The sequence below is a fragment of the Takifugu flavidus genome, chromosome 9 (genome assembly GCF_003711565.1).
Source record: "Takifugu flavidus isolate HTHZ2018 chromosome 9, ASM371156v2, whole genome shotgun sequence".
Classification (NCBI taxonomy): Eukaryota; Metazoa; Chordata; class Actinopteri; order Tetraodontiformes; family Tetraodontidae; genus Takifugu; species Takifugu flavidus.
The window spans coordinates 39,968-175,758 of NC_079528.1; the positions used below are offsets into that span (position 1 = coordinate 39,968).

Genomic DNA, 135,791 nt, shown 5'->3' on the forward strand with positions numbered 1-135,791 from the left:
TTCAAACAACTGCAAAATGCATCCGAGTATTATTAGAGTTTTTGTTAACCATCATTTATTATCAATTTTAGTATTATTTTGAATGCTTTTACAGCTTTGTGACGATGTAGAGAGACAACACTGAGTGCTAAATAAAGAAACATTTTCTTATTCTGTGAATATCTAATTTCTATAATGTGTCATTGGTAAATATATAACTGATAAATGTTCAAGTAAAGTTGCCTTTGTTTCGTCCGTGTCATTTCCCAGATTGGCCACAGGGGGGCAGAATAATGCCAACGATTGACAGCTGAACCAGATCGGAAACTTGTCATGCAAACTTGTCCGCATAAATTATAAACGGTTTATTCACATACTCTCTGTTGAGTTTGTGTCAATGAGTTTTGCTGCATCTGAGTACCAAACGCATTAAAAATGCATGTTTGGTCAAAAGTGCACCGATACATCAGTCACAATGAAGAATGACTGACAACCAAATGAACAAATTCAAGAAGACACATTATTATTGTTCACAGTTCTACCATACTTAGGCAACTTTGATTGTGTGTTGTAGAATTACTTTTCTTTGACTATCTGAGGAACAAAGGTCAAGGACGGCACAACATTCTTTGCTTTCCCTTAAATGGAACAGTCTTTATTTAAAGTGTCCCTATAAAATCATCTAAAGTAAATAAATAGGAGCTAAAACATTGAATAGCTTATAGGGACGTTGGGCTGGCCTGTCCTCTCTGACAGTGTAAGCAGGAAGAGAGCGAAGACTCGGACGAAGACGACAAAGCTGTTAGCTGGAACCCCATTTCTGCAGGTAGACTGCTTAATTAGAGCTTATCATGTTCTCTGTTATGGAATTATGTAACTTGTGTTGTGTTTAATCCGTTAAGCATCTGGTCTTCATATATTCCGGTTGGAGAAGCACTTTTACCTATTAAATGTCCCCCTTTTGAGACCGCGAAAATAAATATCAGTTAATAGAAGATGATTCATGGATGAGGCATTACCTAGACATAAAACAAGGCTTATACTGGGTAACTGATGTGCCCACGAGCTGATGATAGAGCATTTCAGAGACAACTCGATCACTTTTAATCTTTGCGCGAAAGACATCTGTCCAGTCCCGTCTGTCTTTTATAGCTGTAATGTATGGACCAGACTGAACAGTCTTTCTGCACCTTCATCCATCTTCATCCATCAGAGGTGTGTTGGGTTCAGCTCTGAGGACTTCCTGTCTCCACCCCTGAGGTCCCCTGGGAACCCCATTTACCTCACACAGTAATAGGTCTTGAAGTGTCCAGCTTTAACACATCAGTGCCGGCTCGCCATCCTTTACTCCCAGCCCCAATTTTGCTTATTGTGTCTGAGTGATGACGTGAATAACACATGTATTCCTGGTGCATTTATAGCACCAGGGTGTTAATTACACATGTAAACGTGCAGTAAACGTTAAGGTGGGGTGATCCTGCTCTCCTCTTATCAGGGAGTGGCTAACTACTGCTAGCAGGGCTTTTATATTTACAGCACACTCAATTAGAGGACAGGATGGTTACTATCCAACTTGGGCAGCGGTCCTTCCTCCCAGCTGTCCACCTCGGTCCCTAGTTAAAGACAGAAGGCCCTCATTGGCGGCAGGTTTGCATTCCCATCTTAATCCTGGGAAAAGGGAACATTAGGGAGAGAGCCAAAATAGCAAACAAGTGCATATTTAGGACTATTAACCTTTTTATGTGTGTGTATGTATATATACTTACTTAAAACTAATGATATAAGAAAATGTGTATCAAACGCAGGTGCAGTTAAGCTGAAAGTGTTCAATCCCATATTCACCGAATTTTAAAAGAGGATTTTGAAGTTGTTTTCCTGAGAAACTTCCATGTTTGTTTCCAAAACCAGGAGCTCTGCCAAAGGCCCCCATCCCCCAGTGTCTCACTTTTCTCTTCCTTTATATTGTGTTTGTTGTTTTATTGGAGGGGTTAGATGCGGTCCAGGTTGCTGTTGCCAATAGAGACTGTCTCAGTTCACCTCCATTCATAAACAAATGAGTCCGGCTCGGCAGACTCTCAGCTGCTACCGAAGAACAACAAGCAGGACTCAGCCTCCATTCTGAAGCTTCTCCCCGTCTGTCCATCGTTGCTTTTTCTCTGTATCCCCCCCCCCCCCCACACACACACACACACACACTCTCACCTCACTCTCTCACAATTCCCTCCCTAGTTCTCCCGGTCTGAGTGGGGTTGGACCACTGACTCTTGCGTGTGTGAAGCTGTCAGGGAAGCAGCATGTCTGAGTGTGCACGCCTCCAGACCTTTTTTTTTTTTCTTAAAACAAGCTTTCAACGCTCTTTAGGAGTGGGGGGACAGACCTCGTTGTGAGGGAGGAGAGGAGACCCCCTCAGTGCTGTGATTTGACTAAACAAACAGCGGAGCTCGGACCGGCGCCTCCTCCAGCGGGCTCCTGGGACAACGGAGATTAACCTCAGACTCTGAACATCTGAGGGATCTATAGATCTGAAGCGGCGGCCCCGTGGAGACAACCAGCTGGAAATCGCTTCCTCTGGTTTCTGAAGGAGGAGACTGACCGCTGGCACTAAACATCATCACACAGAGAGAGCTGAGGCTTGTCAATGCGTCCAGGACAACGCTGAAGGTAAGGGCTCCCATCGCTTCCGTACTACTGAGTTTGCTCTTGGTTATGTTTGTTATCATGGGTGAAAATGTGCTGGGCAACGTGCTGAAAGTTCTCTTCGCCTGCACGATGTCCCCTGCCAAAGCTGCAGTTGCGCAACCGTGGCGTTGAGGATGCAGCCAGTAAAGTGGGCTTTGCATGGAAATCCAAACTTAAAAGGACCTGGTTCATTTAGCGTCGTTTCTTCTGTGTTGCGCGTTTGTGAGAAGGCGTCTTTGCTTGTCAGTCACCTGTAGTGGAAACTGTGCACAAGAGGAATCCCAATGTGAGAGCAGCCTGTTCAAACAGCACCGGTGATGGTTTGTGTGTCGGCACACACCACTTTCCCCTCTTTACACAGAGATGCTTTAACCGTGTTTACCTTCTCAAGAAGCGAAGGCGAGGAATCCCAGGGTGTCTCTTTCACCCACAAACATGCACACACACATTGGGATTTAAAGCGGAGCTGTTTGTATGCTCCTCACTCCTGAGTTGCTTGTTTTTACAGCCCTCTTCAGTCACCCCGAGTGAACCGGGGGTCCTCACAGCCCCACCATCAGTCTCTCGTCTCTGAAAGGAGCGACTCCGATCTATATTCTCCACAGAGCAGCATGGAGAAGCTCACTGAAACTCGACATTGGACCACACGTTAGTCGCTGCCAGCCAGCATCCTCTCTCCTTGCTGATGGATCTCTTTTTAGAGATAACACATTCCAGCCCCAGTTCAGGGCTTCATGCCTCAGCCACCCTATCTAAGATTGTGTCGTAAAGCCGTGAATCCCGTCCCTGGAATGCCCGAGCAACCGGACAAATCATCTCACCGTATTCATCACTGGAGTGGGTTTTACTACCTGCTCTGACACGTGTAGTAGGAATGAGTGATTCCCTGTCTGAGGTGCATGTTGTGCAGCTGAAAGCTTTTCCACTTTGCTCTCATGTGTGGTTCCTGCAGAGTTTATTGCACATCCATCATGTGCGGACCGATGACCCGACTGATATGAGAGCATTTGAGCTGGCGCTAGTTGTAGTCAGTGCTGACATATGTTGTGCATCTGTCCCCTAAAGCTGAACTCCTTGATCTTCTGCGCCTCCGCTCCAGAGTCCTCTTGTACTTCTGCTTCCAATGAGCTGCTGGAAAATCGCATGCTTGTCATGCTTTTGCCATCAACGATATTAGACCGTAATGCATTCATATCATGTTTTCGCCATCAGCTGGCTGCTCCTGAACGAGACCCTTAAAACACTCCTGACAAGTCGGAGCCTGGATTCACGCAGCAGCGCGGAGTCTCGTTTGTCTCCTGAAACATTGGGGATTTTTCTCCCTGTGCGTCAGGCCGCTGGTATGTACCGCGGCCCGTTCTCCCGCACGGCCCAGACCTAATCCCTCATCATCAGCTGTTTCCTGCCTGCTCGGCCTCTCCGCATGCCAGCCTCTCTGAGAAAGAATCTGCTGCGTGTTATGACCATGCAGAAAACATGCCAAGGCCTCTGATTTGGCTCACATGTGGTGAAATGTAACAGTTTGATTTCAGCAGAAAGTTTCGAAACACACTGGTCCCATTCTGTTCCCTGGTGATTTATCGTCCGTGAGAGGGGAGCACAGCTGTTCCACAAGCGCGCTGTGAACACTGGTGTCGTTTAGACTGCGACGAGTATAAAGCTGACAAAAGGCATTGGGAGCTGTCAGAGCCTCGTTGGGAGACGTACCTTGTTTATTTTATTTAAATATAGCAGTCTGTGACTCAGTCTCCGATGGGCTGATTCATTATTCATCAGTCATTCTTACGAGCTGAGCTGGTTCTCTGCTCGTATTCTGCCGTCTATTGCTTCTTAAATGGACTCAGACTCTTGTTTGAGTCATATAGCTTTAATGAACATGAAGTAGTGTAGCAACACAGCATCCTGTTCTGCTGGCCATCCATCTACCCCCCACCCACTCATACTGGGCTGTCAGGCAGCTGCATCTCATCTTCAGTCTCAAATTAGCCCTAAAATGTTAATAACATGTTCCATCTTCAAACACGTGAATGAGGAATTGTTTAAACATAAAGGTGAGATGGTGGACAGCAACCTCAAGTACGACCCGAGTGACCGTAAATTACTTGTGTTTATGTTTTATATGCAGCATTAAGTGCACTAATGCATAATTTTTATGAGATGCTTTAATGCCAATGTGTCTATTAGCTTTCAGATTAATATCCATAAACAAGGCTTTTAAAACCAAAGCTTGTTTATGAGCTCAGTCAACTATTCATTGTCTCCAATCACTCACTGAATGATAGTTAAACTAGTAAATTTTAAATAAGGATTTTCTTTCACCTCCAACATTTACCTTCCTTCTTGTTTACATATAACTAAGCAGGGAATCATATGTTTAAGAAGCTATAATATAGCTTCTTAAACATATGATTCTACAGTATATGTAAGCTTGTGGTCAGAACCAGTACTGCAACCAAATTGAAACTAGTCCAGAGCACTGCATCAGAGGTTCCTAGTTAGGGTGCTGGATAAAGCAAGATCATCTACTACCAGGAGTGATCGTGGCGAGCGATGAGTCTGTTGATTATGTTTTTGCTCTGTTCATGATGATCCGTGCCCACATTCAGTGAAATTATGCTTTAACAGTCCAGAAGAAATTTAGCAACGTCAGTGTCCCTTTTCAAACCCTCCTCTTTTTTCAGCCGTCTCCGTCTTTCAAAGCTCATCTCCTTTACAGATCCTCATTTTGTTTCTGACTTTGTCACGACATATTAGGTTTTAGCAACATCTGGCATTTGCGATCTGTAGCATTTGTAGCAGGAGCTCAGTGGAACAGGTGAAACACTACTGACTTCGTGATAGTTGGCGCAACAGATCAAAACACAAAGAGTCAACATCAACATTACTTGTGGGCTGCAATTCCACTATAGAATATTCAGAATGGATGACTGTTGTCAGTGACACCAGTAGGTCAAATGGACACGATTCCTTAATGTCTGCTGGCATATCAGGAACATTTTATGATTAATTTAAATCCATTTCTTATATGTGGCTCCTTTAAACTCTCTGGGCAACCATTCCCAGCGGTCTGTGCACGAGGCAAAATAACAAAAGTGAAAGTAATGCCACATTAAGTGTTTTTTGCAAATACCGAGGGAGTCAGAAGAGGTAAGATCCACCTGCAATTGATCAAAATTAAGATTTAGAAATAAGTATTTAATGGTTCAATTGAAATTTCAATGTTGTATGACTGGATAAGTTTTTTTTTTTAACTAAACCTGTCATTTTAACAAACATAAGGGAGTTTTTAAGGATTGATTCAGACTACAGCCTGATTATGTGGACACCTGTTGTGCACCCCCCTCCCCCATGTAAATATACACAAATATAAATTTAGTGAATAATGAGAAAGAAGGGGGAGGCAGGTATTTTCAGCAGAACGTTTTGGTCTTTATCAGATCCTTGTAAAGCAGGGATCTCTCCTCTGCAGTTGGACCTGTCCACAGTCCAACAAAAACATGCTGGAATTGGTGATACAGTGCAGCAAGAGAGGACAAAGAAAAACAGCCTGTTGCTTCAAAGATAAGAATAGTTCACACAGTGGAAAAAAGAAACCACTTTGGATCGCTCGGTATTCCAGCTAAAGCCATGGGGATGCTTCTATACGGTGTTGGGACACTTTTGACGTACAGACTTTTATTTTCTCTTTTTATCAATGTCAATCAATGCAGACAAAGAGCAAAGACTGCTGTTGGAGCCACTGCAACAAACACTCGCATGATAAATATGTACGAGTGGGAGAAGTAATGACCCAGGTCGGTGCTTCCCTCATTTCCCTTCTTTCCCCCTTTAGTTCAGCTTTATGTGTTTAGGGAAACGAGTGGAATTTAAAGCCAGTTAGGCCTAATTGTATTCAGCTGTTTCTGTCAGAGGAGTGTGGGTGTGAGTGGAGGGAGGGGTTGCAGCCAAGTGCTGGCGCCCTCCCATGTTCCCAGCTCGGTGGCTAAAAAAGTGGCTATTGCTAACAAAGCTCACAAGAAAGTTTGTGTTTTTACAGGTCCAATATCGAGGAAAACAGCTACTAGTTTATTTAAATTCTCTCATTTATGCTCCAAAATAACTAGAAAATGAGTCCATAAACTGATATCAAACAATAACCACATCTGAGGCTGTCATCCTACAACCACCAGCTTTACCCAGAGACCCTCTGTATCCCCTCCTGCCACTACAAACAGCATTTACAACTCGGTTTGACGGGGAGAGAACTGAGACCCGCCGTTTCCTGAACGTGTTGCCTCAGCACTCTTCGCCTGCCCAGACAGGACCAGTCACGGTGACTCGATCCTAAACATGAACCAAATTAAATCAGAGACTGGTTTCAAAATCCGCTGAGCGCTGGAAATGCTGATTTTGTCTGGCTTCGGTGCAGTTTGAAGCTCTAAAGTTACAGCATACACACATTTTATTTTGGCGGTTTTCCTCTGTCCAGCTGTGGAACTGCAGCCTCTTTAGGTTCTCAAAATACCCATTGAAACTTAGACTTACGTTCACACTCAGGTCGGCTTCATGCGCTTCCTTTGTCTAACGTGTGTATTTACACGTAGACCTCAGGGGCTCCGAACCGAACCAATGACTTTCATTTCTCTAGTGCCACAGCAGCTTCTTGATTTTACGGATTTTCCGATTATTCATTCGTTTGTAATACACTCAGTCACGTTGCTCCAGCGTGTTTTCCGACACCTTCGGTGCACTTTTGATGTTGCAGTGAGTCAAAACCATTTTCAGAAGCAGATGTGAGTGTAAAACAAGCAACCACAACTAAATGACAGATGTTGTATGGTAAGCGTTACATTGCAATACTTTTGACCAATCAGCTTGAGCCCTACCACCCTAATGCTTCCTTTTTCTGCTGGTCTTAGCTGCTAAAGAGCTTGATTAAGAGTTGGCAATTGTCAAAAATCGGCATTGAAGCTGTGAGATCCACAACCTTCTTTCTGTATATGGTCAGGATTTCTCTGTAGATAAGTATATTGTCATTTAAGTGGCTTTCTTCCTGCCTAGCATTTGGGTAATTTTAGATGGAATGGAGAGAATTTAATAAAGACAAACGTCACTGACCAAAGACATCTGGAAGTCTTCCAGTGTCAGAGATGCATATTTAAGCATTTCCTGCTCACATATTGTGACAGGCCATAGATGAGCTGATGTTCCAGCCTTCACCAGTTTGTAAACAGGCATTATGGTCAGGTTAGGGCACGAACAAACACCGCCTGGGATGGGAGGAGCGGGTGCTTCGTCGGTCTGCTGCAGAGCGGGCCAGAAAGTCCCATCGTGGGGAGCAGATCTGTCCGAGGCATGTGATAAAAATGGAAGTTTGTTTTGACAAAGACACCCTGGGTCATAATTTTCCCACAGAGCTTGTCAGACTCCGACCGTTCGAAGAAGCGTCAAGATAGAATGACACCTCTGTAAAAAAAACTGAAAACAACGAGAATGCTGCGCGTAAAGGTGCACCAAGGCTCGGCCTGACGTCCCGATCAGGTGCGAGCCTTATCGGGGTGCAATTGTTAGCATGAAACGACCAAGAAATCCGAGATGTTTGCTTTGCAGATCGCAGCTTCCTGTACGCTTCAGCAGGGTAAACATCAGCGTCTGTGATGCAAGACGTGTCCCACACTCTCCTTTCATGTGGCGTCTCCCATAAATTCCCTTCTGTATGTCTGCACGCTCCCTTTGTTGTCTATTGCTGCATGTGGCATTGTTGTGGTATGAAGATGTTTCTTTTTTGGAGGGTAAGTCATGCTCTTTTTTTCTAAGCAGGTTGTTTCTGCAAAGATCTCACTTGGTTGTTTTGTTTTTCTTGTGATTAGGCTCTTCTGCCGTTTAATTCAGGTTGTTTCTGCCTTTAGGAAAGTTTCATTGTGCACAGTCCTGTTCCTGGGAGGTTGTGGTAGTCTGCTCATCACTGATGCATCACATTTACACCCACACAAGGTCAGGAAAATTCCCTCCGCAGGAAATCAGAGCTCTCCAGCTGCAGTCAGAGACGCTTTTGGACATACTTTTTCTCTCCACCCCCTTCAAAACTGCAATCTTCACATCCTTTGAGAAATACTTAAGCAAACAATTGGCCGTAAATGTGTTTCACAAGAAAGTTCCCTCCTCATCTGCCAGTGCTTCATCGTTGCCAGATGTTTAAATAACTCACGCCGTTGCAGCACGTACAGATGATCCCAGCAGTGGGATTACTGGGTGCTGTGGAACTGGGGCGATGTGTGGGCCCAGTATATCCCGCTGCTCTAGTTTAGCCTTTTAGCCCCGACTAGCTGGTGACACCTTGAACGTAGCAGTGTTGTTTATAAAAACTGACAAAGGTCAGTCAGTCACCAAATTCCCAGCATCTGTGGGAAAACTCATATGGTGGGATAACAGTTTATCCATCATGGTGATTATTGTGCCATCGCCTCTATAAACACTGGCAGGCCTCCACTGTCCACTGCATGGACTATCACATTTCACATATTAGTATGATAATAACCAAAATATGATAGGAAAATGTTAGATTTTGATCCTTTAAATCCTCTTATTTTATCCTCGGTGAGCCACTTTAATCACATCCCTAATCATGGAAGCTTTGTAAGAATATCAGATGTTATTCTGGATCCTGCCGTCGTTTAGTTGCCTTCCACAATCTCTCAGAGATAAAATGGCATCAGCTGCCAGTCACAATAACATTGATTTGTCCTTGCGGTGCCAAGTGACACATGCCTCTGGCGTCGCTGCGCTCGGCTGTGGCCGCTCAAAGTCACCGAGGTTACCGGCACTTGCAAGCGTTGATGTACGGCTTCCTCACTGACAGTTCCACTCACTTATGGAAAGGGCCTCCCCCGGGGCTAAAGTGACCCCAGTGCTCCTGTTATCCCAAGTGGGAGAATCCCAAGTGTATCGTGGTCCTGGGAAAGTTGCATGGGACTAGTGTGGGAACGTGAACTGTACACAAGCAGCGGTGACACACAGTTGGCTGCATGTTTATGCGTATACTGGTTCTGGGTGAGGAAGATTGTGGGCTGGAGTGCAACACTCTGGTGCCCATATGTGTTTCAGCATTATCTGCCATACAGATTTCTGTCTCTCTTCTTGTCTCTCTTCTTGTCTCTCTTCTTGTCTCTCTTCTTGTCTCTCTTCTTGTCTCTCTTCTTGTCTCTCGGTCTCACTCTTGCGCCATATTTTATTAGAACCAGGAGGCCGGGGAGGAAATGTTTTTGGATCGACTCGAGAGCTTTTCATTTTGGGAACGGAAGTGCTACAGGCAGTTATTTCATTGAAACAACATCTTTCTGGCTCAGGAGACGCTGTCAGACACCACCACTATAAAAACTGGAACAGATCGACAGGACAGGCAGGATGAACTCACACCGATCAATGAGAAGATGTTAAAACTTTTCATAATGATGATAATTATCTATAATCCTAAATAAGAGCACCCACATTCCATAAAAATCCAAAATAAGAACATTTCACTTCAGAATTTTGGCAAACATTCAACTTTTTATATAAAATACATCAACTGGAGCTACACAATTATAAAACAAACAATCATAACAAACTCAATCATGGGATACTAACCAGACAGATAAAATATGTTCACGCTGCAGAATTTTATTATTATTCCACCTATATTTATCAACCGTGTCTGGAGCAGAATAATATAGAAAATGTATAAAGTTATGTTAAAAAAGGCTAGTTTTAGATATAATAAAGGTCACAATTGCTTCTCCCAAATCACAAACATATTCCTTCTTCTTAAAATAACCAAAAATAGTTTGGCCCTGAATTATCAAATTGGAAATCGAGCAAGCTTTCGTAAGAGCCTTTTCACAGTTTTTCCACTGGCTGCTGCCTTTTCTTCCTCCTCCACCCTCGCTCTTCCCAAGCTGCTCTCTTCCGCCCTCTCCTTCCCACTCACCCGCGTGCAGGCCTGTGATCCATCCTAACTGGTTCCAGACGCCTGTGTGTGCTGCAGGCCTTCACCCCCCCCCAAACATAATAACAAACCATTCCTCCCCTGTTACATCTCCACGTCTGTCCCCTTACGGTCAAATAGCCTGATGGCATTTAATGTTAGGGAGGGGAGGATATTACAGTAAGTGTTTGGGCAACTTTGACCTCCGTCCCTCTTGAATAAATGCTGATATTGTGCAACATGATATGCCATCATTAGGGAAGACAATTTCAGATATTGAGTGTCTTGCCTTCATCAGCAGCGTCCGTGAATGGCCTCATTTTCACTTTTGTTTACACCAAAACCAATTAATGGCACAGCGCGGCTTGGCTGCATCATTGTTGCCAGCGAGTGTTACAGAGCTGCTCACAGTGACCCGTTTGTTGGCGGTCAGAATACCGGTGCACCGGGAACAAAAAGAACCAGACATTGTCGCTCTGTCCTGGTGCAGCGAGGCGTCAAATATTTCCCAGAGGGAGCTGCATCTGCACCTCCGAATCTGCGTGCCAACCAGAATCCGCTAAAGAAAGCGACGTGGCACCATATAAATGCCGCGTTTGTTTCCTTTAGCATGAGCAGAATGCGGTTTTATGTCACTGACTTTGTTTAGAGGGTGATTGCTCTGACAGCCATCGCGCTTTAGTCCCTTGACTCAAACTCAGCCTGACTGGAGGGAGCTCGCCAGGGCAGGGATGGATCCATCATGTTCAGAAGATTAGGGAGAGAAGTTCACCGGCTGCTGCCACCAGTCGACCTTTGTTTGAGCTTTTTAGGTTCATGCCGACTTTTGCTGTATTTTTTTACAGTTTTCCTGACAGAGGATTAACCATTTTTTTCCTCCCTCCCATTAGCAGGATCCAGCATGCTGAGGGCTTCCGCTATGAGAGCAGCTGTGCTCCACCTGACAGTCGCACTTGCAGGTGAGGATTTCCCTCTCCAGGCCCAAACTGGGATCTTTTGTGGATTTAAAGTTATTTACGAGGCTGTGAGAAGAGGCAGAGGCTAGATAGATGACGCTACAACACTTCTACAATGACCCCGATCATTCTGAATGTATCTGTCAGTGTCAGTGCCATCATTATCCTCCCACATGTCCACCTCAGACAGCTTTTTTCCTTCATCATTTAGAGATAGAGCAGGACGTGGCATGTGTTGTTGATTTAACCTCTGACCCCGCGCTGCAGTCTCTTTGCCCTGCATTCTGACCTTTCTGTTGTTGTTGTGTAAATGCAGCTCTTCTGTCCTCCTGCACCACTGTCAGCTGTCTGAAGATCGTACCTGAAGAGAAACAGCTCATCCTGGCTGAGGGATCATCCCTGTCCCTCACCTGCGCCGGCTCATCAGAGACCACCTGGGACTTGAAGAGCGACGATGTGCCGTTCTTCCAAATGAAGGCAGAGAGCAGTGGCCTGAACTACAAAATTGTGCAGAGCAACAGCACAGCCAGCGTTCTGACATTATGGCACGTGGACTGGAAGAACACGGGGGTTTATCAGTGCAGAGAGCAGCTCACTGGAGAAATTAAAGAAGTGGCTGTTTTTGTTCCGGGTAAGGCATTATTTGAGTTGTTAAATTCCCAAACTACATTTTACGACCTTCTTCCTGGAGCCCCTTTCAGGTCTCTAATCTATAATAATGAGGCTTGGTGAGACCGAATATGTGAGACAAGAGTAGCAGCTGTTGCTGATGGTCTTATTACTCTGATTACATCTACATTTTGCTAGTTTTCTGCAAGACCTCATTTACAGTCAAGCCCAACCCTAACTGATCCTATATACAGTACGTGCACATTTTTGCAGTCTTGGAAACGGAGTTAGAACTTAGTAGAGTAGAGATCAGAGTAATAGACACAGAACTAATGAGATAAATGACATGATATAAACTTTATATCATGTCATTTATCTCATTATTTAATGAACACAAGAAGATACCACAAGGTATATCACAGAATAAACAGTCTGCCGCTTTGATTTCATCAGGGACACATGTTCCAATGTAACAATGTATTATTTAATGATTAAAACAGGACATACATTAAAATACCACATACAAATGAGCACAGAGCAGAGTTTTAAAGACAAGACTCGTGAGCTATGTGTTCTGTTTATGATGATGATGGTGAGACGTTTCTCTCCTCAGACCCTGAAGTGTGGTTCATTGAAAGCTCCCACGGCATGGTCACGAAGACCAGCGGTGAAAGCACGGTCCCCTGCGTGGTCACTAATCCAAACATCATGGTCACCCTTTATGACAAGGACACCGATTTGCCCGTCAACGGGGTTTATGTTCCTAGTGAGGGCTTCAAGGCATATCTGGACTACAGGACCTATGTGTGTCGGGGAGAGCTGAACGGGGTGGTGAAAGAGTCCCAGGCCTTCAACGTCTACAGCATTCACGGTAAGGGCTGAGGAAATGTTCAGTTTCCACACATAAAAATGCACATTTTTCATGTATCCTCATGTGTGAACAACTAACAAATGTATTTTTGTATTAACTCAACCATAAATATCAAATGCAGATAACCAGTCAGTGCATTAGACAGCTGCAAATATTTCATCCTTAATTAATTAATGACTGATGAAAAATCTTGATTTCCATCTTTATTAGCTCTTTGCTTGGTTGCCTGAGGTTTCCACACATTGTTTTAATAAATGTCATCCTGACCACCTCTCCTTCCTGCTTCAGTCCCAGAGGACATCGACGCCTACGTGAATGCCTCCCAGACCGTCCTGAAGCAAGGCGAACCGCTGACAGTGAACTGCACAGTGCAAGGAGTGGAGCTGGTGCTTTTTTCCTGGGATATCCCCAACAGAGACGTGAGTAGGCGCTGAGCAGAACAAGTGCTTTTGTTCACCAGTGCTCTGAGGCTTCCTGAGCTGGGCCCAAATGAATCCAAGATGTCGGGACACACCTTATTTTCCTAACACAGCATGATTTATGGCAGTTCAACAATCAGTTCAGCACATCTTTGGTTGATTCATTGGTTTATTACCTATGGTGGAACATGCAGATTTAAGCATAAATGTCCTTTTGTCTTCAAGATTGTTAAGCATAAGCCGGAGACCGTGGTCCTCTCTGCCACAACCATGCGCTCCTGCCTGGTCTTTCCTCATGCTACGGTGGCCCACAGTGGAACCTACGTCTGCCATGCTCATGAGAGCACCCAGGACCAGAAGGCCTTTGCCAGTGTCAACATCACTGTTCTGGGTGAGAAAAACACTCTGAAGTAAAACAAACGGATGCTGGCTAGATGATTATTATTAGATTTCCTTTAGAGAGAAGAGACTGCTTATTATATAAACCTTAGACCTTTGAGTGCACTGAGGTGTTTCTATGGGAGGAAATTAATCTGCCCTCTGTTTATTTCTGTTTAAAATTCATTTTGGTTGATAGTGAATAAGTAATAGTGCATGGTGTGGTTGCCCTGAGTTGTACCTTAAAAAAATAAAGCCTTAAATTTTAGGGGGGCATTGGTACTATCTTTAGGTTTTTGCAAATAAAGTCCAACTGCACTGGAAATGTTTATATATAGGCTTTGAATTCAACCGCTACATTGGATCCAGAATTATATATATTCTTGCAAGGTGCAGGTCAGGAGCCAATAAAAGCAGGGCTCATCATGCTGATCTTTTCTTCTTTCTTCCCCTTTGACAGTGACTGAAGCTTATTTTGAAGTGCACATGTTTATTCTATCTGCAGCAAGGCGTGGTTTTAAAGACATCCTTGAATGACTTACGCTCCATTGAGAGAATCAATGTTGTTTTTGGGTAGAAAATAGAGAATTTGCCCACAGTGGACACAGAGGGTCAGCTGCAGCTGTTCAGTAAAGAGTATTTAGCTGCTGTCTAAGGAATTTAATAAGAATAATGTTGTTCACGCCTCAGAGTCAGTTTTTTTTATTAATACTACTATTAAATAAGCAATCTTATATAATTCAATGTGATTTTAGTGTGCATAGATGCTTAGAACTAAACAGCAGCGTTAAATAATATATATATATATATATATATTAATAGCCTTAATGAAATGGTCAGTCTGTGTTTGCTGCCCCCAAGTGGCGAAACATTTACAGTACCCAAATTGATTCATTTTGCCCCAAATTCAAATGTATGATGACAATTAGATGATCCTTCCTCTGCAGAGAGAGGCTTTGTGGCTGTGAAATCTACTCAAAAACAAAACATCACCGCTGAACTGCAGGAAAACGTTGAGCTGAGAGTGGAAATCGAAGCCTACCCTCCCCCTCAGATCCGCTGGAAGAAAGACGGTGCCCCGGTCAGGGGAGACAAAACCATCATAATCAGACAAGAGCATGAAATCAGGTGAGACATTCTCCCTGGCCCTGGAGTTGACCTTCCACCCTTTAAATTCTCTTCATACCGAAGAACGTGCTCGCAATAATTGACGCATGTAAATATTTAGCATCAGGAAGACAACCTCCAGAGGCATCAAGCTCTTGTCCATCACCAATAAGCTCTCCACGGAGAAACACAATACCCTCCAGAGGGCCGCGCTCCATCATTCATCACACAGGAACCATAAACACAGCACGCCTGTCACAACTCACACACACATCTTTGAGGAGAAAAAAAAGTCACACAACAGCTTCCTTTAGGAAACATGGCCAAAAGAGTAATAATTAGAGCCATATATATGAGTTGAGACAGGCACAAGAGCAGTCGGCCTCTTCATATTTTTGTCCTTTTGTTTCCCATTGTTGTTCCACCTCAGGTATGTGACCATTCTGACCCTGGTGAGGGTGAGGACAGAGCAAAAGGGTCTCTACACGGCCCTCATCACAAATGAAGATGATGTGAAGGAGGTGACCTTTGCCCTGGAAGTACAAGGTAAGGATTTTATTCCATTAAAGGGGTCCCTTCTTTGATTTTAAGTGAAAATGGTCTGAATGATACTGAAGTCAATGTAAAGCAGCCAATAACCATTGCTGATTATAAAAACATTGCTTATTATTTTATGTGTCACCAAACAATAAATCTTATATTTAGAGTCATTTATTTTAATCATCGGTGCAGCAGTAAAGCCTCCGGCTGTCTCATCTGTGCTGGTAACAGAAGAGCGGTGACGCAACTTTGATGTCATGATTGATTTGATCAAAGACGTTTACGTTTGATCTCAGCGTTGTTCAGCGATGGGAACTGTAGCTCTTCTAAATTCAAAACAAGACCAAGACCTTTAATATTCCAGGTCTCCTGATGATGTTCTGTAGGGTAACAGCCCATATTACCGTCTGTGTCTGTAGTTCTCGCTCGGATTAAAGACCTGACGGACCACCACCTCCCTGGGAAGAAGCAGTTGGTGACGTGTGTGGCCGAGGGGGTCCCGACCCCCACCATCCAGTGGTACAGCTGCGACAGCATGCTGAAGTGAGTCTGGCCATTGCCGGTGAAGTGTTGTGGACCAGACACCAGGGGGCTGAGCACTCACAGATATTCTTGTTCCACCCCAACCTGCTGCATCGGATCGACCCTCCTCTGCAGGTGCAACAACCAGACGAGCTTGTGGCAGCAGCTCAAAGCAGATCCAGAGCTGCTGAGCATCCACACCAGCGTCACCGAGGCGCGTCGGACCAACCAGGTACAGAGCCAAGTGACCTTCTTTAAACCCCAGCACACCACCGTCCGCTGCGAGACTACCAACCAAGAAGGACTCATCGACTTCAGGGATGTCAAACTGGTGTCCAGCTGTAAGTGTCCCCTGGATTTTGAATGGTACAGAAATACTATTTCATCGAACTATTATCTAGAAACATGGTAAATTATAAGGAAATGTTGAAATGGAGGCTGGTATTGAAGGTGTTTTCCGACTGTACTTGTTGCCTGGTGCAGCTCTGTTCTCCCAGGTGGTGTTGTTGGCTGTTGTCCTGACGTTAGTGCCCATCATCATCATGTCCATCATCATCCTCATCGCTGTGTGGAAGAAGGTAAGAAACCCCTCAGCAGACAATTCAAACGCTCCCTCCGAAAGGAGAAACAGGCTTCTGGTGTTTCTGGGTGTCACGTGCGCGTCTGCTGTATGTTGTCAGAAGCCGCGCTATGAGATCAGATGGAAGGTGATCGAGTCGGTGAGCCAGGACGGCCACGAGTACATCTACGTGGACCCCATCCACCTGCCCTATGACCTGGCCTGGGAAATGCCACGAGACAACCTGGTTCTGGGTGAGACATGAGGGGACAGATGACCCTGTTAATATTTGCTGTGGCACAGGCATGTTATACAATGGTTTTATTAATAATAATAATAATTTATTAATAATAATGATATTGAAAACAACAATTTGTAGCATGGAAAAAAGGGTTTCTGGATGATTGAGGGTCCTGCAGTAAAGAAACGAGTGTAACTGTAGTGTTGAACGTTACATATGAAGATCACGTAAAATCGGGGTAGTTGTGTCGGATTACACAAATCTGGAAAAGCAATGGCTTTGTGGGTGTGTTAATGTTACATTGTTGTTTCCATAACGCTGGTCATCAGCAGTTTCTCTGCTGCAGCTCAGGCTGGAATACTAAACGGGGTTTGTTAATCCTCACGTCTTGGCTCTAATCCCACCTCACTTTGAAGGCTTTTAACAGCTTTTGTTGTGAAGAATGTGTTGTTGTTGGTCAGCTGCTCCACACAGGCAGGAAAATTCCCATGATCGGATCTTTGCCCCAGCCAATTTTCTTATCCCGGCTTCCTGGAAATGACATTTGTTTAGATTAATATTTCAACAGAAGGGAAAGGTTTTCCTTTCTCCCTTTCAGGTCGGCCATGTGCTCCATTCACACTGCGTCCTACTGAGCCTTTCTCCGTGTTTCAGGTCGCACGCTCGGATCAGGAGCCTTTGGCAGGGTGGTCGAGGCCACCGCGCACGGACTCTCGCATTCCCAATCCAGCATTAAAGTGGCAGTGAAAATGCTGAAGGGTAAGACGTTTGAAAACAGCAGAAATCCACTCCTCACATGCATAGCTGTCAAACATTGTGGCATCAGAGCCATGTTCCTGTGAGAACTGAGAGCCTGCTGAGCTTTAGCTGGACTGCCAGGCCGGTTTGAGGTGCAGCCAAGGGGTCAGTTAAGCAGTTTGGCAGGAACAAGTTGATGTGGGCACGTTTAGTTCTCTCACAATGACCCTTCTTTCACTTTCTCTCTCTCTCTCTGCTCTCCCTCCTTCTCTCTGTCCCTCCAGCTACGGCCCGGAGGAGCGAGACCCAGGCTCTGATGTCAGAACTGAAGATCATGAGTCACCTGGGGCCTCACCTCAACATTGTCAACTTACTGGCAGCTTGCACCAAACATGGTGAGGCGTAGAACCAGCCCCTGTGGTACCAGTACCAGTAACACGATTGCAGTCATGATCCTGATGGTTTTTATACATTAACGGCACCTGACCTGTCTAATTTTTAGACCTTTTCTCATTTACTTGTATGAGTCACTCTTTTATTTGCCTGCCAACTTTCTATTTGACAGAATTTTAAAGATTCCTTTACCTTTTATGGAAAAAAACAAAACAAAAACCATCACGTTCCTTTTGTATTGTAACTGATGAGCATCCAGGTTTGCATTTCTTCATGTGTAGTTTACTTTTTTCTGCAATTTTGGTGTATTCTGGCTAATATTTCTGGATGCACTTCTGTCAGATACACGTAGCAGAATACTGAATGAAGCTCGCTGAAGTTAGACTATTTATAAATGTATTAACCAAAAATTTAATGTTTGATTTTGATCAGGCAAAGGGAAGATACAGTAAAAATACATTAAAAGATTTAAAAAATATGATCTGAAATGTTAGGAAATGGTAGCTATAATTGAATTTTTAAAAAACCCATAATTTCTCTTCTGCCAATCAGGACCTCTGTATCTCGTCACTGAGTATTGTCGCTATGGTGACCTGGTGGACTACCTGCACAGGAACAAGCACACCTTTTTGCAGTACTACCTGGACAAAAACCAAGATGACGGCAGTCTAATCTCAGGAGGGAGTACTCCCCTCAGCCAGAGGAAAGGGTGAGAACTATCAGAAAGTTGTTAAAATAGTTCCCTGTAAAGTTGGTGTGAATCAGGAGCTGTGCGTTAATGGAGTTGCGTCCTCTGTCCCTTCATCTGTCTCTTCAGCTATGTGTCTTTTGGAAGCGAGAGTGATGGAGGATACATGGACATGAGTAAAGACGAGCCTGCAGTTTACGTTCCCATGCAGGAGCAGATGGACACCATCAAGTATGCAGACATCCAACCGTCTCCGTACGAGTCGCCCTACCAGCAGGACCTCTACCAAGAGCAAGGTTCTGTGCATTTATAAGGGCAATAATTCTTTTGACTGTGTCGAAAGTGTTCATAACTGTAAAGAATTCAGTCCAGTAAATACAGAAAAGCAAGTTATGATGAGGGGAACTTGGAGAACTTTGATGATCTGCTTATCTTTCGCAATAGAAGATCACCCTGAAAATCTAAGAATATAGTGCAAACTGAAGCAGAGAAAGATTGTTTTGCTGTCGCGAATCTGTGACTGTTTGATGGCCGACTGTATCAAATGCTGTCGGATGTTAAAGCGTTTCAGTCCGTGAAGTCACAGGATAGCAATAATTTCGACCACCAGACAATCCACTCCTCAGTGTGACGCTCCTCGCTTTCTTTCTTCTTCCTCTGGTGTTTGTGGGCTCTCCTCTGCTCAGGTGGGGGCAGGGTGGACCTGGTCATCAGCGACTCTCCTGCTCTGACTTACGACGACCTTCTGGGCTTCAGCTACCAGGTGGCCAAAGGGATGGAGTTCCTTGCCTCCAAGAACGTAAGGGACGAAAAGAACTCCATAATCATGTCACTGTCCATGTGGATTTGATTCAGTTATTCCGCAATTTGCTAGCAGCCAGTTGGCTTAGCATTCCATGTACCCAAACAGCTCTACCATGACCTTGGCCTTGATGCATGAACGGCATGAAGTCTCAGGTGTGGAAACAATATTCAGCTCATTCTCTCCGCAGTGCGTCCATCGAGACCTCGCGGCAAGAAATGTGTTGATCTGTGAGGGCAAACTTGTGAAGATCTGTGACTTTGGCCTGGCCAGAGACATCATGCATGACTCCAACTACATCTCAAAAGGCAGCGTAAGTGTTGCCCCGACCAATGGCAAAAATTGAACCTGATACAGAAATAAATGATGAAATCAACACATTCGAACAATGTTTTCTAATTTTCCACAGACATTCCTGCCTTTGAAATGGATGGCACCAGAAAGCATCTTCCATAACCTGTACACAACCCTGAGTGATGTGTGGTCATACGGCATTCTTCTTTGGGAGATTTTCACACTGGGTGAGTTCAGATCCATTTCAGATTCACACATAAACACAAGGAACAAAAGCGAAAAAAGTGAAGGAAAAAAAAACATCCTGACAAGAACTGGCTGACACAGAGGAGGGATTCATCCCCGTTAATCGCATATCTGGGTCACATTAAACTGGTTGCACCTGATGGGCTGCATGTTTCTCAGTAAAGCCTCAGGCCTTTCCGAATTCTTCGTTGATCGACATGGGTAAAACCCAATTTTCCAAAGCAGCTCTGAAATATGAATTCAGATTCCATAACCGTTTGCTTGAGTCTTCATCCCATTAGGCACAGTTTATAACAATAAAATCAGCATTTGCTTGGTACATATAGCTTTTTTTCCCCCCAACATTCCCCTGAACCTCTGTGTCTCCTCCAAAGGCAACGGTTTATTACAAGGCGGTAAAAATTAAGCTCACAATTCCGCCTCTGTGAGTGGGAAAGAAAGATTCTCTATTTTCATCTCCCAATCTGTCACTGGACTAATAAAAGTCATTCATCATAGAATATGTTTGTCTCTCTTGGGAAGTAAACGAAAATTAATTTCCCATAATTTACGGCAGTTCACATCCATTTCGCTGAGTTTCCCGGCATGTTTCCAACTTGTATGAGATTTGAAATGTTTTGCGCAGGAGGAACGCCGTACCCGGATCTACCCATGAATGAGCTGTTCTACAGCGCGCTGAAGCGAGGCTACCGAATGGCCAAGCCCGCTCACGCCTCTGACGAAGTGTGAGTCCCGCTTCAATCCCACCATCCCAGTGTCCGATGATGCACACAGAGCCGTCACAAAGTGGTTGAGTTAGGAACTAATTGTGATGCGGTTACATTTGCAGGTATGAGATCATGAAGAGGTGCTGGGACGAGACGTTTGAGAAGAGGCCCGACTTTTCCTTTCTGGTTCACTGTGTGGGGGATATGCTGACAGACAGCTATAAAAAGGTACTTTGTTTATACATAAAACTGCTTTTTACCCTGGAGCTTGTCATAAATCCAACATTTCATTTCTCACTAAAAAAAATAAAATAACCAAACTCTTTATTTAAATGTTGTTTCTCTGTGACTTTGGAGAAAAACTGATAGTTAACCTGTCTGCCCCCTAGTGGCTGTTTATAGGCCAGAAATTCATTCAGACATTGACTTTGTGAGTCCTCACCGTATATAATTGTTTTATATGGCTTCAGCTTTCAGCTAGTTTCTTACCCTCCATAACTTTAAGATAAAAATATAGTAAATACTGTTTTATTGTGTATTATTGTGTATATTAGTTAACTTAAGTCTTGAACATGATTAGAACACCGATTCTGTAAATTAAGTATGTTTCAATTGTATTGTTTATCAAATTATCCTTCAGATTCTTAATATATGCAGCTGATCATATACAGCTTAATGGAAGTCTTACAACTCTGCGAATGAAGCATAACTTTTACTATGCAGGACTTTGGGAAAATCCAATAATTGGAGATTAAGAAGGCTATATGATTTTGTTAAATAACAGTCATTTGTAAATGTGCATAAAAGTTTTTGTCTTTTGAGTCTTCCGCCTGGTGATTAAGCCACAAAATTGCCGTGTCCAACAGAAATACAGCCAAGTCAATGAAACCTTCCTGAAGAGCGACCACCCCGCAGTGGCACGCACCAAACCTCGACTCTCCTCGCCTTTTCCGATCGCCAACCCGGCGTTCGGTTCCCCTTCCCTGGTCGGACTCTCCGACTTCCCGGATCCTTACAACCAGAACACCAGGCACTTCAGAAACGAGGCAGAGGTTCAGGAGGGGGTGACCTCCTTTAACGAGTACATCATTCCCATCCCAGACCCCAAACCGGAGGAAGCTTTCACCGACGTGCCCTCAGAAAGCCCTGAAAGGTACCGAGACCGAAATATTAACAAAAGCACCCCAAACACGCTCTGAGCCTTGAGATGCTGCATCAATGAGTTTATCACATTTAAACATGCAGCCAATGTTGATACCCAATAAATGTTTTATCTAGATCTCCAGGAGGCTAGACTCAGGATCCACAGTCAATCATTCCAAACCCCCATAAACTGAATTATTAATCTAAATCACAGATTCCACCTCAACTGCCCTCAGTGTCACTGAGCTTGTGTTTACTGACCTTTAATAACGGTTTACTAATCTCACGGTGTGACGGTGATCTGTGTTCCGGCTCTCAGCTCTTTGGCTCTGGAGGAGGAGACCGACTCTGTGCACGACTCCACTGACACGCTGCCGGAGGAGGACAGGCTGGAGGAGACCAGCGAGAGGGACGCGCTGCTGGGATCATCTGGGACACCTGAGGTTGAAGACAGCTTCCTGTAGAAACCCCCAGGGAAAAAATGACCCTTTCTGGGAAATTTTTATTTTCTTTTTTGACTGACTTGCCTAAAAAGGGAACATGACTAAAGTAGAATGTAGCACAACTGAGACTGAGTCATTTTTGTAGTTACACTGAGCACTCAACATGTTTTGCTATATTTTGAGTTTTTCTATCACATTTAGTGCCTCTGAAACTACCGAAAGGGCAGAATTTCACACTTTTATCAGAAGAAACTCTTTAAAAATGGTACTCACTTAGTAAAAAAATTTAGAATGCATTGTTTGTATTTTTCAGCAAATTTTCAAGCCTTGTGAGCCTGAGATTTTTTGTAAAGTTGAAGAATGTTTCCCTCCGTGTTACAGTTCAAAGTGTTTCTTTTCAGAAAAACTAATTTTAGACTTCAAGCACAGACTTTTACACTCAATAATTAATGTAATTGCCATGTGTTTCATTTCCAGTAAGTAAACCAACAGTTAAGGCTTCAGTTTGTTCCTTAACCAGATTTACTGTCTATTAATGGTGTTAAAACAGCTGTAATGCAGACAAATTCCTCAGCCACTGTTTTACTGATACTCAGCTCGGACCAGGAGTTAATCTCCCTTTTTTTGTCAGTGAATTTTAATTGTTTTTCTGTATAATTTGTGAATTTTGAAATTGTCTTATATAGGTTTATGTCATAAATCTGTGCCAGATTTGCACTTTATTTAGAAAAAGATGTGGAAATTCCAACTAAAGTTATACAATCAACAAAAGTGAACCAGCGGTTTGTCTGATGAAATCTGTTTCTTGATGGCCGGCCATACTTGGAAAAATTCTGAAGAAGACAGCGTATCACTGCCGATGTGCCTCTGTACATGAACACTTTCTAGTATCGCGTTGCATTCCATAATGGTCACTCACACTAAAAGTTTTACCTTTAGTCCGCCACGTAAAATACTATGTAAACTTCCTCTCACAATGTAAAATGCACAAAGTCATTGTAACAAACGCTACGGTACCAAAGTATTTTTTTTAACGTTTACAAATGTATTTTTTTAAGTGCTGTTTTATGTATCATAAATGTGACAATAAATGTGTATTACTGCAGCACCACAGGATGTGTGACTCATTTAAATTGTGGTAAAAATCACCTGTTCTTGTGTATTTTCGTGATTTTATTAGTAGTGACACTAAATTGTGAATATAACTCAATTTTCTTAAATACACGTTGTTTTTTGCTTTCTTTATTGTAAAAACACCTCTTTTTCTTCAGTTTCCAAAGCAGACTATAGACTGGATCTATTCACAATTCTCTTCTCTAGTTATGGACATATTTTTATCCCCTTCATCCTAATTCTCACAGTGACAGAGCCCTTTTCATTTTTTTGGCCCCCGGTGAGCCCCTTTTCTGGTTACAGAAGCCCGGCAGCCTTGGTTCAAAGGCGACGGGGTGATTAGTCTCACATCAATGGATATCTTGGGAGAATTGAGCTTTTCTGCCACAAATTGAGCACTGGTTCATTAATTTGTTAAGCATGAAATGTTGACCCCCCCCCCCCCCCACACACACACCCACACACTCTTGCTCCACCCAGTTGCTGCTGCACGAGTGATTTCATGTTTGCTGCCTGCCTCCTGAGGTGGAGAGTCTGTAAACAAGCAGAAGGGGAGCAGGAGCACAGAAGCAACAGAGGAATTTGTGAAGTGACAGGAATTTTGGTGTAAACTCCGGAGGCCGGAATCGTCAAGGCTGGAGACATCACAGGTGAGAACAAAGGAAGCAACACACACTGGCATTACAGTTATTCTGACACAAAAGCTTGGACGGAATGATCCTCTAGAATCTGGGGGACAAATGGTGTTTTAGTGTTTTCATTTCTCCTACAGCTTTGAAGTTGTTCCAAGATGCAGTCTTTCCTCCCACTGCTGATGGGGATTATGGCCTCTGCTTCTTCAGGTAAAAGCAGAACATATGTCTCTGTCTCATGTCCTGCCCATCACGAACCTTCCAATGGGAGTGGAGAGCAAGCAGATATTTTTTTTAAATATCTGTTGATATCTGTTGATTTACAAACATCTCAGAAGCTTTTTGTGTAATGCAAATATGTTTGTGCACCAGAAATCAATTAGTTATACATACTGGCTGTAGAATTGTGACCATGAAACCCTCATGTTGTGTATTTCATGGCATGAACTCAAGGCCTTGCTGCCAGGGGGGAAGTGAAAACTCCCTTTTACAGCTTGTGTGAATTCTCTGTAGAATTATGAGATGCTTTAAAGTCATTCTGCCTCTGTCAGGTTCTTCTTGATTCATAAACTCTGAACAACACTCATGTTCTATAGTTTAGTCTCATCTGCTAATTCATGAATTTCCATTGGAGCACACAAGGACCTCTGTTGTTTGGATTAATTATAGACGAGAGAATTAGCTGCACTTATTGGTGGATTATTGCACGAGGTCTAATTGAGGTTAACCTAAAATTGGAAAAATTGTTCATTTAGTCATGTCAATATGGAGATAAAGTTAAAAAAATAATAATAATAAAATATATATATATATATATATATATATATCATCGCCAGTCTGGCTGCTGAGAATGAAAGAATCTTTTCAAACATCTGAATCATTTCAGGATGGAATCCTTCAAATGTCTTCTCAGCTAATTTGTGCTGGGATTTGTGTCAATATGCTGATTGTGAAACTTCAGTTCTGCTTCACGTTTCAAGATGCCCCTGAATGAAAACTTTTATAACCTTTAGTGAAAGTGTGCACCGAGCAGGTCATTGGAAAACATGTTTCCTCAGTTTTGTTTTCAGTTCATTTATTTACAAAAGTCATCTCCCAATGTTAAACCTTGCAGGTCTAGACTCAATCTTATATCGTCCATAAATTTAGTTGTTTTCAGCAAAATAAATTCTTCAGCAGTGATTTGTGAACAACAGCTCGGGAACCTTAAATGTAAATCTCATTTCTTGCCATATAAAATACAACAGCACCTGTTTTATGCATCCAGATACATTTTTACCATCATAAAAACTGCTCACCTGTTCATATTATTACGAAACTAAATCTGTCTAGTCATGCAGATGCGATAACTCGTTTTCTAAATATCCTGCAATTAGAAAAACTGATCCATGCCTGATTCCATCGCAGTGGAATGGAGACATCCAGTGATCTGGTTCAACTCTAAGGTGGTGCAGAGTTCGGAGGTCGTGGTCAAACCCGGAACCTCTCTGGAGCTGAAGTGCGGGGGCGACGGGCCTGTAAACTGGCAAACGAGACTCCCCAAACACAAACGCTACATGTCCAGGAGCCCCGGCAACCTCCGCACCATAAGGGTCGCGCGTCCCACCGCAGAATTCACCGGAACCTACAAGTGTTTTTACAGCGCCTGGGCGCAGCACCGTCACCTGACCTCCTCGGTTCACGTGTACGTAAAAGGTGAGCTCTGACTGTGATTTCCTGCCCGCCCTGTCTGCATTGCTTCCACTTGATTCCCCACGACCCGCCATCCTTCTTGAAATTCTCCTTCTTTGCTGCTTTAGATCCAAACCGTGTGTTCTGGACCAGCAGCACATCTCTGAGGGTGGTGAGGAAGGAGGGGGAGGACTACCTGTTGCCCTGCCTGCTGACGGACCCAGAAGCCACAGATCTGGGCCTCCGCATGGACAACGGCACCACGGTGCCCCCAGAGATGAACTACACAGTTTACCGACACCGCGGGATTCTCATCCGCAGCCTCCAGCCCAGCTTCAACGCCGACTACGTCTGCACAGCCAAGGTGAAAGGGGTGGAGAAGACATCCAAGACCTTTTCCATCAACGTCATACAGAGTGAGTGCACTGTGCTGAAAATATCCCTTTTGCTGTTTTCAAGAGGCAACTTTACATTTTTGTCTCATTCCAGAGCTTCGTTTCCCTCCATATGTCTTCTTGGAGATGGATGAATACGTGCGTATCGTTGGGGAGGAACTCCAGATCCGGTGCATGACGCACAACCCCAACTTTAACTACAACGTCACCTGGAATTACACCACCAAGTCGGTTGGTATCGCCCTGTTTTCCTCATTGTGGTGGGAACCCCAGCTTTAGCTGTGACTTGACTGATGAATGTGGTCCTCAGAGGGTAAGAATCGAGGAGAGGGTTCGCTCCAGCGGAGAGAACCGCCTGGACATCCAGAGCATACTCACCATCTCGGCTGTAGACCTCGCAGACACTGGAAACATTTCCTGTATCGGCACGAATGAAGCAGGCGTGAACAGTTCCAACACTTACCTGCTGGTTGTAGGTGAGCCACAAACACGATCTCTCTTGATTTGAGTCTGAAATAAGTCATAAAAACACTGAGTGGCAACATTTCCTCACCAACAGAAAAGCCCTACATTAGGCTGTGGCCCCAGCTGATCCCCAAACTGGCCAGCCAGGGTTTATCGGTGGAGGTGAATGAGGGCGAAGATCTGGAGCTCGGCGTGATGGTGGAAGCGTACCCCCAGATCACAGAGCACAGATGGCACACCCCGACGTCTCCCAGCACATCCATGCAGGAGCACATGTTTGTGCGATACAACAACAGGCAAGATCTGGCGCTCGCTAACATATGGACACCACATCTCGATCAAGCATAACACGAGGCCGGGGTGAATTTAGGAGCAAAGCGTGGGTTACTGTGGTTCCATTGGACAGGAAACACTTAGGTCATGTACTGCTGCTAGAAGGAAGAACTGGCTGCGGGATAAATAGGAACTGTCTGAATTGAAACCACAGAATTAGTCATTTCAGATCCCCTTTTTCACCCCCTTCTTTAGATACCACGCTAGGCTGCAGTTGAAGAGGATGAATGCACAGGAGCAGGGACAGTACACATTCTACGCCAAGAGCAACTTGGCCAATGGCTCCATTAGCTTCCATGTCAAAATGTATCGTAAGTGACACTCAGATGTGTTTTTGTACAAAAGTCATCTGTCCTGAGGCAACCTTTGCAGTTGCCTATTTACAGCTGAATGCATTAACTTAATATGTTCAACAAAACCAAACAGTTCAACCTTAATGCGATACAAACAATCTAAAATGTCCAAATTCATCTAAAAATATTATTTCGGTTTCATCTTACTGCAACCTACCACCAGAGGGCATTTGAGACGTTGGCTACAGATGCAGAGAGATGTCATTGAGCGCTCAGCATTTTTTTGTTTTCCAGCGGTTAAAACTGTTTTCCTGTTGTTACTGACAGAGAAACCCATCGCTGTGGTGAGGTGGGAAAATATAACCACGCTCACCTGCACCTCCTTTGGATATCCTGCTCCCCAAATCATCTGGTACCAGTGTTCTGGGATACGGCCGACGTGAGTAGCAACAGACAGGGATCGTTAGTCGGCTGTCTGGAGCCGTTCGGCCAACGATGACCGTCTGCTTGTGTACGCGTTGCAATGAGGCAGGTGCAATGGGAACAACACAGGACTGCCAAAGCAGAACCATCCCCAGGCTCTCACGGTGGAGGTGCAGCGGGAGGAGTACGGAGCCGTGGAGGTGGAGAGCGTCTTCACCGTGGGCCTGTCCAACCACAGGATGACGGTGGAGTGCGTGGCCTTCAACCTCGTTGGCGTCAGCAGCGACACCTTCACTGTGGAGGTCTCTGGTGAGTGTCCAACAGCCCTGATGAACCTCTGAGTCACACCGATCACACAGGTCTCAACCTGACCGAATCTATCACGAGCAGCTGATCCCTTTGTAGTTTTGGTAAAACTCAGCGATTGTGATAGGATTTATTTTGTGTGTTCCGCTGACATTTTTTTAAATATTATATGTGTGTAAAAGCACAAAGAAACAATTGTGCAACTCTGATTGTACAGATAAGCTCTTCACTTCCACCCTGATCGGGGCAGCGGGCGTCCTGGCCATCTTCCTATTGCTACTGGTTTTCCTGCTTTATAAATACAAACAAGTAAGTTTCATTATCCTAAAAATAGCCAGGTTCAAGTCTTCCGGTTAATGCTTTATACAACTGTATAAACTTTGCTGACTTTCAATCTGAAGAAACCCAGATTTGAGATCCGTTGGAAGATCATTGAAGCAAGAGAGGGAAACAACTACACCTTCATCGACCCCACTCAGCTGCCCTACAATGAGAAGTGGGAGTTTCCAAGAGACAAGCTTAAGCTAGGTTTGAATCACTTCTCTCTCATAACATTAAGAATCCGCAGATTTTTTTGGGCTGTACTTCACTCAAAGGTCTAGTACCTAATATCAATCTAACTGAGAACACCAACATCTATTTAACTTGTGCTTTTGGTTTCATCAGGGAAGGTTCTGGGGGCAGGAGCTTTTGGGAAGGTTGTGGAGGCCACTGCCTTTGGTTTAGGAGAGGACAAGGACAACACACTGCGTGTGGCTGTGAAAATGTTAAAAGGTGAGCTGATCTTCAGACATCTCAAAAGAAGGACAGATAAAAACAGGTTTGTTTTGAACATTTCATTCTTTTGGTTTTCTTGCTAATCATTTCTTTTACCCAGTCACAAATTGCAATGACATGATCATAGTGGAGGACGTTGTGTGTTTGCAGCCAACGCTCACTCAGATGAGAGGGAGGCTCTGATGTCTGAGCTGAAGATCCTGAGTCACCTGGGCCACCATCAGAACATTGTCAACCTTCTGGGAGCCTGCACCTACGGAGGTCAGCCAGCATCCCCTCTGGGCTCTGTTATTAGGGGGGCTCAGAATCAGTCAGCCAGTTTGCATGAGAAATCCTCATCACGTGCGAGTTTGTTTTCCTAGGAGAGCGCTAACAAGGAGTCTTTCATCCTCAGGACCAGTTCTTGTGATCACAGAGTACTGCAGCCTGGGCGACCTCTTGAACTTTCTTCGTCAGAAGGCAGAAACATTTGTAAACTTAGTTATGAATATTCCTGAGATCACGGAGAACTCCAACGACTACAAAAACATCTGCAACCAGAAGTGGTACATTAGAAGGTATGTGAAGGCTTCACAGGCTAACATTTCTATTTCTGCCAATGCCCGTCTTTTTATTTCTTTGTTTGTCCTGTTTTTTTCTCCCTGCAGTGACAGCGGCATCTCCAGCACGTCTTCAAGCACATATTTGGAGATGAGACCAAGCCAGCAGTCGCATATTGAAGCATCAGGTAGGAGTCACACAACAGCAGCAGCTGAAAGGTATTTGTTTTTTAGCTTCTCACCTTATAAATTGAATTCCCTTCTGACTGGTAGAATCTTTATGTGAGGACAATGGCGACTGGCCGCTGGACATTGACGACTTGCTGAGGTTTTCCCTTCAGGTGGCTCAGGGCCTTGACTTCCTGGCCAGCAGGAATGTGAGTGATTTTGGCCATACTTGGGATTTACACGCTTAAAGAATGTAGCACGCTGTGGTAACATGTGTGCGTGATTCCAGTGCATCCACAGAGACGTGGCTGCTCGCAACGTCCTCTTGACCGACAAGCGAGTGGCCAAGATCTGCGACTTTGGTTTGGCACGAGACATCATGAACGACTCCAACTACGTGGTGAAGGGCAACGTACGATGAGCTGATTGTCTTTTGTCACAGTGGTAGAATAGATGAAACAATAAACGCTGACGCTTTTTGCGTGATGTGTGAAGGCGCGTCTTCCAGTCAAGTGGATGGCTCCTGAGAGTATCTTCGAATGCGTCTACACCGTCCAGAGCGACGTCTGGTCCTACGGCATCCTCCTGTGGGAGATCTTCTCCTTAGGTCAGAGTTGTGTGCAGAGCCATATGACATTTACATATTTGTTTCATGACTTCTGGCTAAAATATATGATCCATGATTAGGCAAGAGCCCCTATCCCAGCATGGCCGTGGACTCCAGGTTCTACAAGATGGTCAAGCGTGGCTACCAGATGTCCCAACCAGATTTCGCCCTTCCCGAGATGTAAGTTCAGCATCATTACTGTCAGTGCTGGTAAATCGCTTCATGTCACCTGAGTACTATTGAGATTTATTGGTAAATCAAGTGACTCTGACTCTCCTAAACTTGAGTCAGAGGTGTTCACTCAGTTTATTAGAGCCTGTGAAGCTGCATCATCTTGTAATTTGTTCACGCTTTCAAGGCTGTGATTGAGATATTAATTTACTTATTGTAAGTGTGCCAAATGTTATGTTCTTTTAGCATTCCTGGGCTCTTTCATGCTATTCCTCTGCCTAAACCTAAAAGATAGATTTCAAGCTTAATGCTGGACTTAAGAAGCAACTGAAAAAACTCTTTTTCCCCCCAGTATCTTAAAGGGGCTTTAGGCCTGTATTTGCAGATTTAGCGTGTCTGTCACGCCACCCAGAATAACTGTGCGATGGAAACAGAGGGGACTGAGTCAGGGCCTCATCATTTGTTGTTTTTGCTGTGAGTCAGGCCTCCGTTCTGCCTGTTAGCCACATGATCTGAGAGCTAAAAATCCATGTAACTGCTATTTCATGCCAGTGAAGTCAGATTGGGGGGTCAGGAGCTCCTATGAACGGGCCCCTCTGCTCAAACTGTGCCACCATCGCTCAGCTTTCGAATCCAGAAATAAAGTCTGATTTTACCCTGCACAGTTTGAAAATTCTGGAAAAACTTACAGCTTAAATTCAGTTTTGTGTTGTTCTCATAGCTACATGATCATGAAGATGTGCTGGAACCTGGAGCCCACAGAGCGTCCCACCTTTAGCATGATCAGTCAGATGATAAACAGATTACTCGGGGGCCAGGATGAGCAGGAGAAGGTGAGCTGGCCTGAAATTCTTTCAGAAATAAAAACCAAACATCTCTGGTTTATCCAACACAAGAATGTTTCCTAAAAAAGCTCCGTCTGTCTTCCAACAGCTAATCTACCGGAACGTGCAGCCGGAGCAGGTCGCAGAAGGTGAGGCGTGTGATGAGCCCAAGCGTTACGACCCCCCCTGTGAACGGTCCTGTGACCACGAGGAAGAGGAGGAGCCCCTGATGAAGACCAACAACTACCAGTTTTGCTGAGCCCGCCCCAACAACCAGCAAACCCATTTGACTCGCGAACAAGCAACGGGACAGCTGAATCGGCCACGGTACCACGGCCCATCATGACCGCAGGACAGTTGCAGCTATTTCTCCTTTTTTTTCTTGTCGTTCTTCTTTTCGCCTCTGTCCGCCAGACAGACAAGCTGCCGCAGCGCGCACGTGGGCTGCTTCTTTGTAGACGGTGACTGAGAATGACAAACGTGGACACGGAAGGAGGACACATGGAGACAAATCATACAAGCGTCCAATGCTACCTTGCCTCAGATATCCCTCGCTCCTCGAGTATTTATCGCTTCACTGTTATATTCTGTCTCAAAGGAGAATGTTCTCGATTGTACTATACACTGAGTCCCAGGTCTTGTTAGTGTTAGTGACATTTCACCCATTTCCTTTATATTATTTTGTCACACGTAGGCTTTGTGCGATAAAGTGGCATCTCCACGTGCTCTAAACAAGTTAGTTTTTATTCTCTGATGACCTTAATGGAACATTGTGCTCTTCCACTCATTTAAACAAGCTAAATGGAGCGTAAAGAAGGCGAAGAATGTCTGTGTTGTTTTCTTGTCTGTGCTTTAGTCATAACTGGTTTCCGTGGTCCACACTCACAGAGGCTGTCCGTCAGGGGCAACATGTGATTGTTCCACTCTGATCCGGTTAATTACGCAGTGTTCAGTGTGATTTAGCAGGCAACACAGCTGAACTGAGCAGGGAAAATCTATGGGTCTGATATACTGTAGATCAGATAAGCAAATGTTCCTGCTTGACGGTGTGACAGGGTTTCAGTCCTACGTCGTGTCACTTTTCACTTCCAGTAGATAGAGATGGGTTGTAGAACACCGGCTTCGCCACTATCCACATGTAGCACTCAGCAAACACTGCCAAGAGTACATGTCCGCCTTAAGAATAGCATATAAGCTACAGAGAGAATACAAATGTGTATGATTCCAGGCATTTTGAATGTGCTTGCGTCTGAATGAGATACAATGTCTATAATGTATAAATGGATGTACAGTAAATCAGCTGTGACCTTTATTTTGACTGAAATGTTAGCAAGGATCCACGCATTTTATATTTGTGTTGTGATGTTTGTGACGATGCAAAAGCTGCCGATTAAAACACTGACGAGTAGCGTTGTTCATGGAAACCCAGTCACCTGCTGCGTGGCGCCACTTTCTTCACTTCCTGTTCGGTGGTGAACAACGTTCAGTCAGTACTGCTCCAACTGGGAGTGGAACTGGGATACTGCTGCACGAGGCCAGCAGCTCCACATGGACGACCAGAAGGTGTTAGAGTCAGGACTGTTGGGTTGATGAGCTTTTCCCACAAGGTAAATCTATCTGGAAGAAAAGAAATTCCACTCTGCGAGGACGCCATTCGGACTCGCGATCCACAAATACCCATGACCCCTATTACTCCTGCTGTGAGCGGCCCCGTCTGGCCACCAGATGGTCACCTACTTGCACGGGCCTGGTTCAGGACAGGACGTGCTGGTCCATGATCTTGATCTTTTGGGGTTTTCTTTGGTCCAACATGTAGGACTAATTTGTGTTTAGAGATGGAAACTGAGACATGCTACCAGTTCCTTACCAAGATCTAAACCAGCAACCCTGGAGAAATAGTGAGGACCCCAATGAAGTCCTGATCCCACCCTGTAAGATGGGGAAAACTGAAATACAACGAACGAGGTCATGCTCAATACATTAAATGAGATACAGCAGAGAGGTGCACTCCCAACATGACCTGGCTCCTGACGTCCTCTGGAGGAAAATGGCAGTTGAGGGAAAGAAAACAGCGCTCTCAATTTTCAGATGTTTTTAAACTAAGACGGTCTCAAGTCTTTGCCAACAGTCTTGTGAAAATGGGACAACTCATGACTCTCAAAATGGGAAGCTGGTTGTTTTAACTTATTAAGTTTGATAGGAAATGAGCTTTTTGTGCTTCACCAAGGACACACACCAAGGTCGTGGACATACTGTCTGAAATGAGCTAAAACCAACATATAAAGTGTTATCTTTAAAGCTTCATTTTGCTTCTTCTCCTGACGTATGGAAGCTGTCATATTGCTTAGCATGACTATAAAGTTTCAAAGTGTGGATGTTATGCTATATTGTTTCTGTTGATGTTTATTCTAAGACAATGAACTGCCTGTGCAGCGTTTTGTATCATTATCGTCACCACTTTCGAAACTTATTTTCCACAGGAGCCAGAACAGACGGGAAACTCTGAGCCCCGACAGGGTTCGGCAGATTACAGCCTTTATTCACAGTTACAGTGAATTCACACAGAAAGAACGCTGCAAGCAAAATACTCACAAGTAGAAGCATTGTTTCACATCTACTTACAGGAAGTGGATGGTCGATGTAAACAACAGCAATAAGGGTAAATAAACGGTGCAAAACTATATAAAATCCCCCGAATATTATATGACTGGGGGAATTTTTTATTTCTCTTTTGCACATATCCGTCTTTCACTTTACAAATGAAAACAGTTTATATCAACACAATCACTGATAAGCACTAATATTTCTGTTCATACAAAATTATTTTCCACCTTAAAGACAGGAAATTCTGCATTGAATTGAATTGAATACCAGTCAGAACATTAAAACCAGACTCTATCAAGCCAATAGCACTGCCTCTGCTTCAAAAGCTGCAGAAAACTCACAAAAAAGGGACAAATGCACAGTAAATATGGGCTTTTTTGTTTTAATTGTTGGCCTGTATATTAAACCTGACTGTGCTGCAGTGTCACTGCTATTTCAGTTAATCAGACACAGAATCAATCCTTCCTCCTGGTCCCACAAACCTCTGCTCTATGATGAAGACATGCAGATGAAGAACTTTGCAGAACTTTGCAGTGATTCCCCCGGGGGTTACAAACAGTCCCATGACACCGTACATGACGGGTCCAACTTCTGAGATGACAGTGATGTTGATGAGAGATGAAAATCAAAAAAGAATTCAATTTACAAGAACACAAGAACAAAAACTTGGCATAATGAACCACTGTTAATCTCGTCTGCGTGGCCAGAAGGCTACAATAAATCTGTCTCATCCGGCAAAACAGCCATGATGGGAAAATTCTGAAATTCATTTCCTGTTTCCGATTTTTGCCAAATTTGAAAACGAAAGACTTTCTTCTCTGAGAAGAAAATGCAGGTTTTCACCCACTGAGCCACATGAGCCCAGAAGGCAACACGTGGCAGCTTAGAGGTAAGACGGCGTCGGCACATGAATACGGAGAGAATGCAGTAAAGTCTTCACGTTGCAAAATTAGAGTTTCAGCCTGCATTTTTAAAATCTCGTCTACATTCTTAAAATGAGAAAACACAGACACACACATGAAATTGGTACATTCTTCACTTGAAGCAGCATCGCGTCAGGTCTTATTTTAAAACTTATTGAAGAGCCTGGAGCCTCAGAATAAACTGCGCCTGACTACATCGCATTAAATATGCTTTTGTCCGTTATTCCTCCAACAGAAAGTGACATTTTTGCTTCTTCTGGATCAAACAATCCAACCTTTTGTTGGAGCATCCTGTCACATGGGCATTATCACATATCACACCATCCTGACTGCAGTCATTCAGGCAGCACCACCCTGTATGTCTCCGCCCCCCCCTCGTGCGTTTGCACCTTCATCTCGCCGTCTTCCTCCTTCTCCGTTTTAATTTGTGCCACTCCGAGTCGGCACAGAGCGTCTCTGATCACCACGTCTCCAGGCTGACAGGCCTGCACCACTTTGTTGATCTGCTGGCACACAATGTCCCTGCTGGTGAGGAAATCCACCAGCCGGTTGTAAAGGTAGTAATACGCCGGGTTGTTGAAGACCGCAGGTTGCTGCCGCACGCGGTCCGCCGAGGAGCAGGCGTCTGACCTCTCAGAGGTCACGTCATCTGCAGCATCGTCTGTCTGTCCTTTTCCTTCTGCCGCCATGTCATTTCCTTCTGCTGGGTCTGAGATCAGGCTGACGTAGGGCTCCAGCTCTCGGCAGAGGTGTATGGAATGGTGCTCCGAAGGAAAAGCAGCATCTTCCTGGGCTGCTCCAGGAGAACAAACCAGCCAACAGGACGATGATTTGGTGATGGGGTGGACGTGATGGGTCTCTACCAGTGACACGTCAGCACTGTAGGGCTGGTCTTGTAACTCCGGACATGACACTACCTAAAGGACGCCAAAAAATTATTAGTATTACATTACTGGTTTAATTTTAAAACCACCTACAATGCAACTCAGAGATGATTGGATAATTGTCATTCAGTGTTTTTTTGTATAGAAGTCATCAACCTCTATCACTCCAGTTTGATAATTACCTAAAACAACAAGATTGAATTAGAAACACAGTAAAATAGTTGAATGTGGAGGTATTCCTTCCACCCAGGACGCGCATAAGAGTTCTACAGGTGCATTTTAAGTTTCTTACCTGTGTTTTCTCAAACGGGTCGGAGAAACAGCCTTGGTTTCTGCCCCACATCTTGGTTGCTAATTCTGAGTAATGCATGTCGGCACACAGCGCCACCGACCGAGCGCAGTCACTGATGTAGACCGGGGGCCAGTATCGCGAAGACAGCAGCAGGTCCACGTGATCTCGCGCCGTTTCACCTCTCACCAAATACTTTGAACCGCACACCACCTGGGAAACGAAAGCAACCTTAAAATGCTACATTTGGGTAGATTTGGGTCTGTTAAAGTGTCCGAGCTGCTGTCGTCACCTTGTGAGGGCAGAGCTTAGACAGCTTTCCAGCTGTGAGGTCTGAGGGGGGCGGCGGGGCTGTGGGGAGGCTGCTGTGGACAAACGTGTACAAAGAGAAGAGCGAGGCCAGCAGCTCATCCTGATGCACAAGAGAGAAAGACAGGACTCTTTTATATAGATGGGCTTGCTTATTATTTTATAGGGATTTCATATGTATTAGGCCGAAGAAAAATGCTTTTTGCTTCTGGGCAATAAAAGCTGAAGATAAACCTAATAGCCACATATTTTCTTTGACGTAAACACACATGGAGGACAGGTGACAGAAGAGAGGGGTGGCGGGGGGGACGGACGGACGGACCTTAGTGGAGGCTGGGGTGATGTTTGCCCCACAGCGTCCCAGTATTGCTCTCAGTTCTTCTTCTGTGTGATCTTCCATCTTGTCTAGATTTAGTTTGCCATCGTGAACAAGCCGCACCAGAACAGCTGGATCTCCTAAAACCAACAAATAACCATTTTAAAACAAATCCTCTTCAGTTATCAGAGGTTGGGTTTAGTTTCAATAGATTCATTTTTTCAGTGGGGAACCTATTGGAGATGAGGGAGCCTTGTTTAAATTTAGGTGATTAGGGTTATTGCATCTCAAAATTAAGGAAAATCTGCATTAATGTGCACAAAATTACACTGGAGCTGCAAAAGTGTGCATTTAAAGGCAAAAGTACAGATCTTCAGAGCCAAAATGAAGGAAGTGACCCTGGTGTTTACAGTGAACTCTCACTCCTGGTTTTCAGTGGAATAACACTTTAGTACCCGAGGGCGGTGATGGTGCCTGGACCTTGTCCTTCTCCGTGTTGATGACAGTGGGACCTCTCATCAGAGGAGGAAAGAAGGGGGCGATGATAGATGCATCCACACGGGTGATAGGAATGTCAGTGGGGAAAATGGCTTGCTCAATGGCCTCGGTTTCCATGGTCAACCAGAAGTCATCCATGTGCACTTCGTCTGAGACCGAATACTCGGGCCAGGTAAACTGCCAACAGAGACAGAGAGGGGTCAAAACACAAGCATCTAAAGCCCTAAGACCTGGCAGAGTGACTGGCTTTATGTGTACAGCCAGAACTTCAACTCTGATGTTTTACCTCTACGTTCTTTAGCTCCAGCACGTTGTTGGAGTATCGCTGTGCAAACTCCAGTTTGGGAGCCACACCACAAATTCCGCAGATCATGTCATTGTAATCACGCACTGTGAGGCACTCGAAGGCCCAGTAACCGCTGAGGAGCAGCTCCAGAATCTGCGACAACTCCTCAGAACTTAAGTTGTGGACTGAGGAACAAGTGGACGGCCCAGTTAAAGATAATAGACACAATCCATTTAAAATGCACAGAGTGTTACTGGATGTCTGATAAGTTAAATATCGTTTACCAGGGTGACTCTGGTCTAGGATGGTCCTGGTCACCTCGGTGGGATGATGACCCAGTTTGATCCTGGCCCTGACCTTTAGGAAGAGGTCGAGGCTAACCAGCAGTTTGTTCCCAACATTGAACAAACCTAATAAGAAACAAATTCACATCTTTTTACAGAAATACAACAACAACCAAACAACAGAGCGACATATATTATAATTTGCTGCAGTTTTAGTGGAAAAAGGATGACAAGTTAATTTTTGAGAGGGGAATAACAAACATCATTCACAAAGTTCCCCTGTAGGGTGCCAATGAATATTTTGGTGACGTGCTTTGATGTCTTCTACAAAACAGTAATTGTAGTTGAGGGGGGAAAAAAACAACAATCAATGACACACTTGAATTGCTGACATATATAATAATTAAAATGAGTTTTCAGTGTAAGGCCTTCAAAGTGTTTTGGTAGATTGTCAGGGAAAGTTAAAACATATGATTTGTTAAAGATCACAAGGATAAATATGTCTGTCTTTATTTCTGTCTTGGGGGAATTTTGCTGTATATTAGCATCACTACATGATCAAATGTGGTTATTGTGTTAAACACACAACTAAGAGTGTATTTGTTGAATGGCCATACACTAATGAGACCCTGAGGTTTACCTGGGTGCAGGTCAGTGAAGCTGTGCAGAGCCAGGCACTGAAGGTTTAGACACACTTTCAGCTGGAGAGAGACGGACTGGACAAGTGTCTCGGTAAGCAGCCAGCAGTCCTCCTGTCCTGCAATGGTGCTAACACACACGCAGCAGCCAAATGAAAAACAATTCTTTAAAAAAAACATGGGCTCTTTGTCTGAATATTAAACAACCCGATGTAACTGCTTGTAACTGATCCAGCACATGACTACAGCTGTGACATGGTCTGCCTTAGCTGATGCTGTCTTGTGCTCATTTTCTGAGTTAATAGTCTCAATGTGGCAGATTTTCTGTTTTAATCCATTACATTAGAAATATAGAAACTCCTATCATCTCATGATCCATCTTCTCACCTTTGGCCTCCTTTGAAGAGAGGATAGTTACACAGGCTGCAGTGTGTAGCTGCACATTCATAGAACCGAGGCCACCTAGACTCCACCAAGGTCTCGTTCTCTGCTTTGAACTCTCGCTGCTGCTCTTCTGTCTGAATCAGAACAATCTGGAGACTGTTGAGTTCCTGGATGAGGGTCAGAGTTTCCTGGAGCTCAGTTTCACCCTCAGGGATCTGAAGGGACCGTTGCAGCAACTGCAGCGTACTGTGGCGCTGGGTATCCTTCTGAGCAGGACTGAGAGGCTGATACGGGTCCAGCAGAGGCACAGACTGAGAAAGAGAAAACAGAAGCATCAGCGAAAGACTGGCCTCATATGCTTCATTTATAAAGGAATTTCCTCTCGGCTCTCACATTTGCCTCCTTGTTGCTCTTCTGGGCCAGCTCACAGCCACATTTAGGACACACTGCAGGTTTGTGTCTGTTCTTATACATGTAGTCGCAGGATGGATTCTTACACCGACCTCTCCCTCGGGCTGTGGACAGACCTAAATCCTAAGACAATAAAGCAAGGCAAGACTTCAATTTAGTCTAAAAACCAAAAGAATCTAAAGGTATCCTTGACTGTAACTATATAAGAAAAGAAGGCTTGAATATACAGACCAGGTTAGAGATTGAGTTTTGTTGTTTTAGAGGCAGGAATGACAGAAAATTTACTCTCCTGTCACCTGATGAAGTCACAGGCTGGCTTCCATTTGCTGGGACAGAGGTGCCCTACAGAAAACCACAGAGAAAGTAAGCAACAAATCTGTGTTTTGGGGCATTCGCTTTGAGTTGAGTATGTTAACCTGCATGGTTGTAGTTGTGGTCACTGTCTGGCCAAGCTGCTTCAGGGTGCTGGGCTTCAGACGTGAGAAACTGTCCTGGGGCACTGTTGTTGATAAAACAGGGTACAGAGGGGAAAATCTCAAAAAGTCACTTGTATAAACTCTTGTGAATTGTATAAAAACGTTTTTATGGGTCAAGAATAGCCAATGACTGTAGATACATCCATCTGATTAGACTAATAAAGCCTATTTTTAAAAATGAATGAGAAAAGTTAGCTGATGGTTACCAGACAGTGATCTGTTGTTGTTGTTGGCAGCTTTCTCAGGAGGAACAGCAAAGATGTGAACCAACGTACGACCTTTGGAAAGAAGCCAATGTGTAAATCCACAAGATGAAAATTGAGTCAGTGATCTGACTATTCCAATTCAGGGTGTTACCTGCGGTGCTACAGTAGGCAGGGAGGATGGGTCTCACAGGCCTCTTGTGAGCAGGGACACTACTACTGTCACGGCCTTCAGCTGCAGATGGTTTTGAACTGGTTTTTAACAGTCTACGCAGTGGAGGAGACAGTGTATGTCACTGGGTTAACCCTAACCCAAACTTAATATGATAAGAAGTATTATCACAAAACAATCATTACGAAACATTTTCTATTTAGCAAGACTTCCTGATGCTCACTTTTTTTGCTGCCTGATGCTGCTGCCCTCTAGCGGCTGTGCAAGTGTAGGTTTCTTCCCGGGTCGGCGTTGAACTTGAAGATCTCTTTTGCCCTTATTTTTGTTTGTTTTTCTGAGATCACTATTAGCCTCCTGGGCAGCAGGAGGTTCTGCCTGGCAGCTTCCTGTCTGGCTGTCAGTCTTCTGTGAAGTGAATGCTGTGTCTTTCTCTTTTGATTTCTTTGCCTGACATATAAACACAAGTCAGAAAAACTGGAGTTAGCTAAATGACAATAGTGTCTCAGAGTGACAACGACCATATATGAGCTATTCAGTTCATCCATTTACTTAAATTTTTCCCCACTGAAGACCATTCATGTGATTTAAGATTCAAACACTTTTTCAGTGTGTGTGTTGGCTCTTTTCACTTACAACAGGTATCCATTTTCCACCCAAGTGGTGTCCACATTCAGGACACTTCGGCGGCTTGTGACGAGTAACATATATAAATGAGCACTGGGGATTTAGACACTTCCCTCTGCCTCTCCTAGTGTATGTTTTCACAGACTGCACAAAAAAGGAAAACATAGACAATCAGGTAGTACAGGTGGCACAGCGGTATTTTTCTAGAGCTGTGCTTCTTCTAGGGAAATGAATTTACTTGCCATTTTATATGAAGGGCTGATGCTCTGTTCTTTGCTGGATCCTACAGAGAACATCATCATCGGGGACAGGGAGCTAAAACCGGGCACAAAGGTGGGCTCTAGCCGGTTCTGCAGTGAGGGATAAAAAGCATGACTGCGTGATAAATAAAAGAATATTTAGATTAAAATGGTTAAGAATTGTAAGCCTTACTTGAGCAGGTATGAGAGCAACCATTTGTGCAGGTTCCTCTAGTTTCTGCAGCAACATAGAGTCTGCAGACCCACTGTCAGCAACGCTCTTATTTCCTTTGAGCGTGACCACAGTGACTGCAAGATCGGGGTCTTGGTCAACACAGGTGTCCATGGAGCTCTGGGCTTTGGATGTGAGAGAAGAGGAAGAAATGGATGCAATTTCTTGGGGGTCTGCAGGATGAGATGCCAGCACTGTTTCCTCTGTGATGTCACCAAGAACAGCAGCCTGCTCAGAATGTTCCACCTCGCTGGTCAACCCAAGAGGCGTAAACCCTTGGGTAACGGCGGCAGATGGCAGGATACTGTCCACTGTGGAGTCCACGCAAACCTCTGACTCAGGGCTTCCTAGAGGCTGATTTGAGGAGCAGCCTTTAGACAGGAGGAGGTAATCTGCCCGGGGAAGGATTTTACGGTAGCCGGGTACGTCTTTGGAGGGATTAGGGGAAGACTGTAGGAAAGATACAATTAGGAAAACAGCATTTATGTAATCATGATGACAACATACTTGATGCAGCTGCTCAGTGTGGCTGCAAAATCCACTAGTGCTACCTTCACTTCAGTAATGAAGCACACACTATTCCTGTATTTATTAATTATTATCTAAGTTGTCAGGATATTCTAGAGAAACTTCTGATTCGTCATCTGTCAGTTGTGTTTTACTTCCAGGATACTAGCAATAGATATGTTGATATTGCTTAATTACATTTTCTTAAAATCCAGCTGGATTATATTAGTTTACATAATGGTTGAGAGTGTAACCTACTCTGTCTGTTCCATCCTTCTCAGCCTTGGCTTTCTCCAGATAATAAGCTTTCTCAGCCACGCTGAGCCTCTTCCAGCTCTCGCTGATCCGCTTGTTGATCTCCGATTGTGGAATATTAGAAGCTTCCTGCTGCAAAATCTGGTGAACATCGAAATAGTACAGCAGATAGGCCGACCTAAAACAGACAGATTTCACATCTTAAATCCATATCAGGAAGCAGGGTAATGTACTCGTGGAATTTTAAATGTCTAAGTATGAAATTGATTGATTGGGGATGTTTACCTGGGTTTCTTGGGTTTATCAGCGCAAACTTCTTGAGATTTACTCTTTTTCTTTTTAGGGGTCGCTACCTCACTCTGGTTGTAGCTTTCTACCTCCTCGGTCACTTTTACAATGTCAAACACTTCGTCTTTCTCCATGACCTCCAAAGGTCTAGGTGCACTTTTTTTGAAAAATCACAAAAAAAAACAAAAAAACCCATTCTATTTCATATTTAATCCTAGCATTTGTTTTCAATAAACATACACTCAAAAGAGAGAAAACATTACACACATTCTGAAGCATACATCCCAATGGTGTATAAATATACATTGATTATTCTACAATAGACACAATTACACCTAACACTTCTGGGGTTACAAAGCTAATACTAACAATAAAATGTTAACTCTTACAATAATGTAGATAATTTAGTAAAATATTAGAAAAAGAAGCTTGAAGCAATGTGACTATTAAATATATATTGATATATCAGAGAAATGAGCTTCATTTAAAATAAAAACGCCTGGTAAGTAGTTATGCATTGAGCATTGACATGTTAAAACATTGGGCCTTCAATGGTCTAAAAGCAGATTTAATGGCGTGTCTCTATACTGCCTGCACCGTCCATGGGTTATCCAATGAAATTCCGTCTTATTGAAGTCTTACCTACCCTGGCTTGGGGCGCTAGAATCGGCTTGAAACAACATTTAGGAGACCGCGATAAAGTCAGGCATTCAAACAAAGAGTTTAAGAAGCTTAAATGTACCTACACGGTCCAATAGATCAACGATTAGTGGCGCATTTCTGTCTGTATTGTAGCTTCATTTCTCGCTGACATGTAAAAAAACATGGCGGCTTGTTGCTAGGAGTGTTAACCAATCAGATCCCAGAATAAACTAGATCTGGCCAATCAGAGAACGGATTTTTGACACGTGAAAAAACGCATGCAACATGAATACCTTTTTATGCAGAAACTAACCACAGGAGGGCGCAATTAACATGGTTATTGCGTTATAGGCGTTTGTAGAATGCAAGTAATAGAGATAACAAATATAAATAAAGGCTTTAAAATCAATATTTTAAAATTGGAAGTTTTCGCAAAGTACAGCATACAAAATGTTTAAAAATAAAGACTGCAATAGAAATAATTAAATCAATAGACGAGGAAAATTAAATAATGTATATCAAAGGTTTATGAACGTGTAAAGTGTATTAAACTATTTTACATTTTTATACTAAATTTCAACATGTAAATCATTTATCCGTTTCATATGAGGGAAGCCAGTCCATTTTGAATTTGGCTTTGGAGATACATTTTGATTGAGTTCAGTGTAACGAATTTCGTTATAAAGCCCTAATTAGGGGAAATCGATGGATAGACTGCATGAAGCCAGACCAGACCAATCGAGTTGAGATGCATATGATCCAGGCTTATGAGCCGAACACCGATCACATTACTGAGCAAAGATGGCGGATGACAAGGTGAGCGAGTTTCTGGGCTCTGACTCAAATATAGCTATGGTGCCCTGTTTACCAGAAGACATGACAGCTGTAAAAGAAGGAAATTTGGGACCCTCGAGGTGCCATTCTCTTAAAAAAATAGTTCAAGTTAATGACAGATGCTGTGAATTTCGCTTAATATAACTAACACAACTAGTTACAAGGCTATACGCTAGGTGAGAAACTTGGAAACGTTTTAGTAATGATGAATAGATTTCGGAGATTTTCTTGTACCTTCAACTTCAACCTGTGTTGACCTGCAGAGATGAGAGAATCACCCTAAAGTTTAACACAAGCACGTTACTTTTCCCGTTCCAGGATCCACTGAAACAGTTGAAAGATCTAACACAGCTAAGAAAACAGTTGGAGGAAATCCAGAGGCGAGTGGAGAACGAAGTTTCAGTGGGAATCCCTCAAGTATGTTGTTGTAACACGAGTATGTCAAATTTCGGTAGAGCACAATATATGTATTTTGACTGTAATTGCCAATTCAAGTGTTGGATCTATCCCAGTGTTGAATTAATGGAGAACAAGTCAGGAGTTCACATGCATCCCACCTCAAAGTGTTATTGATTGATGCAGTGTTGTGGGATGTTATGTATTGCCCTTATTTGTTATAAATGTGTTTTAATTTCCTGCAGGAAGGCTCACTGTTTGGATCTCCATTTCTGAGGGGCTTTCTGGCAGGTTATGTGGTGGCCAGGCTGCGCTCCTCAGCAGTCTTGGGCGTGCTGCTGGGAACCGTAACTGGAATTTATGCAGCTCAAAACTACCAGGTGCCCAACATTGAGAGGACCATAAAAGAGTATATGAACAACTTGAAAAAGGGACCTTAGGAATGCTGGCAGGCTGCTACTCATGCCAACGTCCCACCACTGACTGGACTGGAATTTTAGTGTTATTTCCTTTTTCTGCTTGTTTCCTTTCTGAGGCAGGAAGGTACCAAAGTGCTCTATTTTCATTTGTACAAGTTCTGTGTCTCCAGACAAGTGTTTGGTTTTCTGGAGTAATTATCTTAAGCTTTTTATTTTTATTTCATACAAAACACATTTCTTGTCCAACTGGTATTCCAAACACAAAGTTGATAAGTTATAGCTTCTTCAGATGTTTTTAACGTGAAATCTGTGTTTTATATTTCAGTAGTCAACAGGGGTCTTAGAAATAGCTCGTCTCCTTTTATTGAGGATGATTGTGATTGAGAATGTGGGCCCTGGGTCCCAGGCAGGAATGAGGAGGCAGTGGGGGAAAAGGATTCGCTGGGGTGTCCTCTTTGCCCTGATGGTTCTCATTTACGGCTCTCATGCACCTCTCATTACGCTAACCAAAGTAGACGGTCAAGTCCCTTTTCACCCGTCGTCGTGTGTTGTCATGATTGAGTTGAGCAAACTTGCCATCTCTCTGGCCTCTCTTTCTCTAAGTGGGGGGCTCTCTACTCTATGCCAGCCACCATCTGCAGTCCTTTTATCCTCCTATGCTGTTCCTGCTGTTCTCTATGCCCTCAATAACAACCTGGTAGTTCTCATGCAGGCTTTCATGGACCCAAGCTCATTCCAAGTCTTGTCCAACCTGAAAATCGCCTCCACTGCCCTCCTGTACTCCCTCTGTCTGGGTAAGAGGCTCCGGCCTGCTCAGTGGTGCGCTTTAGGTCTCCTCTTGGCTGCGGGTTTTTGCCACACTTATTTTTCTTTGGATCTTGGAGAGCAAGAGAGGGCTGAGAATGGTCCCACGCTTCATATCACAGCCTGGGGGCTTTTCCTGGTGCTGGTGTATTGCTTCATTTCAGGCCTGGCAGCAGTGTATACAGAGAGGGTTCTGAAGAGCCAGGAGCTGCCCCTGAGTTTGCAAAATCTCTACCTCTATGTATTCGGTGTGTCCATCAATGGGATTTCAGCCTACATGTCAGGAGATGAACGGAACTTCTTGGAAGGTTTTTCTGGGGTGGTGTGGGTCATCATAGCGGGACAGGCAGCCAATGGACTCCTGATGTCCATCGTGCTCAAACATGGCAGCGGTATCACCAGGCTGTTTGTCATTTCCTGCTCCATGCTGGTCAACGCTCTGCTATCTTGGGCCATCTTGGGGTTGCAGCTCTCACCTTTCTTCCTCCTCCCAGTGTGTTTAATTGGACTTGCAGCTTACCTTTACTACACATAGTCAAGTCTGTCAGTCATCCACAGGCTCAAATTACTCTTGTTCATTTAAAAAATGTTTGATTCTATTTTTTTTTTGGTTTTTTTTGGGATGTTACATTTTCTGCCCTCATGTGCCTTCTGATGTTGACATCCAGGATCTGTAACCATGCACACATGTCAGCGTATGATGTAAGTTTAATTTATAACATTAATGCACTGGTCTACGAACATTCAAACCACACAGGTGTGGAATAAGATCATATTTAATGTAGCAGCGTGCTACTGTTGTTATCTTGATGCTTTTATGATGTATTGCATTCTCTGTAATAAACAGAAGAGAAAGTGTTACTGTGTGCAAATGCTGTCCAATAAACCATTTTAACAAGATTCACATTATAATGGCGCGTGTTTACATTTAGGCTGGTCCGTGTTGGGACAAGTGTTTGGTGTCACCGCGCGCAGTTATGGAGTCCTTCATCTCTGCCAGCGCTCGAATGGAAAAAGCAGGAACGTTAGAACGCCAGATGTATCTCCTTGCATTCCTAAAGGACAAATGCTGACCTTTACGTAGTCGCTTGTTGTCGGCCTGTAGCTGCTGGTTCTGTGCGGACAGGAAAACTGCGTCCTGCACAGCCTCCATCAGAACATTCCTGTACCTGTCCTCTGATGCCTTCCTTTGCTCCTCGCTGACCTGACGGAACACTCGGAACACCTAGACAAGAACAGACGAGAGGACCAGAAATGCTCCTTAAATATTTAATGACTACATTCCTGGTAACAGAAGACAGGTTTTTGGTATTTCAACAGTGTCCTTTTATCTGCCTTTTATATGCTTTGTAGATTATTCTTTATTCCTGCTTAAAGTAATTGAATATTAGAGATTTAATTGAATTACACCAACTGGTAATGGGACTAACAGTTATTTGGGCTTGCGACCGATTTAGACGCCGAATCATCTGTGAAACGGCACTTTTTCTTACCTGGCGCATTCAATTGTGACACCGATCTGACTCGGCACTCCTCACCTGCAGACTCTCATCTCTGAGACACTGAAGCTCTGTTTGGTGTCTGAGGTGTTGATTCTGCAGGTGTCTCTCAGCCTGCTGCGCCTCAGCTTGCAGCGCCTCCATCTGCAGCACCAGGACCCGCCTCTCCCTGCTCAGCACCAGCAGCTCCCCGTGTGGGCCCTCGGTCTGGGGTGAAACATTAGAAATACGGGATCCTAATTAAATTGCTGTGGTTTCTGCATAAATGAAAACTGAGTGAGCAACACTAGTTAAGATGGATCACTAGCCGAGTAATGTGAGGTATAGATCTCACCTGTTCCTGCGCCAGGTCTTTCTCCATCTTCTCTACCTCCTCTTGAATTAACCTCCTGCTGTCTTCTCTGAGTTTTCTTCTCTGCTCCAGTACTTTGCTATATTCCTGCTGAGACTGAGTAATAAAAGACAATTAATGTACTTTGCACACAGATCCTCATCTGATCTCCAGTGGTGTGAATAATAATGAGGATTACACGTTGACAGATGTCTGTTTGCTCTGCAGCAGCCTCCATTTTCACCCTCACCTCCCTGAGAGCCTCCCTCAGCTGCTGGATTCTCCTCACTCTCCCGTGGACGCTCTCAGCAGACCCTCTTCCCTCTGGGTGAGAGAAAAACACACATCGCGCCTCAGACGTCCGCTCCTTCCATCATTCATGTCACAGTAAATGACCTCTGATGTGTTCCTCCATTTCTCGTTTCAGGTGATCTTGCAAACGCTCGAAGGTCTCTGCGCTGCCGTGATCGCCGCCCTCTCTCACCGGAATCTTTGAATCAGCAGAACGGACATTTAAGCACTTTGCAGAGTCTGTGAGGGTTTAAAACAAAAAACAAAAACCCAACCAACCTGCGCGTTTTCTTTGATTTTCATGGACTTTTCCCTCCTTTTCTCCCATGACTGTTTTTTAACCATCTGTTGGACAGATCCTGAACTTCAGAGTCAAATATCTCCACATAAGCTGAGAAGGATCTATCAGTAGGCTGACCTGCAGAGTTTGGGTCAGCTCTGCCAGTCTGTGGATGCTGTACATTTCCTCTCCCCCCTGTGACATCATCTCTGTTCTCAGTTGTGTTATTTTATCTCTGATGTCCTCCTCGGTTGCCCTGGGTGACCAGACAGCTGCTGTGGCCTTAGTTATAAACCCTCTGACTTTCTGGGCCAAGGCTAAAGCCGAGCCGGTCTCATCACTGGGACAAAGAGCTAAAGGGGTGTCACAACAGCGCTCAGATGTTTATCTCTCTATATAAGTTGGTGCCCGTGGGCAAAGAAGGCTTCAATCACCTGGAGGATGGATGCAGAAGATGATGACAGTCCTACAGTTTCCCTCTAATGCTTCATTTATGAGCAAGTGGAGAAGATGTTTTGCTTCATGCTGACTTTGGTCCACAACCTTCACCAGTGGGTTGACTCTGCAGATTATTCCAATTTGTTAAGACAAAGCAGGACATAAATAAGGAAATGGTACAGTGTTCTGAGCCCTGGCTGCTGGTAGAGAGGCCTGTGAAGGAAAGAAATAACTCCTGTCCTGCACCGATGTAACTTAAAATTTCACTCATGGTGTGAAATACCTTTTGCACCCATGGCAGCACCCACATACATCCCAGAGTTTAGGCTTCACTTATCGAGGGAATCTGTCGTGTTGTTCTAAGGAATGAAATGTCCCCCTCAACACAAGCCTGCTCATAACATTCAGGTTAGAATGAACTGTTTCTACATAGAAACCTCATCACAGGTACTATAAAAGATCCTCCCTCCAGCATCACACTCTTATTATCATTACTCATATTTTCCCAGACTTCCCTGATGAGCCATTGGAGCACATGCATTCTGTAGACAGGAGATAATATGACAGAGAACTGACCCTGAAAAGTGTTTTATTCCTCGCTGCAGCACTTATTCCAGACCATTGCACAGTCTTCAGCGGGAGAACCTTTTTTATTTCCCTTGACCGACTCTGTCTTGAAACTGTGGTTTATATAATAATGCACTTAAAAGAAGCAGCTGCAGTCACAGCCTGTGATGCATAAGTTAGATCCAAATGAACACTGAAGTTCCCACTTATCTAACTGCTGTTTTGTTAGCAATAGCCTCCAGCTTTGTGTTTTCCTGCGAGCACAATTCCAGAAGTGAGATTAAAACGGTTTTATGGGGCTTTTCTGTGACTGGAGCTGTGATTTAACAGGCAACTGAACGTTACAACCGGGTCATTTTTAGGAGGGTGAGCTGAAGGCAGGTACACGACTGACCCTCTGAGGTCGGCCCTGCTGGCTGCTCCTGCCAGGCTGAACAGCTGCAGTCTGCTGCGGAAGACCTCTGAATCCACCTCCTCTGGATGACTTTTCCACTCCACAGAAACACAGAACATGGAACTGCAGCTACAGGAAGAAGACGTTTAGAGGCAGCATCAAGGACCGGCCATTTATTCTTAAATATAAGCTGCATCTAGGCTGCTCCTCTCATCACAATAGTTATTTCTCCAGGTATCCACTGCTGAAAGTCATCAAATAAAGTTACAGAATGACAAGGTCAGGGATTCTTTGACCCACCAGCTGTAAATGGAGCCCGTGTTCGCCTTAAGCGTCTCCCTGCATGTTTCATAGATTGCAAAGGCTTCTTCTGCAGAACTCACACACACCTCCGATAAGCCTTCAACAAGACTGGGCATAAAGGTGTGGGGGGAAATAAATCATGTTATAAAATTAATTTGCTCATGTCTTTGTTCATATAATGTGGACGCACCTTCCAAGAACAGGGTGTGTCACATGTTTCAGAGCCTCTCTGTGGGGGCTCAGGAGGTCCACGGCACCGCCATCAGGATAAAACTGAGCAGAAAGAACAAAAACTCTACATCAACTATGTTCATTCACATTTCTCAATGCATTTTGGTAAAAGCAGGAAATTTACTACTTTTTTTAAGATTAAGAGGTTTAAGATTCTGTTGTGATTACCTGCAGGAAAGACACAGAGGTGAAGCACCCGTCTCTCACTTGAGGCAACACACAACGGAACACGTCTGCCAAGACCTAAAACAAAGATTCAGATTAGAACCTTTAAAAACAGCGGGAATAAAGCGTGGCTGTGTGGAGTTGCCTGTTTGACGACACAGGCGTCGGTCAGATTGTGAATGTTGGAGGCTCCACACAGCAGCAGAGCTCCTTTGAAGCCTCTGGACACCGACTCAGCAAGAGGCCGCAGCAGCTCAGAGAAGAGGCTCTGAAGGTTTGGAATCAGACGTGTCAGACTTGGGTTGATTCGCTGCTGTAAATGTAGGACCGCCGCTTCCTACCTGCGCGTGGTCGACCGTTGCGACTCCGTCAAAGAAGAACGACTTTGATTCCTGATTGAGAAACAGCAGCGAGGCCTTTCAGAGAGCCAGCTGTCAAATGTGGAATTCACAACATTTTACCTCATTTTCTGGTTTGTAGTCCACGCCGCATCCTCCTGGGCTGATCACCACACCGTCAGTGTCTGTTTCACATGAAAAGACCCATTTAAGGCCAACCCAGAGGGTCAGTGACTCAATATAATTCAGCCTTAATGTTTTTTCCTCTGCTTTACCTGCAGGAAGAAGAATTCCCACTTTTACTGCGGCAGCTCCGTCACACAGCTGCAGAAACACAACTACCGATGAACTAAAGTTGTTCAAAACACATTGATTAAATATCATAAGCAGCTACTTACAGGTGTGTCTATGTTCACGGCGCCCATCAGTGTGTCCACTGGCATCATGACACCCCAGTGAATTATTAATGGAAAGAATCTGCTTTCACTGGCGGGGTCGGGTTGTTAAGACAGCAAACACGGTCCCACACTGGGTGAACTAAATAACACTATTTAGTATATTTTCCTATAAACATTATAATTGTTTGTTGAAACAAGCGTGATCATTAACATGATGGTTTTACATTTAAAATATATAGAAATTAAATTGTAAGGACTAAGAAAGGTATGTGGGTGCCTCCCCGTGTGAGCTGAATGCTGCTCTCTCATGTCTTTAGGAGAGTAAAACATTTACGTATTAACCAACATCACTGGGCCCGACTGAGTCAACAGAACCACATTATCCTCTAAAGCAGAGACCCGAGGCCACCAAAGAGGAGCCCATCATCACCCAGCTGTGCCTACAAATTCTGTCCATGAAGGTTACGAATAGATTCTGTAACAAAGGGCAGCTCCGACCCTCACTGGAAACTGGAGACTCAGAGCAATGTGGACCAAGGTCGGACACTGGTTCTACTGGGACCGCAGGGAGAGGAGCCAGACGGTTTGAGCATCTGCTAAGGAAGTCTTCCTGGTAAGGGTTTCCAGGCACATCCCATGCGAAGGAAGCCCCAGGGAAGAACCAAGACACGTTAGAGGGATAATGTCTCTGAGCCTTGGGATCCTCTAGGAAGGGGAAGAGCGAGGGAGGTCTAGGGAGGTCTAGGGAGGTCTAAGCCCAGGCCCCCGAAGCGAGATGGTTCAGGATGGGCGTCAGAATATGAATGGATGGATACAATTATTTAACAGTTAAAATACATGGATTATAATAGCTTAGTTATGGAAGAATTTCAGCATCCTTCTGAACATTATAAAGATCTATATAAGAAAATTAAAATATTTACTAATTTACTCATTACTAATTTACTAATGGAAATGTGGATATACATTCGATATACCGCACATACGAGGCCTCTACTGTTAAGTTGTGATTTTCTATTATCTGTAACTTCTAGATATTTATATGCTATGTTTATATTAAAATAAATTTCTTTAAATTCAACACTAACAACCAGTTTAAAAAGAAGTTTCTTTATCTTTACAATTTTACTTTCATTTAAATAGCAACATTCCCTGGATGCATGTTTATTTACTGTATTAAAGATGAGGTCATTGTGCAATGAGAGTTTGGTGAAAACTTTATTGTTATTCTTAACCAAATCCTACAGAGAAAAGTCACAGTCATTAGCAGCAAACTCCATCCAAAGGTTAAAAATTAAAAAAAAATTGAAGGCGGTTCCCTAACCTTTAAATCATACTGATGATCAGGGTTAATTCAGTTGGGTCATTTCGTCCCCTCAAACTCGCTGATTTAAGGATTGTAATTGAAAATTGTAACTCACATTGAAATCACATCTAAATTTCACTATGATTTAAAAATTCATTCTTGAAATAAAATGAGATTGAAAGGAACCTAAAAACAAACCCCAAGCCCATTAAAAGCAGTCAAGTGTAACATATGTCTATTCATTTGTTTTCCAGCTGCTAGCAAAATAGTTTCAATCAGGAGATTATATGTAAAGTTTTGCGTGATAGAACACATCTGCCTTTCAAAGCTGCAATGATTCCAGCGCGAGCAGAAACATGGACCAGCTTCCTTCCAATGTTTCACTTATCTGGAATAAAAAAAAAGAAATATTGATGAAGCCCCGATATATAAAAGCTTGTGAATAAAGAACCATCCGTTCTGTTCATGTCCCCCTGGAATGAGCCCAGTTTAATCTGACGTACTCACTCATCTCCGACCTTCACGGCGGCCAGCTCCCTCAGGGGGGCGATCATCATGCGGCCATAAGAGGCTGCTGAAATACACAAAAGAAACACCGATTACGCCTTTTAACCATGACGGCCGTAGGAAAAAAAAGGTCACGGTCGCCATGTTTCACCTTTCGGACAGTCTGGGCGTCCCCGCACGGCGGTGCCTTGGATGGGCGCGCCAGTGCTGTCCACACACCAGCAGAAGCCAACGGCGTGCCAGCACTGAATGGGCTTGTACTGGCCCTGCTCGTCACACTGAGGCTTGTGGGCGCCCAGTTTGTGTGGCGCCGCAGCTGCCTCCTCCTGGCATTTGGTCTTGGCAGGAGCTGAATAAAAACATGGATGACACCATCAAATCGTGAAGAACAAGAACAGGTATAATTCCAACGCTCCAATAAAATGTTAAATATGATGGATAATACACTGGGAAAATAATCATAAACACAGTAAATTGCAGACATTTATAGTAGGTCAAGGACTTTCACTATTGAACTGATTTTTGTACAGGATGAAGAAGTGAGTTCCTCAGAAGCCTGTAAGGGGACTGCAGCGCACTAAGATTTGGATAACTATTGACCTAAAATAGCAGGATAAAGATTTGATTTGAATTTAAATAGTTAAATAGAATAATCTGACCATTAAAGCCTCTCCAATGGAACAGGGAAAAAAAATTACAATTGGAAAATCATCTTGAATAAAGTGCGGCAGTAACCTGTTGTAGCTGTCAGAAGTGGAGCTTTCTCCTGAGCCATTTGGAAGATCAGCCAGAACTGCATCCAGGACTCAAATTCCTGCACAAGGAAAGACACCGTTAATAAAACATCACAGATAAACTTCAATTCAACTCATTTAAAGGTTCTGTGTCCTCGGCTCTACCTCCCAAACGGTCTCGTTCATCTGCTGTTTCAGGGCAAGCAAGTTGGGGATGAAGGTGCTGTTGAACAGGGGCAGCTTGAAGTCCTTCAGGAGAAACCACGAGCAGATGTTAGACCAACAACTGGAATATCAGCCATGTGACCACAAGTGGGATGTGCACGACATCGAACATACCTGCAGGAGGTCCTTCACCTGTGTCTCCACGCTGACAACGGTCTTCTTCTCCACCTGCCAGGACAATATTCACAAAATGAGCCATCGTTTGGGTTGTCTTTGCTCCCCAGGAAGTTGGAAGCACTTACAGCTTTGGGGGCGACGGGTTTGGGGTCACTGTCAGGATCATATGCCCTCATCATTGGGAGACTTTTCATGGGCATCTGCACCCTTACTGGAGCTGCAGTTGAGAACAAACGAAAGAAAATCGAGGATCAGCCAGTTCAGTCTTGACTGGAAAACTACCAAAGGAGGGCCGTTAAAAATATAAAGACTTGGACACAGGACAACAGTGAATCAGAAACGAAAAGTACCCAGATGAAGTTCCTTGGGAGCAACTCTCGCTTCCTTTCTCTCACTTCCTCATTCTTGCAACCTGGTTTTGTCTGAGCAGAACTAACCTACGTCACGGTGTCTAAGCAGCATGGCACTCTTTACCTTGGTTGGAGCGGGTCAGCTGTCTGTTCATGTTCTCGTTTTTGGTCTGCAGCGCTTTGATCTGCTGGTTTTGTCCAAAGACCATGTAGGCGGTGAAGACCTGGCTGCCGAGCAGCAGACAGGCCAGGGTCGTCAAGCCCGCCACCTTCAGAGCGCGACGGTTTGAGCCCCTGAGAGAAGAAAATATTCAGATGTATGTATATGTAGAACTGATAAGGCAGCAGGGATAAAGTGACAAAGAAATCTCTTAAATATATTGTGGATAACGTTGCCATCTTATGAATTATCTACCGCCGACATCTTTTATTTTTCGGCCAGTAGGATTTTAGCATCACTTGTTACTAGGCAGAAGCTTTCACACCTGTACGCAGTCCCAACTTTGATAAGAAAAACATGAACTGCCACGAAAAAGTGCTTCAAACAAACTGGAAACAGCACCTTTTTAGTTACTCAGCATCGGAGTTGGTAATATACTGATTTTTACAATCTTTTATTTCTTTGAAACTTTCCATGATAAAAAAAGGGGGGCTTTAACAGCTAATAGCCATGGCACCTTATATTCCATTTCGAATAAATGTATTATAACATAAACATGTAATTTTGTTCTGTTCATTTTTTTAAGATTACTTTGATTAATCAGAGTTTAGAAAAATGACGCTTGTATTATTATGTGCGATAGACATATTGATTTATGCTGTTCAGTACTTTTTTTTTTTATCAAACTGTTGTCCGATTATGGATTGAATTTTTCCAGATAATTGACTTCAAACTATACAAACACAACTTTGTAAGCGGAACAGACCTGCTAAATATTGGCCAATGATTTTCGAGCCTGCGTAATTGTGGACCAATAGGAGGGAAGCATCACTAGTTACTAGGAAGACTGTTTGCCTAAACGACGTCCGTTTTGCTGACGTAAAGTAAAACTCAAACCTAACAAAATTGACAAACATATATATTTATAACTCCAGTAACGCGTGAAACAACTAAAAGAACAAAAACAATTATTATTTTTTTAATTCGGTGAATAAAACGTATTATAATATAAAACAGCAAGTCAGAAGCTGCTACAATAATTAATTTATCCAATTATCTCATTTTACCCTTCAGGTCTTGTTCGGAGGATCAGAGCATCTTCGCTTCCGGCAACTGACCCTCTGGCCAGAGGTGCATCTTCTGTGTTGGACATCTCTTCCAGACCCAAAACTCAAACAAAGTAAAGAAATGTCAGCAAGCAGCTCAACAGGGAAGGTGCACTGGTACAGCGGCGCAGGTTCCTCAGAGGATGAAAGGCTGCGGAAAACCCCTGCTTTAAAAACACCGAGCGAGGCGGCGCTCCGAGCTCTGATTGGTCCGATTTTATCGTCACTTGTTGACAGAGGAAGACAACAGAGAAGAATTACATATCTGAAATATTAGATCTATGGACTCACAGCGCGTAAATGGTAAATTCCATTTTTAAAAAAAATATTTAAAAGCCTTTAACAAAACTTGAAAATTCAAACTTTGGTGAGAGTACTTGTAGAGATGACACGTTGAGTACTACTCAGATTTTTAATGGTTTACTAAATAAATGTGCTGCTTTTCAAATAAAAAAATCTCCATTTATATTTGAAATCAATTTTTGTGACCTGGATCTATGATAGAATATTTAGGCTGAAACCTGATAATCAAATGAAGAAACAAGGACTCAACTACTGAAAAATACAGTGGTGTTTTATTTGCAAATTAAAAAGCACCGACAATATTAGTTACACGGTAAAAATTATTGACAACAATTACAAATCTTATCATACAGTCCAGGAGATTAGTACCATCATTGCTGTTATGTGTTACCACTTAATACTTTATATGAAGACTCGGTACCTGTGGATGAGAGCTGGCAGTGAGGCCACATGAGGGTCCATCTTAGGCTTCACCTCCAGACGATGAAATAACCCCCCCTCAGAACAGCACTGACATTTCACACTATGGGAATGAGCTGATGTAGGGCAAACTCAGAAGCGATCAATTATTCGGGGCTACTGATGGTTGTCTATTATGTACATTACAAAGTCTGGAAATAAAGGACCGACATGTGCATTGTTATTACGTCAGAACATTGTACAAAACTATTGCAATAAGAGCAGCTTTTGTTATCTATGCTTGACATCTAGTTGCTTGACACCTTGAACAACAACCAAATATCCATGTGGATTTGATGGACAGAAGTGTTGGAAGGGTTTTTTTTCCCCCTCTGCTCCAAGATAGTCTCCCAACAAGCTTTAAATGATCTAGTAAATGATGTGAAATAGAAGACAAAATATACATTTTGACCAAAATAGGAGCTGAAAACGGAATTGAAATGCACACTCTTGTTCTGTACACGATGGGGGAAGTCTTGAACCAGGGCGTCTAAAACATACAGTAGCTAGCTTATGATCTTCTTCACAGATTGCAGCAGAACTTTAATGTGCTTTCCAGTAACCTGTTGTGTCCAGAACCGATATTCACTCGAGTGCCTTAAATATTGTGCTTTCCGCGTGTAACCTCGTGCTCCTTCCTTTGTCACATAAATGGTAATGTACAGTTACTCCAGAGGAGGCGGAGCTTAACCCTTGGGCACACCTGTACATCTGGTCTGGATGAGAAAACTGAGCAATGATGTTACGCACATACATTCTACAATAATGCATTGCAGTTAGCATTACACAACTGTTAAAATAAAATCTGCATAAACAGAATAAGAGATACATCTAAAAAAAAAAAAAAAAAAAAAAAAATCAAGAATCATCAAGCATCCACCTTTTGATGAAGATTCTGTCCTGGCACTTGAAATGTGAAGACTAATTTCTACCAAGGCCTATCGAGTGAGGCTACCACGTCCAGCCCGAGTCAGGACCCGACGTCCCAGTTTCCTATTGTTCAAACTGGACTGATGTCGAAGGCTTTCACCACTATTGTCTCTGCACATCATCCGCTCATTCGTTTCACCTAGTGTCGTCCTGCTGGCGCTCAATTCCATTAAATGCCGTGACTGTCAACGGTAATGCGCGTGAATCCCGTGCCCCCCCCCCCCCCCCCCACCCGCCACTCAGCTGCAAAAGTCACGGCAACAGTGCGCCTTTCAAGATACAATTCATGTGAAGAGGTTGGATGAAGAAGAGTAGTGATTATCAAACACTGCCGTCATCTCGAGGGTCTTTCTTCCTTTCTGCTGTACCGGATTGTCCTGCTGGGAGCACATGATGCTCAGGAGGTGGGGGCAGAACCATCAGTTGCTGAAAGCAACCATCTTCTTGCTCACCTCACCATGCTTACTTTATCCTGTTTATTTGGGAAGATGGTGGTTTAGCCTGGAGTTGTAATCAGCAGTCTCTCCTACACCTTCCTTTCATATTGCAACTTCTTTCACAACTATTTGGGATCTTCAACAGATTGGGGCCACGTCAGGCCAGAGTCTCCCTGCAAAGCTGAGCTGTGGTTCTGTGTGCGGAGCTGTGGGCTCCCGCTGCTGTGCCGCTACCTGGTGTGGACCAGTTCTTCGCGAAGCCAGCTGGGCAAAGGCTGACCCATCCTGTAGAGCAGCTTGGACAGCTCAATGTTGTGATCCCGGTAGTACTCCCTGAGGAACGCCTGGGACTGAAACAGACAACTAAGGTGAAAAAACGAACACAAAAGCTGACATATGAGAGATAATTTAATATACCTCAGTGTTCATGTCAGGGTATCTGCGTCCTTTACTCTTTCCCAAACACTTGGTCTTTCCGCCCTCTAACAGCTGACACCAGAAGCCTTTCTTAGGATCGAACCTGTGCATAATGAGCATTGGGTTATTGTTTAAATAAAACAGACACTACTAATCACTAAAAAAAAAAAACATCATTTCAGGATGGGACTTACGCCAGGATCTTGTGGTAGTTGATGATGTTGGTTAGGCTCAAGAACTTCTGCACTTTGTCCATGACAGAAGCAGGTTCTGTCTTCAGCATCTGTCCGTCTAAGACTAACAGCTGGGCAGGAGGAACAAACAGTATAAAGGTCAACTGGAGCGGGAAGTAGATGGTTCAAGCAGATGTGAATGGTGGGGAGAATGCTGTGTTCCCCATGTGTGGGGATAGGGCACCTGGCTGGAGTGGTAATAGTTGAGCCAGCGCTCCAGATGGATGGCGTACCAGCCTGGCACCAGACAGCGATTCTGAAGGACCCGTAGTTTTACTGGTGCATCGTGGCCTGCGGTGATGACATCATGGAAGGAGTACTTCAGTGCCAGGGGGTCATCGTGAGCTCTTTGGTGCTGTTAAGAGGAAGCAAAGAAAAGGAAATGAAAATGATGGAATAGCCGCTGCACAGTCACGAGAAGGAGCTCACATGGAGATGGAAAGAACCGATTCTGAGTGCTGGTCGCCCACCTGGTACCAGGAGTAAGCTCTGTCAGCGGGATTGATGAGGATGGTGATGATCTTAGCTTTGGGTAGGAGAGCTGCAGCTCTCTGAGCAGCCACCTCAGAGTCAAAGTAGTTGGCACTCTTCTCGAAGTAGTAGTCTGAGCTGGTGTTGGAGGGCAGAGGGAAGTACTCCATATACCTGATAAACAAACAAACACAAACACACTTCACAAGCTGCTTTTGTTGATCTGGGCCCATTTGCACTTGTAGATAGGAAGGTTTGTCTGTGCGTGCTGGGGATGCTCCACCATGTGCAGCAGCTCGTTAAAAACCATCTTGCATCAGAGCACAATGTTAATATTTGGCCAGCTGTCGCTCAAAGCTCATGCCAGCTGAATTCTGTGTTGCACTTTCAACACAGCGAGGAAAACCCTCAAATCAATTAAACTTGCATAAACCCTTTGCTGAGGCTGCTGTGCAACAATTGTATTTGTATTATTAATTAAATATCGAGGATATATTAGCAACCCAACTGTTTTTTGAACAATATTTAATTTGATCCTGATTTATATAAAGGAAAAACAATGATTGAAGACAATTACCAGAAGTCCATTTCTTGACTAAACGACCTTGACGGAGGTCAGTAAATGGCGTTAACCAAGTAATATTTCTTTGCGGCTTGTTCGCGTTTGAAGTGAAGTACATCCTCATTAATGATGGGGCAGGGTGGCTAAGAGAAGTTATCACCTCTAATGAGCAGAAACGGCCTACGAATGGTTGAAGCTGCTGATGCTGAATCATTCCTGGGACTTCACGATACAGATAACTGCAGAATTAGGGGGCGATAAGGTCTCACTATCTGCTGGTAATTATTGAGCATTGCATGTGATTAAAGGGTCTGAAAATTCTGGGGGTTTTCTGAACAAAAAGAAAGACCCGTTGTAATCACGTTACAGTTTGTTCTGATATTTATTCAGTCTTTAAAAGGCTACACTGAGAGTGTGTGTGTGTGTGTTTTTTTTCTTACCAGTCTATGCCTCTGTGGTAGTTGTGTCCATTAAAGAACTGGATCTCTTCAAAAGTCTCCTTACTGGGATAGTTACTGGTCAGATCAGGATGCATGCCAAGAAACAGGTACAGTGCAGTTGTCCCTGAGCAGTAAATAGACACAATGAAAATAAGATTAATTAAAAGGGGTATATAAAAAAACAACAGCAAGACATTTAATAGATGCCATACATACAGTGAAAAAGCATTTTAAAAAAGCACTACCAACATAATAATAAAATATATCCTTCTACACTATTACCACGTGTGAGTGTCTCAAAAAAATAACCTAAACCTTTAATTCCATGCTCAACACACATCTGTTTGAACTGCCTAACTAGGATGACTTCCAGGCTCCTCCTGTAGGGGGAGATGCAGCACCATGTCTCACCTGTCTTCTGAGGCCCGATAATGAGCAGCTTGGGGAAGCGATCACATGTTTTCTCTTTGGACCAAATGTCCTTGTGTCTTTTGTCCTCACATGGATCCTGGAGACAGACAAGGATAAACAATCCTTCATATCCTTCATGGCTCTGACAGAATATGTACAGTTTGGAAATAAGATTCAAGGAAGGACATTTACTTTGCAGTTGTCAGCCATAACTGAGGTGTTAAATTGTCCTTGCTGCTAAAACATATTACCTGATAAACATATTACTGTAATTTGCAGCTAAATCTTACCTGCCACAGTGGGTCTTTCTCACTGGGGAACAGACTGAAGTATTTCTGGGCCAGCTGCACAGGTGGCAGGGTTTGCAATTTCAGATTGGTCCACGTCCGCACGAACATCATTAGACTCTTAAAGGTATAAAGACCAAGGCGATCGTTCCCGTAGTTGGACAGATGTGTCATGAAGATGCTGATCTGTATATGACAAGAAAATACTGATGTGGGATATATTCATGGCAAGACTTAAATCATCATTCGTATGCAACCAGCACTAATTGAACGAGGCATAGAGCATTTTTACATTTAAATTAATTAAAATTCCATTATCATTATTTCTGTATCATATTGCTCTTTTTTATGGTCCTAGAAAACAGGTTTTTTTCTTGCACGGCGAAGCCAACCAATACAGCGGTTGGTCAATATACGGCTCCCGCTGTCATTCTGAATGCCACCACTCTGACAATTTAGGATCTCATCTTTCATAGAACGGGATGTGTAAACAGACCTCCCCTGGCACACTCATCATTCAGAGAACTCCTCCTGAAGCTTTTGTCTTTTTTTTAAATTTAGCTGATGGAGGACAACACCCACCCAACACCCACTCATCTCTTGTCTTTCTTTTTCATAACATTTTTTCTATTCTCTTCCTCCGATTATAGTGGTAAAAACTGAATTATGTACACAGCTGCATTACTTGCTTTTAGTAATAAAAGCCTTTTTGATGTCTCACAATAAAATGTGTTTACAAATGAGAGAAAACCCTGCGTTGTTACTTCAATAGAAAGTCCTTGCACCAGCAGGCTGCAGTCATCACTGCATGAGTCATGGCATGAATAGTCACAGCCCCACTCCTCTGTGGTATTTCAATTTAAAGCAACCAGGCAAATTGGTTTCCAAGTGTGTAAAGAAATAGTTGTGGATATACACTTGACTCACAGGGTTCAGTAGGACAGTGAGAAAGAGCTCTCCTCCATTGATGAGCTTGTCCAGTTCATTTGGACTGCCTGGGTAATCTTTATAGAAGATAGTGTGCGTGAACAAACCACACGTCTGTCTGGGCAACACCTGGGATGCAAAAGTAGAGTCATTAGAGCAAAAAAGATGACTTACATGCAGACATGTTTAAATCAAATGAAAGTAAGCAATGCCTTCTCACAAATAAAGACACCAGCGGTCCTCTGGAGTGCGGAGCTGTCAGTACTCCAGGCAGTTACCCCACACATTGTTTGCTTTCAATAACGTTCGTATTATGCAGCTCATCTAGCCAAAGCAAACCTTTTATTCACACCGAGTTTATATGGAAATTCATGGAAATGTGTTTACAGCGAGCACTGTCTGGGGAGCTGCATATCAATCATCAGTAAGCATTGGTGTCTGTCCACTCAGACCGCACTATCTCCTGGATGGGAATACCATCCCGATGCCCCGCAGGTGGACTGAATGCCAACGCTACAAAGGAACTGAAGTGAAGCTGAAGGTCAGCCTGCGAAGGAAATAGATGCATTTGCGCCCGCTCCTTTTGAACCTCTTGAAGCCAATCGGATCACCTTTAATTCTGCGCTCCAAGCCAAATTATTCTGGATGCGCTGGTGCATTGAAGCAGAGTAAAATACACATTTGCTCTGGGTTAAAACTTCAGCCTTCAGGGATGTGGAGATGTGGTGTTTTGTTTATGCGGCCAAATACTCGGACAGGTGTTGATTGCAGGAATGCTTGAGTATCCTTTACCAGTCAGCAGAGGGATACGATGCCTCACCCCTGGGTGATTTATCTGTATTCATCTGCTGCCTAGCTACAGAATAAATATAATTACAACTGTGAACATTACTGATGAACACAAGATTAACCACTAGCTGTGAGAGAGGAAATGACAAAAAATAAAAAAAACAAAACAAAAAAATATATACCGGTTTATATATATATATAAATAAAGAAGTGTAGCTGGAGAGATTATCAAATAAAGAAAAGCATATGGATGAGAAGGAGAACCCTGAAAGGGGTTATTGGATGACAAGGTAATTGATGCAGAAAACACGAGTGAAGGGGAAAGCAACTTGCCAGAGGTACCAACATAATGAGGCCCAGCTCTGCATAAAAAGTGGCCTTACACTAATGCCGCTGTGGATGAAACCTCGCCGGAAGCGAGCGGGCTTTAGGTGTGGGTATTCCTCCGTGCTGGTCACCCTGATGCCCCACACTTTTTTCCAGGCGTCATAGAGCTGCACATGAACAGGGTAGACGCCCGAGTGGTGTGGCGCCACAGCGTAGCCCATGTTGGTGGGAATACCATGTTCCTGAAAGAATTTAGACAAGGTGACAGGAAGGAAGGTTAAGGGTCACACGTTTAGCAATTGTGTAATATCACCTCTTTCACAGACTGCAGCATGCTTTCTGATCACATTTGCAAATATATCTGAATATCTTTCAAACAACAACATGAGTTTCTTTGACTACACTGTAAATAGACGTGCCAGTATTTGCTTTTGTGTTACCACGGTAACCACAATCACAAAGCCAGCAAAGAAGCTCAAAGCATTTTTTCCCCTAAAATAAACATTCAGGCTGCAAATATTTAAATGTCACATTAATACATTTACCTCAATAACAAATCTAATACAATTTAAAAAAAACAAAATCCTACAAAAACACGAGCAGAATTGCCTAAATACTAATTACCCACTCCTCTCTACCTACTGACCTGTTCCACACAGCAAGTAAATCCAGGTTTAACAAGATTAAATGTAGTGCAGCAGAGTTGTGTTGATGAAAGCAGCCAGTTGACTGAAATGAACAAGCCTTTAACAGCACTCTGATGACCTTAGAGGTTATTGCTGAATCTGTGGTGTATTCAGATTGTGTTGATGTAGACTAAGATGGTCTGGAATTAAAAGGCAGCTTAGTGGTAATCACAAGTAATTGATACCCTGTTGGCAGAGGAGTCAGACCATAATCACCACAGACCTACTTGTGTCTGTAATCCAATATTTTTTCAGTCTGATCCTGGTAATTCTTCACACCGCCTGCTTTTAGATTTTTCTGCTTCAGAATATATTAAATGTGTTAGAACCCAACAACTAACTAAAAAGACGCACCTGAATTCAGTGGAACAGATGCTCCTCATAACTGACATTTAATTATTCTCAGAGTTTATTAATCAAGGTCTCATGGCAAGATGTAAATCTATTTCTACTACTTTTACCAATACTAATATTAATAATACCATGGCAAATTTCTTGTTGAGCAGCATCTGCTCAGCCAGAACAGACTGGTTGTGGAACAGGTGGGGCTGCATGTGGCTCCACATGTGGGGGAACCACCAGAATTCCTCCACATATGAAAGCAGCAGGTCATCTCCCAGGTCCTCCTCATCAGATCCTGAATATGACAGAAAGGAAAAAAAACATTTGCCCAACAAAGAAATATGCTGGAAAAAGATGTGGGAGGCATAAAGAAAAAACAGATTCAATTTTATTTTTTCTAATTCCCCCAAACCATCTTAATCAGGTTTCACTCCACACTAATTTTAAAGAGACACATTTGTGTCACATACGTGCACATCTGCATGGGATCTTGACATTTTGAGGGAAGAACTGCTGTCTGGTGATATTTGGATGAAGATAGAAAGGGTTTAAGGCTGCTCAGAATTCAGGAACATCAGTTGAGTTTGCATGAACTGTTATGACTACAAATTCCTGGAGGGACTGCTTGGTATCATTAGTGTAATTAGTAAGCGTAAGCTGTCTAAGTTTATGCAGGCTCTTATCTTTGCTTGAATTAACAGCAATAACTACTTGCAAAGGCTGCATCTTACCAGCATGAAAGAATTTCCCTGAGAAGCCCAGATTGAAGGTGAAGTTGGGTACATGAGTACGAAGCTCCCTTTGTGTTTCCAGCAAGGCCTGAAATAATGGGAGGAAAGGACAGTCTGTGACGTTGCTCTCACACTGGTGCACAAGTGCATTAATGAGGAAGTGTGAATGCCCAGTCTTGGGCCTGCTAAAACACATATTTCATCCTCTCGGTAAACAACGTTCACTTCCTCTTGCCGCACTGCTTCTCCTTTATTCTGTTTGATATTTTTCTCTCTTCTGATTTGGGTATTTGTTTCATTTGATCTGCACGAAGGGCGAGACTTCCAGCGCCCGCACAAACACACCAATTCTCTCATTTTTCTGCGATCCTGACTGCGCGGTTCATTCCTTAAAGCTTGTCGCTGCATCACCGGTGAGACTGACTTGATGTTCCTTCCGTTAGGCTTTCTTACACCCTCTGCCACCACATGCGCGGGTGGTCTGTTTTGCTATGAGGGGGCGCAAGCTAGGAGCTTTTCAACATTCTTTCTATGTCTCTGGGCCTCTGAAATATTCATTGCCGTGCAGCTTCTGTGACAGTGTGAGCAGCGGGGCCTGTCAGCTTTGAGCGGCCTACTGGGATGAAGGCATTCAAAAAGGGAAGAGGAGCAAGGAGAAGGGATTTCTGTGTGAATGACAAGGGTAGTGCGTCCGTTGCGTCAGTCCATTTTTATAGCTTGATGAATAAATAAAGGTCAGTTTTACGAGATTAAAACCCTCACCTTTACGTCAGGCACCTGCATCCTTGTGCCTTCTTTGCCCACAAAGATGTCATCTATGTCCACCAGGATGTAACGCTCCAGGGACAGGGAGAGTCTCTTTCCTGTCAGAAAAGCTACAGCGTCCACAAACACCAGCTTATGAAGCCAGAAGACCAAGTTGTTGCCAAACAGGACTCGCTGGATACCATCATGGAGACCCAGGTCCTGCACTACTGATGGGAGAAGAGCAGCGTTCTGCCCCACCGATGCGACACTCTCCGCCGATTGGGTTTTGGCCAGCAACACAGGCTCATACGTTGAGTGGTTGGACTGGAAGACGGTCCAGTCATCCCCAGGGAGGGGACCTGGAAGGGGCTGTCCAGATCTCGTAATGAAGAGCAGGGGGGACTTGGGGTTGACTGTACAGTCCTTCAAACCCAAGTTAGAATGAAGAAAGAGAGGGAAGCCTTTCAGCTGCGCACTGAGTAAACTGTTCTCATTGGCCTGACAAGAGAGACAAATCACAGAGATTCATTATTAACCAGCGTGATCAAGACACAAATGAATTAGACATAATTTCCCTCATTCTTCAAATCATGTGTGAAATAAGGAAATGTCAAGGCTGTTTTAATTGACAGCGGTCAATTAAGAAACAGATGGACAAATAATTATTCATTGAAATTAATGCTACATTAATCATTTCCCAGTTCCTTGCACCACCACTGCCCTCAGCTACACCAGAAAGAGATAAAGAGTTTAAGAGTATTCCTTTTACACAACTGCAAAAGGAATTTGTATTTGTCAAAATAATAGATGACTGTAGAAAAGATACATAAAAATCAAACAAAAATTCAACACCTTTGCTTGCGCTCCCATTTTTAAGAGCTGAAAGACTTTTTCTTTTTCAAAAGGCTTATTTCTCTCAAATATTCTTCACAAATCTACTCAAGTCTGTGTTAATGAGCTCTTCTCCTTTGCTCAGATAATCCATCTTCTCACAGATGTGGCATATCAAGATGCAGCATGATTATTGCACAGGTAAATAAAAGGACACTCTGCTTCAGAGCAACTAATTCTGTAATGTGTGAATAGTTGGGCAATGCATCTTAAGCTTTGAGTGCATGTGAATACTGATTGAGCTTATTCACAATTGAACACAAATCAATTTATCCAGGTCACAAGTGAATATGATCAATGATAACATTGACCAAAAATTGAAAGAATTTCTTCAAATGATTAAAATGTCACCCTGTAAACCTTTGGTGTTATTTCCTGATACATACTGGACATTTTTGCATTTCTTCTGAAACATATAGGACACAATAACAATACTAAACTCAATGATTGAAGCTGTAAACCGTAAGTAAATAGTTGGTAACTGAAACCACAAGAAAAGACGGCATTCCATATAAGTTAAAATGCTTTTTTAGTAAAGATTTCAGGTGATTGGGATGCAGACTCACACTCTGCCTGCCTCCATCTGCACCCCCTAAATCCCCTAGGCTCTTTCTAACCTTCACCTACAGCCCTCCCTACCTATGCCTTCTCATGTCTTTTCTATATTCTTCCCATCGCTCAGAGATTGTGATTAAAACCACGAGACCTAAAAACAAGCCTAAGGCAAACAAGCTCAGTTTGGGATTAGCGAGAAGACGGAGAGATATAGAGTGAAGGGGGGAAGAAAAATGAAAACATCAGCAGCAAAAACAAGAAGGGAAAATAAGAGATTGGAAAGTGAGGCCAGACTGCAAAATAAGAAAACAAAACACTGAGACAGAGAAAGAAAATGAGAACTGAGGGTCTGGGTAATATTCAGCCAGACGGGTCTTTCCGACCATGTGAATCCCATCTCCTTAGAGATGGTGGAGCCAGATGGACAGGGCAGAAGGTGTGAGGAAGAGGGGGGAGAGAAAGTGTGGTGTTGTTCTGACCTTGAAGAAACCAATGATGCCCACTCCGTATTCCACACAATACTTGTCCAATAGCTCCCGATTCCAAGCGTCCAGGTTAACATATTTAAGAATGTTTTCATAAATCACCAGTGTGAAACGTCCCCTCTCTTTGTCCGTCAATGTAGGCATGTCTCCTTTTCCGGGAGATATCTCAGTCCGGTACCTGAACCGACCGGCCTCCAAAATAGCCACGATCTCCTGACCCAGTTGAGAATACTGGCTTTCCACAAACACCAAAACCACAGGATCTGTCCTGGCCCCTGTAGGATCCACTCCGGGGCCGCCAGAGACACTCCGTAAAGGTAACAGTCTGGAAGGGGTGACCCTTGGGTCATCAGAGTCCGCTGAGGCACCCTCGGCCCCAGACACCCCTCCAGCTGATGGCTCCAGCTCCCGCTTGACGCCATAGAGGAAGTAGGCTGAGATGAAGACACTGATGGTGCAGAACAGGAAGAGGAGGAGGAGGGACGTCTGCAGGGGGAGGAGACGGACCAGCCGACGAACTCGCGTCATGCATCCCAGCATCGTCTCAAGCCACGCCGCTCCGCCCCACCGGCCCTGCAACCACGCTGGGGGACAGTATTTTTTGGTGCGTGTATAGAAGCGGCAGGAAGGTTTCATTCAAAAAGTCTCGTTATAGAGCTAAATACAAATAGTGTTAAGGTAGAAGGTGTAGAAGCAACTGGAGAAACAAAAGTGATGATCTCTTGCTGGCTCTCCCTCATTTTGCCAACGCTGCTTATGTCACCATGGCAGAGAAATGGGTGGCCTTGAGCTGCTGGTACAAATTTATGCCTCAGAGGGAGGGCTGGCAGGCCACATTATTGGTGGCAAAAGATGATGGAAGACTCCATCACCTGCCCATCATGTGAACCTGCCAACTGCGTCCGGGGCAGGTGTTGTTCTGCTCTTCTTGATTGGACAATAATCTCTTGGGAATTGCGAAAAGTGAGGTCACATAGGTCATCTCAGTGGCACCATTCCCAGTCAGATCTCCTGCAAAAACAAACAGAAAGCAAAGCGTTACTACTCAGGACACGTTCGTTTGCAGTGTGGGTTTTAGGAATACGTGGGAGAGGCCACATATTAGTTATGCCAACACAAAGAAAGTTCACTCCAAAGTAGTCCCTGCGTTCACCTACACAAAGCAAGAGTTGCCAATTTCCCTAACACACACCAACGCCCACTCAGCCAGTTTCTACACAAGCAATAGTCAGAATGCGAGCAACAACAAACGCTTGAGGCGACCAATTCAGTCCAGTACAAATGTGCAACTGTTTGACAAACTGCATCTCTTACCAGAAGGGACACTTGCCTTCCATTTCTCTCAAATGGAGTGCAATAAAGTACTCCATGTGGGTTATACAAAGTGCAGCAGGAGAATGTTGTCGGTTTGTATACGCTGGACTATTTCTTTCTTTGGAAGTTTTTGTGGAGACAGAACAGAGCTGTAATTAGAAAATGTTAAAAAAAAAAAAAAGTACAAATCCCCCGTTCTTATTAGACTAGTTTTCTGCAGAGGAACTGATGTGGGCTAAGGTTTGTGTTATATTTTAAATGGGATGGTTTCAATATCCCTGCAAAAAAAAGAAGAGAGTCCCATTAATTACTTTCACAGTTCCATCCAAACTAACAGACGTTCTGGAGAATGTAAAACCTCAAAGCAGATGAAGACCAACCACCAGAGGATCTTCTATAAACCTTTTTGTTCATTTCTCATGGAGCCAGTTTGTGTCTCAGCATATCAAAGTGTGATTAGCTACAGGAAATGACAGCTTCCAAAAACTTTGGGAAAACAAGGGAGTCAGACTATTTTTAATGTGACACAGAGGACAAAGACTTCTTGGGTCTTTAGGGTAAGAGACTTGTCAACATCTAATGATGCTGTGTCTCAACAAATTCCTGTTATACTGCGATCTAGACCTTGGTGGCAATATTTCATTCAGTGACTTTTAGTGGATTTGACAGTCGTAACTGGAGGGCAATACCATTTTTTGGATCACTCAAGATTCTATTGAATGGCGATGTGATGCCACAAGATTTTACTTTTTGTCATCTAAAAAAGCTAAAGAAGGATTTGTTATTGTGAAGCCCCATTTCCAAGACAATGACGCCTCATGAAGCCGTTTTGTCGTACCTGTCAACAACATACCGTATATCGGCATGTTAATTATTTGGTTATTACATTTATAGCCTCGTGTTTTAGCAAACGCTGTCGTCTATGAATGGATTTTGATCTGTTCTGGCACAGATTGTTTTTGTTAACTTTTTCTAGTTAAATAATTCAGCCGTAATAATTGTGCAGCAAAAATGTCATTTAAAAGCTTGTCCTAATCTACAAATAATTACATTTCTCTCAAAGTTTTATTAAAGCAAATTTACTTGCTTTAATAAATATATTAAAAAAAATACAAAACTAATTTCAAACACATTCAAATACACACACACACACACACACACACACACAAACACACTCAACTTAAAGGCATTTGTGTGTTTCTGATGAATCATTGCTAGGAGATATTTGTCAGCAGGGAGACAACAATCTGGCTGACACCATCAACATGACCTGGAAGGGAAATGAATGGCTGACACAACACAAACAGTGCCCGGGCACTAAGAACCTCACTTCTTGCCCAATTCACAGCAGCAGTGACCGCCTCCTAAGGTTGACCTCCAGACAGAGGAACAAAGAAATCCACTGATGGAGGGAATGAGAAGGGAGGGGATGTTATATTGTGGAGAGCAGCAGACCCAAAGAAAAGGAAAGCTCAAGGTCCCGAGTGTGATGTTTGACCTTTATGATTATGCTAGCTTAATTAACAGCACAATACAAAAGTAAAATTGGGGGTGAGCGTAATGGATGGATCTGATGAATCCAAAATGTCAGCACATCCGATTTTGTCTTTTGCTATTGGTGTGACTTCAAAAAAAATGTCAAATATACCTGTGCGTGTCTCCGCCCTCGTTTCTTCAAAGAATGAAGAGGAAACAGAGCCAGAGGAAAATAAAAACATGAATATTTAACGCTTAACAGAAATAGTCCCCAGACATGTCTAATTTAAAGAGCAGTCAAGCTGCTGTCTCCAGAACAAGAATATAGATGCAACAATTGTCAACTGTTACCAGGTTTTGCATCCCACTATTTTCCACAATTTCCATATTATTCTCTTGGAACGATTGTTGTTATGGTTGATCTGAGCTAAAGTTCAGGATGATAAAACTGACAATGTAAGCAGCAAGAGGCAGTAAACAGAAGGAATCACAACCACCAACACCCACTACAGAGCCCTTTATTGCACCAAGGTCATTCTCCACCTATACGTAACAGCAGGAACCTGTATTGAAAACAGCTCAGACCACAGATAACTGGAGCCTCGTGGCAGATTACTGTATGATTGAGTGTGAAGAGGGCAGGAGTCCAAACTAGTATCACATATGAAAATCAATTTAGAAGATTAGCTGGCAAATGCAATGACAATGTCCTTTAAAGAATTAATTCCAATTAAGACATATATATCGTGAATTTTATGCAGGAATCTGGTGGACAGACAAAACTATCTTGACTGACCACAAATATTTATTTTCAATAACTAACTTATAGTGCAACTCTAACAGGAGGTATGGGAAAACAATGAAAAACCTCAAAACAGCCCGCTAAGTAGGATTTCAAAGGAAGACAAATGGTGGATGAAGGACAAGATCAACTTTTGAACACTGAGGAAGCAAAAACAGTCTGTTGGAGGAAATGAGTGAGATACTGTATCCCCAAGGTGACTGTTAAATCTCAAAGCTGTGAAAACATAAAGTATTTCCCTCCGTATTTTATAGCAACTGAAAGACAGCAACAGATTGAAGTGCAGGCATAAATAACAGCAGGTGAAGGCTGAGAGAAGAGACAAATGCTTTTCCTCTGGGTGGGTGGTCACTTAAACCTGTTCTCACTGCATCATGGGAAGTGGGCCAGAACCACTGTTAGATTAATGAGACACGATGTGGAATGCGGGGATGGAGCCTCGTCTTCAGCTGTAACAACTCTCTGAATAAATAACGCCCAAGTTGGCCGTATGCAGCTTCAAACGTCATGTTCCTTCCACTGCCTCCCTCCATCTTATCCTGATGTTGTTAAAGGGTAAATGAAGGCATGCGGGGTCCCAAAGATGGCAAACAGAGCCATTACAATACTTGCAAATTGACTCCAGTAGTTCTGATATAAAATCCAAATAGAAATGATCCCAACTGAATGGTCCTGTTTTCTAGCGAGGGGATTGAGGACATAAAATGCAAATGAATAGAGGCCAGTGACAAACCAGACCATAAGAAAGAATATGGTGGGTGTTTAAGCAAGACTGATGCCATTTTGAGCTGTTGCCTTAGCTCACCATCACTGTTCCAACATGCTTCTTGTGTGTTGCTTACCAACCGTTTCGTCCACTGACTATTGAGAGGAAATGATGCCAGCTGCTGCCTGTACAGAGTAAATAAACATACTGCATTCATGCCTCCCCTTCCATGTTTACATATGTGCTCTGTAAGAACAGCAATTCAGCAACATGGCTAAGTGGTGCTAAAGCTGTGAGTTAAGTCTGGCCGGAGGGCTGCCTGCGAGTGGAATCCCCTTCTCATCCCGCTATTCCAAATAACAAATAAGAATTAAAATATTACGAAGTATTGTTCAATCCCAAAAAAGCTTCTCACATCGGCACTCAAAGAAAGTTTCCAAGCCTCACAAAAGTTTAATAGGGGGGTCTGAGAGTTTCCACTTCCGACCCATCAACGTTAAGTTAAGACTGACCCACATTTAAGATTAAAAACAGATAGTGGAAGATAGCAGCCAATTAAATAAAATAATGGGCAAAAATATGTACAAATTACTTCAGGGTTTCATAACCACTTAGATTCAAAGTAAAGGTTGAGCGCAACCCTCATGTAACAGCACTGATAAATGATTCTCATTGTAATGTTGTTCCAGTATTGTGCTTGTTGTGTGTGTAAAAATCCTCCTTATGCCTCTTTTTCATTATGAGATGATTGTTTACAATCTGAATTGTCAGGTGGCATTGAAACAACTTGCCGTCTTCTGTGTAAACATAAAAAGACGGCAAAGGAAGCCTCCTTTATCGTGGCAGTAATGAAAATGCTTCAATCACCACATATCTCAAAGAAACGCCTGCTGTTGGACACTCAAAAAATGGCTCTTCTTGTCGAGTCAGGCTTCCCTTGAGCCACATTGGCACATGCACATCAAAACATTTACAGCAGAGATAAACCCAAGAGACTCATTAGAGGATCTGAATCCGACAACGATCACATCATGGAGCACATATTACCGAGTTTTGTGCATTTGTGCAGTGGGCCAATACACAAAAACGAGCCAGGCCTGAATCGTAAATGTCTGTGGCTCAAGGTTAAATGGGCAGCAGAGATTCTGCTCTAATCCATAATCAGTAATCCTGTTAATCTCAATGCTGCAAATGGTAACAGACCAGGTACTCTTATGCCAGCATTGTTACTATGGGACAAGCCTTAAAGGGAGTAAAAAACATGGTAATAAAGCAAAGAAAGACTGGACATCACAGTGACGGAGGTAAAAGAAAAAAACTGTACATTGACACCAACAGCGGTGTCACCCGATGGTGAATACGCTGTAAATGTAGATGTTTTTTTAGTATAGCTCTGGAGGATTTAAAAAAACTGAACAGCTGTGTTGGAATTTTTTCCACATGCTATATGAAGCAAACCAAAGGAGTGATTTTCCTCATTTGCATTCAGCCTCGAAGCCTTTTTTGGCAAGAGATTAAACTTCAAAAAGCCAGAATTCTTTCATTTCCTTTGAAATACTACATCTAAAGCAACCAACAATACATAAGAGAAGGAATGACTCACTTTGCCAAAGAGGTTACAGTTAAAAGCTCCAGATAAACACACACTATGCATTCATCAATACTGAATCAATCAATTTGAAACTTGAACACAGTTGAATGGAGATTTAAAGCTCATGCCGTGAAATAGAGTGTGGTGCCACAGCCTTGCTTCAGCTCCTGCCTTCCACCCTTTAGCCAATCTGAATGCACAAACAGACAGCTTCATTTTTACTGCAAACATTTACACTGACACTTCCCTCTCCCTCTGTCTCATCAATTTATTTCATGCCACTGCGTGAAGGACAGCAGACTCCGAAGGGAAACGTAGTTTTACCCTCTAATTCTCTAGAAAGTGACTTTCAGGCTGTTTCTCCAAAGAAACCATGTGAGCGAATTATCACATGATTTTTCAGCAACTCAATTTCCTGCCCCAAGACTGAGGCAATTTCACAGAAGAAAAATGCCTCCATTTCCCAGAAATTGCATCTCACGGCCCTGTTTGAAGACATCTCTCCCATTGCTTTCATAATTGAAATGGTTTAAATGGTATTCCTTGACACAGTAATAGAAGAAAGCATCTTAGACTAAACCCACTTAGGACAAAGAATTTAAAATAAAAGCAATTATGAATAAAGTTAGAAGACTTTGGACAGCTAAAATGAATTTAATATCAGGACCAAGCAGTCTCAGACATAAAATAAACAGCATTTTCTGTGATGATAAACTTAAATACACAGGTGTAATGGCCCGATTACATGCACATTTGATGTGGGGATTATCAAGACTAAGAACACTGCGGATTAAATTATGCGCACAATATATGGTGCACTGAAAGCCTTTTCATATTAAAACTATTTTCCCAAAACTGTCCATCTTCTTCCTCATCTGGAATCGAGTGCGTCTGGGATCAAAAAGCAAGAAGAAATGGATTAGTCCTATGTGGAAAGCAGTGGGGAAGCTGTGGTGGGAAGATACGCGGTGGGTATTGGCCATTAGGGAACGATGGAACCAAGATATGAAATGGAGACTTTCCTCAATGGTAGAGTTACCTTGGGTAGAAAAAACACCCTTTACGAATAGCCTTGATTACTTCCACCATAACATAAAAACAGCCACATACATGTACACCCTCTCTACACAGCTGATTTCCAGCAGAGGCCCACTATATCTATTTATAGACACCCCATGTCCCATTTACAAGCATAGGGACACAGTATCAGTACAATAAAAGAATCAAAACCATTGGTCATGAAATTAGATGCTTACGAAGCCACTGAAAATGATCTAGCCAGTAAAATAATTCCAAGAAGTGCTGTACATTCAACACATTAACAACACCAAATGACAACAGCCTCAAGGTGTCGTGTCTGAATTAATTATAATCCATGTGAGGTCAGAGTGGACCGATCAATCAGACACATAACGAGAGATCGGCCTGATTAAACAAAGCAGAGCAAGAAATAATTGACCTGCTATTTTTGCGCTTGTTTAATGACACTGCAGAATTTCAGTGAGCGGCTGCAGGAGACGCCGTGGAGTGTGTCGCCGAGATGCATCATAATTCCCTTCACTTGTCTTTTCTGATACTCTGACTCTTTGCATATCCAGATAACGTGCAGGATGAAAATTAAACCAGTGGCATGATTATGTGAGCCAATTATAGAACCCTCCTCCCTCCCCATTTCAAAGGAAAAAGGAGTTGTTCTACAGCATTTGCAGCGAGGAAAGAGCCTGTAGTGCCTCAGACAGCCACCGTGCAGCACGGAGAGGCGGCAGATGGAGAAAGAGCTTGGCCATTTATCATTTTTGTCAGTTCTGGCTGAAAAAGGTGGGGTGGGGTTTTTTTTTGTTATAAATTGAGTGTAGGGGGAATCAATGTGGCAATGCTGGTTAGATGGTGGGTGGGTGGGTGGGGGGAATCAATGATGGTGGGAGTGACTGTTTGTTCCCATTGTTTACCCACTGCCACTTCAGGACACTGCTGAAGGACGGTGGGGGTAGGCACAGTGGCCAGCACAATGTCTCAATTGGAACAGAATTCTTAAAGCGTCTACTTACTGAAACAATGGACATCACTTGGCGGTGGACGTGGCAGTGTTTGTGGAGAGTAAAGTGGGAGTACAAGAGGGCAGAAGACTCGTCAGTGTGAATTCATCCTGCCGATTAACTCAGCCGAAAAAATCTACACCCAGCTTCAGAGAACCTGTGACTAAAGCGAAATAGCACGACTTCTACACTTGTAGAGGTTTTGTCTGGACCATAAATGAGCAGGCAGCAGATATGCGCAGATGCATAAACAATATGGCTGACTGAGGATAAACAGCTGAGCAGTGGAGTAGTCTTTAAATGCAATAAGGACAAGCACGATACGCGATCATGAATTGACGGTCACCTCTGTTCGAGAGGGTGCTCGGTGAATTTCAGGCATCACAATTCCTCAGGGAGCTTTATCGCTCTTCCCCATTTTACACCTCTTTCTTCCATCTTCCCATCTTTCATGTCCAGATAAGAAACAGCCCGCACTGATCCAAGTGTGATTTGCATGGCAGAAATGTGTTCCCATGGGAATATCACGGCACGGAAGAAAAGCTGACACAAGAGATGTGATTCTGTTGTGCTGCCCATATTTTTCCCTACCAGATCAAACGGATAGGATTTTTCCTCCTGCATGAAAATGCACTACTAATCACCTGCTCCCTCCCAGCACAAACCAAGAGCAGCAGATAAATAGACAGACGTTGAGATTCAGAGGGCAGCACAGTATAAACCTAAACACCACGCAGTTGCCACATGTGCCCATCGTTGTAATTTTGGCCATAAAATGCATGAAAGAAACTCCTGCCGACTGTGCGATTCACTTAGCACAACAACGATTGCATGTATAATTGTAAATGGAAGTGTTTCTTAAGCTCAAGAATTTCCATTTCTCTCTCAGCGTAATTGCCACTTTAAAAATGAGAGCCCACTCAGGCTAAATGATAACTGTACTAAAATATTTAAAACCATCAGCCCTATTGATCAGGCACACTGCCATCAATATCTAATCCAGATTTGCAACTGTGTCAGAGCTGAAGCTATTATAGCCATGTCATTATAGCAATACGATGCATAAAAACATTCGACACACTGAAGGCTGTTCAAGCGTCAAATAAAAACCAATAAAGTTAAAAAGTGAAGCATTTACACAGTTTTACAATTGAGAGGTAATACTGCAGTCAACAAATGTTACCAGGGGAAATCACTAGCAGCTGGTTTATGGCCCATTTTTGAAGAAAAAATTCTAGCTAAAAATAACATGCATAGCATTAAAGATAACATTTGCTCTGAAGATGTGAGAGAATTTGCGCTGTGACCTAGGTTTATAGATTCAAAAGAGTTAATTTTAAACAATCATACTAAATCCTGTATGTGGTTTAATGAAATGACCTTGATAGTTTGGGTGTCGCTCCTTTTGCAGCAGGACTAACAAAGATCTTGAAATGTCGTTCAAATGTGTCACTCAGGAAACCAGGCGGAGCCTTTGCAGCTTTGCAGTTCAAATGTAAATCTAACAAATTTGATGATCCAATTTTCTTGGGCTCAAGATGGTCAATGGTTCCCCAAATAAACACAGCACCACTCACAACACAGCTTCAATTTCAATTCTACTGCTTGCTAAGACTCTTTTCTCTTGCACTTTACCTGTACTCAGCTGAGCTGCTTTCCACAGCTGGAGCACTGAATCAGAGGTTGAAGCATGTGGGGGTGTTACAGACCTGACAGGTCTATCTGGACTCTCTCTAGAGCTCTGGCCCTTCCCATTTCCCCTCTTCACGGCTACTTCTACTGCTGTGTGTCCAACCGTGACAACACGCGCACGTGCACACACAGACACAAAATATGAGTTTAGTGAAGAGGGTAGCTGGGGTCAGGCCTCTGCAGGGATACGTGCACTATTGCTGTCTTGGAACACAACACTTTGAAATCAAAACAAAAATTCATTATTTCTTCACAGAGGGAAGCAGACCGACAGGGTGCAGAAAAGCATGTGCAATGCTTTCCCCTGTCAGTTCAAGGAAAGCCTGTCAGCCTTATGGATTAAATGCCATTGAACCGCAGCATATAGGCAACCCCCACACGCGCACACACACACACACACACACACACACACACACACTGACAGTTTAATGGTGCGTACATGCATGTGTGCACATTTATGAAGTGCTGCCTGCATCTGGACCAGAAGCAGACAGCCATGAAGCATGCTGGCCATGTAAATTTCAAGCCTGCCTCTGACACCAACTGCCAGTGGTTCTGCCAAAAATTGCCACCATAAAACCCCGGAATCGCACACTGTTCTTTTCCAATACTGCTCCACCATTTTGCTCTTCAGAGCACACAAATACTTCTTTCCAATTTGCAAAAAACATAGACACTGCCACGCAGATTTGGCGGCCACCCGTGGGTTATAACAGGTGTGTGGGGGTAGGAAGTGGTAAGCTGATCCAGTCATGGGGATCCGATCCTTCCACTCTTGCCAAAACAACCGCAATCACACAGGCAACCTTCACCTCCTGAGGGTTAACTTCCAATCAGTCCTTCCAAGATCAATAAATCCTTGCTTCAGGATATTAAAGTCTAAAGTTATCTAGAAGCACTTAAGGAGAGTGGAATCTGTATTGATTATAACAGGTAAATGGGACCTGATGTGCTGGCTCTGCTTTTTGAAATGATTGGAAACAGGTAACTTGGTCCGTTAATGGCTACAAATTGGTAGCACACATAAATTTGAGATTTAATGTAGCATTTGGCCTTTTCTTTCTTCAACTCATAATGAAAACAACGGCAGATGAAACGACAATGGTGTTTCAATCAGGAGGGAAGCACAGAATAAATGGAGTGACCCAAAAGGCAGCACACTTGTTAAACTTTTATCAGCACTATGAAGAAATATGAAGGACGATAAGGTTCGGGATGCCATGACATCTTTTCTCTAACATCAATTATTCATGACTGCATTTACAAACCCTTTAATTATACATCAATGTTGCAATAACAAAGCAAGGGGATGCTCACTGTGTTCCTGGTTACAAAGATGGGGACAATGAAACTGGACGAGCAAATTTCAGCTGGAAGGTACAAGCTGGAAGAAGAAAAAAATAGACCTTCAGGCCAGTGCGCTGTTGAGCTGTCACCCGCTGTATGATCCGGGATCAAAGGGTTAACTGAAACTCTAGCCTATAGCCCTGTGCTTACATTATTCAACAGCTTGTTACAACAGTCTGCGCCCTGATTTTACAGAGAGAGACAAGCGTTGTAAACTCCAGGGAGGGAAAAGCTAGGGACAAATAGTCGGATTAAGAAAGAGAGATGACAGAAACCAAGCAGCGGGAGTGGGGGGAAAAAGAAGAAAGAAAGGGCTCGGACAGGGAGGGGGGATTGGGAGGGATATGGGGGGAAAGGATAAAAGGGGTATTGAGAAAAAGTAAGGATGAAAAAGTGATGAAAGATTGTCAGAGCACAGGTGGGCAAAAGAGCAGGGCTGTTGGTCTAGATCTACCTGCTGCCGTAGGAGCCAAAACAGGATCACTGAATTATCCGACTTTGACCAAACATCTTTCTTGTTAGCTCCATGTCTACATCAAGGTTCCATCCATCTACCATTAAAACAGGCACCTGAACACCAGCTGGTTAAGTGGTCAAACAGATTGCACTGATATCTATTGGCTGTTGTCGACATGAACACTTGTGCCTGCGTACACACATACAGAAGCATATAAATGAGGCCAAACAACATACATCAGCTGGACTGACAGAGACCATGTTTTTGGGAGCGCCATGTTTATGGTTCCCGACTCATGCTGCTGCTCAGTGAGCCGACTCCTTTGTTCATTAATTGATTGGCCTCCCCTGCCGGGCCTCAGTAACTAGGTTACATAGATTCATGAAAAGAGGAGGATTGCCCCCTCTGGTGAAAGGAGGAGGATGGATAGACGACTCCAGGGCAGAGATGCGGGTGTTAATATAACTAATGGAGTGAAGACGACAGTAACTTTATTGAAATCACCCTCATCTAATTACAGGGAGCAGATGAGAGTAAAAATAAGAACAGAAAGAAGGCTGGATTCCAGTATGTCAGGATGAAGTCACTGTTAAAGCAACTGAGCAGGTGAGCAAGACCAAAGGGTACATTCTCTCCTCAGAAGAGACGCACGGAGTTCCACATTTGAAAGTGAGATGGAAACCGATCTACTGGTTTCATCTTGTGATCAGACACGAATGTGCCAGAGCACAGCCAGCACGTAGCATAACTGAGCTCCGAGGAAATGAGAGGTTCCTGATTCAGGTTTGGTAGATGTACAGAGGTTTTTTTTAAATATTACACCATTGTCACAGAGATGTGCTTAGCCTGAGCCTCCACATCATGATGAGGCTTTGGTGACCATTGAGAGTTCAGCAGCTGGAAATGGTGTGTTCACTTGCAGCTTTGTGTTTATCTATAGGAAAAAGTGAACAAGGTGAAAAATGGAAGAAATACTGTCCAACAAAGACACAAATGTGACACGGAATTTTTTAATCTCTTTTTTACGGTACAGATGTTTACACACAAATTGGGTTGAAGGTCACGACAAATAGAGACCTTTAAAAATACTAAACTGCTTTAATAAGGTCAGGTTTGTTTGTGCTGGTATGGTCATAGAATATGGAGTGTCTGGTCCAGTTTTCGGTCCAGTCCATTTTACCTTTAGTAGAAATGGCACTAAATGCATAAAAATAATAACGATGTATCTCTGTTCTTTCATATTTGGCTTACTGATGGAATGTATAATACCACCTACTAGCACAGGAGTACATGCCGGTGTGCACTGGGACAGAAAAGAAGTATGGAGAAAGAGAAAATGAGGACAAAAGCTGCCCTCCCACAAACTGTACACGTGGGCTGACCTCACCACTTCCAACAAAACCATAACCACCAACCAATGTCAGACACGAGGTTAAATATACTGTTTAGAAAGCACGTGTTTTTTCTTCCAAATGACACAGAGAAAAGTGCCAATGCATGAGCTTAAAAAATGACAGTTACGGTACAAATAAGTATTTTTATTTAAATTACATTAAAAATACAACTGTGAGAGTCGGTTCGCATTTCACAAAATATTCTATGTTAGTGGTTTTTGTACCTCACAGCTAACATAGAATGTTCTGAACAACTGTACAACAAGAAAACCAACAATAACAGAGACAGACATGCCGAGCCTTCCCAATTGGCATGAAGCACAACAGCTGAGCCAACACAAGGTCTGTCTGTGCCTCACATAGCTCAGAGGATACAAGTTTCCACCGGACACTTTATCCCACAGGTGACAGGAATCGGCTTCCTCCACCACGAGGTAAGCTTAGCATTGGACAACATGGTCCACGTTGGGGCCCACCTGATGGGTACCGCCATCTGTCTCTGCTGATGACGGTGGTATTCATTAATGCTATAGGTAAGAATCAGGAAAATAAACGTAAACACAGCCACAGGAGGAGAAGGGGGAATAAAACTGTTGCAAAATGTTCTGTGCAACCCAAGCTAATGATGGGAGTAATAATGCATTATCAGGTTTAACAGTTGTCTCGGGGCCCTGAACAACAGAACAGATGCCTTCCAGGTAATGCAGGGTCTGTACAGTGGAGACAACGTTTATTTGGCCCTCAGAAGTAAGTAGAGGGTGAGAGTTAAAACTTGTATACAAGCAGCCGTGAATCCTGGGGATCCACTACACTGAATGCCTTTTTAATAACACTGCAGTATTAATATTTGCAATATCAACAATCTCTGCAAAATTCTTGTCATGATTACTCAGAGGGCCAGCAACCAAGAGATTCGACCATATAGTATGACACAGAGCCTGTTGCAGACAATCCATTGTTTTAAATTGTTTCCAGATGCTCTGTTCTTTAAACTGCTGCATTTTCTGGCACAAGGATGTCATTCTTTTAGTCAATCTTGGAGCTTCCTATTGAGTTTCTCCCAGCCCAGCCACCACCCATCCTCAGCAACTAAGAAAACTTCTTGGACTTTGTGTATGTGCATATTTTCTGTGGAAATATTTCAGACATACCGCCAACAAAATAAAGAAACCACAATCCAAAACAAAGTCTTTTCTCATATAATGATATCATCTGAAATTAGGAAATATAAAAGCTAACTATTGTCTTAAGTGTAACTACTTCTGATTGCATGGTAACCAATTTGTATTCAAGAAAACGTGTCCCTCTATTGTATTATATTATACAGAGTAAAATATTCCAGGCTTTAATGACATTAAAACCTAAATTGTGATCCCATTTTACACCAATGAGCACCAACCTAATTGTTACAGATGAGAGAGACTTACAAAGAAACGTGCCAAGATTGTAAATGATTAAATTCCGTATGTGCAAAGACCGACACTGATTTCACAAGATTGATTAGGTTTTGAGCATTAGTGTTTGGAACACAAATCAGGGTAAATAACAGTCATGAATAGACTTCTGTTTAAATGGATAGTTTGGTGGTGCAGAACAATCAGTTAAACAAAGACAGCCACCTATATGACTGCTGAACAGAACTGAAACTGGTGCAAATATGGAAAAAGGAAACAATTGTGTGACTGCTACTGTAAGATTACACCTTTTAGAGCTATTAAACGTGACCAGAAACAGCATAAAGACACATCACACTAGTATTTTGGCTAACTTGGTTTGACTTGGTCTGGGGCCTAATTGATTTTAAAAATATCCAACAGCTGAAGTGAGCAAGCGTGCTGTGGTCAAAATAAATCTGCGCTTGTATTTGCACAAGAGGAGTGTACTGATTAAGAGGCATAGTCCATCCATAACCATTGCACCAACTTCACTGTGTATGTAAATATACAGAATGTGCCAGGCCTGTGTGATTTTATTATATTTAAATCAAAAGTGGGAGATTTTAAGCAGCAGATAGACATTTGCAACTAACTTGAAGAGGAAAAAAGAAGTTATACAAACACAGGGGGAGATTATCCATTAACCAAATGACTGCTATTAACATCTAATTTTGTTGTTTGCTGAATGTGACGTGACAGGTCCTTCTTTAAATTAGTAACACTTCTTAAACTGTTGTACACATCATGTTATGGTGTTTTATATAGTTGCTGTTTTACCTATTTAGTCAAAATTATTATATGTGCAACCTGCCATGCATATACGATTTTCACATCATCATTGGGAAAATGGGACATGAAGTCACATTGTGCTTTTAACTATCAAAATTTTTCATTTAAAAATAAAAGGCAGTAAGTGTACAGTTGAGCTTATATACTGTTATTCAGCAAAGTTTAGGAAACAGCACCATTACTGTGTGGTTGAAAAAATATTTAGACCAGCCCTAAAATGTCAAAGTTGCTGCATCCTTGAATGCCATTTTGTTTTGGCTTTTTGGGCACCTCAAATATTTACGACTGAGAAAAAAAAAGAAGAGTATATTTCACATGAAGAACAGACAGGGTGGGGAAGCCAAGAGATATCCTTATGATCAGATATGCTGTCAGCTGACATTAGATCACTTCGCAGATATTTACAGCTTTCTGGAAACATCCGTTGGCCCATAGAGGGCTGTCAGACAGGCAGGGTAAACAAGATGATGACTAGTATCTCACAACCCCAAGCTAGGAAAGCCTGTCAGTCACAAGGATCAAGCTAGTGGCTGCAATTCTGATGTGGATGAAACGAGGGTTGTTGGTACAACACTGTTGCGAGCAGATGGAAAAATAGACTCACTGCAAAAGACAAAGCAGACATTTTAGGTCTCAACGCAACAATCAAGACAGCGCAAATGTTCCACTAATTGAGATGTTTCGCTCCAAGAGCTGCGGCAGATCACACAGCGATAGCGTCGGCAGCCCGTTCAAAAATAACGAAATGGAGATGTGCCACAAACGGACAGAACAGGGGGAAAAAAGCACAAAAGGGTAATACAACAGAGCTAGAACAGAGTAAATGTAACAAAAGACATCAGAACGTAGTCGGAACATAGCGGAGCCCAGAACAACACCCCAGAACAGGCTGTAATTGTGTTGTGTAGGACTGACCCCAGTGCATCCCAGCAGGCATTGCATGATGAATGGGCCTGGCGATGACTACATCCCACCACCCACCACCACCACCACCTTCACCCCTCCTCCTCCTCCTCCCCTCCTCCTCCTCACATGCTCTTTTCTCTCTCTGCCTGCTCTGTTGCCACCATTAGCCTTCCTTCTGTCCCTCCTTTTACGTCCCTCCTTTCTCCAAACCCACACTCTATTCATCCACTGCCACCCCACAAGATTAATTTGCATTCAGTACACTTAGTCCTCAAATTGTGCTCTGTCACAATGACATATTACTGAGCATGGCACACCTATTAAACATATAGTCTGGTTTGAGGGACAATACATTTTCCCAAAGAGGGTTATGATACCGAGTACAAAACGTACAGAACAGGAAGCATGAGCACACAGCTTCATCATGTCTAAACACAGAGGCAGTGACACCACATGAAGGCAGAATCATTACAAGAACAGTTAGATAACCTTGATTAATGATTCACTAGAGCCAAACTAATAAACTGGGTCAGATTTTGGCAGCAGGGGTAGGAGCAGCAGTAAGACCTTGACTTATGCTGCATGGAAACAGCAGCAGAGGGGGCAAAAGCAAGAAAAATAAAGCAATAGGTGTTGGTGTTCCTCCGCTATAGCCCCTGAGGAAAGAGATGGTAATGCATAGGAAATTGGCTTTTCCTACAGATTTCTTTGCTGTGGATCTCCTCCTACTGTTCCATCATGCCCATGTCCAAGGGGAGCAAATTTAATTTGCAACACCTTCTCCAGCCATCACACTTTCTACCCCGAGGCAAACAAAATGGATTTTGGTATTTAAAAGGATGAGTGGGGTAAAGAAATAAAACAGTACACTCAGGAGAAGGTTTCCGTGACAAAAGTGCAGACAATGGCTGGGAGAAATGAGAACAGAGATTGGGTGGGGTGGGGTGGAAGGGTGGGGGCAGGTGGCCATGTGAGCGTTTTATAGGGCAGATATTAATTGCGTGGTTATCATAAACCAGCTCAGAGGCTTGGCCATCTGGACAGGCCACAGGGTTACTCAAACGTTCAGATCAGGGCATTGATAGCAGCCACTGCTGAAGGTACGTCCAGATGTGAAGCCGGTAATAGCACTAACAACCCATTAGCTAACGCCACTGGGCTCCTGTGGGAGACAGAGGAGAGAGTGTGGCGGCAGCATGTGTGTTCCACAGAGCCCAGAGCGCACCTTCAGGCTGTTACTCTACAAAAGGGAGTGACATCACCGCAGAGACTGAAGGGAGAGAAGATGGTGCAAAGGATGAAGACTGGAGTGGCTGTGGACAATGTGGGAGTCACATTACTCCCCTCCAGCTCCTCTCTACCTGTCACATAAGCGCTCCGAGGACTCAACAGTAAAGCCAGGGTCTTGGCAACTTCAAACAACTACTTTGCTGGGCAAGATCAGAGGCGACAGAGGGATAAGGGCAAAAACATAAAAGAAGGCTGAGCGTAGAAATAAGCATGATGGCTGCTCACCATGAAAGGAAGCCTTAAATTTCATTATCAGATCGTCAACTTCATTCACTCTTCAGTCCAGTACTACAAGTAAAATAGAGGGGTGGGCCTCCACTCTGCCCCATTGAAAGCCAATGAGCTCTGGTTGAGTTGCAACAGAGAGTCGGAGGCCATTACAGAGAAAACAAACACAGACCACTGGCCAGGCACACACACTCCCTGGCCCAGACACCTGTGTCCATTCACCAAACATTTCCGGCCACTTAACACTTGACAGAAGGGGCTGGGTGTTGTTTGGGTAGAGAAGCTAAACTAAAGGAGCTATAGTGGGGTGTGTGTGAGCCTGCAAACATAAACAGCCTCCCAGGCAGCCTTTCTGGGAGAACCAAATGCTTGTGGCTGTAGCTAGTTTTACAGAGAGCAGCCAGCTGTTACATCGCCTGACAACGGACCCTGGTCAAAGCTGCGCTCTGCGGATAAAAGGTGGCCAAAAAACCTGAGAGAAAGCAGATCATTCATTTTCCAATCATTTGTACTCCCCACCGAAGTACCTTCCGGGTCCCCCGGCCACATCTGGATACGTTTCTGGTGCCGCCACCACCTGCTCTGCACATGGACACGCACATCCAGTTTCGCTGACACCCAGGATGGAGGAGAGGCAGCAGGATGGGCAGCACATTACTCCCTCGCTGCAAGCTGCCAGCGGCAAAACTAAGACCACGACACATTCCTGCCTCACTGGTTCAAAACAGAGAGGAAGGTGTGCCATCAGTCGTGGCTACTTTGCTACGGGAGATTTGAAATGTCTCCAAACAGTTTAATGAAACAAAATGACAGTGACCCATTGCCCTTGCAGTGCACTCAGAGTTTCCACCCAAAGATGAGGCTAGAAAGCAGAGCTGATTTGTTTAGATGTAGTAGAGGCCCTTCACATGCCAAAATGCTTTGTTTGCACTAAGGCCAAATGTACTCACAGATGGGAGCCAAGCGAACACCAGATGACTTGCTATGGTTGGGCTGTGTGGCCAGCTCTTGAACTACGATAGGCTTCTTCTACTGGAGAACATCCTTTCAATCATAATATCACAAATGGAACTTGAAGCGCTGCATGTGTGACCTTGTGGAGAGGAATTTGCTCATTTATTTTCTTCAATACCATTCCATATGTGTGACAGCAGGGCAAACAAAATCCTACCTTGAAAATAGTGGACATGGTCATTCTGATGGCATCTGGTCATGGCTATAATCCTTAATAGCTCTTATGACAAGCGGTGCAGATCAGCTGAGTTTTTTTTCCAGTTTGTTCATCTGTTATTTCATAGGTCACAAGCTGTGATACTTGGTTTTTAGAGGGTCTTTTTGATAGCGTCAAAAGAGTTTGGTTCAAAAATCTGTTCTCTTTTAACAGAAATGTACACATATCAACATAGTATGCAACATGCCACATGCATGTGAGTGACCACACACCCATTTCATCAGTCAGTGAGAATGCATGTAGCACCTGTGGTGCAGTCAGCCCCTGCTGTTGCCCACAGACAACTGGGTAAACATGCCCGTCTGCCCTCCACATTCACAACACGGAGCTGAAACAAGGCAAAGGTCCTGCAATGCAATGCTAATGTTTAACATTTATGCAGACTTACTAATTTGCACAAGCATTAGCGGAATGGCTTTGCTCCAGTACCTCAGTCACAGAGCAACTTTCTCAATAGTAATGATCCCTCCCTGCCCGTCTTTGAATGGCATCTGATTACCAATACCACTTAGACAAGAGGGCAGGGTTAAAATATCCCAGAGTGCGTAGTGTTTTCCCATTACTGCATCTCTCCATTGCTGAAACCGGCATTAATAACAAAGTGTATGATCACACAGTACCCTAAGGGTCTGCTAAAATCACAGAGGTGAAGTCCATTAACACCCATCTCAGCCTTTTTTAACCACTAAATAAAACAGGGTTTTTTCTGGGTCTGCTGTCTAAACAACCCATCCTATAACTCAAGAGTGACATATATGCTTTTCACACGTCACATGTGGCTGAAAATTACACTGAAAATTACATTAAGCCTGCAGATTGATTTGCTGGAATGGCACCCTCACAGGTGTTAATCAGGTGAATGTGTGAAATCACTTACGACAGTGTCACAAATTTCCCACCAACATGGGGGGGGGGGATACTAAGCAAAACAGGGAGCAGCTAAACAGGAAACACAGTGCTTACAGTTGGTTCTCTGGTCATAAGTGGTTTCCACAGGCCCTCCAAGAATATGCAATGCTTCAATCAAACAGGAATTTTACACAACGCAGCCACACTGCAAATTCAACCAATGTCATACTTTTCCATGAGGTGCTGAATGCAAAAGCATTTAACATATGGATCTACTGGCCACAAAGTACTTATGTAAGTAACTTAGAGTCAAATGAGACCTTATGAAGCTAGAGTACACAGCATTATCCTATAGCAAGATGGGAGGTAAAGGAATGTAATCAGAGGTGTTTATTGACGCGTAGCTCAAACTCATTCTGGAACTGTGCATAGTCTGTAATAATGAAGGAAAAAGAAATGTTTAGAGAGGCTGGAGGGCGGCTTAAGTGCCAAAATGTACGCAGTATAATTGGTAAAGGGCCTTATTAGTTGTTTGGTTTTTTTATGTGAGGAAATTAATTAGTAGGTTTAACTACTCTGCTCTGGAAAATTGTGTCACATGTGCCCATCCCCAACCTGTCCTCCAACAATAAGGAGCTACAAAACCCTCCGTCTTTGCCGTGGGATGAATCTCACATACGGTAACCTGTCCTGCCCTTCTGGCATACTTGCCAACCCCTCAGGGCAACCTGAGCTAGCTGCCTCCCAGCCGATGACATAGCTCTAACTTTCCCAGCGCCAAAACTCCAATCATGTGTCTTCTGATGAAATGCTACACCCTAGTCACTATTATCCAGCTGGACATTGGAGCCTCTGGAATGTATCGGATTTCAGCCCCAGGGTGGAGAACACCTTGGAAACATGGTTCTATCTCCACAGCTAGCCTCTCCCACTCTTCCTCTTTCCACTTCATAGTCTGCCTTTCCCCATTCAACAAAATTCCACTGTAGGCCTGCTCAATTTGTCTCATCGCCCAACAGATTTTTTTCTTTTTTGGATGTAAGAGCTGACAATAGAGGAACATGTGAGGGCCAGGTTGGAGTTACAGGACTGTTTTCCAGCTGTTGAGTGTTTCCTTTGTGTCAATGCCCAAAGCAAAGGGGAAACATTCAATTTAATGTGACCTTTCTCTGCAACTCAAGCACGGGTACGACTGACTGCAAGCACCAGAGCTCAAGTAGAAATTCAAATTAGAAACCTATTTTGTCCTCAATGGCACAACCGTTCAACATATTCCCCCTTTCCAGAAAGTAACAGTTATGCCTCAAAGGGCCGTAGTATTGAGTATCTCTGAGTCACTGGCCTGCGTAATTCAGTCTAGGGAATTATGACAGTGGAAAATCATTTCGCTGGGTTGGGGATAGGAGGCCATGGCTAATCGTTCAGTAATCTGATCTGCCTGCACACTGTAGTCAGCAGCAAAGCTAGCCTATCCAGCCAGCAGTACATGTGGCCATCCCTAGTGCCTGCCAGCTATCTGATAGACGCTAGTGTTATTACAAAAAAAAAAGAAAAAAAAGGGGTTTCCAGAGGATTACAGATGCTATCGGATCATTTGTTAATACTCGATTATGCTGCACCATTTCAAATGTATTTACTCTGTTCCTGCTCTTGACTGCCACTCACAACAGCACAGCATAAGCCAGCAAAATGGCACAGCCATCATGGATAATGAAAAAAGGATTTCAGAATTTCTAAATAAACAGGATTTTGCAGGTCACAATCGAATGCTGTCCCCTTTGCATTTTGCATTTTTAATCCACTTTTTAATCCACTTGAAATAATGAGAAAAACATAGGGGTTTGCCTGCCCAACAGCCCCCTATTAGGGGTAAACTTTCATTTCTAGATTCCAGTAGAGCCAAAGTGCCAGGGGTGTTGTGGTAGTGTATGAATAAGAACCATAGGGAGCAGTACTGTGGCACAAAACAGTGCTTCTATCCAGCAGAGAGGGCTGGAGGGACTCGAGTTTTGGAAAGATGCCTGGCTTCTAAAGAGAGGGCTGCCCCCCACACACTGAGTGTAGATACAAGGGCTACTGACATGGAAAAATAAAAGAGCTGGCATGTTGTTGGCACTACACTTACCTTGTGTAGTCTTAAATGGTATTTTCTTTATTATGTTAAACTTACAGCCTCTTCAAAGAGGACGTAAACAGCAATGGAGCCGTTAAAGGCACAACCGAGAACACGCCGTTCTTCATTCAGGCTTCAAATCTAAAATGGCACATTGACTGTCTGTAATCACATCCTTTGACAGAGAGCCAAAATTTGTTTTAAATTGTGGTGACCTCAATGGTTTAGCAACCTTGAGTAACGCGGCGTTGGCTTCTCACTCGCACATTTCTGTGACAAGATGCTAAAGTACGATCAAATGGCAGCAGCAGCATCACCAGCAAAATGCTCGATCGCACCGTGTTTGGCAGCCTGTGGGAGCAGTCAGATGGAAGGGTAGAACGACCAGACACACGGCACAGGCGAACAGAACACAAGGCTCCGCAAATATGACCAACAGCAGCGACTAGACTGGTCAAAGACAGGCGAAACGTGAAAAACACATGCCTAAAGTCTGAGACATTTTTCCTAATCCAAAAGGACGCAACACCAAAAAGACATTGTGTCAGCCTCCAGACTCGGTGCTGCAGCGGCAGCGAAAAGCAGGGAAAGTCCTTGTGACTTTGCCAAATAACATTCAGAGCGCGAGTCATTTTCCCTTAGTAATCTCTTACTCACATAGGTGCAGGAGCACACAGCCCAAGGCAGCAGATTTTAGGCAGGTCTGGGCTGCCCCTTTTTGTTACAGAATGGAGTCGAGAGTTTATTATAATTAATAGTTTGAGGTGTCGCATTCGCACGGTCTCAACAAACAGATTTAAAATGGAAAGACAGAAATACACATGTTGTGTTTGCAAGTGTGGTGCCCTGCGCATGTTAAATCTCTTAAGTGTCATATTTTATAGATTATTAAGGTTGTAAGGTATAGCTAGAGACAAATGTTATACAATCAGAAGTGTTCTTGGTTTAAAAAAAACCACCGTATTCTTCTGGCAATAGGGACAGAAATCATGCGGTACTCAAAATGTATACCCCAAATAAGCCATTTCTTTATTCCAAAGAACTCCTTGTGCCTTCACTAATACCCTTAAATGTTGCTCTGCATTAGAGGTAATCATAAATCCACCCGAGTAATTAATCCACCAACAAATAGCATTCTAATGTGATAACACAATTTGTAGGATGGGATTATGATTGGCGCACCTCTAAAGAAGAGATGCACTCGTGAGATCATCAGAGCTGATCAATCATCGATTTAATGCACCAGCCAACCATGCATTTAAAGAAATACCAGTAATAGTAAAAGCTGACAAGCTCACGTTGGTTACTCCCCAGTTTTAAACTGTGCAAGCTGCCTGTGAATTCCTACCCTCACAGAGGTGTCTGAACTGATCACAGAGGGGAAAACTAACAGTAATTACACTGCATAAACACTGCACCCCTCAACATAATCACCATTTACGGTTCTATCAGTCTAATTTGTGCAAGGTAACAGTCCAGTACAGCATTTCACCCTAGTGTAATGATCCTTTAGATGATTCTACAGGTAGCAACGTTAATAGTCGGATGCATCTCACTGCATTACTGTTTACATCTAATCTATCTTTTATGAAATCATCTGGAAAACCCGGGTAATGTTCAAGCGCCCATTAGATCCCCGTTGTGCTCTTTCAACCATCTCTGTCATGTGCAGCGCTGTTAGCTCTGCAGGAAGACCGAGCGTGCCGACCTTAAATTCGAATTTTGCACACAAACACGCTCGGCCTTTTCACCACAAGAGTAACTTTCGGGACCGACGTGCCACAAAAGGTTTTTAAATAGCTTTAAGGGGGATCGTTCAATAAAACTCGATACGTTGCAGCTGCCACAAAGTTGGAAAAACAAGTTAGCCTACTTGCTTGTCGCTGGTGTCGGGCTGCATCACGGTATCGGACTGGATAAAGGAATTCCAGAATTAAAGCAGAGAACGGCTGTGCACAGCTCTACCCTCGGTACAAACTTCGACCCGATCCGCTCACGACGCTTAACGCCAGCCTCCGTCCGTTCTGCTGCCACACGGACGAGGCGAAAGCTACGCCGAGCCTCCGCCGAAGCGCCTGGGCTTTATCTTTCCAGGCGTGGAGAAGTCAGGCCGAAACACTGGCGTCACTCCCCGCCTGCGCCACACGACGCTCACTAGCTCGGCCTGGCTGGGAGACCGAGCGGCGCTTCGCTCCTTCGTCCGACCGAAAACGACCGCGGCTACTCTTGTGTTGATGTACTCACCCCGTCCTGCGCTCGCTACTGTTGGGACGACGCCGGCTCCCAGGAATGAATGCCGGGTTGAGGCACGCTGGTCGTCGTGTCGGCTCACTGTCGGCCGTAATGTGGAAGCGCCACAGCGGACTCGGCTGAGAGAAATCGGGAAATCTGAGAATGTCCCCCCTCTCTCTGCAGCTGTGTGCACCGGCGGTGATCCATAACTGCCGACAGGGGGCGCCAGAACAGCGCATTCTTATCTCCCGACACGGACATGTGAACGAACGACACGGTCATCCAATATATATGCATAAATATAATCTTTTCACTCACTAACGTATCTGTCATCAATAAAGATACAGACGGATTTTTAAACTAGCGATAAAGAATGATTTTTTTTCTTTTTTAAGGTTCATTTAGGAAGAGTGGAGTCACCAAACCATATTAAACAATGTCAATACTGTGTGGAAATGGCCGTATAGATTATGTAGTAACATGAGTAATATTTATCTTTTGAGAATAAGTATTGTTAAATTAAATGCAGTATATCAGGATCAGATAGCCTAATTTGGAATTATGGTAGGCCTGGGTTTAGTCCACCCTCATAATCAATGAAAGAATTCACCAAAAGGTGAGAGGCTATCAAATGTTGACTTGAGCACACATTCCTGAACGTAGTAAACCCTAAATAAACACGTCCTCCAGGTGACTTATGTGAGATTGGTGACTTTAATTACAGATTGTCTAAATCCAGGATATGGTCTTCCTTAGGAGGTTGACTTATCCACATCACATGATAAGTTAGACAGGGGTCACATGGTGTATTAAGGCAAAGAAAGCCACAGCCAGAAGGTTTAATTTGGTGTCATGCTAAACACCATAAAAAAAATCTGCACCAAAGAAGAACACAGATTCTATTCAATCTATTCCCTCCAAGTTTAGATTGATAGAAAAAAAGGGATTTTATGTGAACAGCACAAAGAAGAAGCAATAGTTTTTATTTTCTGCTCTCCTGAACAAAAGCTTCTCTGTGGAAAAACAAACAACCTTCTCTCTGATTCAACACCTTGACATTAAATAAACATGAGGGAGTTAGTGCTCATCCATAATCTCAAATATCCTTTGCGCCACTAATTGGAGTTTCACACCACGAACGCTCTGACCAGAAATAGAACAGGTGGATAGATAAACGGTAAGTGGACGACCCAATTGGTTTATTTACAATCTCATTGACAACACTGAGCAAGCCCGCCTGAAAAAAGACCATGTCACACGTAGACCTAAAACAGTGATGTGATCACAAATAGGTCCTTTCTGCTGTGACTGTGCTTGAATTTAAACTCATACATTGTTTTAAACTGATTAAACTGTGGCTGTCTAACAAAGTGCACAGGGCATTTGTGTGTCAGGTATTTTCCCATTTCTAATCCCAACAGATTTACCACCGAATGTAGGCCCCTCCACTCCTCTCACGCTGGAAACTTACTACACATTTGCATATAATGGTCTCACTGGATCACCTGCCAATTTGTCACTTCATGTTTATTCTACAGTAGTGAGACATGAACAAAATATGTAGGCAGAGTTCTAAGCAGAACAGCCGAAGCACTTGCCTGTCTGTAAGTATAACATAAGGTTGATTCAGAGACATAACTTGGCTTAAACGCCATCCATCATAAGCTTTTAGAGCTGACATCCTTTCAGTAGAGTTTGAGTCAGTCTGTAACAGCCCACAATAGTAACAACGAAAGGTCAGTATCCAGTGACATTTCCCGTCACCTTGACTACACAGAAGTATTTTGGACCCTTTTCCGTCATTTGTCATTTTCACAACACAAAAGCTCAGAAGTTCATCTTTCTTTTTAAACATGCAGTTAGTTGAGTGTAGATTATTTAAATTATTACGTATTTGGAGCAAATCAGTAACAATGAATGGACAAAAATGTCAGTGACTTGAATTCGGAATATTGCATTACTTTAATTTCCTGATTTGTTTTATCTTTGTTACTAAGGAAATTATTTGTCCTGAAAAGACACAAGTAGTTCACAATGTTATTATGAACTATTTAAATGCTACATACATAATACATAACTTAACATCAATAGCACTACGTATATTTGTGTTAACTTGATCATGATCTTTTGAATGACAAACCAAACTAGTGAAACTATTTCAAATGTATTTGTATAAACTGTATTTGATCCTCTAACCTCTTTTGTTCATGACTGTTTTTATCATCATTAAAATATGCTAATTGTTATAAATATATATTTTCTTTTGATTAACAAACATTGTGTTTTGCAGAAATATACCTGAGAACAGTGTATATTTAACAAAATCATGTGTAAACATTCTAAGATTGCATTATTGTTTAATTTCTCTGTTTTGTTTTTGTACTTTGTTACTTCCTCCAAGATCTTCTTGGCCTTCCAGTGTTTATCTTTCCATTCGCAAAATAAAAACAAGGTAAATGCATTTTAATGGAATCTTCCAAAACAGATAATAGTGCTTGTTTGGTGATACAGAATCAGATGCTATCAGATCATTTGACACTTGATCCACCAAAGACAAATGATAATTAAAGATGATAATTAAAGTCATTTGATCACTACCTTTCATTTTATGAGGTCATGAAAAAAAATTAAGTCACAATTTGTGGGTAATCGAGTCACTTGTTACTTTTGTCAATTTAAAAAAACATCTACCCGGCATGCAATTCGACATTGGCCTGCGCGCGTGCATGAGCCGTGAACGCGCTTCGGTGTGTCTGAAGTAGCAGGATAGGATTGGCCTGCACTTACCAAAATGGCGACATCGCTAGGATCCAACACCTACAATAGGCAGAACTGGGAAGACGCGGTACGTCTTATCGTTCATATTTGATAGCAGAAACTGGCACACACTAATCTCAGCTGTAATATAGAAATATGCCTAATGTTATAATTTGTTTAATTTTACCATACACCAAGTTTGGTTAGCTTGTAAACTAGTTAGCTTTCCGCTAGCTACTGCTTTGGAAGCGTGGTTGTGCTAATGCATCGTTTTATATAAGTTTTACTAAGGAAATTGCGACTATTTAGTTTGAGCACTTTTTATGTACATTATTGTATCGTGCCATTTGACTTGCTAAAACTAATCTTAAACCTTGCCTTAGCCTTGAGCTACTTTCTACTTTGCTGAACTATCGAAGGTTGTAGCATTAGCGTGCTAACAACCGCATTTAAAATGCCACGTAAATCATTTCTACCACCTTTTATATAGTGGAGTTTTATGTAGGGTAAAATTTTTGTGAAGTCGTGCTTGATATATCGATGAGTAAAGCTTTGTTGAGGCAACATAATTCTTCAAATCAAGTCACGATTTGATATATATATGGAGTCATCGTTTAACGTGTTATTGAGCTCTAGTCTGTTCTTTTTTACCTAATTAATTAAAGCAAAATTAGTTCCTTTACAACGAAAAAAAGCCTGTTTCGGTTTTCTTTATTATTCTCCTTCCCTCACTCAGAAAGGCATCTTTGCAGTACATGTATTGGCCAGAGCTGGTTGACTTGGTTCATACTAGCACTAAATGGAAACAGCTTCTTTAGTTAAATGGCAAATTCGACTTTTCTCTTGGTGTTTTGATGTGACAGGCAGATGTAAAACTCTGTTTTGATTTGTGTTTTAGGATTTTCCTATTCTGTGCCAGACATGTTTGGGAGAAAACCCATACATCCGAATGGTAAGTGAGAACTTAACAATAAACTTTGTTGTGTTTCTTGTGTCAAGACATGAGATGACCTGCTTATGCTTTGTTTTGCAGACCAAGGAAAAATATGGCAAGGAGTGTAAGGTCTGTATAAGTAGAGCATATATTCTATTGGAAACTACTGCGTAGGAAAATATTTACTCATGATATTTTGCTCAACAGATCTGTGCTCGGCCATTTACCGTTTTCCGGTGGTGTCCTGGGTCAAGGATGCGTTTCAAGAAGACGGAGGTTTGTCAGACCTGCAGTAAAATTAAAAATGTCTGTCAGACATGTCTTCTTGACCTGGAATACGGTGAGCTTCTGCACCTTGGTTTTTTTTATGAAGATAAAATGTTTCTCCGTGATGAATGAAGCACAACATGAGCTTTGTTTCTTGTTGTGTGTCAGGATTGCCCATCCAGGTCAGAGACACGGGGCTTGCAATTAAAGAGGACATTCCACGGTCAGATGTGAACAAGGAGTACTACACGCAGAACATAGAACGAGAGGTATGTTTGGGTTAGGGTTTTGCTTGTCTGGTCCATCTACTTATAAAATTGCAGCACTTTAGACAGTGACATGCACAAGGCAGCAGTTAGCACCTCTGAAACTGGTCCCAAAATTATCCGAGCAGTAAATGCTAAATATTGTTTTGACTTTGATGCCTCGTTTGTTTGAACCTTACCTTTTTAGTTGGCTAACTCTGATGGCACACGGCCAGTGGGCCAGGTTGGCAAAGCACCCAGCTCCAGCGACATGTTGCTGAAACTAGCCAGGACCACACCGTATTATAAGAGAAACCGACCACACATCTGCTCCTTCTGGGTGAAGGGGGAGTGTAAGAGAGGGGAAGAGTGTCCCTACAGGTGACTATCGTCTAATAAACTGATCTGCGTGCTTTTTCTGTTTTGTTTTTTTTGTTTTTTATAAATATAAATAATTGGTTAAATAAAACTCGGATATTTGTCCTCAGTGCATCTATATATTTTCTTGTTTTTCAGACACGAAAAACCCACAGATCCCGATGACCCTCTGGCCGACCAGAACATAAAGGACCGTTACTATGGTATTAATGACCCAGTGGCAGACAAATTGCTGAAACGGGCTTCGGCAATGCCAAGATTGGATCCACCAGAAGACAAGACTATCACTACCCTCTACATAGGAGGGTTGGGGGATAATGTCACAGATGGAGATCTCAAGTAATTTAAAAAAAAATATGTACCGTATATATATATTTGTAACATTGGTGAATGGAGATTTTTGTGGCCAGTCATTGTGCATTCTGGGAAGTTGCTTTTCATTGCATTAATTCTACTGTTTGGTTGTTATTTGCAGGAATTTCTTTTACCAGTTTGGTGAGATTCGGACCATTACCATAGTCCAGAGGCAGCAGTGTGCCTTTATCCAGTTTGCCACACGGCAGGCAGCAGAAATGGCGGCTGAAAAGTCCTTCAACAAGCTCATCATCAACGGTCGGAGACTCACTGTTAAATGGGGAAGGTAAAAAAAAGTGTTTTAAAGTACATTGAAATTCATGCTAGCATACGACTACGCTGTAACAGAAGCTAATACTTTATATGTGGTTGCTGTTGGGCTCCTTTTGGCAGCATCAGTTGGTGGTAATTGTGGCACAGATTAGATAAAGTGTGGTGTCTTTTTAGGTCTCAGGCAGCAAGAGGGAACGAAGGCAAAGATGGCCTCAGTGAGATGGGCACCAGGCTTGATCCTGTGCCTGGGCTGCCAGGAGGTGAGTTTAAAAATAAAAATAGCTCTGATATGGGTCATGCGCAAAGTCTTTTTGCAAAGAGTGCAATGTAATCCTTGATTTTGACCAAAGTTTGCAATCGCAAGAGGTGTGACATCATATGTGCTGTCAGCATTACTTTGTTCTCAGTAGTTAAATGTGCTTAGTTGCCAAATGTCAGTTCTTTGAAGACTAAGAAACAGATGGTGGTAATGAGTCTTGGGAACCTTCTTATGACGTCGTCTTAACTCGTTCTCTGTTTGGATTCCAGCTCTTCCTCCTCCACCAGCATTAGATGAAGACGCTCCTGCTAACTACTTCAACCTGGACCCCAGCACCTCTCCTGCTGTCATGAACATGACTCTGCCTCCTCCTCCCGGCATCAACCCGCCTCCTCCAGGTTGAATATCCCACATGCAGCTCTCGTCTCTCACAGAACACAAACATCAGTTACTATGCTTCATCTCATTGCCAACAATAAGATATACATTGTTTCCTGACTATCCGAGTGCACCCACTTAAATGTCTGCCTACACATTGTTTAGTACATGTTTATTATGGAAAGGATCATAAACATCCTTTTTATTATGTATTATCATACAGGGCTAATTTTTCATGATTGTAGTGCAGGAAAGGCTGTGGACGCCTCCTGATTCTTTCTTTTTATCTTTTTAATCAGGATTTGGGCCTCCAATGTTTCACCCGATGGGTCACATGGCTCCACCAATGCCCCCTCCATTGAGCATGAGACCTCCCGGTCAAATCCACTACCCCTCTCAGGATCCTCAGCGCATGGGTGCCCATGGAGCACACGGTTCCCGTCACGGCGATTAACCGCTGGAGTCAAATCGAACTGGTTCATGCCCTCCCCTTTGACTCAAATCTGGCAGGATGGTCTAAATTCAATGCTGTATACCTAAAGAGATCAGTAGGGTGAAAAATGTGCTAAAGAGAAAATGTTACTACTTCTAGAATAACATCTGACTCATCTAACCACCTGCAGTGCTGCGAATGAACTGAAAAGAGCCATCTGTGTGTGGACAGATGACTGCCAGGATGATACAGGATTAATTTGTCGAATACTATACAGCTGAACAGGGGATATAAAATTGAGCTGTGCACCTATTGGTGTAACCCTCCTGGGTTGGAGCCTGTCTGTGTGTGTGTAAATAAATTGTTATTACTGGAGGTTAGTCGTATGTCACACAGTAAGTTGTAACACCGATTAAATTTCTCAGCATTTTTAAATCTGTTGTTTTTGTTTTTCCCCTCCACTTGATGCAATTGTCCCACTGCTTAATGTTCATTACCAGGCTTTAATGTTTTTGTCATTAAAATGGCAGATTTTGTCATTAATCTGAGTGAATGGACTTGTTTAACTCTTGAGTGGATTTGCTGGACTTTTGGGAGGGGAGACAAGAATGAGGGTGAATGTTGGGTCAGCAGAGACATGATGATATAAGCCCGCGTGGTTGGAACTCCACCTCATCCAGGATGCTGGTTCAATCATGACTTACTCATTGACTTGGTTACCACCCAGCAAAGACAAACCAGTTTAAGTCATGCAGTGGTTTTTTTATCTTCTTCCTACAGCCATTTTTTTCCTTTTTGCCATGCTCAAGCATCAGCCAGTGTTTCAGTCTTTTTGCTGCTCAGCCCATTTCTATAGTTCATTAGATTCAAGGCGGTAATCAACTCTCCATCCCCTGGGTGCTCGGTTAAAGTTGGGCCGGTGACACATGCGCTTCAGAGCGACTCCGGGCAGCTGCTGGGACTCCACGGCCTCAAAGCTAATCACCGGGATCGCCCTCTTGCTGGCTGTAGCTCCTCCGAAGGGCACTGCTGATCTAAGAGAGAAGAGAGCATATTAAGCTGACTGGTTATCCTGTGTTCCTGTTCCTGCCAGAGCGGAACCACCAATATGAGGCCTGGGGAAAGGTGGGGGTGGGTGGGGTGGTGGCTGAAAAGAAGAAACCACCTGGGATTTAAGATGACTCCATCAAGGTTTAGTGAATCTAAGCCGGTTCAGATTTAAGGCGTCATTATTCGGTAATGACGCGATGCGTCAACAGATCTCCCCCCCCCCCACAGGGGCACATTTTGCCTTTTTCCACCTGCCTCGGCGTGATCTTATCCTGATGTAATTCTGTTGACGTCATTAGAAAGGCGATTCCCTTTCCTGTGAAATCTCTGGAGGAAAGCTGGAGGATCTCCTTTCAAGATCCACGGTTTAAAATAGCCGTCACACAGCAAGGAGGAGCAGCCAGACGGACTGATCATTTTTCAAAGCGTGGAAAGATGGAATGGAGCCCAGGACAGCGGGCTGTGATGGTTCTTGTGGTCTAATCATCTGCTGGTCTCGGTGCCAGCATGGTCTGCGAGCCGCACTTACCTGTTGAAGCACCTGTAACTGACAGGTGGCGGCAGGTTCTGGAGCAGCTCAGCACTGAGGACGTTCTGGACCTCTTCGTGGCCTCCCAAAGCTGCTGTCCACGGGGAGCAGTAAGATCTGGGGATTACTGTTGTATTAAACTTCTCACTGGGAGCTTCTTTCAGAGGGCCAGAGTATCCTGACGGGAGCAAAAAAATTGAATAATCTAAATGTCTCTTTTTACCAAAGCATAAACACGCCCGACCTGATGTGAGGACAGGTAGCGCAGTAATGAGATCTCAGCGTGAAGCTCCGTTAATAAAACGCGGACTCACATCCACAGACGCCCAGAGAAGCGGGCTACAGATAGCGGCTTTGTTCGAACTGCTGGCACTGATAATAGAACTCATTTTGCTCTGTGAGGATTAACACGAGATGGATGGTTCAGTGTTGGCGCTTCGCCTTTGATGAGTTAATCCTACGGACAATGATGGTCTTCACTCCGGACTTACCTGGAGCGAGGACTTCAGGTCTGCCCTTCGCAGCCACGCTCTTCTGCAGGCCCTTGACCAGGTGATGTTTTCCAGGGATGATTAAAACCTGGTTCTCTTTGCCGCTCTGGGCCGGCTGGAAGTTCTGGGGCGGAGGAACAATCTCTGTGAGCGCCTGAAAAAGGGACAGAAATCGGAGTGTAGTAAAATATTTAACGCAAATTGACAATCATCCATTTTTCATACGCGGTGATCTCATTCGACACATTTCTAATGCATCATCGCCCACTCCCTGCGGGTTTATTTTATTTTTTGGTGCTTTCAGTCTCACACTGTGAGCAACCGCTCCAGTCATGCTCAGGCATAGCATGATGATGCTGACACTGATCCAGTCACTGCTCTCATCACACCAATTTGGAATGAAAGCAGAATTTTTAAGGGTTAGAGTGACCACAGACATTCTTTTTCACGGGCCCAAATTCCATGTGGCGTTTCTGTCACTGCACACTTGATTTTTGGTCATCTTGACATTCTCCCTGCAGCAGAAGCTGATATCTTGAGTTTCATGGTAGAGAGGCGCTTTGAAAGCAACTGATCTCTGAACAGACATTCAGAGGACAAGAAAAGTGACTTTTCTGGCTTGTTCAGTCATTATTGTGTTTTTGTCCAGAAAAATCAGCAGGTTGTTTTAAGTGACCACAGGACAATTGAATTCATTGCTGAGTGCATTTTTAGAGTCCATCCATCCATTTATGGGGCAAATGACAAGAACATCAATACACACACAGACCTCTCACTCACACCCAGGGGCAGTTTACAATCTCCAGTCAACCCGATGTGGCTGTTTCTAAACCCTGTGGGGAAGCTGGCTGACCTTGAGAAAACATACAGGCATGGAAAGAACATGTAAACTACGCATCGACTCGGGCTGGAATTGAACCCAGGACCTTCTAATGTGATGTTTATTGTGAGGACACCTAGAAGGCATCAACACGACCTTGAAAAGAGCTGAGCGCGTTCGCATCGTCTCCCAGTTCCTTACGTTGCTGGTGTTGTCGACGCCGTTGATGGCATTCTCCAGGGTGAACCTCTCGGCCCTTTTCTGCCTCTCTTGAAACATGCGAGAGCCTCGGTTAGATGAAAGGTTGAGCTCCTCCATCATGATGTCTTTGGGGACGCTCATCTTCTTCCCCAGGTTCAGTCCCACTGGCAAGAGAGAAGATGTATAAGGGACTCAATTCAATAACTGTGCACAGGATGTTTGACAGGAGTAACTTATGGACGTTTGAAAGACGGGAAACCATTAGTGGGGACCTTTGGTAGATTTTAAATTCTCCTCTGATCTCCTTTTTTCTGTCAACTTTACAACAGCTGACAGGCGCTGATATAAAAGCGCTAAAGCATGCACAGCATCACTAATTTGTTATTTTTGCACAGCTTTTGCTGCAGGTCCCTTCTCGTGTTGTATCATGGCAGAGCAGAGAGTCTGAAATAGCCCTGGGGTGATGTCAAGGGGTGGGGGGGACATCCTGACTGGTGTGGTCCTGAGTTGTGTGGGTAACTAGGCTTATAAATAGTATTCTTGGATGAAAGACTCATGACGGAGAGGCTGTCCCTCTTTTGCCAACATTAAAAAATCTTTAGAAGTCTGAGCATGTCTTTGAACAGCTGCTGTAAAATTCAGTGGGGGAGTCTGATCTCACAGTGTCAAAGACTTGGGCTGTAGAATTACACACTGCCCGTTGTGTGCCTGGAACACACACATGCTAGGACACAACAGCATTAGCAAATTGTTAATGCAATACACAGCATTAAGAATGACACCGCATGATTAAATGCATCTATTCTCATGCGTATATCACATGTGTGCATGCACACCAGTCTGACCAAGTTCCTCCACCAACCTCCTCTGGCCTCCATAGACAGAGCCTTCGCCTGCATCATCCTCTGCTTTGTTACGTCATCCAGGCCTGAATACATCATCGTTATCGACCACTGTAGGGAAACCAATAGATTAATAGATTTTGTAAAGTGGGTTTTATTGATACTCACTGTACGTACTGAACCTTTGTAAATACATCAGCAAGTGTCGGGTGGATGTTTGGTTGATGCATACAATGGGGAGGTTTCTTTCCATTCTATTTAATCCTACATTAATGATGGCTGTCGACGTTAGGTGAGTAATGCTTGAGTCAGGTTTAATGTTACACACACGCAAACACACACACGTCAGCTAAGATCAGACTTTTAGCTAGTTAATGCAAGTAACAGCAATAAGGTCCCAAATTGGCTTCTGTACACAAAGCAGCACACTTTTTTGATGACGATAACGCCCTTCCACGTCCGTGCAGGCCTTACCTGCGTCTCCTGTCAGTGTGTGTGTTCTTTGCTGGGGTTGGAGTGAGCTGTGGCTCGGTTTTTCCTGCCCTGCAGTTGGGAAGGAAACGTCTGCGCAAGTCATCCAAAGATGCCTCCGGCACTTACCTCACTGGTTTATTTTCACAGGGGGATAAGAAAGTGAGAATGGATGGAGGGAGTGCCAGGGATTTGTGTGTGCGTTTGGGTGTGTGTATGTGCGTGTGGGGGTGCAGCTATAAAAGCTAGAGCTGTCAGATTTACATCCTGACGTTGAGTTTCTTTTGCAATAAAAATCTGATCCTTTCTGTCTGTCTGTTTTCGTATCTTAACCTCATGGTGCGGTGCACTCACATAAATCCTTGTACCTCTATCTTTGTGAGGACTTTCACAGACATAATGCATTATCCAGCTCCCTACCCCAACGTTAACAGCTATCCCCCTAACCCTGACTTGGACCCTAACTGAAACCTAATTCTATCCTCAGCCTTAAGACCACGTCTTTACCAACAAACACTCGTTTGATGTTGTGAGGATCAGCCAAACTGTCCCCTCTTCCCAAAAATGTCCTCACTTTGCTGGTAGAATGAATATTTTGATCCTCAACTGTCACTTTAAAAAGTGAGTGCTATTGTGAACTATTCTACTACCAAGAACAAGAAACAATAGAAAATATTTAACATATATAGTTGTACATTACTAAAATTAGTAAACAACAAATTAAAGAATCAATGCAAAAAGCAGACTTTGCACACACACACACACACACACACGCACACACACACACACGCACACGCACACACACACACACACACACACACGCACACACACACAAAGAACAATCCCTTCTCTATCTAAGTTCATTCTCATCCAAAACCTTTTTTTTCTAAATCAATTTATTGTTGCCAGCAGCAGCCTGAAGGGGGAAAACATATTTTTCCTTATCCTTGCTGAGATTGGATATCGATTTTGCACTGTTCTACAATGCCGCTGTCCCCCAGCGGGAAGCCTCTGGGACCCTGAAAGAAAATGTGAAGTCAGTGTGAGTCATAGTTTAGCTGAGGCGTTGCTGATTGTTTAGAGCATACTTTTAGTTATCTTACTTTTGTCTAAGGGAGAAAATGAAATTTCTACTTTTGTATTTTACACTTGAGGGATAGTGACTTATTCTTTCTTCTATACATTATATATATTTATAGACATTCCAGTCCCATGACTGGGGTCATCTGGATTTGAGAGGTAGCCCCCACAGTGTGTTCATGTCACATGGAGAGAGTTACACGGCCACCAGGTGCTGACACAAGAACAATAGAAGGCCATTCAGACTCTGAGGATGGAACAACTGGAGCACCTTTAAAACCGTTTGCCTTTTCGGCTCTCAGATAAACATCTTATTTTTCTGGGAGCCGAAACTCCCCAGGTGGTGTTGAGGGAGGGCAACTGCGGCTTTAGTCAGTGAATGACTTGGTTCGTGCTGAAAGCGAAATGCATTAATAGTCACTTTGGTGCCCGGGAACAGTCATTATTGTGAATCTTCCTTGTTCGTTTGCAGGAACCCTCAGGGAAGACTATTAGAAGTCAGAGAGCTGGAGTACAGCGTTCCGCCTGAGCTTCAACCCAGAGAGAAACAAACGGGATGTATGGGCTGCTGTGTGAGAGCCTTCATGACTTCATCAAGGAGTCATACGGAGACGATGTTTGGAAGCTGGTTCGAGAGAGAGCAGACGTCAGGTTACACTCTTTTGTCACACACCAGGTACAGTCAGTGGAAATGCAATGAAATAAACATTTTGATATGAAAACCTTTTCATTATTAGCACCATTGTTCCGTGTGTGTGTTTGGTTGCAGGTGTACAGCGAGAGTGTGATCCCCCGTATAGCCAAGGCAGCCAGTGGAGTGACAGGCACGCCGTACAATGAGCTGATGAACTCCTGGGGTGTCTACTTCCTGGGCTTTGTAGGGAAGTACGGCTATGACAGGATTCTCAAGGTGGAAAATTACACTGAAAATTGCATGCATTTTTGGGAGCTGTTGAAGAAAAGGATTTTATTAAACATATTCAGTATTCATTACTTATTTAGTTCTAATTCCAAGGTAAAATCTGCAAATTGTTTGCAAAGAGATGCTCATTAGAATGATCATATATGGAAAATTGGCTGTTTTGACCTAAAACAGGTTGTCTGGCAGATGTAAATTTACAGCCCATACAGAAATAATAAATAATTGAAAAATCTGAGCATGGCCTATATGTACATACTTATTATTCATGTAGGGATTAAACCCTGGTACACGGTGCCCGCCTTTGTAATAAATAATTAATTTCTGAAGGATTTAATCTTGTGTCCTGCTGGGGGAATGCCATAGCGCCATAGTTACCACAGTACTGATTTACTGCATTTTTGTGTGGGGTTTGCGTGTTCTCCCAGTGTTTGTGTGGGTTTTCTCTAGATATGTAAATATCTCAAATTCATAGTACTTTTATTAGCGACTACCACGATTAATGTAGAGGTTATATTTTAAATAAGAAAAAAATAAATATCATGTACATTGGCTAAAGTCCTTCATCTTTAGGTACTTGGACGTCACGTACGCGACTTTGTCAACGGCCTGGATAACCTCCATGAGTACCTGCGCTTCAGCTACCCCAAGGTGCAGCCTCCAACCTTCTTCTGCCAGGAGGAGTCCGCCACTGGGGTCACCCTCCATTACAGGTGTAAGACCAGGATGGCCAAGCCCAATCAGAGCTAGAGCTCCGTGTAGAAGGGCTGACACATGGTTTTGCTCCTCTCCTGCAGGAGTAAACGCAAAGGTTATCTGCACTACGCCATGGGCCAGCTGAGGCAGATGGGGAAGCAGTTCTACGACACGGACATCCACGTGGAAGTGTTGTCCGAGCAGATGGTCGGAGACTATTCCCATGTCACCATGAGGTACCCACGTGCACGGGGACCGTCACATCTGTGACAGCAAATATTTAGAGACCAACATATTTTACACACATCCTGAATCTGCTGCATAAATATGTCAGTGCTGTGTACTCACATGTTCATTCTAATTTTGTGCAGGCTGAATTTCGACAACTCTGCCTACCGCTACATCATGAAGGAGGATGAGGAAGAGCAGGAGATTTTGCCCATTACCTCAGACTTCTTCTTCGAGGTCTTTCCATTTAACATTGTGTTCAGACAGGTAAACTCTGCCCCTAAAGGTGTTAGTGAAGGAAATGAAGCATCAAATGAGCAGCAACCACTGCACTTCTCTGACCCCCTCAGGACATGGTGGTGCATAACGTCGGCTCGGGCCTGGCCACGGTCTTCCCCGATCTGGATGGGAAGAAGATCAATGACGCTTTCTTGCTGGCTCGCCCCCTAGTGGAGTTCACCTGGAACATGGTAACATATGACAGGTTTTTACAGACGGACAGTTTCAGTGCTTCGGTTCAGGTGAAACCAGCAACTAGATTTCAGCGGAGTGACTGTGACTCTGAAATGAGGCTTGATCTGCACACAGATTATCTCTCACCCCAACAACCTGTTTGAGATCGTGTCAAAGGAGCCCGTTAAGAGAGAAAGGAACCTTCACAACCGAGTCCAGAGTAAGAGTGGGAGCCATGCAAACACTCACAGGGGTGTGTTTCTGGTGGTCGAGGACTTTCTGGCTTGTGGTCGGATCACAGATAGCTGCATTAAAGTAGAACTAAGCATTGCTATATTGACACCACCACTCATGTTCAAAATATATTTGTAAAATGCATTCCACCATGAGCACGAGGCCATTGTTCACCTTGGATAACGACACGCTCACAGCTCAGATTCAGCTATTACACCACAACATCTCCATGTATAGTGTAGTTAGTTGTGTAAGAATGTAGGGCCTTTCATAGGAACACGAGTTACCGTCAAGCCTTGATAAACTGATTTGCATATTTCTGAGTAGCTTTAATTCCTCAGTATTCCATTAATTTTGCATCAGCATGCTTAATGTATTAGGTCTTAACATGGGCTGCTGATTAGAGCTGTTCCATCCTAGACGCTAAAGTCTGTGTTTCATATCATGAAGATGTTTGCAGACTGATTGCATTTGAATTATGAGCTGTAAACACGGACATGTGTGTTTACGGTTCTGATAATTTGCTGTGTTTTTCTACAGATTCTGACTTTGAAAATGCCAACCGCTCTGCAGATGTAGATGTGGAGCTCATGGCTTTCCAGTCCATCATTGGAGATGATTATAAAGGTGACGGCCTCACTCTGAGATAAGAAAATTGACCCTATGACCCTAGTGCTTTGCTCACATTTTCTGTTTGAATTCATTATAAGTTGTCATTAGTTTTTAGTCTTTAACACATTTCACAAAGTGTTAATCTATCGGTTTAAAATGCTAAACTGCTGAGTTCACCAGTGCTGGGAAATCATCTGCTTTCAGATGGTAACAGTGCAAATGCCATGGAGAGTTGGGGGGACGGGAGCCGCTGCCTGAAACTGAAGGGACAAATGAGATACATGCCGGAGTGGGAGTCCATTATCTTCCTGGGAACCCCTGTGTATGGCTGAAACACACACACACACACACGCACACACACACGCACACACACGCACACACACACGCACGCACACACACACACACACACACACACACACACACACACACACACACACACACATACACACAGACACACACCTTTATTAAACTGCTGGAGTACAATCTAAAAAGCAGTGAGGGCTAAACCAAATTATAAGGCTGGAAATAAAAGTCTGGGCAGTGAATCAAATCGACACACCATTCTAACGGCTCTTAGCCCGGATGGAATGAGCTGCTAATTAGGTTGTAATCAGACAGCGTAGCTCTTGTGAGCATAATGGGAAGCCATTTGCAACCGAAAGTGTTTTTCAGAGTACATTACCAAGGCCTTCCTCTTCTCTTCTGACACATTTTGTGAGTAAATCCAATTACGTCTTTGCTGATAAAACTAATGAAATGTTAAATATCACCTCACATCAGTCACTGTGCAGTGTAAAAACAACGTTTCCACAAATGTTTAGATTCGGATTGCCATTGTTTTTCTAGGATGGAGAGCCTGAGCGCGATGTTCAAAACTGGTCTGTACATCAATGACCTGAGCATGCACGACTCCAGCAGAGACCTGGTGCTGGCAGGCACGCAGCAGTCGGAGGAGCTGAAAAGAGCTCTCATACAGGTTCACCATGCTCTGAACTGTTGCAGCATGTCCTCCGTGTGATCGACTCACTTGTCCCCCTGTGTTCAGATAAAAGTCTTTTCTCTGTCTCAAACCAAAGCTCGTCTTTCAGAATGGATGGTCCCGATGACGCTCAGGTGAAATCCTCTCTGTTTTGAGTGCAGGAGCAAAAGAAGTCCAGTAAGTTGGAAGAGAGCATGAAGATGTTGGACTATGAGATGAAGAAGACGGACGACCTTCTCTACAGGATGATTCCCAAACCGGTGGCTAAAAGGTTGCGCAAAGGAGAGCCGGCGGTGAACACCTGTGAGGTCAGAAGCGTGGCGACAAGTTGACACATGATTAACAATTCCATCCCTGCAAAGGTTTATTTTGATGTTTGGGTCTGAAAGATGGGTGTGTACGGTGGGAATTTGGGATATTTTGTTATGTTCAGTTTACCTTAGCTTAGCTTGGTACAAGATTGGCCTAGCCTAGTATGGCTCTACTCAACAGACCCAACGTAGTTGACAAATTCCAAAACAATTTACACATTAATTACAGCTTTCCAGAGAGGCATGCTACCTGTTTCCAAAGATTAGCCATTGATGTATGATTAAATTGCGCTAACCTGCTCAGCTATACTAGAGATTACTTTTCCCATACGGGGTGCAAAACACTTAAACATGTCCACATAAACCATGAAAATCTGTGCTTCTTTGCCAGATCCTAAGCCACAGAAATCTGGGATAGGGGTGATTCTGTCATGTGCTGGTGATGTCATTTGGAGCCTGTGCAGTGGTGATAAGGGAGTGGATTTGGAGCAGGCATCCAGCTCTGTCTGGTCACAGATCTCAGCTGTCAGCTACGTTTGATAGATTTTATGTCATCAAATATCTAATTAAGGATGGCGCACAGAAAAAGACATTAACTGGTGAAATCTTCCAAAAATTCATTCATTCATTCAGACACATGCATTACTGTCACTACTGCTTGTGACTGGGGGGCTGAAGTCCTCCATCTTAATGTAATGTATGATGTAGTTGATGTAATGATGATGTAATGATGTAGTTTTGGTCAAACACCACCAGAATTCACCAGCTTCTCTACGTTACCTCCATCCTCCCAGGTGTTCCCAGATGTCACCATTCTTTTCAGTGATGTTGTGGGCTTCACTCGCATTTGCAGCCACATCACCCCGATGCAGGTGGTCTCCATGCTCAACACCATGTACACGCTGTTCGACACGCTCAGCGAGAAGCACCGCGTCTTCAAGGTCACTTTGCTTCTCCCCCATTTAAATGCGATACATATGGAAACGATGGTGCTGGAGCCCAACACTTGCTGTCCCCCAGGTTGAGACCATTGGAGATGCCTACATGGTGGTAGCGGGGGCTCCGGAGAAGACAAAATATCATGCTCATAACATCTGCGACATGGCTTTGGACATGGTGCGCTCCATAGACCACCTCAAAGACCCTTCCAACGGCAACAACATACAGATCCGTGTTGGTGGGTGGAAGGTTGTACACTTTTACTCACCTGCTTATGTTGTTACATCCTCAATGTGTTGTGCTGGTGGCAGGGATCCACTCTGGGATGGTCGTGGCTGGTGTGGTGGGACATAAAATGCCGCGTTATGGTCTCCATGGCGACACTGTCCATACTGCTTCTGCCATGGAGAGCAATGGAAAGGCAGGCAAAAAGAATTGATCAGTGTTGCTGAGTTATATGGTTTGGGGGAAAAAAATGAGTGAATTCATCCCTGTGCTTGTCCTGTCGTCCAGGAAATGCACATACAGCTCAGCAGCGCCACCTACGAGCACCTGAAAGGAAGTCACTTTATTTTTGAGAGGAGGGGCATTATCACCATCAAGGTTAGTGATTAAAGTCGCGGGTTTTCTTTTCTCCTGGATTCTGGGTTCGGATGACGAACCAAGCATCTTCCTGTAGGAATGTGCACGTATTAGCACGACAAACACATCTCAGGTATTCTTAAACAATTGTGCAACGCCTTTATTTTGGGCACGAGAACTCAGTGTTTCCAGCCTCTGCTGTTATCGATCTGCATATTATTACGAACTAACTGCCTCCTGCCTGTGGAACCTCCAGTTTTACTAGCGTTTGACTTTGAGAGCTTAATTTCACCGATAATAGCAGTACAGTAACTCCCAGAGGCTGTGACACAGTAAAAGAGACTCTTATATACAAGTTGCCACTTTGTAGTCCGCCCTTAGGTCAGTATAGAAGGTTTGTGTCTTTAAAATTTAAATGTCTGTTAATGTTTGTTTATGTTCTTTAGGGAAATGTTGAAATCGAGACATACTGGTTGAAAGGAAAACGGGACAAAGACGGGAATGCTCAGGCAGCCTGTCCGCAGTTTGAGTCCCAGACCATCAGTAAAGCCATCAGCAAGGCCACCATCTCAGGCACTGAGGCCCCGGGGGAAGAAGAGGGGCTGGTAAAGTTTACTCACCTGAATCTCTCATTTGCTTTGCTGCCACCTTCATTCTCTCTCATTTCTCAAGTTTCCTAGTGACTCTGCCCGCAGGTTTTCCCACTTGTGCCTGGGGAGGACGAGGACGACGTCAAGTCAATTCGCTCCCACCGTATCAAGATGGAGATTTCAGGCCATTCTCTGGAGGAGTCGATGGAGGAGTGCCGAGTAGAGGAGATGTCGGTTCATAAGGTGAAATGGAACGTTTGCAGGATTCATCATCTCTTTATTGATTTGAATGCAATATTGACATTTTTCTCAACTTTTCTTACTCAAGAACTTTATTTGAGCACAATTTGAGGAGGGATGAACATTGACTTTACTCCAGTACATTTTCAGAAAAAACAACAGCACAGAAAACACAGAAAAAGTCTAAATTATGACAAATTATATATTTTAATGAAATAAGTATAAGAGGCTGTCTCAGGTTACATCAGCTGTTTGAGATTTTGGGATTTTCCTTTTGGTGGGATGAAATGACCTGTTGTTTTTCCTCCAGTCCCACTACAAGGACGCTTTACAGGACGGCCTGCAGGACTCTCACCTGGAACGGGACTCGCCCGAGTTTGACGACCGAGACTCGCTGATGGAGTCCTGCGACAGCTCCTGCGACTCTCGCTGCTCAAAGAGCACCATGTGCTCCATCTCATGAAGGCGCGATGCTAATAGCAAGTAAATGGTTGGACCCTCTCTAAAGAGCTTTTTGTACAACTCATGGCGCTGAACGTCAGGCCGAGTGCCAGTTCCAAACACAGTTTTGCATTGCCTAGTCTGTAACGTTTTGGGCTTGTCTGCGCCTATACACAGAATCCTCTCACAGCTGTCATTTTTAATGTCACACTTTGGTAAGGTTTAAAAGCCGCTTTGGAGTTTTAAAGGCACTGCGAGTGAGCACTCAATATGTCACAGTCACTCCAAGATTGCCCAGCAAAACTTTGTGAAACACGATTTAGCACCACTGCCGCGTGGTTCAGCTGGACACAAGCTAAGATGTTTCCCGTGCTGTTATGTTCTGCTGCACCTTGTAGATTTGACATCTCCTTTCATCCCCGGCAGAATCTCGCCTCCCGTCCCTCTCTCACCCGTCTTCTTCTGAATTCTTTGTATCACATCACACCAAATACAGATAGCTACAGGGCAAGGTGAACGCTTGTTAGCTCTGAAAATAAAGCGAGATGCTGCTTCGCCATGTACAGCTTTGTCTGGGTTTTTTGTCTTGCCACTCAAAGGGCATCAGTTTTCTGCCACATTTGCATACATTTCACACTTTGCTGAAAACAATACCACATAAATACGCTTTGTTTTTATTTTGTTTATGACTGCTCACCAGAATCGTCACACAAAGTAATCGTTTTATGGATCCATGCAGTATTCATTATCCCTGCAGTTGCTGGAACAAATCAATACATTTACCAAAGCTTGGCCTTAAAATACACACACACAGACACACACCCACAAACATACACACACTCGCATATCTCTAAATCATCAGCAACACTGACAGACGTTCTCCAAACTCCAGTCAGACCATATTCCCCACTGAATGGTTTTCAGAGGAAGTGCACCTGTAAGTGGCATCCTCGCGCTCCAGGGTCATGGGCAGATCTTTGGGTGAGGAGTCAATGGAGCAGTGTAGACAGAAAGCATAAATAAATGCCAACAGGAGCAGGAGGCAGACGATACAAAACATGGCGATGATGAGGATGGTGTGCACCTGCATGTGCATGTCCTCCAGTGGTGGCAGCGTGGTAGAGGTTGCCGAAGCACTGAAACCAGGAGATGGAGTCCCAACAGGAAAGGGAGGCTTCATGGAGGCTGAGTGGGTGACGCCTGGCATGATGGGAGATGTGGTAGGGTTGTTGGTGCTTTGTTGTGGCTGCAAGCAGAAAAGACCTGGTGGACTCCAGCTATAGCTAATAAACGCTTGAATATACAGTGAACAAAAATCCTTTTAGGAATGTTTTCCACCTAAAAAAAGGCAGAAGCAGGGTTGAATTTAATTGAGATGTTTTGGCTAAACTTCTCCATCCACTTTAAATCTATGTTCTTTCCAGACAGCTAAAGTAAAATACGAGTTATGAATGTCATTTTCTAGAAACACGAACAGTCACAACCTGACTTGTTTTGTTTCTTTGTTTAAGATACATGACACATAAAAACAACCCTGTTGTCATGTTCAGAGATTTGAAATGAAAGAAAGTCCTGCCAAGAAGGAATAACAACATCGGGTAATTCAAAGATAATTACGTCAAATAACACATTGGCTTGCCAAAAGTAGATGCATGAACAGAACCCCAACAAATAATAACTATCTCTCCAATGACAACCTGGGTAATTATTCATTAAACAACATCACACGTACATTCAAAAGCATCAGGTTAATTATCTTCCACACAGACAGCCAAAAGCAGATGGAGCCTTTTGTTCGTACCTCTTTGAGCAGGCTTTCTTTGATGAGCACAGCATGGGAAAATGAAAGAAATGGAGGACATGAGAGCAAGTGCAGAACTGAAGAGATGAGGCTGGTGGACCAATAGAGAGGGTGGTGACGATGGGTTGCTATGGCAACACCTGAGGTGCCACACTAATGATAGGATTACAACTGTACTTATGTATATGAATGAGGATGTCTTTAAAAACGGCAGGCAGAAATGAAAAGTTCCACATCGTAATTCTGCATCACAGCTCCAGACTTTGTGCACCTGCACTTAAAGATAATGACAGCAGACCTTCTCATTGGTTTTCTACACCCCAGAAATGAAGTAGAACAAGATACCACAGATGTGATTTGGAGATGAGCCACGTGGCTGACAGTCACAGAGCGCACAATATTTCCAGAAGTGGAATAAAAAAAAACCCACTTTGGTGAAGTCTCCCCGCTGCAAATTAGTCTGCCTCTCTGCACGCAATTTCCTGCACCGTTTGTTCTGCGGCTGCTTGAAGATGCGATATCTTGTTCTTCCATGCTGGGGTGTAATTATAAAGCCCCCTTCCCTCACACTCTTGCTTTCAATTACTTTCTCTCTGATTTTACAATGCAAGAGCTTGTCAAAGCTTCAATGAAATGTGGCAGGTTGACAACGGGTAGGAGTGGTTGGACTGGTTATTGTTCCTCTTGCCACTCATCGACTTGCTACTGTTTACAACTGTCACCCACACACACACGCCGCTTTAAAGCTCTGAGTTCACCCCTAAAATGCTCCTGCCTGCATGTGTGTAAAATAACTCATACCAAAAGAGAGCAGGGCACAAATGTCTAGTTATTTTATTGTCAAAAATCTCAGAATACATCCCTAATACTCACACTGAACTGGTGTCTACGGCCTTACCAAACCCCACTGTGAACAAGTGACTACACACAGCTTTTACCAGACACAGATGTGAGGGAAAGTGGAGCAAAAACATACATTTGTGGTGTTAAAAGGGATTTTCCATATACCCTTATTCAATTTCATTCATGCTACAACTTAAAAAATATTCATAAAAATTACACAAAAACAAAATCGTTGCTCCAGTTTGCGATGCGGCGAGGCCCTTGTGGCCGTTTCCTGCTCCACTCTGGTCTGTCGCTGCAGATTTACTTCTTCTTGTTAGCAATGTTGTTGCAGATCCAGTTCATGCCATCCTTTGAAAGACAATGAGAGGTGGAACTAAATTAGCCTGACTTAAACCAGAGAAGTAAATATAAATAACAAAGTAATAGCTTGGCACTGATTTCAGCTCATTTTAGTTGAGGAGATCTAACCTGAACGCCTTCCCCAGACACAGCCGAGCAGGCCTGAATCTGCCACTGACGATCCCGGTAGGTGTGCAGGTTGAGTCCCTCGGCGATCTCGCTGGCCGGTGATGCTGTAGCCAGATCCTGTTTGTTGGCAAAGATGAGCACTGGCACGCCCTTCAGATTCTCCTCATCAATCAGCTCCGACAGCTCCTGCACGCCAACAAACATTGCAGGGGTTTAGATCTCATGACATAAAGTGGCTTTTCGTGCTCTTTGTAGAGCAAACCCGTATCCAGACATGTGCATCAGGCTCACCAGTCCCGTCTCCTCAAACCTCTTCTTATCTGCACTGTCAATGACATAGATCTAAAATGACAAATGTGAATAATAAATGTGTGCCAGTATTACATATTCATTAGAAACAACATGCCATAACACAACTAAACGTATGGCCCACATGTGATTGACAGTAGACCCGACATTGCACTTTGCCTGGGGAAATGAGAGCTTTGATTCCTCAGGTCACTCACCAAAAGGTCAGTATTTTCCAGGTATTTTTTCCAGAATGGCCTGATCTTCCGCTGGCCCCCGATGTCCCAAACGTTGAGCTTCATGCCGTGAGAGGCAACGCTCTTTATGTTGAAGCCCTGAGGTTGAGCACAAAGTGGGTGTCAGTGCTGTGCACAGTGCTGGCGTGACATGAGGAGCAAAAACTGTTTCTGTCCGAGCATATGTGCAGAAAGAATCGCTGGATGGCTCTTGTAAACATCTTATATATGAGATGGCGTGCATCGTGGCCGGTCAGAGCCTCAGTTTTAATCCGGAGACGTTTTTCGTTACAGAACTTCTTTCTTTTTCAGCCAGCGAGGTTGTATAAGATCTTTATCCCGAGGGTCACTTGAGGAGCAAATCTGAGGATAAGACTGGAAGGATCAAGCACAGTGTGTTTATGTGTCATGCGTGATTTAGCGCAGTGGTGTGTGTGTGTGTGTGTGCGTGTCTCCGAGACTACCGTTACGGTGGAATGCATTGCGTTAATCAGCCGTTTCAAGCCTGCTCTGCTCTTTTTCTGACAGAAACACGTCAGTATTATATCAGACGTGAGATAATCTGGTGAAAACAAGGCTGACGGGGGTGGGGGGGGGCTCTCGCCACAAGGTCTGGAACCCCTCAGAAAATGTGAGGATCAGAAAGATCAGGGTTATTTAACCTCACCTTCATTTTTTAAATTGTTGCTGCTGTGTGCCAAACTCTTGCCCCATTTTAAAAAATGTGTTAGGAGAGCAGAAGGTATCTGAGTCCAGCTACTTTATGTGGGAGTGTGTGCTGGTCCAGCTGGTCTCATGAGATTAAATACAATCCTCCCAGATCTGACAGACCTGGGTTTCAGCCCCAGGTAAACTGAACAATATCATTTCCAAATGCACGCCAGTTGTTTCAGAAGGAATCAGATAATGGTGTCTGGAGGTAGTTCAAACGAGTTCAAAGCTGCCCACGATGCCACAGAACATGTTGAAGGTGAACCCCATCACCTGCGTCGGTGTGATGGTGTTCACGTCCTCGGAGGCGAGGCTCTTCAGCAGGGTGGTCTTGCCAGCGTTGTCCAGCCCCAGAAGCACGATCCGGACCTCCTTCTCTGTGGTTCCCTTCAGTTTCTCAATGACAGAGAGTAAGCCCTGCGTGGGGGGAGGGGAGGGGGTGATGAGAGGTCACGTCATACAGTTCCTGGAAGACCGGCAACACTCTCTTGTATATCCAGATTTTTCTGCCACAACATGTCATTTCTTTATTAAAATGTTTTTTAATGGTTTTTTTTACAGGAGCTTTACTACCTGGATGATTTAAATCATGATGACAGTGATTCATTTAAAGGCTTCGTTTAGTTGTAAAACATCATACAGTCTGAACATTTTGTTGAAAACAAGGAGCAGGTGCAGCTGATTTCATGAGTCTTGAAGATCAGGTCACCTACCTTTTGAGCTTCCCCCATGGTGGCAGTGTTTCCTGTGGCTTGGCCCAAGGGCCGTAGCTACATTCTCCGCTGACGCTCGCCTGGATGTCCTCGAGGTCCAATACACCCAGGTCAGATATCCAGAAAAAGCCCTCTTGTCTTCTGTGTTTTGGTCTTTCCGACAGAGCTGAGCTCGCTGGGGTTAAGTGTGTATGTGATCGTAACATCTACCTGGGCGTCAGTTGCCTTTTTACAGTAGCGCAGGGGTTAGCCAGCAGGAAGGGGGGAGGGGGGGGCTCGGGATTAGGAGGCCAGAATTAGCCCTCGTCATCCATGCAAAGGCCACTCCATCCGTCACCGCCCTCCACCTCCTCCTCCTCCGTCCATTCCTCCCTCTCCACTTTGCAGTGGCTTTACGTGGATTATCCCTTAGCCACCTGCTCGAGGAGGAAACCGAATAGACCGCCCTTCCTCACACACTGAAACGTCTAAAAAAGAAATCTTATGGCACTGGATATATAGAGGTCAAGATACACTTCATGGATTTTATCATGTGGCTGAAGCATGGAATTTAAATCATCCTAAATCCCCCATCCATCCTACTCTTAGATAACATTAATACCCCACATGTATCTACTATTTCACTCAACATCAGGCTTGACTGTAGCGTGTTGCTGTGAGCAGAGCAGCGGGATTAGTTTGAGCATGGCTGTCCCGTGTCAGGATTAAAACATCTCTAGCATGTTTTCTTTAATCAATGAGGCATTTCACTCAGACGGTGTGGGTCACCTGAATGCTGTGATTAACCATCACAGCAAGAACTCACCTGATCTCGTGCACTTAGATGCACAAGCTTGTAAAGACATTTTATTTCCTGTATGTAACAGATGCAATTACGACTCCATTAATGTCACGGTAATTGTTGCATGTGACAGATCGGGTCTTATTTATGATTGTCAGAGAGAGACAAAGAGACACAGAGAGAGAGAGAGAGAGAGAGAGAGAGAGAGAGAGAGAGAGAGAGAGAGGAGAGAGAGAGAGAGAGAGAGAGGAGAGAGAGAGAGAGCCCTTATGCTACCTTATGCCTTCAGGGTGTCAAATAGCTTGAACATATTCAAATGTATTTATATAATGTACTTTAAATTGACCTTATAAACTGCAAGGCATTATGGATATTATGTTAAGAAGTAACTATTTCTGATGGAAGTTCCTGCAGTGTCATTCTCCAGTTATGACACTGATGTGTAATCAGTGGAAACATTGTGCATATTTAATTAAATAGATCAAAAAGCTCCACAGACAGTAAATGATGTTGAGAGGAATCCAGCTAAACTAAATTAGAAAAGTCCTCCTCCTCCACATGCATATGCTAAATATGTAGCTTGGAGGAGGAGTATTTATTTCCTAGTGTTTGTGCCAGATTTTTGTGTGTGTGTTGCCTGGCAACTGCTCACAGCATAGATGTAGTCTGTGGAAAACAGACCCTCTGTAAAAGCACTACTTGCCATTTTAACTTTTGAAGATTAAAACCAGACAGAAAGGCTTGATCTGTATGCAAAGCTAAGAGTACTGCTGGTCTTTTTATGCAACTTTGCATCAAAATTATATGGGCACTTTCTAGAATGCTGTAGAAAGGATGTTTATAATGTAGAGTATTTGTACATTGACCAAAACAGATCTGTAGTACGTCTCACGCGACATCAAGGCTTCAAACTCCTACCTTGGTTTCTTTTCAACAGCCTCACATCATTGGGACCAAGAACCCAGTAGAGAAACATCAGCGGGAGCACCAAAGCTTTGTCTACATCCGGGCACAGAACCAATAACATTAAAGACAACGAGAGTATGACAGTATGTGACATCATTGGGAATTAATGTATATACGCGAGAAATGTCCAAACAAACCCAAAACAACAAATTAAACATCACTTAAATTTACCAGCCCTGGCTTCTACTTACTGTTAACAGTGACACCATGTGGACGTGGCTCGTCAACGCCACGCAGCAGGTAGACTGACCCGGTCTGAGAACAAGAGGACTATTTCTCTTTTTTGACCTCTTAAATTCTCTGCATCCTTTTCCCACCCAAACGTTGGATTTCAAAGTATGGGCACAAACCTGAAGATCTCATGAGCAGGGTTATGACTACTGGGTTATTACAAGATCACGAGTGCTACTGTATGTTTATTAGCAGCAGATGAGGCAGCTGCATTCACCAACACAAGTGACAAAATAAAGACACCAGCTCGGATTTACAGACTCTTTACAATGATCATTTTCATGGTTACATCTTTGTTGAATTCAGTTTATTTTTTAAATTGCATTGTATTTTATCATGCTTCTCTGCCTCCCCCTCGACACGCACGCACACACACACACGCACGCACACACACATTTTTTTTCTGCTTACTTCCTCATCATACAGTTTCCTTTTTTGGGGTATCTTGAAGCGAACAAACTCAAAAAGACTCTGGCCATACACGTGTGCACTGTGCTGAGCTCTTGGAGCAGACAATCATCTACAGGAAAAACGGATGTAATGAATTAAGAGAATGTTTTATCAGTTAAGATCAGACAATGAGCGGGCTAGTTATATCTTATGTACCATTTCAATCTGTAAACACTGTAAAAGGTTTTGTTAAAAATTCAAATGATTATACTTTATTTCATGATGTATTATACTGTATAATAATCTTTATTTTGACTGAAGTGAGTAATTCGCGCGGTGCCCCATAGGGGGCACTGTTGGTCATATTTTGACCCACAGGAAGCGAGAGTCATAATGCGTCCACAGTAGTTCTAAATGTGAATCATAATATAAAAACAGGGCCAGAGAAAAGCTAAAACAAGGGGGAAATTCTAGTGGAAAATGCCATGACGGTCATCTGAACAACTTCTTGTTATTAAATTAACGGAAGAAGAGGAACAAAAATAGGGAAGAAAAGTGTCTTTTCCTGAATCAGCTTTTCCTGCATTACTGTTAAGGATGGAAGGAAGCTCATTAAATTCAAAGTTTGTATCTAGTATGCATCGATCAATTAATCGATCGTTGGATATGGTGATTTGTATTTAATTAAGAAAACTTCTAATCAGTTTTGCCAAGCGGATCAATCTCTTTATCAATTTGTGTTGAACACACAGGAAGAGGTAATTAGCATTATGTTGCTATGTGCTAGCTCGACGCAACGTCAAACCAAGCACAGTGTTTTAATTTATAGCGTTTTAGAAACACACAGTGGTATTTTAGTATGCAATTCCCTTCACACTCGCTTTACAAATCAGTTTTTAGGAGCCAAGGTAATGATAACAATTCCTGAGGCGAGAGATAATTGACGGAGCAATTAGAGTTAATTAAAATGGCCTCCTCCACCTGCGTGTGCGGCCTTAGGAGGTCCACCCAAAGCTGGTTGTGCTGCTGATTCACGCCTGTCGTTTCTGCAAAGATGCTCTCTTTCAGGGTGATATGTCGCAGGGTCTCTCACCTGGCAAAAGTGGCAGCTACAAAACAATTCAGGAATTATGAAAAATGGCACAAGACGTCTGTTGACTTCAATAAGGTACGAAAAAGGTTTTCCTGCAAAATCAACGAGTAACATCCCACTGAAGCAGAGCTGCTGTCCATAAAAGCTGTGGAAACATTTAATTAACTCATACACGCAGTACATGAGGTAACCTGCCGCACAAACATACACACGGAGATAAAGAGTTGTTGGCTTGTTGCTTGGCAATTATAAAATGGCATGAAGATAATAGCAGTGAATTGTGCACAAAACAAAGTAAGTCATCCACACATTAACTGCATTTGTGTTGTTCCCACATTGCAGTATTTCTTAAGATAGTGACAGAAAAGTTTCAACTTGGCAACCGTGCTTCCTCTTTTGTGGTTTGTTGCTATGGCAAGACTTCCCTTCCAGGCAGGAAGTGACAAGAAGAACCAAGTGATGAATTTTTCTGTTTGTGTGTGAAGTGTGTGCATTATGTTTGGGTGGAGCCCTTTTCTGTGTCACCGAACCGTGCAGCGTGTTAAAGAGTTCAGCTTGTAACCCGGTGTGTGGGTCAGCATGGCAAAGAACAGCAAATCTTTGGGGATTCCTGTTGGGCACATGGTGAGTTCCAGTTTATTGTTCAGCTTTTAATTAATTTATTTTAAACTAGTTTGTGTGGTAAACAGAAGTGGTTTGGAGAACTAGATCCTTCTGAAACCATCACCAACTTCTTGGCAGTTGTAGTCGATCTGGTGGTGGTGAAACCTCCTTGAGTCAGAATCAGAAGCAGGTCTATACAGTCTGTCATGTGTGGGCTCAGTTAGCTTTGGCGTGAAGCTCTTATATTTCTGGATTTTGCTTGGCACATCAAAAGGTGTGAATGCATGTTGAAAGAGGGATTTCTGAATGTTGACGTGTTTTTAACGTTTTCTTGGTGCTGCTTCAGGCTTTTGTAGATATGGAACAAAATGAAGTTGTCTGAAGAAGACGGTGGAGCAGCCTATTTTGCGTTGGGCTGTGTCCTTTGGCCTCTTCTGATCGTATATTTGCAGGTTCTGACATGCTGCCTTTGCGGCAGAGGTTTGAGGGGAAAAAAGTAAAAGAGAAGAACTTTACGTCTGCAGGGGCGACCCAGCCTGACGAACCACGTATGGGACAGTTGCCAAACGGTTGTGTCTCAGTAACAGGACGGCATGGACCGTTTCACTTTAACTTGTACTAAACAAATGTAACAGTAAAATGTTCAAGACACCAAAAGCTTCATGAATATAAAGCTATGGGATGTTGGATGCTAACTTGACTATAGATAAGGGTGGGATGATTATACTTGTCCTTACATGTAAAAGTGTATAACAAATGTAGTTATAAAGTAACATTCAGTACTCATTTATTTGTTTTACCGTGTGATTAACAGTGCAGTTTTTCAGTTGTTATAAAACAAACTTTGCGTGACTATTCATGTGAAGTCACTTGCGAGTGTTTCTAAGTAACACCATCATACTCACATTTTTTGTTACTTTTGATGAAACAGGAAGTAACTCATCAGTATAGGAATGCCACGCCAATGTCTGTTGACTTGTCATTTACCACAGTGTCAACACTGTTAAATGTGGTAAAAATTGGGCTAGTAAACAGTTGCTTGTGCAGGTTTATTGTTCCAGAGTTAACAGTTTTTCTCGGTTTCAGTCGAAATGGAGCCACTTGTTCTCTAAAAAAATCTTGGTAGATTTTGGTCAGTGTATTCGTGGTCATCTGATGAATGCACAAAATAAAGTCATTTCTTAAAAAGTGGTTGAACTTTTAGAGGTCTTTTTTTTGTTACAAGCTCTTAAAGCTGAATGAACATCACAACCACTTCCTGTGAGAACAGCCTCTGATCACATTGTATTTTCACAAAAAAAACCACATTTCACATCCTGCATATATTCTCTTCATTTAAAATACCAGGTGTTTGTGTAGCTTTATTAGTCTGTTTGGCACGACTGCATACATGACCTGATATATTGATGGATTACTACATATCCTGAACAATACATATACATAGCATTACATAGCAAATACATAGCAAATCATGCATTAAGGATAATTTGCCTCATTGATCATCTCTCTCTCTCTCTCTCTCCTCCTCTCTCCTCTCTCTCCTCTCTCTCTCTCTCCTCTCTTCTCTCTCTCTCTCTCTGTGTTTACAGAGCCAGGCAGTGTCAGATGGAGGTAAATCTAAACGACCATCATTTCTCCTAAATGGCGTGTGTTTCAGAGTACAAACTGTAAATATCTCACTGGTGCTCTTCTGTACTGGTTGTGTAGAGTTGAACATGTCTACGAGGCCTGCTGGCAGAAGCAGTAACTTGAGTCTTCCAGGCACTCCAGGCGGAGACATGGACTCGGCCAAAAGAGTCTTGAGCTGGGCCGTTTCATTTGAGAAGCTGCTGGAGGATCCCTGCGGTGTCCACCATTTTACAGTGAGCAATATGTTCCACCTTGGAGTTGTTGATTTTTATTTCCTGAGGTGTGTGTTCTCACCGTTTGTTTCTCTGCAGGCCTTCTTGAAGTCTGAGGTGAGCGCAGAGAACATTTTATTCTGGCAGGCTTGTGAGAAGTTCAAGAAGATCCCTGCAGCCTCTGTGGATGAGGTGAGGTGGCCCATCATTACAGAAGTCTGTAGATGATCCTGGAACTTCTTGTTTCAGTTCAAATGTATTAAAATTCATTATAAAAGAAAACATGCCTAATCTGGAGACAAACAAGTTCCAAATGATTGCAAAGTTGCAACCGAACCTGTTTTGATTTTCAGCTGAAAGAAGAAGCTCGCTCCATCTACAATGTTTACCTGTCTGAGGATGCCCCCTACCCTGTCAACATTGATGACACAGCCAAGACAGAGGAGACAGACCTGGAGGCGCCGACCTCTGACATGTTTAACAAAGCTCAAGCGCAGGTCTGTGTGCCCAGTAATGCACTGATGCATGTTTGACCTCTCAACTCAAGGTGTGTCACTGTTCTCTGCTTCATGTCAGATATTTAAACTGATGAAGATGGACAGCTACAGGCGATTTGTGCGCTCTCCTCTCTACCAGAGCTGCACCTTGGCAAGCGTAGAAGGCAAGCTTCTACCCCAGCCAGGCCACATGGCGTCTTCGGATGATGTGGCTGCCATGAGCCAATCACTGGGTAACAAAAAGGTAGAGAGAAGTTGTACAGAGTAAAACAAAGCGGTTTAATGGCCATTTAGCAAATGGAAGCAGGACAGGCTGGCAACACGTGTCCTCATTTGAACATATTTACACTTCCATATCCAGGCTTCCTGAATGTGGGCGATTCTATTCTGTTCTCAGCCTGTAGCTCACTCATTTTATTTTTGCTGCAGAACCCACTGATCAGCCTTCAGATTTCCTTTTCTTCTGAAACCACATTTGAACGCGTACATTTCTATAAGAAACGTCTGTTAACTCACCACGGGAATCATTAGCTACAGTCCGCCGACGTGGTGTTGCAGTCCAGCTGTCTGTGCTGTCAGATGTCTAAATTAGTGGCCTGCAGGCTTTTTAAACTTGGTTAGGACTAGAAATGTGTTGCCATCCTTGGAGTAATTGCACCGAGACATCAGAACTGCACACAAAACCAAACTAGAGTTATGCTTAATGTCAAAGTGCTATCTTTTTGTTTTTCCTACACTATATGAGATTACAAACCACAGCCCAGCCCCAGAATATCTGATGTGTGGGTGCGAGCGTGTATATATAGAGTTTGATATCCACATGTTCGCTTCCGCATGTGACGTTGAATATTGTCTAATAGATTCCCCGACTGGTGCATCTAAAGAAAGCTGATGCAGTTGATTTTAGCATCCCAATAACAGTTTCATTGTGTCTCAGGTTGTGGGGGATTTTTGTCATGATGTTCTTGGTGTGTTTTAATGTCAAATAGAACAAGCAGTCGGAGTCCAACAATCTGACACCTGCTAAAACTGAGAAATGTCACCAGAAAAGAGGATCTTTTGGAGGTAGTGTCTAATTATCCATTCTATTGTGAAGTTATGCCTTTAATCTCATTTGCTGTTTGGGTTTTCCCACAAGTCACAATAGATGCTAACAGCTATGGATTCACCTCCCGAAAAGATGCACAAATGCCCACCAAGTCTGGCAGCAGTGTAGAGCTTGGGCCCCTCTACTGGCAACTGGAGGTAGGTGCAGTTGTGACCTCAGAGTTTGAATGTTTTGGTGGTAATGACAATGAACAGGATGTTAATGATCGTAGGAAAAACGAAACATGGTCTTTATTCTAACAAACCTCAGCAAGGGATTTTTCCCACTTCCTTTTTCTTCTAATCCAGAATGGAAAATCCGGCCCTCGTTCTCCGGAGCAGGATAATGGAGGTATGAATCGGCTTGGGATGGAAAGTGGTTACTGTTGTGTCTACCTGCCAGATGGCAGCGCTTCCTTGGCTCCCACTCGTGATGGGCAGCTTATTAAAGACATGTTATCCAGCCTGTGTGAGAAGAGAGGCTTCCCTCTGAAAGATGTTGTCATTTACCTTCATGGCAAGGACAAGGTGGGTGCTGCCATTAGACAGAGTTTTGATGACTATTACGGCAATTTCTAGTTCCTTTCTCAATATTGTTCCAGCAGCCCTTATCACTGGACCAGGACTGTTGTGTCCTCAGAGACCAGCAGGTCACTTTAGAGCTCAGAGTGAAGTTTGTGTGAGTCAGTCGACACTTCCTTCCTTTTTCTTTTTGGTCTTTGTCACCCCAGCAGACACCCACGCCCACATCCTCAATACAGCTTGTCCTTTGTGACCATACGCAACATTAAACATGTCAGAATATGTCATTTATTTTTCATTTCCTGCCAAAATATGGAGGGTCAGCTCTTTTTTCACAAGTGACCTACATGTAGATGTTTCAATGAGGTTAATCACTTGTAATAATTCCAAATTTAAATACATTGTTTCAGGCTGGAAATCGCCTTTACTGGTAAGACTCTAGGAATCGTGGCAAAATCCAGTAAGACTGTGCAGGAGGCCATCTCCGCTGTGCTACAGAAACACAATCTTAAACCTCAAGATGCCTCAGTCAACATTGTGAGTCTGTATATGTGAAGGTGATGTTATTTTTTTAAGCAGCCATTGCTTTGTTTGGCATCATGGTACACGTTTATATAAAGTATCATTTAAAGTTGTACCATTTCATTAGTTTGACAGAAAGCATTGCTAACCTGAAGCGGTATGTTGGTTGAACTGATCTTTTCCTGTTCTGTTAAAGGTTGGAAGTAATGATCCTGTGAAAATGACGAGCACTGTGTTCAAACTGACCAATAAGACGCTGCGACTTGACAAAGTTAAAGGTGAGAGAACTCGACCTGTTCTAGGAAGAAGAAGAATCATTTTTCTCTGTCCGTTTCTCACCTTGGTTTCACTTGTCACCATTTGGAGGATGACAACTGACCAGTTTGACTTGTTATTAGTTGGCTGATGTCACTGGTTAAAAACTACAGGCAACATTTGGCAGCTTATGAAACCTTTTATTGGCTTTATCCTTATCAAATGTGTAATTACTTTGCTGTTTTAAAAGCAAATGTCTATATTCACACTGTGCAACCTAGGTAACATTGTATCTGACTGTATTTTCATCCCATTTCCAGGAAAAGACAATTCCAGAGCTGGTAGCACAGCTGCAGCCACACAGGTGAGGCCATGTCTAAAATTCTTTAGAGTTTTGGAGTACGTGTGTGCATAAAAAAAAAAAGTCAAATTTTAGGGGGACTAATTAATACACCCACTGGTGAAGTTATCCGCTACACTGATCATACCCCAAATGCCCCATCTTCAAATGTGATCGAGCATCTTTACATGTCTGAAAGGTTGAAAGACACCCCCCCCCCCCGTTAATTAAAAACCTTGAATATTACCGAAGCATCAGATGATTTTTGCTAATTTAGCCTGTAATCCATGTAAAATGTGCAGTAACTTTCAAATCTATTTGGTCCTAGACAACTCCAGGAAGTGAAGGTGGTCTTGATACTAGGACACCCAAGAAGCCTCAGATCAGACCTAATCGGAACCGCGAGATGGATGGTAAGGCTTCTCAGCAGGACGTCCTGTTTACAGTAAAAACAAAAATAAATAAAACTCGGGTGAGACCTGGGACAATATTTGGTTTCCAGAAGTTCTACACAAGTACAAAATAGATCATTGCCTAAAGATTTGTTTCAAGGTCAAAGTAGCTTTAATATCAGGGCGTATATTCTACATCACAGACATCATAACAAAATGCTTCAGGAAGGATGTTTGGTTCTCACAGGGTTCCTGGACATGTTGACACGGGCTCAGTGCTGCAGGGTAGATGACCAGCGAGGTCTTTTAACCAAAGAGCACCTGGAGGTCCCGCTGTTCCTGCAGCTGCCCTCAGATCAGAGAAAAGAGGACATAAATCCAGAGGAGGCCAGCTCCAACAATGGAGAGTCGAAAGAAGTCAAAGACGAGACGTCGGCCGTGGAGACCCCAGACTCTGCTCAGGCGAAACCTAAAGACTTGAAGGAAACATCAGTTTAAAAAGGGTCCACGTGAGGTTGGACAGACGTGATCAAAGACTTCAGCCAGTCAAGTTAGCTGTCTCATCAGAGGACTTTTTTAACTTGGGAATTTGAAAGCACTTTAATTGTTTGTTTACATGAAAACATTGAGGCGAATATGTTGTCCTTTTAGCACACTACTCATCTTAATAATGTTTCCCACAACTGTGCGTTGCTTTTAAAATATGTTTAAAATGCTATTTCACCAAAGATTAGGCTGTACACTCATTGTGTTCCTGGGAACTCTAAGAGAAAATGGATTGTTTGCAGGACTGTCCAGCATCTGTTTGAAGTGCGTTGCACAAAACACTGCTTTCTGCTTAAAGCTAGTGATTTTACTAAGATGTTTGAATATTTTAATCTCTTGTGTGTGTTCTTGCAGTGGTCCAAAGCGTGTTTGCTGTGACGGCACATTAAAAAGCTGCGTTCCAGTCCTGTTTGTCACCTCACAGCTGAGATGACAATGTGTTATTATTGAGTAGTGGGAAGATGAAAATAACCTTCAGGGAGTGTTTGACGAATTAAAATAATTAACAGTGGCTCGCTGTCCTGTGCTGTCTGAGAAAAGCTGCGACTGCGCAGCTTTTGCCGCTCGGTGATGAATGTCTCTGATTAAATCTTGTGTCAAAGGCTGTGTGAGCTGGTTTTAAATGCAGCTGTGCCCCACTGCCTGAGCGTGCTGGCTGCATGACTCACGCAGGGGAAAACCGATCTGCATCTGCCTGCGTGGGAGTGCAAGTTGGTCTGATTACTTAGAAGATCCTGATAGTGAGCTCATCCTTTTGGTGGTTGTTTTATTATTTTTTTTTGATGGCCGACTTGGGCACCTTTACAGTGAAGGATTGTTGCGTTGCTGCTATTGGCTGTTCGTGAAGCCTCTTTAACCAATCGGCTGTGTCGTCCATCCACAGACTCGTTGCTGGAAGGAGTTTTCCAGTTGACGATCTCGAGACAACTGTTGCAGCGTAGATATTTAATAGTTGGTGCAGCCTGAACGGCGTGAACGTTGGCACCGTGTTTCAGAGCACTGAGTGAAGCGTCTCATTTTCCCATCATGCCCCATTTCATCACAACTATAGATGTGACTGACGTAAAGGAGCTAATGACGTGTGTGTGTGTGTGTGTGTGTGTGTGTGTGTGTGTGTGTGTGTGGTGTGTGTGTGTGTGTGTGTGTGTGTGTGTGTGTGTGTGTGTGTGTGTGTGTTGTGTGTGTGTGTGTGTGTGTGTGTGTGTGTGGCAGAGCTTTGAATGGGCAGAAAGGGGTGTGCTCTCTCTGACGTTGCAGCAGCAGTGAGACGAGGAATGCCATCCACTCCTCTGCACGTCACAGCTGAGAAGGAAGACCACTAGGTGAGTGTCTGAACCGTCTCCAGATTCCTTTCTGTTGTTTTATATTCAATCATCTGCTTTCTCCCACCATCGATCGTCTCACCCTCACTGCATTTATCCTCTGAAATTGTCTTCATACTTTTTCTGTTAGACTTGTGCTATTCTCTGCCGTCTAGTCCTTATTTCCTCATCTTGGTCCCTTTAATGGTGCTGTGTGTGTGTGTGTGTGTGTGTGTGTGTGTGCCTTTCAGTCACTCCTGTGGAGTGGAGTGACTGAGCGGTGTTAAATCAAAGCCATTCATCAGAGCGGCACCGACGCGATTAAGCAGTGAACGATTTCTGCTCAGTCTGAAGGACAAACTGCTGGAATTGGAAGAGATTCGGTTATTAAGCGAGATGCACATGGCCAACCTGCGATTTAGGAGATCAATGACTGGCTAAATGCCTCCCGCTGTGGTCGTGCTGGTGTGTGGGGAGGGGTGCTGAGGTGTGTGTGTATGTGTGTGTCGCACTGGCTGGAGCTCCCTTACACGACACGATGTCCTTTTCTCCACCTGGCTGCTCTCACACAGGTGATGCTTCCATAACCTCCCCTGCTTTCTAATTACACGCATGATGAGCGTGATTAGCATGTTCAGCTGCACAGATGTCACAGTGGAAATCTCAGCATTTCATTTCACAAAATTAGCTGACCCCGAGTCGGAACCACCTGCATATAATCGCCCTGAGGGTCCTGATCAAACGTGCGAAACACAGCCTATCATCTGGTGCTGCTTTGCTGAGGAGTCGCTTTCATATTCAAATTTTAAATTAGACGTGCGTCTAATGTAAGTGCTTTGGGGATTTTTTGACTTGATGCTTTTGGTTGAGTCAGCGTTTCACTGCAGATTTGAGGCGCAGTAAAAGCGAACCCTCGTCATTCTTTCAAATGAGACTTGAAGAGAAAAGACTGCAAGGCACACTATTCCATTTGTTCATCCTTGCAGAAGATTTCTGGAAAAAGCTTTTAAGATGCTTTCTGGTGTGTGTGTGTGTGTGTGTGTGTGTGTGTGTGTGTGTGTGTGTGTGTGCTGATGTACATCTTTACATAAGCAGTTTGCACAATTCTACATGTCTTTTTTTTGGGTCTCACAAAGACGTGCTCTGTTTGGTTCTGTCACCTTGGCTGTTGTTTAGCTGCTCACTCATGCGGGCGAAACGCTGGAAAGCGTCTTTCCCAAAGCCGCGGGGCTTTTTCCTACCAGCGCCGCAAAGAAAACGCGCACCCACTTTCTGCAGCGCCGCGTTCTTTACTCTGCATACAAAGGACGGGTCGTGGTTTTAGCAGAGGTGCTCAGACAGTGAGGCCAGAGCGGAGATGGGGCCGAGGGACTGGGTCATCATCTCATCTGGGTCATTTCCCTCAGCGGGTTCACCATGCAGAGCACTCAGGATCCGCTGCCTGCCCCTCCATCAACTCTGAGATCACCCTCTAGTGCTTCTCATGCAGTTTGTTAAAAAGTGGGTGCAGGACCCCCCCCCCCCCCGGTGTTATAAAGCCATCTTGTGCTGTGGTGGGTGCAGCCCACCAGTTAGTCACTGGGTGAGATGGAGCCGATCCCAGGCAGTTGATCATCATGTGCAGTTGCGGCTCGTCTGATTTACAGCCTCAATTAGACGGCCTTTATTACCGCCACCGAGGGAGGTCATGTGACTGCCAGCATTTGTTTCTGTCTGTTGGCAAAATAACTTGCTTTAAATGACATTTTAAATCAATTTTCAGGATACCGAGTCAAGAGAGAGGTGGTTAAATTTTGGCGGTGTTCCGGAATCCGGAGGTACTCCGACAGTTGATCTTCCGAAATCCAAAATCAAGGGCTTTGATCATAAAGCCTCCTACTGTTTTGTAGCCGGTCTGTGGGAGGTTGGCACTGTTGCTGTTGAGCTTTATACCAAGGGGTGGTTTTACATAACCTCCATTGGTTTTACGAAATACTACAGAAAAATGTTTAAATGCAATGAGAACGTTGAAATAATTACTAACCTAAATCTCAATTTCTGCATTCCAGTCAGATGGCTGGTGTGGAATCACATTAAAGCCGCCCAGTCAGCAGGTTTTTCTGGGTTTATCGGCCTTGATTCAACAGAAATGTCCTGAAAATGTGGAACTTGTTCAAGCCTTCCCTTACACTTGGACCTGCCATGATTACAGCCTGAAGAGGTGGAATTTTGCTGCTCACAGACACATTCTTTTAAATTATTAAAAGACAGTAATGAAATTGCAGTAGGATAAAGGTCTTTTGTCATCACTCCAAAAAAATCTGCACGTCTCACCCACCCTGTCATTATACTGAGATGGTATAAGTTCATTTTTTATGAATTCCTTTATAACTTAAGGCACTTTTGTTCCAAGTTTTACTATTAAAGCCAATCTTGTAATATTTCTTCCCTAGAAAAAGCCTGTTTTAAGATGGTGACACAGCCGACTGGCCCTGCAGTATTGCAAACAAACTGCTTCAGGCACCACTGAAACACTTATGGAGTAAATACAATAAGAACCTGCATATTCAACTAGGCCCAAAGGTTCTCCACACAGACCCAGCAGGGCTCCGGATGCCAGCTGTGAATCCAGCTGTGAGCACTGGCTGGCGTTCATTGTGGCCTTTAAGTTGTCTGGAACTCTATTTTTTTTCCTGCTTGTGTCCAGCTGTGCGGTGTACGTCTACGATTTACATTTTCACAGTTGCAAAGATTAGATCACTCCTCCAGAACACTAATGTTAGATGCAGTGTGCAGCAGCAGTGTCGACACTGGCGCCACCTAGAGGGCGAACTTTGTTACTACACATTGTGCGATTTTAATACTTGGGTTCTTTAAACATTAAACGGGTTTAAACAGGGGCGTTATGCTGACCCTGCTGCTCTTAGTCAAAAAATATTTCTATTTCTAATCTTGTTTCTGTCCTGCGTCAATAGCTGCACAACAGCCTGAAAACCCCTAAAGAGTGAGACATGGACCAGAAGACCACTGAGGTGATTATGATAATAATATAATATATTACAGCCATACAAAATGTTTCATTCAATCCTCCCATTTCTGTCCAGGGTCCTACCAACACTTCCCCACAGAAGCATGTGAAGAACAGGTCAAAGTCCATAGATGGGGTGCAGCAGACGAAGAAGGTGAGAAGCAGTCTGTCCCATGTTGGTGTTGACTGATAAGCATGTAAATGTTTATCAGATTTGGTGATTTTGTACTTAAACTTACAGGCCTTTTCCACACAAAAATCCCTTCCAGGCAGACCAGATCTGGACCAGGTGAAGGTGAGCAGCGCAGGAAAAATAATCACTGCAGTCTATTTGATAAAATACCTTAAATGACACGTGTGATTGGATTGTTTTTTTGTTCCCCTCAGGAGTGTTCTGATGGCTCTGACTGCTCCACCTCCTCCACAGAGGAACAAAAGTCATAAACATAAGACCCAGAAGGAGATGAGCAAAGAAACATGCATACACACTTTTAAAAAAGACAAAAAAAAATTGTGAAGCAGCTGTAACATGAATACACACACAGGTTTGTGCACGTGTCTGTGACTGGCATCCCCCCCCCCCCCCTTTTTTTTTTTTTTAAGTCTCTGCACCTTAAACCAAACCCTTATAACCTTCAGCCTGCCTATCTCAACCTGGAGAGTAGGACCCCACATATGTAGCGAAACAATGCTACACACACACACACACACACACACACACACACACACACAGAAGGTGTTGATGTTGTCATTGTTCTGTCAAAGCTGTCAAACTGAGGTCATACTGGCAATAAAGTGATTTGTCATTCAGCACTGCTGCATCTCCAGATCTCCATTACTGCACATTCATGGTGAGAAAAGTATCTTAATCCGTCTGATGTGGAACATCTGGCAAACGACAGGGAAAGCACGAATAAAGCGAGATGGGCTCCATTTGAACTTCTGTCGGGGGTTTAAAAAACAGAAGCTGCATGTTATTCCTCCTCTTTAGAGCAGTTTATACCAGACGGTCAGGAAAACTGCCTGAGAGGAGCCCAGCCGCCCACTGCTGGGGGGGTGAGAGCAGGGTGATGACCTGACCTCTGCTGGGCTTATGATCCACATCTGGAGAGCATTTTAGCTGCATATTTGGAAGATTGGGAACACTGACCAATTTAAGTCGGTGTGTATCGGGTGATGTGTTCTCCAGGAAGATGTTGAGGGCTTCTGTTGTTGCATTCACTGTTTGTTTCATCTGTTAAAGTCAAATATACAGTTTCAAGCTTTTGGTACACCCTTTTACTACATCTTTAAATCTGTGGAGAGACATTTTCAGGTCTCCGTAGACGTTTGTTTGGGTTCATGGTCCTGGCTGGCCCAGACGGTTGCTAAGACTCCTGTGTTGCCTCTGCTGTGTGTTTAGAGTCTTCGTCTTTGATCCTCCACATGCCTTTCACCTGTTACTCTTCATCTTTCCTTTAACCCTAACTTGGTCTCTAATCTGACAGAAATCCAGCTGGACTAGTCAAAATATGTGATTCTCTTCAGTCTTGTATCCAGAATCGTGCCAGTGCTCTCAGACAGGGCGAGATGTGTTCCTGAGCGTACGTGCAGCACGAGCATCTGTAATAGCGGACTTCCAATCATAACATACTCAATCAGGGAGTCCTGGCTTAGACTCTGAAGCCCCTGAACAGTCGGCACAAATCAGGCAAATTGCACCGTTATTGCATGTTTGAAATGCTATGTTGATTGATGACATGCTGGAAATATTTATTTAGTTCGCAGACGGTCTGAGCTGGAGGGCGCCAGAGTTCTGCGTTGTTTCCCCATATTGTCCACTAGAGGTCAGAGTTCTCCTATTTTGATAACAGGTGTACTTGGTATCATCAAATCGTTTATTCTTGAAAATTTATTTTAAAAAAATCACAAATATGACAATTAGTTATCTTAAATAGACACCACTGTATATGTTTATCATAGTTATTGTGATTAGTTGTGATCCTGAATTTCAGCTTAAATATACGAAGCTCACCCTCGTATATTTAAAAAAAAATACAATTATGTCAGCGTTCCCTTACAGGTTATAAACAAGAAACAACCCCCGACCCCCAACTAATGTAAAGTTTAAGTGAAAAGGTAGAATTCTAGTTAATGTTCACATGGTTGTAGTGACAGATGAGTGAGCACAGACATACAACTCTCTCATTCTTTGTGTGTGTGTATGTGTGTGTATGTCTCTCTCTGTGAAGGTCTCTGTGTGTCACATCACAGTAGGATCCAGGCTGAAAGTGATGCAGGGCCTGTAATTACCGTTATTTGCAGCGCTGTAAGCACTAAAGTCACTTCCGCCCCTTCTGCGTTTTAGAAACACACTAACGCTCCAACGCTCCCTCCTCCGCTGGAGTCCCCAACAATCCCACAAAACCGTTGATGTGAAAAGGACCAAAAAGGCTCCTTTGAAGGGCGTCGCTCCTCTCACAGTCCCAGTCAAAGATGACTCGCAGCTGCAGGAAATGGATGCTGATGTTGCTTTATTGGGTTTGACAAAACGACCATTTGCCAATTAAAACTCCTGTAAGCTGTTTTTGTTAACTTAATTGTCTTCTTTCGTATTTTTTTTACTGTTTCTAAAAAAAGACAAAACAAAGAAAATACTGCAAATGGGTACCTAAATTAGCATTATAACAGTGCCGCTGCATGTGTCGCACCATCTGCTGAGCCCTGAAGAGGAAGGATTCAGGGAGTTCAAGGATGAGGTTATTTCTTCTAAAAAGAGATTCGAAAGAGCTGAAGCCAGACATGGTTGTAATCACATCCTGAGCCCAACACGTGCGCACACCTGACGGGGATTCACACACCAACCAGAAATCAAGTCCAAAAGTTTATAATATAAAAACACACAATGGAGGGATTTGACTGTTTCTCTGCATTGAAAGCGTCGTGTCCTCATTTCCAACTGAAGGTCCCCCAGCCCTGCTGAGGGAGGACAGCGAGGCTCACCTCAGCCTGACCTCTGACCTCACATCGCAATCACCAGTCGGACAGACGCTCCAACAGGGAAGCAGAGAGATTAACGGAGGAGAGAAGGCGATGAGGAACAAGTCATATGTTCAACTCCGCTGGAACACATGCTTATTAATGAGAAGACAGAGGGCAGCGAGGCTCCAGCGGCCCAGGAGTCCTGCTCGGTTCCCTCTCGACAGGCTGTGTGATTCATCCAGAGCGCAGTTATGAAAAGACCCAGGAGTTTGATCTGCTTATTTATCCTATCCTGAGACACAGACAAACCCCACAGAAGGATGTTTTGGGCAGGGACGGAACCTGCGTCAGAACTGATCCCAGTATCTGTGTGTAATCTAGCGCAAGGTCTCACCTGGTGACCTTTTGGATTCTGGTTTAGCGTTGCTCTCGGCGACCCTGTCACGCCAGAACTCGTCGTCTGGATGTGCCCGCGTACGTGTGTTTTTGCATCTGTGCACGTGGGCCGCATGTGAAGCCAGGAAAAGTGGCGGGGGACATTTCCAAGGACGGCCTGGTGCTGTCCGACCCCGTGGCGGCGCTGCCGGTGGGGATACTGGTGACCGTGCCGGTCCTGAGCTCACCCGCCTCCACTGACGTCAGCCTGAGTGTGAGTAGCTGTAGGAACGTGGGCAACAGGGTAAAGGTCACCTTCTGGAGACAGAGAGCCAGTTTTTAGAGTCCGAAATGAGACGATATTCGGGTGAGCTGAGACTCACATGTTCGTTTTATGTCAGGTGTGTGTTTCTGGAGACACACACCTGATTCCTCTTCTGCTCAGTGTCGATAGCAACTGCAAAAATCCTCCAGAGTGGGGCGACAACGTTCGAATAACCTGGACCTTTGACCTCGGCGTCGTGTCACCTTGAGTAAAGGTTGACTTGATCGCTGCAAATCCTTCAAAGTTATGAAGATGAATTAAAATTATAGAAATGTTTTTGTTTTTTTTTAAATAATGTAATCACATTTAGAGACCACGTGTTTAAATCCATGCAGGAGACCATAGCTGACCTCTGCTAATGCTGGAAGGTCACTGATCTCTATATTACCCCCCCTTCCCCCGCTCCTCATCCTAATGAGGCATATGCTGCTCTTCAGGTCCAATTGCTTCCCAGCCTTTAATCGCTCTCCTTCTCATCCGCCCACTACAATTAACCAGAACTGGACCATTATATGATGAGGCCGTGACATCGCTATCGCTAGGGTGTGCAGCGACGTCGCCCCTGCTCCTTTGTGTCTCGTTAAAGCCATTAAATCTAACTCTATTAGGATGCAGGCTCCTTCTGTCCTCGTAAGTGATCTCTGTGAATAATAAAAGCTTATTTATTGAGAGGGACAGAAGGTGCTTTGGCATGTGCCTCTCATGAGAGAGCCTCTCTCATGGTTCTCATGCACACACACGTCATTATCGTCTGAGACACACTCAACAGTCACCCAGGTGCCCTCCACTTATTACCAAGCAGCCCAAGCTTTCATGCTAATTTCATTTGAAAGTAAAAAAACAGGAGAAGGAGTGCTCCTGGGGTCAAATATTGGGACCTCGGGTCACCAACGCTTTGATGATGCAAACGGAGGCGAGGAGGGAGAATTGTGGCGGTAAGTGAGGCGCAGAGATGGGTGTATAGATGGAGACGTGGAGAGGATGAGCAGCAGTGTGGGCGGGTGAGGACAAAGATTCATTTAAAGATCATTACTGCAAAAGTGACAATCATGGCGCCGCTCCACGCTGAACCCACACCACGCTAACTCTTTGGCGCGGACGCTACGGGACTGAGCAGATGGCAGGTTACTTAATCGATGTCTGCAACATAAAGAGAAGTTAGTATTTTACAGGATATTCACACCCTGGGAAGGAAAATGTCGAGCACGTGACAGGCAAGTGGGTAGTAACGCAGCTTCAGGAGGAGGAAGCCCGCTACCCAAGCTGCTCAGGGCGATCACCGAGCCGGTCACCAAGCTCATCATAGAACACTTCAAGCTATCGTCTCCCTGTGTTTAAAAGAGATTAGCAAGTGTAAGATCGTTCTAGTTCCTCATCTGAGGGGTCAGAGGAGCCCTCAGATGAGATGATATCACCACATCAGGGACGCCTGCAGCACCGATGTTGATACCCAGGTGATGTTTGATCTCACTCTGCTAGGGGTGGTTCAGGTGGAAGTGCTGCAGGAGTCGGAATCGTCGCCGATTCGCAGAGACGTTGCAGCAGAATGTTGGCGCTCATGATGTGGAACGCAGAAACTGTCATGTCTGAAAGTCTCTGCTGATCACTTGAATACGTGTTTTTGTTCATGATCTGTCAGAATCTGCTCCCACTCCTCACCCTGACTCTGTGGGCGTAGCCGCTGGCTGGCAGCAGAGACAAAGGCCCATCACGCCAGGGAGCCAACCGTCAGTCACAGGCCCGTGAAGGCATCAGGCCCAGCTTTTTTTGGGACTGGACAAAAGCCAGAGTTTAAATCCTCGTCTCCCCCCCCCCCCCCCCCCACCCCTCCCACTGCATCCTGGAGCTGCAGCCAATCCACGCACCATCCTAACTCGTGCTAATTTGCAGCTTAGAATTGTCTGAACGCACTTTTGCCGGGGGGGCAGGGTGGCGATTCCCGCTCTGCCCCCCCACTCTGCTCCCACTGGTGGGGTTAATTCATGAGTGTATCTCATAAATTTCAAAGAACAGGGGTGTGTTTCCAACCGAAAGTATGGTCAAATTACATTTTCCTCATCGTAGTGTGACGGAAAAAAGCCTTGTTGACGAAAAGTGTGTGTGTGTGTGTGTGTGTCACACTGCAGTCCTATTGGTACAAACTGATGTTTTAAATAAACTCTGAGCTTATTTAATGGAAGATGTCTCATTTTTTACTCTCAGCTGGACAAACGTGTGATCATGTGATGGGAAATGGGGACAGGAAGAAGAGGAGCAAAAACATGGTGCCACAGTGACCTTGCTGCGGTCATGGCTTCCCTCCTTGACAGGTAGCGTTGTGTCACACTCTAGCATCCATCCTGCTACTTTGTGCCCAGCCTCAGGACCACCCCGACACTGGTGCCGGTGTGGCTGTGAGGTCATGTGTCTCTATTCCATTTCCAGTGGATGGAAAACCTCCTGTAGCACCTTTTTTGGCCACGTTTCCGTTGAGGCTGTGGAGCTGTCAGACCTCAGTGTGGCTCTGCTTCTCCTGGCAGGTCCACAGCTCATCCTGAGCAACTGTCTGCTGCTTCAAGTCAAGCTGCTCAACTCCCTCCTCCCACCTCGCAAAGGTCATCCGTAAGGTCAGCGACACGGGTGGGGACTGGTTCCAGTCTGCAGTTGAGACAGAAAAAGCTCATACACATTTCTGTGGATAAGAGCGCATTTGTGCGTCTGCTGGGTGGTTGTCTGTGTTTCAAATCTCTCCTCTGCTTCTCCAAACAGACCGTATCGACTTGAGCGGCGGGCGGGAAATGTGGCCGAGGCGGAGGAAGCCGGGGTCGCCTGTACCGAGAGGCAGATACTGTGTGGTCACACCAACCCTGGCATCTGAGAACACACTGTGACGCAGAAACTCTGATCCCCAAAAGAAAGTATTCAGAGCAGTACCAGTATCTAGTCTTTAGCAAACAAAACACATCTCTAAACATCAAATATGTATTTAGATCTTTCTTCTTAAAGATCTAAACCAGGATTATATTTATCTCTACCCTCACGAGTCCCTCTCAGTTACTATAGTTACAGGAAGTGCTGAGGTCACAGTATAAGGCCTGATGACGGAGCTGCTCTAAACTTTTATTGTTCTTTTTTGTGGCTCAAACCTTTCGGTCGTGTTGCGGCACCTGTCTCCTTATGCCGCTGCCATGCTGTACTTGACTTGAGGATTTTTCTGCTGTAAGCCGAGGGACCGTCCAAACCAGTTTCCTCCGGTCCCCAGCCTGCTGTTATGGTATTATTTTATACGACACAGGCCTCGGGGAGATTTCCTCTCATAATCTTTTATGAAACTCGTCTCTAACTGTGCTGATCACCAGATATTAACAGCTCGTGCTCCGCACCGCAGCAGTAAACCTCTGTTAGCTGCTGAAGCGGCTCTGAGCCTCCGAGCTTTGAAACTGCACCCGCTGCAAAAGTGCATTGAAAAGGTTGCATGCAAAAAAAACCCTGCCTGCTACAATAATGAATTATTAACTGCATGTTGAGCAAATGTTTGTTCTTGTTGTGTAATAACTGAATATAATTAATGTGCTTTCATAGCGGGAGAAAAAGAGGCTCGGCCTGGGGCTCATTTGTGATCCAAAAACGGCCTAATAAGGACGGAAACCTGCCGATTTCCACCCATCTACATCTGTGAAGTTTGGAACAGCGTGTTTGGGAACTGTTGCCGCCCGCCGCCAGCTAAATGAAGCATGTAAAGTCAGTGAGTCATCAGCCTGCAAAACACTGATAAATGTG

At 43.7% G+C, this 135,791-nt stretch overlaps 13 protein-coding genes and 3 long non-coding RNA genes across 35 annotated transcripts; 9 read left to right on the plus strand and 7 right to left on the minus strand.

Annotated features, from left to right (window-relative positions):
• The first annotated feature begins 2,242 nt into the window (after positions 1-2,242).
• On the plus strand, positions 2,243-23,361 carry pdgfrb (platelet-derived growth factor receptor, beta polypeptide). Of its 3 annotated transcripts, none has more exons than XM_057043246.1 (23): positions 2,243-2,640; positions 11,491-11,559; positions 11,873-12,187; positions 12,779-13,036; positions 13,325-13,455; positions 13,681-13,846; positions 14,781-14,961; positions 15,371-15,486; positions 15,900-16,023; positions 16,138-16,343; positions 16,486-16,580; positions 16,683-16,815; positions 17,457-17,561; positions 17,825-17,935; positions 18,486-18,642; positions 18,751-18,917; positions 19,308-19,420; positions 19,614-19,736; positions 19,833-19,944; positions 20,589-20,688; positions 20,793-20,898; positions 21,537-21,823; positions 22,133-23,361. In XM_057043246.1, the coding sequence occupies exons 2-23, from the start codon at positions 11,502-11,504 to the stop codon at positions 22,275-22,277; spliced, it is 3,309 nt and encodes a 1,102-aa protein (XP_056899226.1). In that variant the 5' UTR covers positions 2,243-2,640; positions 11,491-11,501; the 3' UTR covers positions 22,278-23,361. The 3 variants fall into 3 exon arrangements, with proteins under 3 accessions (XP_056899226.1, XP_056899227.1, XP_056899225.1); XM_057043247.1 differs by having other exon boundaries at positions 11,494-11,559; XM_057043245.1 differs by lacking the exon at positions 2,243-2,640 and adding an exon at positions 11,149-11,412.
• A 505-nt stretch (positions 23,362-23,866) lies between these two features.
• On the plus strand, positions 23,867-32,401 carry csf1ra (colony stimulating factor 1 receptor, a). The gene is made up of 22 exons (XM_057042248.1): positions 23,867-24,019; positions 24,142-24,211; positions 25,409-25,696; positions 25,801-26,088; positions 26,162-26,298; positions 26,378-26,543; positions 26,627-26,828; positions 27,061-27,176; positions 27,486-27,597; positions 27,691-27,890; positions 28,105-28,196; positions 28,289-28,415; positions 28,554-28,661; positions 28,815-28,925; positions 29,059-29,221; positions 29,312-29,391; positions 29,477-29,580; positions 29,661-29,783; positions 29,867-29,978; positions 30,059-30,158; positions 30,871-30,982; positions 31,083-32,401. Exons 2-22 carry the CDS (start codon positions 24,160-24,162, stop codon positions 31,230-31,232), a joined length of 2,943 nt encoding a protein of 980 aa, XP_056898228.1. The 5' UTR covers positions 23,867-24,019; positions 24,142-24,159; the 3' UTR covers positions 31,233-32,401.
• Positions 32,402-33,486: 1,085 nt separating this feature from the next.
• Positions 33,487-42,651, minus strand: hmgxb3 (HMG box domain containing 3). Of its 4 annotated transcripts, none has more exons than XM_057042245.1 (21): positions 42,542-42,651; positions 41,793-41,951; positions 41,511-41,685; positions 40,707-41,195; positions 40,517-40,624; positions 40,284-40,418; positions 39,874-40,097; positions 39,633-39,745; positions 39,482-39,553; positions 39,216-39,298; positions 39,031-39,141; positions 38,782-38,922; positions 38,392-38,699; positions 38,007-38,134; positions 37,367-37,492; positions 37,083-37,267; positions 36,754-36,973; positions 36,305-36,438; positions 35,966-36,085; positions 35,677-35,886; positions 33,487-35,417 (listed from the first exon to the last, which is right to left on the minus strand). In XM_057042245.1, exons 2-21 carry the CDS (start codon positions 41,927-41,929, stop codon positions 34,836-34,838), a joined length of 3,801 nt encoding a protein of 1,266 aa, XP_056898225.1. In that variant the 5' UTR covers positions 41,930-41,951; positions 42,542-42,651; the 3' UTR covers positions 33,487-34,835. The 4 variants fall into 4 exon arrangements, with proteins under 4 accessions (XP_056898225.1, XP_056898226.1, XP_056898227.1 ...); XM_057042246.1 differs by having other exon boundaries at positions 42,538-42,640; XM_057042247.1 differs by having other exon boundaries at positions 42,442-42,587.
• Positions 42,652-43,184: 533 nt separating this feature from the next.
• Positions 43,185-44,201, plus strand: LOC130530793 (SLC35A4 upstream open reading frame protein). The gene is made up of 3 exons (XM_057042262.1): positions 43,185-43,253; positions 43,590-43,688; positions 43,913-44,201. The coding sequence occupies exons 1-3, from the start codon at positions 43,239-43,241 to the stop codon at positions 44,105-44,107; spliced, it is 309 nt and encodes a 102-aa protein (XP_056898242.1). The 5' UTR covers positions 43,185-43,238; the 3' UTR covers positions 44,108-44,201.
• A 158-nt stretch (positions 44,202-44,359) lies between these two features.
• Positions 44,360-45,790, plus strand: slc35a4 (solute carrier family 35 member A4). Its single transcript, XM_057042256.1, has one exon. It carries the CDS (start codon positions 44,457-44,459, stop codon positions 45,423-45,425), a length of 969 nt encoding a protein of 322 aa, XP_056898236.1. The 5' UTR covers positions 44,360-44,456; the 3' UTR covers positions 45,426-45,790.
• si:dkey-201i24.3 (paramyosin) lies at positions 45,581-51,222 on the minus strand. 5 transcript variants are annotated; one of them, XM_057042254.1, is made up of 18 exons: positions 50,126-50,171; positions 50,003-50,051; positions 49,851-49,912; positions 49,731-49,781; positions 49,393-49,657; positions 49,184-49,266; positions 48,991-49,101; positions 48,691-48,819; positions 47,726-47,853; positions 47,430-47,644; positions 47,291-47,356; positions 47,117-47,210; positions 46,920-47,044; positions 46,724-46,837; positions 46,429-46,596; positions 45,965-46,115; positions 45,796-45,883; positions 45,581-45,724 (listed from the first exon to the last, which is right to left on the minus strand). In XM_057042254.1, the coding sequence occupies exons 8-17, from the start codon at positions 48,807-48,809 to the stop codon at positions 45,819-45,821; spliced, it is 1,245 nt and encodes a 414-aa protein (XP_056898234.1). In that variant the 5' UTR covers positions 48,810-48,819; positions 48,991-49,101; positions 49,184-49,266; positions 49,393-49,657; positions 49,731-49,781; positions 49,851-49,912; positions 50,003-50,051; positions 50,126-50,171; the 3' UTR covers positions 45,581-45,724; positions 45,796-45,818. The 5 variants fall into 5 exon arrangements, with proteins under 5 accessions (XP_056898234.1, XP_056898233.1, XP_056898232.1 ...); XM_057042253.1 differs by having other exon boundaries at positions 45,796-45,892; positions 50,126-50,170; XM_057042252.1 differs by having other exon boundaries at positions 45,796-46,115; positions 46,971-47,044; positions 50,126-50,172.
• LOC130530794 (uncharacterized) lies at positions 46,860-49,147 on the plus strand. Its single transcript, XR_008951926.1, has 2 exons — positions 46,860-47,048; positions 47,148-49,147. It is a non-coding gene; the product is annotated as an uncharacterized LOC130530794 (long non-coding RNA).
• Positions 51,223-51,324: 102 nt separating the features above from the next.
• On the minus strand, positions 51,325-54,798 carry cd74a (CD74 molecule, major histocompatibility complex, class II invariant chain a). 4 transcript variants are annotated; one of them, XM_057042260.1, is made up of 9 exons: positions 54,592-54,798; positions 53,489-53,658; positions 53,140-53,231; positions 53,012-53,065; positions 52,838-52,921; positions 52,674-52,752; positions 52,090-52,287; positions 51,939-52,002; positions 51,325-51,819 (listed from the first exon to the last, which is right to left on the minus strand). In XM_057042260.1, exons 1-9 carry the CDS (start codon positions 54,675-54,677, stop codon positions 51,816-51,818), a joined length of 831 nt encoding a protein of 276 aa, XP_056898240.1. In that variant the 5' UTR covers positions 54,678-54,798; the 3' UTR covers positions 51,325-51,815. The 4 variants fall into 4 exon arrangements, with proteins under 4 accessions (XP_056898240.1, XP_056898241.1, XP_056898237.1 ...); XM_057042261.1 differs by having other exon boundaries at positions 51,935-52,002; XM_057042257.1 differs by having other exon boundaries at positions 51,939-52,005.
• A 388-nt stretch (positions 54,799-55,186) lies between these two features.
• On the minus strand, positions 55,187-90,169 carry LOC130530788 (bifunctional heparan sulfate N-deacetylase/N-sulfotransferase 1-like). Of its 2 annotated transcripts, none has more exons than XM_057042249.1 (15): positions 89,962-90,169; positions 66,055-67,071; positions 64,145-64,627; positions 63,383-63,470; positions 62,792-62,946; positions 61,680-61,865; positions 60,508-60,636; positions 59,584-59,766; positions 59,294-59,390; positions 58,883-59,006; positions 57,880-58,054; positions 57,594-57,764; positions 57,371-57,480; positions 57,177-57,279; positions 55,187-57,109 (listed from the first exon to the last, which is right to left on the minus strand). In XM_057042249.1, the coding sequence occupies exons 2-15, from the start codon at positions 66,694-66,696 to the stop codon at positions 56,990-56,992; spliced, it is 2,766 nt and encodes a 921-aa protein (XP_056898229.1). In that variant the 5' UTR covers positions 66,697-67,071; positions 89,962-90,169; the 3' UTR covers positions 55,187-56,989. The 2 variants fall into 2 exon arrangements, with proteins under 2 accessions (XP_056898229.1, XP_056898230.1); XM_057042250.1 differs by lacking the exon at positions 89,962-90,169 and adding an exon at positions 89,591-89,881.
• A 2,483-nt stretch (positions 90,170-92,652) lies between these two features.
• rbm22 (RNA binding motif protein 22) lies at positions 92,653-96,775 on the plus strand. Its single transcript, XM_057042601.1, has 11 exons — positions 92,653-92,794; positions 93,605-93,658; positions 93,740-93,769; positions 93,848-93,980; positions 94,076-94,176; positions 94,361-94,533; positions 94,669-94,869; positions 95,006-95,170; positions 95,332-95,417; positions 95,686-95,814; positions 96,094-96,775. Exons 1-11 carry the CDS (start codon positions 92,741-92,743, stop codon positions 96,246-96,248), a joined length of 1,281 nt encoding a protein of 426 aa, XP_056898581.1. The 5' UTR covers positions 92,653-92,740; the 3' UTR covers positions 96,249-96,775.
• A 193-nt stretch (positions 96,776-96,968) lies between these two features.
• On the minus strand, positions 96,969-101,322 carry LOC130530975 (myozenin-2). Its single transcript, XM_057042602.1, has 6 exons — positions 100,635-101,322; positions 100,181-100,271; positions 99,319-99,482; positions 98,298-98,451; positions 97,807-97,984; positions 96,969-97,261 (listed from the first exon to the last, which is right to left on the minus strand). Exons 2-6 carry the CDS (start codon positions 100,257-100,259, stop codon positions 97,078-97,080), a joined length of 759 nt encoding a protein of 252 aa, XP_056898582.1. The 5' UTR covers positions 100,260-100,271; positions 100,635-101,322; the 3' UTR covers positions 96,969-97,077.
• Positions 101,323-101,940: 618 nt separating this feature from the next.
• LOC130530972 (soluble guanylate cyclase 88E-like) lies at positions 101,941-109,498 on the plus strand. 2 transcript variants are annotated; one of them, XM_057042592.1, is made up of 19 exons: positions 101,941-102,098; positions 102,184-102,387; positions 102,481-102,621; positions 103,204-103,343; positions 103,428-103,562; positions 103,698-103,821; positions 103,905-104,024; positions 104,143-104,260; positions 104,782-104,868; positions 105,058-105,175; positions 105,700-105,829; positions 105,994-106,140; positions 106,938-107,084; positions 107,164-107,320; positions 107,394-107,503; positions 107,596-107,685; positions 108,111-108,269; positions 108,360-108,497; positions 108,805-109,498. In XM_057042592.1, the coding sequence occupies exons 2-19, from the start codon at positions 102,268-102,270 to the stop codon at positions 108,955-108,957; spliced, it is 2,334 nt and encodes a 777-aa protein (XP_056898572.1). In that variant the 5' UTR covers positions 101,941-102,098; positions 102,184-102,267; the 3' UTR covers positions 108,958-109,498. The 2 variants fall into 2 exon arrangements, with proteins under 2 accessions (XP_056898572.1, XP_056898573.1); XM_057042593.1 differs by having other exon boundaries at positions 104,143-104,227.
• Positions 109,499-109,597: 99 nt separating this feature from the next.
• On the minus strand, positions 109,598-110,750 carry LOC130530978 (uncharacterized). Its single transcript, XR_008951980.1, has 2 exons — positions 110,668-110,750; positions 109,598-110,181 (listed from the first exon to the last, which is right to left on the minus strand). It is a non-coding gene; the product is annotated as an uncharacterized LOC130530978 (long non-coding RNA).
• A 796-nt stretch (positions 110,751-111,546) lies between these two features.
• arl3l1 (ADP ribosylation factor like GTPase 3, like 1) lies at positions 111,547-114,429 on the minus strand. The gene is made up of 6 exons (XM_057042604.1): positions 113,999-114,429; positions 113,559-113,702; positions 112,557-112,673; positions 112,342-112,392; positions 112,051-112,236; positions 111,547-111,930 (listed from the first exon to the last, which is right to left on the minus strand). The coding sequence occupies exons 1-6, from the start codon at positions 114,014-114,016 to the stop codon at positions 111,883-111,885; spliced, it is 564 nt and encodes a 187-aa protein (XP_056898584.1). The 5' UTR covers positions 114,017-114,429; the 3' UTR covers positions 111,547-111,882.
• Positions 114,430-117,034: 2,605 nt separating this feature from the next.
• rgs14b (regulator of G protein signaling 14b) lies at positions 117,035-124,572 on the plus strand. Of its 6 annotated transcripts, none has more exons than XM_057042597.1 (15): positions 117,035-117,534; positions 119,652-119,673; positions 119,770-119,924; positions 120,003-120,095; positions 120,257-120,400; positions 120,480-120,644; positions 121,390-121,465; positions 121,548-121,645; positions 121,796-122,014; positions 122,089-122,165; positions 122,419-122,545; positions 122,727-122,808; positions 123,106-123,149; positions 123,454-123,538; positions 123,765-124,572. In XM_057042597.1, exons 1-15 carry the CDS (start codon positions 117,421-117,423, stop codon positions 124,013-124,015), a joined length of 1,752 nt encoding a protein of 583 aa, XP_056898577.1. In that variant the 5' UTR covers positions 117,035-117,420; the 3' UTR covers positions 124,016-124,572. The 6 variants fall into 6 exon arrangements, with proteins under 6 accessions (XP_056898577.1, XP_056898575.1, XP_056898576.1 ...); XM_057042595.1 differs by having other exon boundaries at positions 117,040-117,534; positions 121,539-121,645; XM_057042596.1 differs by having other exon boundaries at positions 117,045-117,534; positions 121,539-121,645; positions 122,092-122,165.
• Positions 124,573-125,221: 649 nt separating this feature from the next.
• On the plus strand, positions 125,222-129,184 carry LOC130530977 (uncharacterized). The gene is made up of 5 exons (XR_008951979.1): positions 125,222-125,385; positions 128,319-128,375; positions 128,448-128,525; positions 128,613-128,666; positions 128,759-129,184. It is a non-coding gene; the product is annotated as an uncharacterized LOC130530977 (long non-coding RNA).
• Positions 129,185-135,791: the final 6,607 nt, after the last annotated feature.

What these genes read in the sequence shown, in the direction of transcription:
- cd74a (XM_057042257.1), bottom strand. Translation starts at nt 54,677, where the DNA reads ATGTCCAACACAGAAGATGCACCTCTGGCCAGAGGGTCAGTTGCCGGA. An exon ending in AACCCGTCGCCCCCAAAGCT is followed by an intron (nt 53,066 to 53,139) that starts GTAAGTGCTTCC and finishes TTGTCCTGGCAG; the next exon opens with GTGGAGAAGAAGACCGTTGT. An exon ending in AGGTGAAGGACCTCCTGCAG is followed by an intron (nt 52,922 to 53,011) that starts GTATGTTCGATG and finishes TTTCTCCTGAAG; the next exon opens with GACTTCAAGCTGCCCCTGTT.
- pdgfrb (XM_057043245.1), top strand. Translation starts at nt 11,343, where the DNA reads ATGTTCAGAAGATTAGGGAGAGAAGTTCACCGGCTGCTGCCACCAGTC. An exon ending in GGGATATCCCCAACAGAGAC is followed by an intron (nt 13,456 to 13,680) that starts GTGAGTAGGCGC and finishes TTTGTCTTCAAG; the next exon opens with ATTGTTAAGCATAAGCCGGA. An exon ending in ACGAGACAACCTGGTTCTGG is followed by an intron (nt 16,816 to 17,456) that starts GTGAGACATGAG and finishes TCCGTGTTTCAG; the next exon opens with GTCGCACGCTCGGATCAGGA.
- LOC130530788 (XM_057042249.1), bottom strand. Translation starts at nt 66,696, where the DNA reads ATGAAACCTTCCTGCCGCTTCTATACACGCACCAAAAAATACTGTCCC. An exon ending in AGGGAAATTCTTTCATGCTG is followed by an intron (nt 62,947 to 63,382) that starts GTAAGATGCAGC and finishes TGTCATATTCAG; the next exon opens with GATCTGATGAGGAGGACCTG. An exon ending in TCAACAAGAAATTTGCCATG is followed by an intron (nt 61,866 to 62,791) that starts GTATTATTAATA and finishes AAATTCTTTCAG; the next exon opens with GAACATGGTATTCCCACCAA.
- si:dkey-201i24.3 (XM_057042251.1), bottom strand. Translation starts at nt 48,809, where the DNA reads ATGTTCTGTGTTTCTGTGGAGTGGAAAAGTCATCCAGAGGAGGTGGAT. An exon ending in AGCTGACCCAAACTCTGCAG is followed by an intron (nt 47,357 to 47,429) that starts GTCAGCCTACTG and finishes TCTGTCCAACAG; the next exon opens with ATGGTTAAAAAACAGTCATG. An exon ending in AAGACCTGGCGCAGGAACAG is followed by an intron (nt 46,597 to 46,723) that starts GTGAGATCTATA and finishes GTTTCACCCCAG; the next exon opens with ACCGAGGGCCCACACGGGGA.
- arl3l1 (XM_057042604.1), bottom strand. An exon ending in ACACCATCACACCGACGCAG is followed by an intron (nt 112,674 to 113,558) that starts GTGATGGGGTTC and finishes GCTCAACCTCAG; the next exon opens with GGCTTCAACATAAAGAGCGT. An exon ending in TGGAAAATACTGACCTTTTG is followed by an intron (nt 112,393 to 112,556) that starts GTGAGTGACCTG and finishes TTGTCATTTTAG; the next exon opens with ATCTATGTCATTGACAGTGC.
- hmgxb3 (XM_057042243.1), bottom strand. Translation starts at nt 42,478, where the DNA reads ATGTTGTTTCAAGCCGATTCTAGCGCCCCAAGCCAGGGTAG. An exon ending in TGGAGCTAAAGAACGTAGAG is followed by an intron (nt 36,974 to 37,082) that starts GTAAAACATCAG and finishes CTCTGTTGGCAG; the next exon opens with TTTACCTGGCCCGAGTATTC. An exon ending in ACCCGTTTGAGAAAACACAG is followed by an intron (nt 35,418 to 35,676) that starts GTAAGAAACTTA and finishes GGCGTCCTTTAG; the next exon opens with GTAGTGTCATGTCCGGAGTT.
- slc35a4 (XM_057042256.1), top strand. Translation starts at nt 44,457, where the DNA reads ATGATTGTGATTGAGAATGTGGGCCCTGGGTCCCAGGCAGGAATGAGG.
- rgs14b (XM_057042595.1), top strand. Translation starts at nt 117,421, where the DNA reads ATGCTCTCTTTCAGGGTGATATGTCGCAGGGTCTCTCACCTGGCAAAA. An exon ending in TTAACAAAGCTCAAGCGCAG is followed by an intron (nt 120,401 to 120,479) that starts GTCTGTGTGCCC and finishes GCTTCATGTCAG; the next exon opens with ATATTTAAACTGATGAAGAT. An exon ending in ACCTTCATGGCAAGGACAAG is followed by an intron (nt 122,015 to 122,088) that starts GTGGGTGCTGCC and finishes ATATTGTTCCAG; the next exon opens with CAGCCCTTATCACTGGACCA.
- LOC130530975 (XM_057042602.1), bottom strand. Translation starts at nt 100,259, where the DNA reads ATGATGTATTCAGGCCTGGATGACGTAACAAAGCAGAGGATGATGCAG. An exon ending in GTCTATGGAGGCCAGAGGAG is followed by an intron (nt 99,483 to 100,180) that starts GTTGGTGGAGGA and finishes CTCTCTTGCCAG; the next exon opens with TGGGACTGAACCTGGGGAAG. An exon ending in AGTTACAGGTGCTTCAACAG is followed by an intron (nt 97,262 to 97,806) that starts GTAAGTGCGGCT and finishes CTTCTCTCTTAG; the next exon opens with ATCAGCAGTGCCCTTCGGAG.
- rbm22 (XM_057042601.1), top strand. Translation starts at nt 92,741, where the DNA reads ATGGCGACATCGCTAGGATCCAACACCTACAATAGGCAGAACTGGGAA. An exon ending in AAAACCCATACATCCGAATG is followed by an intron (nt 93,659 to 93,739) that starts GTAAGTGAGAAC and finishes TTTGTTTTGCAG; the next exon opens with ACCAAGGAAAAATATGGCAA. An exon ending in TGTGCCTGGGCTGCCAGGAG is followed by an intron (nt 95,418 to 95,685) that starts GTGAGTTTAAAA and finishes TTTGGATTCCAG; the next exon opens with CTCTTCCTCCTCCACCAGCA.
- LOC130530793 (XM_057042262.1), top strand. An exon ending in TTTCAGTGGGAATCCCTCAA is followed by an intron (nt 43,689 to 43,912) that starts GTATGTTGTTGT and finishes AATTTCCTGCAG; the next exon opens with GAAGGCTCACTGTTTGGATC.
- LOC130530972 (XM_057042592.1), top strand. Translation starts at nt 102,268, where the DNA reads ATGTATGGGCTGCTGTGTGAGAGCCTTCATGACTTCATCAAGGAGTCA. An exon ending in GCTATGACAGGATTCTCAAG is followed by an intron (nt 102,622 to 103,203) that starts GTGGAAAATTAC and finishes CTTCATCTTTAG; the next exon opens with GTACTTGGACGTCACGTACG. An exon ending in TGAAAAGAGCTCTCATACAG is followed by an intron (nt 105,830 to 105,993) that starts GTTCACCATGCT and finishes TTTTGAGTGCAG; the next exon opens with GAGCAAAAGAAGTCCAGTAA.
- csf1ra (XM_057042248.1), top strand. Translation starts at nt 24,160, where the DNA reads ATGCAGTCTTTCCTCCCACTGCTGATGGGGATTATGGCCTCTGCTTCT. An exon ending in ACTACGTGGTGAAGGGCAAC is followed by an intron (nt 29,784 to 29,866) that starts GTACGATGAGCT and finishes TGATGTGTGAAG; the next exon opens with GCGCGTCTTCCAGTCAAGTG. An exon ending in GTGGGAGATCTTCTCCTTAG is followed by an intron (nt 29,979 to 30,058) that starts GTCAGAGTTGTG and finishes ATCCATGATTAG; the next exon opens with GCAAGAGCCCCTATCCCAGC.